Source organism: Phyllobates terribilis, unplaced genomic scaffold, assembly GCF_046119375.1.
Source record: "Phyllobates terribilis strain yellow unplaced genomic scaffold, ASM4611937v1 Scaffold_3__8_contigs__length_932513732, whole genome shotgun sequence".
In the NCBI taxonomy this organism is placed as follows: domain Eukaryota; kingdom Metazoa; phylum Chordata; class Amphibia; order Anura; family Dendrobatidae; genus Phyllobates; species Phyllobates terribilis.
In genome coordinates, this window is record NW_027362763.1 from 477,200,895 (window position 1) to 477,345,073 (window position 144,179).

Consider the following 144,179-nt stretch of genomic DNA (forward strand, 5'->3'; position numbering starts at 1 on the left):
CTAGCTCCGTGTCTTTTTCCTGAGAGATCGTGACGATACATGGTGTGTGAGAAATCCCGCAACAAAGGGGACCACAAGCCTCCCATGTGGAAGCCCCTCCCTCTCAAGCCAGGCCTTCCATCTGACTGGTAACTGACTCTCAATAACTGCTCATATCTTTTGTACCACTACTATTGTGCTTCCATCTGACCATTATGTATGTGTAACCCTTATGTATATAGTGTATTGTCTAGTGTGCCTTTTAGGCAATTACATATATAATTTAACCTTGGGCTGCTCTTTTATCTCGATCCACGAACTCACACATCCATTGTTTGGCTTAATCCTCATGCTACCGGGGCGGGTTTCTGGCCCGATATAGTTCCTATTAATGGACTGGGGACTTACAGTTATATGAAAAAGTTTGGGCACCCCTAATAATCTTAAGCTTAATGTTTTCTTAAAATTGGTGTTTTTGCAACAGCTATTTCAGTTTGATATATGTAATAACTGTTGGACACAGTAATGTTTCTGCCTTGAAATGAGGTTTATTGTACTAACAGAAAATGTGCAATCTGCATTCAAACTAAATTTGACAGGTGCATAAGTATGGGCACCTCACCAGAAAAGTGACATTAATATTTAGTAGATCCTCCTTTTGCAAAAATAACAGCCTCTAGTCGCTTCCTGTAGCTTTTAATGAGTTCCTGAATCCTGGATGAAGGCATTTTTGACCATTCCTCTTTACAAAACAATTCCAGTTCAGTTAAGTTTGATGGTCGCCGAGCATGGACAGCCCTCTTCAAATGATCCCACAGATGTTCAATGATATTCAGGTCTGGGGACTGGGATGGCCATTCCAGAACATTGTAATTGTTCCTCTGCATGAATGCCTGAGTAGATTTGGAGCGGTGTTTTGGATCATTGTCTTGCTGAAAGATCCATCCCCTGTGTAACTTCAACTTTGTCACTGATTCTTGAACATTATTGTCAAGAATCTGCTGATACTGAGTGGAATCCATGCGTCCCTCAACTTTAACAAGATTCCCGGTGCCGGCATTGGCCACACAGCCCCAAAGCATGATGGAACCTCCACCAAATTTTACTGTGGGTAGCAAGTGTTTTTCTTGGAATGCTGTGTTTTTTTGCGGCCATGCATAACGCCTTTTTGTATGACCAAACAACTCAATCTTGGTTTCATCAGTCCACAGGACCTTCTTCCAAAAAGGAATTGGCTTCTCCAAATGTGCTTTTGCATACCTCAGCCGACTCTGTTTGTGGCGTGCTTGCAGAAATGGCTTCTTTCGCATCACTCTCCCATACAGCTTCTCCTTGTGCAAAGTGCATTGTATAGTTGACCGATGCACAGTGACACCATCTGCAGCAAGTTGATGCTGCAGCTCTCTGGAGGTGGTCTGAGGATTGTCCTTGACTGATCTCACCATTCTTCTTCTCTGCCTTTCTGATGTTTTTCTTGGCCTGCCACTTCTGGCCTTAACAAGAACTGTCCCTGTGTTCTTCCATTTCCTTACTATGTTCCTCACAGTGGAAACTGACAGGTTAAGTCGCTGAGACAGCTTTTTGTATCCTTCCCCTGAACAACTATGTTGAATAATCTTTGTTTTCAGATCATTTGACAGTTGTTTTGAGGAGCCCATGATGCCACTCTTCAGAGGAGATTCAAACAGGAGAACAACTTGCAAGTGGCCACTTTAAGTAGCTTTTCTCATGATTGCATACACCTGGCTATGAAGTTCAAAGCTCAATGAGGTTACAAAACCAAAAAAAGTGCTTTAGTAAGTCAGTAAAAAGTAGGTAGGAGTATTTAAAACAAGAAAATGATAAGGGTGCCCACACTTATGCACCTGTCAAATTTTGTTTGAATGCAGATTGCACATTTTCTGTTACTACAATAAACCTCATTTGAAGGCAGAAACATTACTGTGTCCAACAGTTATTACATATATCAAACTGAAATAGCTGTTGCAAAAACACCAATTTTTATAAAACATTAAGTTTAAGATTAATAGGGGTGCCCAAACTTTTTCATATAACTGTATATCTAATAGAAACTGGTGGCAGCTCTACCAGTCCAACAAGGTTCTGCTTCACTGGAACTAGTGAAGGGGCCTCTCAACCTGTCAGGGGTGTGAGCGAGTGTGGTGCCACGTCAATGATTGAGTGGGCCACCTCTTCTCACTTCCGGTGTCTTCCTGTACCCCCTGTGGACAGGGGGTGTCTGTGTAAAACTGTACCAATCTGACCATACACGTCCTTGAGGGGGTGCGGAATGTCACGTTGGTGGAAAGGGCAGATCCGTATCACATGTTCCGTCTGACGTGTGACGTCAGGTGAGTGGCGAGGTGTGGTTCCCTCACAAGTGGTGGCAACAGTGGGATTCTGCTGGGTCCCTCTGGTGCCATTCATCACAAGTGGTGGCAGCAGTGGGAATCTGCGGGGTCCCTCTGGTGCCATTCTTCACAATACCCATCACATCAATACCCATATGTGTACCCATATATATACAGGGTGGTCCAAAAGTAGGTGGACAGAAAGTGTAATAAGGTTATGAAGGGGGAGATTTATCAAACATGTTGTAAAGTGAAACTGGCTCAGTTGCCCTTAGCAACCAATCATATTCCACTTTTTATTCCTCACAGATCTAGTTTTCACAGATAGATCTCCCCCAAATCTGTTTTCTTTTCAGATAATTCAGATAACACATAATGGAAAATAATTTAAATACAGATCAAAGAAAATGGATTTTAACAGAGTATTGGAAATCTGAAAATGCTGAAACCGTTAGAGCAAATTGGGTTGAAACATTTGGTACTCAAGCCCCAAAGAGACAAACCATTTACTGCATTTGTGACAAATTCAATGACACTGGCTCAATCCTTAGGGTCCGTGCCTACGATGCGTTTTTCAAGCGTTTTTGCTGCGGAATTTGCGCAGCGTAAACGCTTGTAAAACGCTTGGTAATCCGTCCCCCATGGTCCCCAATGACATTTCACAAGTTCAATGTCCATGCTGCGGAATTTTCCGCAGCGTTTTTGAAGTGCGGAAAAATCTGCAGCATGTCCATTATTTGTGCGTTTACGCATGTGGAATGCATGTCTCAGTGCATTAGAAAAACGCAAGGCAATTCCGCATGTCCAAAACGCGTGAAAAACGCGTGTGAAATTTTGCACGCGTTTTTTTCGCTTCATTTCTGCATCGTGGGTACATAGCCTTAATGCTCCAAAAACTAGTCGACCCAAAACAATCTGTACAGAAGATAATAAACAACTTGTTGCTGAAACATTTGTTCAGAGTCCAAAAAAGTCCACCAGCAGAGCCTCTTTGGAATTGGGAATTTCACGAGCTTCTATCATGCGAATCCTGATATCTATTGGGTGGAAAGCTTATCGTCCACGTCTAATTCATGGATTATTGGAGGATGATCCAGACAGGCGGCTGCAATTTAGTGAGATTATGCTTAACGAACTTGAAGAAAATCCAGTAATTTTAGATAACATTATGTGGAGTGATGAAGCTTCTTTCAAATTCTCCGGCCATATTAACAGACATAATTGTATTTACTGGTATAATGAGAACATGCATTTAACATTAGAGCAACAACTAATTGAGCCTGGTGTCAATGTTTGGGGTATTTCAAGTTTTTGTGTTTTAGGACCAATATTTTTTGATGGAACAGTCACAGGAGATAAGTATCTCGAAATTCTAATGAATCAAGTTGTTCCCCAGTTACAGCAACAGCCTAATTCACATGACCTTTATTTCCAACAAGATGGGGCCCCTCCACATTATTCAAGAGTAGTCCGCGAGTATCTTGATAAAACATTTCCTAATGAATGGATTGGCCGAAGAGGCCCACTTGATTGGCGGCACGTTCACCAGACTTGACCCCAATGGATTTTTTCTTTTGGGGAGTACTCAAGGACAAAGTTTATAGTCGAAAACCAAAAAGTGTCAGTGATTTGAAAAATTACATAAGAGATGCATTTCAAGAAATTATTACCCAAAGAGACTTGTGCAAAAAAGTTTGTCGAAGCGTAAGAGGCGACTTCAAAGCTGTGCAAATTGTAATGGAAAAAAGTTTGAGCACCTGCGTTGATAAAATTTAAGGGCTTTTGTATTATTGTTCAGAATAAAATTTAATTGTCAATGTTATGCTTGTGTTAGTAAATATAATCTTGTATATAAATCAAAATAAATATTATTTTCTGGCCACCTACATTTGGACCACCCTGTATATAGTGGGTATAGACAAGTATTTATTTTTTTAAACACAGGTTTTTTTGCTATTTTTTCTTAGACATGAATAAAAAAAAGGCACAAAAAAATGTTACAAAAAATGCATAAAATTGCTAAAAATTTGAAAAGCCTAAAAATATTGCTTAAAAAAATAGTGTGAAGGGAGCCTAAGGTCACGTGCACACATTTAGTATTTGGTCAGTATTTTACCTCAGTATTTGTAATCCAAAACCAGGAGTGGAACCATTAGAGGAAAAGTATTAGGTCATGGCTCCACTATCAGTATTTGGTCAGTATTCAGTCAGTATTTTTTCTCAGGAGTGGGAGCCAAAACCAGGCGAGGAACAATCAGAGAAAAGGTATAATAGAAACAAGTCACCAATTCTGCATTTATCACCCACTCCTGGTTTTGGCTTCCACTCCTGAGAAAAAATATTGAATAATGATAGTGGGGCCGTGGCCTAATAGAAACACGTCACCACTTCTGTATTTATAACCCACTCCTGATTTTGGCTTACAAATACTGAGGTAAAAAACTCACCAAATACTCAATGTGTGAATGTGGCCTAACCATGTGCACACTGAGTATTTGGTCAGTATTTTACATCAGTATTTGTAAGCTAAAAAGAGAAGTAGGTGATAAATACAGAAGTGGTGACATGTCTCTATTATACTTTTCCTCTGATTGTTCCACTCCTGGTTTTGGCCTAAAAATACTGAGGTAAAATACTGATCAAATACTGAACGTATGCACGTGGCCCTCTGTTTGTTAATCCACATTAAAAGTGTTATCTAAACGCTAAAAAGAATGAACAAATGCAATTATATGTAAGAATGACCTTGCTGTACATACAGTATATTCAGTCTTTTGAGCTTCTTTTAGCTGTATCAGGTTTCCAAAGACACAAAGCATTTAGAGCGAATGTGTCAAGAGTTTTATATTTACATTAATAATTATTGATTATAAAGTCATTTATTTTTAAAACAAAATAAAATGTAGTGTTTTAACATTTTTCTTTTATTATTTTTTACCTCCACTGGGGTTGCCATTTTTGTGTGCTTGTGTGTAAGTGTCTAAGCACGACACTTACAGAAAATATAGCAGCCCCAGGCCATAGGAGACTGTGGTTGGTGACTAACCGCATCCTATATACTGTGGCTGCTTCAACTGTGAAATTTAAATATGTATATAAAAAAGAATTAAACATTAATACTTTACATTTTTTCATTTGGTGAAAATAATTTTTATACAATACAAATAAGAAAAATGCCAGTGGCCAAAGATGTAGCGAAAAGCGCTCAGGAAACAACTGAAAAGACTGGCAAGTTTTGATTTTCTTTTTGTCCTGAAGCATTTTCCTCTTGAAATAGTCAGCAAGTTCCCACATGTCTAAAAGATGTTGTGCACATACCCTTAGGGCGAATTCACACAAGGCATATTTGATGTAGGGCGACTTCAAATAAAAAGCAGTTCCATTCATCTGAACTGTTTTTTTAGGTTGCAAACACATGGTTTTCTTCAAGCCTCATGATTTCTGTGAGACTAGTTGCCATTTGTGTATGGCGATGATCAAGGTCTTTCTTGATGGTAGATGTCTGGAAAAGAAAGGTCAGGCATGTTGAATTTCAACATGCCCAATCCTCAGCTAAGATAAGCTGCCACCAGAGGTCTATGGCAATAGCTTACTTCCCTCTCCTTAATGAGAACATATACAGTTGTGCTCAAAAGTTTACATACCCCGGCAGAATTTTTCCTTTCTTGGCCTTGTTTCAGAGAATATGAATTATAACAAAAAAACTTTTTCTCCACTCATGGTTACTGGTTGGGTGAAGCCATTTATTGTCAAACTACTGTGTTTTCTCTTTTTAAATCTTAATGACAACCATGTGGGGGGCCGTGAGGTTGGGATTTGTGAAACACTGTGCTAAATGATACCAAAACAGCAATGCATATTCCATAGAGAAATAACAGGTAAACATTTACTGTCACCAATCTTCTTACATTAATTTATTGAACAAATGGCAAAACAATGGGAAAGCACCACACAAGACGTGAGGTGCTGTAAAAGGCAACAGCCGTTTCGCACTACAACAGGCTTCCTCTGGTCTTGGATTTCATAAAATGTCCGTTATATGGAAATTACCATAGAAAAGCTATTTAATCTATTTCACAGTCCGTATAGGAACATCAATGCCCAGACTGACCACTAGTCTCCTGACCCAAACTTACAACTTCACAAATCCATATGGCCTTGTGATCTTAATACGGACTGTAAAGTATACTCATCCAAACCAAGTCTTAGACTGTGTGCCCACGATGCGTTTTTTAAGCGTTTTTGCAGTGGCAATTCCGCTACAGAAACGCTTAAAAATGCTTGGTAGAAGGTCTGCCATGTTCCCCAATGATAATCCGCATGTGCTGTGCACATGCTGCGGAAATTTACACTGCGGATTATGATCGCGGAAAAAAATGCAGTACTACCAATTATTTTTGCGGAAGCGCTGCGATTTCGCCGCCACTGACTTGCATTGGAACGCATGGATTACGCATCACTGCATCTGTACATGCGGAATCCAAGCGTTTCAATGTGTGGATGGTACCCGGGTGTGGAGGAGAGCAGACTCTCCTCCGGACCCGGGTACCATAGAACCTGTGAAAAAAAGAATAAAATAAAAAATAAATATTATATTTACCTTCTGACGGCCCCCGGTCTCCTTGTCTTCGCTTGCCGGCAGATCGCGGTGGACTGAAGGACCTGCGCTGACGTCATTTAGTCATGTGACGGCAGGTCCTTCAGTGTACCGCAAGCTGCCAGCCGCCTGGACGGAGCGAAGCAAGACTGCGGGGGCCATCAGAAGGTAAGTATAGATTTATTTTTTTATTTTTTACCATTCTTTCGGTCACACTATATAAATTCATGCCGGTTGCATGGATTTATATAGTGTGACCAAGTTGTCAAGCACTTTCCAAGTGATGCTAAAATCGCTTGGAAAGCGCTTGTCAACGCGCATGCAGAAATGCAAGTGAAGAACGCTTCACATCAGCAAGTCCCTGGCAGGAAAAACGCATGTACAATCCGCATGTACAATCCGCATGTACAATCCGCATGCGTTTTTTCTGCCAGGGAGATGCAGAAACGCTCAGGAAAAAATCCGGAGCATTTCTGCATCGTGGGAACATAGCCTTAGGGAGTGACCATAGGGAAAAGTTATGTGGTCAGTGCTCCAACCCCACTCCCTCTGACTCAACTTACATCACTTTCGCTGCTAGTGACATTCAACTGGCTGCTGATGTCAATCAAGCCAGAAATGGAATAGATTGGAGTGTTAACTTTATGGAACCTTTCTTTTTCACCTATTCCCAAGAAGTGGACTTTGGGACACTCAGAAAAGAATAAAGTAATTGAGCGTTAACAAGCTATCTGGATCCAAAATTCACAAAACATTAATGCCTGCCCACACTAAAGTACTTGGTACAAAAAAGTAGTAGCAATTCTGAGTGGTGAAGCTGAAGGAACAGGTAACTGAAGGTTATATTTGTGTGCCACTGGCCTTGGCTTCAAGCTGTCCATACAATGGAAGGGAAGGAGTTCACATTTTATCTTACTAGGAAAACAGACCTCATTAGATTTATCATTTTAATGTTTTCTTTCTGGTTTATTTTCGCTCTGCTTTTTAGATTGGGGCATCTTTACAGTGACCCATAGAAATTCATTGCTACTGACCTGGATTCTTTTATGTAACAATAATGCTGTTGTAAAAAAAGTAAAAAGAGATGTAGCTGCAGTAGATTTTATAGTCCAATTACTTTTTAGATACTTTTATAACATCACTTTCCTTTAGGGACTAGAAGCTTTATGAGAAGTGTTTTCAAAATATCATGTTATCCACAAATGATGCCGAGGTCAAGGTTACATTAAAACAAGCAGTAGAATTTATAGAGCTCCACTACCAAATGTAACAGTGCCGCAATACTACTGTAATGTACATAAGGGTATGATAATTATTCCATTTACATTAGTTATCAAAATCCTTACGTCTGAATTCCATTCTCACAGCAATTTATCAATTTTTTTGGCAATCTTTGATTTCTTAAGGCCATAATGTACTGTAATGTAACTAAAATACACAGCAACATACTTATTGCTTGAGGCTTATGCTGAGGACATGATGATTGAGGTGACGGCAGGGTTCCAAGTGTTTTAATCTGATACAGAGTGCCTGACATATCCCCTAACTACTGTTCAAGCACAAAACACATTTAGACATCTTACATACATTAGTTCTTAACATCCTTCCTACGCTTATCTCGAGATGCATTGAGGCGAGTCTTCAAGCCTTAAGTCACTCAAGAGAGACAAGTTACGTTCTATATAGGAGAAAACTATATGTTGACAAACCAGTCAAAAAAGGGTATTCTCCTGTGTAAAGCTTTGTTACCAATGATCCTTATCTGCACCAAGTTATCTCATCCCAGCTATGATTCACAGAATGATAATCATTATAGTTCCTATGTAGGCCTCCACGACAATGGGCAAAAAACAATTTCTGAGTACCCTGTGCTCATAGTCATGTTTTTTCCCTCTTCTTCAAGTAATAGGATAGCGGTCAGATGCTAAGTAGGAGCAGCTATGCTCATAACCAATGGCCAAAAATGACTCACAATTTAGTGTCCATCCAACACACTGAAAATACATTGTCATAAGGGCTGGTGCAGATGACCGTATTTTCAGTCCGAGCGTACATCTGATAGCACTAGTACCAATGTTAGTCTAATTGGGACATGTACATGCAATTGCTGCATGCTGATATTCAGATTGTACTCAGCCATGCAAGTCAATGAGTCCATGAGAAACATCAGACTGCACTCGGATTACATCTGAGTGCAGTCCAACTTCCACGGACTGACAGAATGAAGAAGATGGAGACATTTTTTCCTCCATCTTCTCTTCATACAATAGAATCAGATCACACTATGATCACACTCTGAGCATAGTTTGATCAGAGTGTCATTTGCATAATCAGCCCGATTCTCTTGGATGAGAGAATACATGGTAGTTTACATCTGCCCTAATAATGATATTGTGTTCAGTCTTTAGGGATCATACACATACATACAATGAATATTCCCATCCAGTTATAAGTAAACAGATTTATATGCTACTATCATAAAGATTAGTGATGAGCGAGCATGCTCGTTACTCGTGATTTACAAGCATGCTCGGGTGTTTTCCGAGTATCTTCAGCGTGCTCGGGTGTTATGTTTTAGTCACTCTGTGCTCATGATTTGCGACTGTTTGACAGCTTTAATACATGTGATGAATGGCTGTTTCTTAGGCATTCCTCACATGTATTAAAGCAGTCAAACAGTCGCAAATCATGCACACAGAGTGACTGAAACATAACACCCGAGCACGCTGAAGATACTCGGCGAGCACCAGAGTATGCTCGCCAAAAGGGTTAACAGAACATACTTGCTCATCACTAACAAAGATGCAAAGTACGACAAAACAGGGCTGACCACATCTAAATTCACAATAATGGCAGGACGGTCTCATGTGAACGGGTGCCAGCTGCATTGCAGACCATGAGCTTTCAAATATGTATTAGAAAAAGTTGAAACAGCACTTTCAAATGCATTGCAAATGGATATATCCTTCTTTATTAGTACAAATCCATAACAAAAACATTTGTGAGACTATGAGTAAGGGTAATACAGTCTCAGGAAACACGTCAGTCTGTTTTACTATGTGAACCTATCTGTATTTATCTGTTTTTCATCAATTTGTTCTAATAAAGGAGAAAATATACATTTTCACTGCATTTGGAAGCGCCGTTTCAACTGCCTCCTATATCATAAAGATGCATAATCTGAAAGTATACCCTCAAAACAACATCTGACATTATTTCATAAGGAGACGTGCTGATTTCTATGTATAATTCTTCTCTCTGACGTCATTCTTCAAATGGCTGAACGTTCAAACATTTGATTTCAAGTAAGATAACCCTTTGACATGTATAAGGGACATGTTTCTAAAAGACTTTAGACATCCTTGTCTGTTTCCCTACTGTTTCTTTTTCTTCCCAGGGATATCCTATATTTTACATGACTGATGTATGTGGTAGGTGGCTCAAAGTGTATATCTGCTAGCAGAGGGAAACAGGAATCTAGTCCTCCCTTGTGTCTATTTACTCGGATTTCCTCCAATGTCATAAATCAATGAGACTTTCATAGTATTGTTTACTATGCCTTGACACAAATTAGGAACTTTTCAGCATGTGAACATTTGCGGCTTCCTGTTATCTCTTGTTATCTCTTTCTTAGAATTTGAAACAAAGGCTCTTAAACCCTATATATATAATATATTCTAATATACGAGGTGGTCTACGCCACTAATGAGAAAGGAACATGTAGATAATAAAGAAATCCATAATTTATTAAAATAAGTAGTGGACAATTATGAATGAAAACAATGATATCTTAAAACCCTTGAGCAGCAAGAATTAATATTTTATTCACCTTATATCTGTCAGCATGGAGAGGTTTCATGATCGTTTTATTGTGCTACTCCATCACAAATGTGTCAAAAATATTTTCATGCTTGATTAATTAGCCCCTCACTGCAAGAGCATTAGGCGCTGCCATAAATTATTTATGAAAGTAAAGGTCATATATTTTAAAAACATACATGCATATTTATTTTCAATGGAAATAGGTATATTGAATACATAAGAATATTTAAAGGGGTTATCCAAGACTTTGCTTGTTTTTTCGTATGGAGCCAATACCTTACTAGCAGTTCGTTTCTAACTACCTGCCTGTTCTGCCCGTCTATGATCTCAGCTCAGAGCAGTCACAAATTGCTCCTGCCGACAATTCTCCTGCTTCCGGTGACTTCATGTTGACAAAGCAGTTTCTTCCCTTCTGCTCTGGACAGGGCGCCACTGCTGATGTCATGCTGATTGACAGCCGGCTCCCCGTTGCCTAACTGCGGGGAGCCTGATGTCAATCAGTTTGACATTAGCAATGATGTCCCATTGACAGAGTAGACCATAAGAGAAAGAACTGCTCTGTTAATGTGAGGTCAAAAGAAGTCAGTGAATGGCCGAGTGACAGATAACTGTTAGCAATTACCTGCCGGTAAGTTCTTAGCCCCATACGAAAAAATAACCAAAGTCCCAGATAACCCCTTTAAGTCTATTGTTATACAGAACTTCAGTGCTTTGTTTATATGTCCCTTATATTAATTTTTTATTCCATTCATTTATATAGCACCATTAATTCCACAGATTTACAGACATCTCCAGTGTCCTCATTGGGGCTCTGGAAACCCACCCAAATACAAGAAGAACATACAAACTCCTTGCAGATGTCGTCCTTGGTGGGATTTGAACTCAGGACCCCAGTGCTGCAGAGCAATGGTGCTAACCACTGAGCCACCATGCTGCCCATTTTTCAAGGAAGCTCTCCGTGAAGTCAATATGTGTGTATTATTTCTATACAATGTAATGTAGGATATAATTAACAATAATTTCACCGCCTATGGTATTGCTTCCTTTTAGAAATTTTTAAATTAAAAACATGCACACTTATTACTTAACTCTACATTAATTATTTCAAGCATACTCAAAAGTGAAAATAAGAAAATAGAATCTTATCCGTTTTACTTCTATTGTTTCATTTTATTTTCTACTTTATGACCAGTAAAAGTGTCTGTTGGCTCTGTATAAGCCTCCATTGCGACTGTTCAACATTTTCCAGACTGGATCCAATTTAAACTATTATTTTATATGTTATTTAATTAAAGAAAAACCCCACGATGTATTAAAATATGAAAAGTAACATTTAGATGAGGAAAGACAGATATTTATAATGTAGCCGTGTTCACAGCGAGCCGGGCTCACATTAGCAGTGCTGGCCAGGTCAACAGTAGAGTATGTCTGATATCTGTAACACTGGAGCTTTGGGACTATCTGAAAGAAGATGAGTCCTTCATTCGGTAGATTCAAGATACAAGAAAAAAAGACCACCAGGTCCATTGCATTCCTCAGCTAAAAATAATAGCTGACATCACCTATTCAATCCTATTAACCAACATCAGTGACATTGTGACAATATTAATTATTGATACAATTATTAATTAAGAAAGTTGTTTAGTTGGGTTGGGTCAGGGCTTCGTGCAGGGCAGTCTAAATCTCAATAAACTATTTTTCTGTGTATATTCTCTTTTAGTAATCCATGAAAAACAGTTATAGAACACTATCTCTTCTTCATCAGTAACTGTAACGATATATTTTGGAATATCGAGATATTGTGTGCACTAGATGAAGAAGAGTCATGGTGGGGTGCGCTCCACTTGGTCCAGAATAAAAGATTATTATGCAAGGTTATACAGTTCTGAAAAATGCATCTGGCATTATGTAAAGATATAATTTACAATATGTTTATATCATTGCCTAAACCCAGATTCGTTGTCAGAGTACCAAATGGAAAAAAATATATTCCTCTGCTCTGAGAATGATCTTCCATTGGTTATTATCGCTGGTTATGTGCTTTTGATAACACTTGTCAATACTACAGACTGCATGGGGTTGCTCAACAATAAAATCTAAATTTATGATGATCTTGATGAACAGTTTTACTGAGCTGCTTCTATACAGCAGTGATTGAAAGTTTGTGAACTCTTCAGAATTTCTACATTTCTGCATAAATGTGACCTAAATATATATTTCTCCCTACAAAATAGCTTCAAATCGGTTATGTTGTTAGGTTTTTCTCTCATAAACAGCTCACTTCAGGTCCTGCTACAATATTTCTATCGGATTAAACGGGTTACCCAGGACTTTGGATATTTTTCACTGTAAAGCTAAGAACATACAGGTAGGTAGTTGCCACCATTTGTACACAATCTATATATTGATGGATTGTGATTTGCAAACTCTTTAGAGATGTTTTTTTTTACCTCTTTACAGCCTGATGAGCATCAACTCTTCTTCTGAGGTCCATAGAAATCACCTTTGTTTGTGCCATGAAATACTTCCACAAACATGTTGTAACGATTAGACTTTAATAAATCCCTGTTCGGTACATAAAACAGGTTGCACACTCACACCTGATTGTCAACCCATTGATTAAAAACACCAGACACTAAGTAGACCTTCAAATTATCCGCTAATCCTAAAGGTTCAGATATGTGATATTGGACTTTTTTCCTCAATAAAAAATTAAGAAATCTAATATTTTCACTGATATGTTTGACTTGGTTCTCTTTTATCTACTTTTAGAATTTATGTGAAAATCTTAGCAGTTTTGTGCCACATTTATGTAGAAATATAGGAAAGGGTCCACAAAATTTCGAGCATCACTGTAAGCAGTTTAAAACTTGGTAGTAATTGCCGCAATTGAGGACAGGTTTTACAGATCCTATTAATCTAAAACAGCAAATAAGCTGAGCAATTAAGCATATTATGGGCAGCACTGAGGCTTAGTGATTAGCACTACTGCTTTGCAGCACTTGGGTTTTAGGCTATGTTCACATGTTAGAACGGGTCCAACTGCAATCCATTGGAAAATAAAGTTGTGCAGATGCAACTTTTTTATCCGTTTTAAAAAAAGCTGATTTCAGCCGTATTCGATTTTTTAACATTGACGTCGATGGAAAACGGATCCGTTAATTAGTCATCTGTTGTTGTCCCACTTGAAAAGGATCCATTTTTTGCTCACTGGATCAGTTTCAAATAGATGATTACTTGAAAGTTCACATGTCCAGTAGTATATGTTAAATATCTATTTTTCCACCTCCAGTAAGCAAAAAACAGATCAGTTTTAAATGGGAGAAAAATGGATGACTATTTAATGGATCCGTTTTAATAATAATAATTATAATAATTTTATTTTTATAGCGCCAACATATTCCACAGCACTTTATAATTTTAGAAGGGGACTTGTACAAACAATAAAGACATTACAGAATAAACATAACTCGGATATCAAAAGGAGTGAGGGCTCTGCTCGCAGGCTTACAGTCTATGAGGAAATAGGGGAGACACGAAAGGTGAATGGTAAAATGTCCTTATATTGTACAATACAGCCATAATATGCTAATATTATTGTATGCTAGGATATGTACCTAACAGCTCACCAACTGGTCACCGGCCAGTATGTGTACAGTACAGACACAGAGGTCTATGAAGTGCATGGAGGGTGTGTGAACAGATCCTACAAGGGTCCTGATTTTGAAGAAAATTGTGCGAGCAAAACGGGGAAAGATAGATAAGTGAGATGAGGCGATAGGCCAGTCTAAAGAAATGCATTTTTAGGCCACGCTTGAAACTGTAGGTATTGGGAATTAATCACATTGTCCTGGGTAATGCATTCCAAAGAATTGGCGCAGCACGCAAGAAGTCTTGGAGATGGGAATGGGAGGTTCTGATTATTAAGGATTTTAGTTTTAAGTCATTGTCAGAACAGAGGGCCCGGGTAGGGTGGTAGACTGAGACAAGGGAGGAGATATAGGGTGGTGCTGAAGCATGGAGCACTTTGTGGGTGAGAGTGATAAGTTTTTTATTGAACTCTGTATCAGATGGGTAACCAGTGCAATGACTGGCACAGGGTAGAAGCATCAATGTAGCGGTTGGTAAGGAATATGATCCTGGCTGCTGCATTCAGGACGGATTGGAGAGGGGAGTGTTTAGTAAGACGGAGACCGATTAGTAGAGAGTTGCAATAGTCCAGACGAGAATGAATAAGAGCAACAGTAAGGGTTTTTGCCGAGTTAAAGGTAAGAAAATGTCAAATTTTAAGCTGCAGGCGTTTTCCATAGACTTCAATGTTAAAAAAAAATAAAACAGATCCAGTTGAATTTTTTAAAAACAGACATATTTGTCAATTGATTGCTGCTGGGTACATTTTAACGCAATGTTTCCCAACTCCAGTCCTCAAGGCCCTCAACAGGTCATGTTTCCAGGATTTCCTTAGTATTGCCCAGATGATGGAATTATTGCCTGTGCAGGTGATGTAATTAATTGTCATCTGTGCAATACTAAGGAAATCCTGAAAACATGACGTGTTGGTGGGCCTGGAGGACTGGAGTTGGGGAACACTGTTCTAACGGATGATTATTGGACATTTGACCATAACCTTAGGCTATGTACCCACGATGCAGAAATACTCCGGATTTTTCCTGAGCATTTCTGCTTTTCCCTGGCAGAAAAAAACGCATGCGGATTGTACATGCAGATTGTACATGCGGATTGTACATGCGTTTTCCTGCCAGGGACATGCAGATGTGAAGCGTTCTTCACATGCATTTCCGCATGCGGGTTGACAAGCGCTTTCCAAGCGATTTTAGCATCACTTGGAAAGTGCTTGACAACTTGGTCACACTATATAAATCCATGCAAACGGCATGGATTTATATACTGTGACCTTAAAGAATGGTTAAAAATAAAAAAATAAATCTATACTTACCTTCCGATGGCCCCCGGAGTCTTGCTTCGCTCCGTCCTGGCTGCCGGCAGATCGCGGTACACTCCACTGAAGGACCTGCTGTCACATGACTATGACGTCAGCGCAGGTCCTTCAGTCCACCGCAATCTGCCGGCATGGGAGGACGAGTGCAGCGGGGGCCTTCAGAAGGTAAACATAACATATATTTTTTATTTTATTCTTTTTTTTACAGGTTCTATGGTACCCGGGTCCGGAGGAGAGTCTCCTGTCCTCCACACCCGGGTACCATCCACACATTGAAACGCGTGGAATTCACATCTACATATACAGTGATGCGGAATCCATGCAGTCCAATGCAAGTCAATGGCGGCGAAAACACAGTGCTTCCGCAAAATAATTGGTAGTGCTGCGTTTTTTTCCACAATGATAATCCGCAGCGGAAATTTCCGCAGCATGTGCAAAGCACATGCGGATTATCATTGGGGAACATGGCAGGCCTTCTACCATGCGTTTTTTAAGCGTTTGTGCAGCGTTTTTGCCGCTGCGGAAACGCTTAAAAAAATGCATCGTGGGCACACAGCCTTAGAGTTAAATTCCACCAAGGACAACAGCTGCAAGGAGTTTGTATGTTCTGCCCGAGTTTGCGTGGGTTTCCTCCCACACTTCAAAAACATACAGATGTGGAATTTAGATTGTGAGCCCCAATGGGGCAGAGCTGATAATGTAATGTCTGAGAGTGGTGCGCAATATAATAGCGCTATGTAAGAAAGCTAAATAAATAATAAATATTATCACCATCGGTTTGATTCTACAGTGTCTACAAAATTGGTAGCGGATGAACCACAGCATAATTTATGAGTAAGTTCAAAAAAACAGATTATAACCGCAGTTTTTATGTGGTTGTGTTTTTATTTTTCTACTTGTAAAAAAACAATGTATGTATATGTTTTTTCCTCTTGTGTCAGTTGGATAAATGCAATAAATGTACCAAAATAGACTTGTTCCAGATGTCAAACCCCACAGAAGAAAGCTGCAAAATTCAATTTTTTTAATATATAGATAAATAATGAGGTAGGAAATTAATAAAATCACCAATCATTCTTAAAAAGACAATTTGCATTTTTAAAAGCACAATTTTCAGGTACTTAAGACATTTTGATAACTTTTTACTCCATTTTTTTTAGGCAGGAGGAATAAAAGACAGTAATTTTGAGCTCCTTTTTAAACTTTTTAATGGTTTTCACTGTGCAGAGTAAATGACAGTATATGTTCATGTTGTCAAATGGGTTGCTACAAATGCAGTAAATCCACATGAACCTTGATCAGCCGGAGATGGAACTACGGCACATGGATCTGATTCTATATGTTTGTTGTAGTTTTAGAAGTGTGGTCTAACCTCTTGGACCTCCACTGATCCTGAATACAAGGCTGTCTCAGTTTCCATTGCGAAAAGTGGCTACTAGTGATAAGCGAGCATGCTCGGTAATCGAGATTTTCGAGCATGCTCGGGTGTTTCCCGAGTATCTTCAGCATAGGAATGTGACGCGCCCCCTGGGCCAGTGCTGTTAGGGATACCCGGAGCCGGATCAGATGGGGGTTGTAGTCTCCGAGTGGCTGTGACCCGGTCCGTGCCCAGGGTGTCAAGCTCAGTGTGTGGCAGTCCTTACTGATGTTACTAAAGTTCTTTATGTCGACTACGCCACCCGTTGAATTGCGGTCACTACGGCCGCCGCTGCAGCAGGGTCCGCTGAGGCTGATGGTGTTTGTGCAGCCCAGGTAGTATAACCCCCAACGGGAGGGGTATAGCCTCAGGGGGTCAGGTGCAGAGGATGGTGGTTGTGGAAGTGCAGGGAAGATGGTAATGAGAGTCAGAGTCGGGTTGTGCAGTTCAGGGTTCTTTACTTACTGCTGTTCTTGTACTGGTCACTCCGGCCTTAAGTGACCACCCGAGCCGTGCTGCGTCCACCAGGTCCTGGACTCGGCCAACCCCCAAGTAGTTCTGGAGCGTGGTTCTGAGCTCCCTTTCTGTCCTGTCCTCGTCTCTGGCCTCCCCCACCAGGGATCCACCTATGTCCGGCTCCCTCGGGCCTCTTGTTGGCGAACCCTTGCCTCTGGGTTCCCTGACCCTATGCGTGGTCTGCCTTCCGGGTGGATTTGGTGGGTGGCCGTGGCAGATGCTGCCCACGGCCTCCGGTCTCTGGCTGAGGTGTGCTGTAGCCCCCACCAGTTTGGGATCCGGTACCCTGTTGCCAACTCTTCACCCTGTGGTTGTATTTGGGCTCTCAGAGTTCCTTCTTTCTCCCCCTCTGGGTCTTTCTTTCTCCTCTCTCACTCTTGGCTCTGGGGCTGCTCTGCTCCTCTGCTTTCTTCCACTGCTCTGCAAAGTCTGATGTCTCACTGACTTCTCACAGACTGACTGACTGACTGACCCTGATCTTAGATGGTGCCCACCTTAAATACTCCCTGTATTTGTGAGCTCAGGTGACCAGCACCCAATGAGCTCCTAGCACTACCCAGACTGCTCCCCCTATCTGCCCCTACACTACTGGGATGTACCACCCCCCTCCCACTCCAGCCAAGGACAGACTCGGTCGTACCTGCACATTTCTAAGTGGGAGTACCGTTGGTCTGCCCTCCGGAAATGGGATGTGTGTAGTGCATGCAGCCTTCTGAGCTCAGCTCCACACTCCATCCTTACCCGGGAGTGGAATATCACACCTCTGGGTTGAGGTGCAATATCCCTGTAGCAGCCGAATCCTCAGGGTGCTACATTCCCCCCTGGTAAATCACAGCACGTCCTCGGGCTGTAAGATATAAAAAACACCAAAACATACAATTTTTTTTTTCATAAACATAAACATATAAACATATAAAACATTATCAGCAGCATAAACTTTTCATATAAACTTTTCATAAAAACATTCTTGTCTCTGGTACCTCCGGTCACGGTGCAACTTGTGACCGGGTAAAGTGCGACAGTCTCTTGAAGAAAAATGGTTTCCTATAAAACCGGTAGGGGGCGCTTTAGGAAGCGCAACTATATACAAGGGGATATGGCCGCTCTCAGTCCTCGGCCAGGTATTAGGGAGGATTGACCGTTCTCAGTCCTCGGTCAGTGGGGAAATGGGACACACTGGAACAGTTCACACTTGTCCCAACGGGGACCATATTTAACTTAGCAGCATGGCATATACCCTAACGGGTAACTTTATACAGTCTCTTCACTACCGTACTCAACGACGGCGTCCTCCTGCTCTTTCTTTGTGGACAGTTTCAGTTTCAGACCCGTCCGGGTCCTCTTGCTCCTCCTCACACCGCAGCTCCTCCTCCGTCAGGCGATGCACATGGAGGGCGTAGGGTCCTTTGGCACACTTGTGCCGGGTGAAGGTGACCTCGTCCCCTAAATACAGGTCACGACCTCTGTGTCCCTCCGGTAGGTGGGACTCAACGTCTCTCCTGGTCACGAAGACGTCGCCGGGGGTGCGGTGATCCCTGATGAAACCCCACCCATGCTGCAGATTGAACTTTATCACAGTCCCGATGGTACGGGGACCATGCGCTACACGGGGGTCTCTCCTGGTCCGGCTCTTCTGCTCCGCGCTCCTTATTTGGGCTTGTTGTTCCCGGACCCGCCTCTCTCTCCGCTCCCTCTCAAAGACCTCGAGCTGCTGGCGGCAGCACTCTGCACGCTCCGCTGCGGCTGCCCGAGTCTCCTGAGTGAACCCCATGAGATCTTCTCCGGTGGGGTCCCACTCAAACTGGGTCTCTTCTAGCGGGGGCGAGATCCTCTTTACAGGCTTCGGAACCGGAATCAGGGGTTCGTCTAGGGGTCTCTCTTTCCGGAGTCGGGGATGGTGAAACTCCGGTGGCCATATGAAGGGCTGCCCATCCGGGCACGTATGCTGGGCGAACAGGTCTTCACCCAGGTGCGGCACTCTTGTTCTTATGGGCGCAGTGGTGGTAGCGGCGCCCGGGTTGCCCAGGCCTTGCGACCAGGCTTGGGGCACCTTGAAAGTAAAGGGCACCGTAAGAACGGCGGCGCCCTGTGTTACTTGGCCCTGCGACCAGGCCGGGGGCTCCGCGGAGGTAGGGGGCGCTGTTAGTATTGCGTCGCCCGGGGGTACTAGGCCTTGCGACCAGGCCGATGGTACTTCCTGCTTGGCCACGCTCGGGGTCGAGGCGTGTGACGTCACAGGGGTCGCGGCTTCCGTTTGAGGCCTAGTCTGCGGCGGTGACGTTGCAGCGACGGGCACGGCAGGGGGTACTTCGGGCTCTGCGACGGGGAGCTGGGGCAGGCACGCGGTTTCCCGGCTCGGGGTATAGACGTCCCCTTTACCTGCCTCCATTCGTTCGGCTCCCTTCTCGGCGCCGTCTCCGGCCTTCAGTCCTCCTGCGCCATCCTCAGAGGCGGTCTGTCTCCTCGTCTCGGGTGGCGTGCTCCGCTGACGAGTTCTTGTCTGCTGGGCCATCTCACGGCTCCATTCTGCTAACGTCTCTCGCTGCACCCGGGCCAACCTCTGTGCGAGGCCCTCCAACGCGGTCTGTGCACACTCCCGGTCTCGGGGGAGCTGTGCCAAGACCTCCACTAAGCCTAGTGGAGTCGTTGCTTCTAGCAGGCTCCTGACCAACGGGTCGGTGCTGCTCTGCTCTCCTCCCGTTGTCTCCAGCCGGCCTTCTGGAATGGCGACCTGCAACAGGCTCCTGACCACTGGGTCGGTGCTGCCTGGAGTGGCGGCCCGCATCAGGCTCCTGACCGCTGGGTCGGTGCTGCCTGGAGTGGCGGCCCGCATCAGGCTCCTGACCACTGGGTCGGTGCTGCCTGGCTCTTCCTCCATCTCCGGGTAGGCTCTCTCTGGACTCTCTTCCAGACGTCTTGTCTCCGGGTGCGCTCTCTCCAGACTGCTCCAGGCGACACCCATCTTTGTTCTCTTCTTCTGTCTCCGCCCACATCGAGGGTGGTCCCGGGGCAACTTCAGTTTCAGGGGCAGTTCTCTTACGCTGATAGACACTTCCAGCATCACAGTCTCTGTTGGTGGGCGCGGTTTCCGCTTTTGGCGCCATTCTTCGACCTGGCCCACGATGGGAGGTGGCCTCTTGCCACCCTCTGGCACGCCCATAATGGCGTCCGCTCTTCCAAGGCGGGAAATCTTCGGAAATGGCGGGAATCGTCTCCCAGTGGCGGGAAACTCCATGGATGGCGGAAAAAGCTGCAAATGGCGGACAACCGGCGGGAAACGACCTGTGATGGGGCCCGATGGCGGGGACCCTCCGGAACCGGCAGGAGACTTCTCTTTGAGGTAACGGTGTACTTTTCTTCAGGCACGCAGTACCCGGTTGTTGCGGGCACGTAATCCTGCCGACTACGCCAAAGTTGACGCGCCCCCTGGGCCAGTGCTGTTAGGGATTCCCGGAGCCGGATCAGATGGGGGTTGTAGTCTCCGAGTGGCTGTGACCCGGTCCGTGCCCAGGGTGTCAAGCTCAGTGTGTGGCAGTCCTTACTGATGTTACTAAAGTTCTTTATGTCGACTACGCCACCCGTTGAATTGCGGTCACTACGGCCGCCGCTGCAGCAGGGTCCGCTGAGGCTGATGGTGTTTGTGCAGCCCAGGTAGTATAACCCCCAACGGGAGGGGTATAGCCTCAGGGGGTCAGGTGCAGAGGATGGTGGTTGTGGAAGTGCAGGGAAGATGGTAATGAGAGTCAGAGTCGGGTTGTGCAGTTCAGGGTTCTTTACTTACTGCTGTTCTTGTACTGGTCACTCCGGCCTTAAGTGACCACCCGAGCCGTGCTGCGTCCACCAGGTCCTGGACTCGGCCAACCCCCAAGTAGTTCTGGAGCGTGGTTCTGAGCTCCCTTTCTGTCCTGTCCTCGTCTCTGGCCTCCCCCACCAGGGATCCACCTATGTCCGGCTCCCTCGGGCCTCTTGTTGGCGAACCCTTGCCTCTGGGTTCCCTGACCCTATGCGTGGTCTGCCTTCCGGGTGGATTTGGTGGGTGGCCGTGGCAGATGCTGCCCACGGCCTCCGGTCTCTGGCTGAGGTGTGCTGTAGCCCCCACCAGTTTGGGATCCGGTACCCTGTTGCCAACTCTTCACCCTGTGGTTGTATTTGGGCTCTCAGAGTTCCTTCTTTCTCCCCCTCTGGGTCTTTCTTTCTCCTCTCTCACTCTTGGCTCTGGGGCTGCTCTGCTCCTCTGCTTTCTTCCACTGCTCTGCAAAGTCTGATGTCTCACTGACTTCTCACAGACTGACTGACTGACTGGCCCTGATCTTAGATGGTGCCCACCTTAAATACTCCCTCTATGTGTGAGCTCAGGTGACCAGCACCCAATGAGCTCCTAGCACTACCCAGACTGCTCCCCCTATCTGCCCCTACACTACTGGGATCTACCACCCCCCTCCCACTCCAGCCAAGGACAGACTCGGTCGTACCTGCACATTTCTAAGTGGGAGTACCGTTGGTCTGCCCTCCGGAAATGGGATGTGTGTAGTGCATGCAGCCTTCTGAGCTCAGCTCCACACTCCATCCTTACCCGGGAGTGGAATATCACACCTCTGGGTTGAGGTGCAATATCCCTGTAGCAGCCGAATCCTCAGGGTGCTACAAATGCCTAGTTCTTAGGCATTCCTCACGTGTATTAAAGCGGTCAAACAGTCGCAAATCATGCACACAGCACGACTAAAACATAACACCCGAGCACGCTGAAGATACTCGGCGAGCACCCAAGCATGCTCGCCGAAAGGGTTAAAGGGTTTACAGAACACGCTCATCACTAGTGGCACTGGCTACACATGGATGGTCATTCTCTATTGAAACTAAAGGGAGATGCTAAGTCAATAGTTACGTTACGTCACCTATATTTAGCTGTTTCTTAGCTACAACTGTTTCTTAAATCACTGTTTTTCACGAGGATTGCCATAAGGGTTGCAAATTAGCCTAATTATTCAGCAATTCATCCACTACTTCAATTCCACTGCATACCTAGCCAGGTTTTTCATCCTGGATTCTGGGAAAGATCATTTACAATCCCCATAGGAGCTTCAAGAAAAACGTGAGCATCGGGATAATAGATGTAACTAATAAGCAACTGAATGGAACACTCTTTAATTATGATTATTTTTAATTTCAGTACCTTTGGTCTTTACAGATAAATAAGAGCATTCGGTTCAAACCTTAATCATGGAAACGAATTATGTGTTTTTTTACATTCCCTAACAAATCACTTTATTAAATAATAGAAATGTAAAGTTGACTTAAAATCTATTTTGCTGTGTTCATTAAACATATCCAAGTAAGTAATGTAAAGCTGCCTTCAGTAATCAAATCATGTCCGACAGACACTGTCACACTGATGCAAAGCTCTTCACTTTTGTGACCTCAAGTCTTTCCCACATGACCAAGGTTTAATGGTCCGTGCAGAATGAGGGAGCACACAAACAAAACTAACCTCTCACCCGACCACGGAGTCAAGGCGCAAGATAAATTGACTTCAGTCTGTGTCTCACTGCTTGACATATGCATGTCTAATCTGGAGGAAGAGATGGATAAAGATACAATATTGAAGATTACATGACTTAATTCCAGAGACATGGCTTGAATGCATGCATTTTTTAGCTTGTGCTAAATATAAAAATGTCATGCCTACTTCATGTGATAGGGACATTGTAAGACACATAAGACTTTTCCATATTCCTAATTCCCAAACAATGTATGTATGGATGTAAGTCAAATAGCACACGGAGTGATAACACTGCGCTCACTCTATAGTTACACTGTTATAGCCCCCCGGAGCCGCTCTGATGACTGGAAGAGTGCAGCTGCAGGGAGAAATAACAATTTTTTTCTGTGCTTTAAAGGGAATCTGTTGCCAGGTTTCCGCTACCTCATCTGAAAGCAGTATAATGTAGGAAAAGAGACCCTGATTCCAGTGAAGTACCAAATAGTTTACTAGGTGCAGCAGTTGTGATACAATCAGAATTTTTAGATGTAGCAAAGCTCAAAAAGCTAACCCTGCCAACACCCCTGATTAGCAGCTCTCTGTGTACATTGTCTATTGACAGTAAGCTACTGATTAGTGGTAGGGGTGGAGTTGGACAAGGAGCTGTAGTCTGGGCAGTGATAATTTACTGCTGATAAAACACAAATTTTATTGAAACAACAGCACACAGCCTAATAAGTGATACATCATTGAAATCTGTGTCTCAGTCTCTACCTCGTGCTGCTCTCAGATTACATAGCAAAAACCTGCTGACAGATTCCCTCTAACACATCAAGTTAGACTGTACCATATGCTTATATCGGTATTTACCTGCAGATTAGCACTTTGGCTGCAGGTAAATTCAGCTTTTTTGCTGACAAGTTCTATTTAAGCATTTCTATTTACTAAGCTCTTTGATTTTCCAGGGTAGGGAGTGTATACTCAATGAAGTAATACTTTTCAATGTATCCCTAAATTACATTGTAACATTAAATATTTGTGATAGAATAATATGGTAAAAAACAAGATGACGCAAGACGTCTAGAAATACGGCTGACAAACTAACATCTCTGAACAGTCCTGGCACCACACCTTTGTTTTCTAATACTGAACAAAGCTACAGAAATAAAACGTCTGTTTGTGAATGCTATATCTACACAGTGTTCTGGAGTCATTGTCATTGTACCTCCGAGGTTTAGTAATAGATCAAACTAAATCAATATCTAAAAGATTTGCTCAGTGAGACGACTGTGTGAATAACGACAAGCACAAACACTGGTTGAGTAAACATGAAAACCTTTTTATGCCATGCCAGACGTGAAAAAATATATTATATCTTGGCAAAGCAGCACATGTGATATTGATGTCATTACTGCCACATCATCTGGTGACACAAACTGCTTAAAAAACATTTGGAGAATAATTCTTGAAAGAAAAGAGATTTTTTTTTGTAAAAGCAGAATTGATTTTTTTTTTTACATTTTTTGTATAAACAGAATTGATTTTCTCGCTTTTCAAAAATTGCCTTTTATAAAAGCAGGACGCACCTATCAGGTTTTGTGGCAGTGACCATATACCTTAGATAACTGTCTTTTTCCCAACTCCCAACACACACAAATGCTTGCTTAGGATATGGGGAAAACTAAGGCTGCATGCCCACGTTGCGTATTACAAGCGTATATGCTGCGGAATTTCCGCAGCGTAAACGCTTGTAAAACGCATGTATATCCGCACCCCATGGTCCCCAATGGCATTCCGCAATGTCAATGCCCATGCTGCGGATTTTTCCGCAGCGTATATGCTGCGGTCAAAAATCCGCAGCATGTTCATTAATTTTGCGGAAGCGCAGCGGAATCAATGTGTGGATGGCACCCAAGTCTGGATGAGAGGAGACTCTCATCCAGACCTGGGTACCAAAGAACCTGTAAAAAAAAGAATAAAATAAAGTTTATACTTATCTTCTGATGTTTTCCCTCCGTCGCGCTGTTGTGTGAAGGACCTGCCACGTCATTGAGTCATGTGACCCATCACATGACTCAATGACGTCACCGCAGGTCCTGCACACAACAGCGTGAGCCGCTCAAGACTCCGGACGGGGCAGAGAATGCATCGGAAGGTGAGTATAAAGTTTATTTTTTTATTTTTTACCATTCTGATTCTTTTTTTTTAACTATTACTTGGTCACACTATATAAATCCATGCCGGTTGCATGGATTTATATAGTGTGAACAAGTTGTCAAGCACTTTTCCAAGTGATGCTTAAATCACTTGGAGAAGTGCTTGATAAACCGCATGCGGAAATGCATGCAAAGACGCTGCAAAGACGCCTCACAAACGCTTCTACCTGGCGGGAAAACCGTATGCGATTTTCCCGCCAGGGAGAAGCGTAAAAAATATGCTTCAGTTCCGCAACGTGGGCACTTAGCCTTAAGCATCGGCATTTATACTCAAACAGACTGGTCTTTATCTCCCCCGACATCATCTTGTGCATAGGAAAGTCATAAGGCCCCCATAGAAGTTAGATGGTAATCTGATCCCACTGAAATTGCCAGATTACTTTATTCTTATTTGAATGGGGGTCTTTAACACTGGTGAACTACTGTATGTTAAAAAGTAACTAAACTTTTTTTTTTATTTCATTATCCTCCAGCCATTGCAAAGTTGTGATTCTTTTGTAATATACTTTATGGCCTTTTTTTAGTTTTACTGACTTCTCTCCAAAAAATGCTATATCTAAATACTATATCTATGATGCAGGGATTTTTTTATTCCCCAATCCAGGTTCCATTAGAAGCTCCTTTCAACTGCTGTTCTACAGGATCTTTACACTGTATTTAAAGGGGCATTCTCAAATTGTCTCTTGAGCAGCTCAGAGCAATGCAGTCTCCTTACTTCCTGGTTTCTGGCAGTGAAGTTACTCCTCCCTGAGTGACAGTTCTGGTGAGTAGCAGAACTGTAGCATCAGTAGAACTATAAAGCTCAGCACAAGTTCTGCTGTAACACATTCAGATATCAGTGGTTTGATCTGAGTCTACACTTTTATCACTGTATTTACATATTGAGACAACATGGCATTTGAACTTGCACATGGCTCCAGACAGCAAGAGATGAGATTAGGAGACCTGCTCTAAAAGCTGGTGATTTTGCAACATTAATAATATTAGTAGCATGTCAGGAGCTGAGGGAGAGGTGAGCAGCTAACTGCTGTAGAATACATTTGGCTAGAGAGAAGTGTCTTGGAATATAATTACTGTGCACTTCTGCCTGCCGGGCTCCATGGAAACCAGCTGTACACTATACAAGATAAAAGTTCTTATTGAAGGAGAATGACAGCAGATAGAAAATGCAAGTACATTACAAATTTGCTTATTCTCATAACTTGAGGATATCCCTTTAAGCAGTCTATGTAGAGGACTTTCCTTTGTCTGAACCTTTCTACTCCCCAACCCCCTTACTCATTTAGGGCAAATCCCATACTCTGACATGTTTAATAGTGCAGTGTATAGATGTGTGTGTCCATATTTTGATAAAGGGCCTTTTCTGGTAGTTTTATAGTTTTTGGCCTTGCTGAAGGTGAAATTTTAGCCCATTTTGAGTCAAATATTAGAACAGTACCTTTGGTATATGCACTTCATGACATTTTCAAAACATTTATCCATAGGTAAGTGCGTTTTTAACAAGAACAGTTCTTTGGTAGCTTGTAACCTGGGGGCAAATAATTACATTAAAACATTAATAGTAGGTTATAAAAAATGATGTGAAGAAAATCAATGTTGGAGGTTTCCAGCTTTCGCAAGTTGACAAACATAAAATTAAACAATATAGATGCTGTCACATAGTATATAAAGCTGTCAGCACAGCAGCTTTCATGAAGTACAGATACAAGCACCACATTCCCATAACTTTGTTTTATTTTTGCATTTTATTTTACTGTACTTTTTAACCTTGATGTAGGGCAGAACTAGCAGGTATACTGCTGCGGCACAATGTTTTTCCAGCCCATGAATTAAGAACAGGTCTAAAGTTAAAAAAAGGTTTCTTCTTCTCGAATTACTGCTCAAAGGAAAGAATAATATTTAATCACTTAAACTGTAATATACATAGAAGCATGAGCTTAACAGCTGTATACCACATTGTTCTAGTGTTACGATCTGGCTCTCTAAACCCAAGAGAATTTTTCCAAATGTCTTGTTTAGATAGAAGTTGACATTGCCGGACCATCATAATGCTTTGGGAAAAGACGATCAAAATTATTCTCAAGGCAGAAATGTTTTCCTAGATGCTCTTGTTCTATAGGAAGGTTATTTATTATCATGTCGGTAACTTAAAGACATTTTGCTACAAACAAAAAAATGTGCTAAGAAAAAAAGGGAGCAAACATTCAGTGCTCAGGAATTACAATTTACTTAAATGACTCAGCTTGGCTACTTGGGCTAAGAATTATATTCTGAACTTTCAGCGTTGTGGGTAGGCTGGGGATGTGGGGAGGCTACTTAAATTACATAGGACATTCTTTAAATAACTCTTTCCCATATGGAGCTATCTAAAACGAAATACAACCATCTTAATGCCATTAAAATATCATTATTGACAGATGGAATGTCTGCGTAAGTGTAACCTCTATACGAGAAGTTACAGGAGAAAATGTAGAATATCCTCACATTATTTAACGAAAGTCTCTTTGTAAGAAAGTAAATGCTGACAATTATTTATACGCCAGTAAATACTGGTTGGTGGCAGTATCTTGGGGCAAAACACACACATTTAGGATTCTAAAGATGACCGGATTGCTTTGCGCAACTTTGGTCCAAGGTCCAAGTCAGTGCTCTCAGGCTGTCAACAGGGGCTACGCGAATTTCCTGAACTTCTGGGTTCATTTGCGTAGTGTTTGAGTTGCCTGTGTGATGTCATCTGTGCAATATGGGGCGCACATGTGACTTCTCACCATGTAGGCTAATCATAAGCCGAGCCTGGGATTGCAAAGAGTAAGGGAATTCGTGCAGTTCCAGTCCTCGGCCAGACAGCACTGACCTGGATTGTGGACTGGGGTTGCGCAAAGCGATCTGGTCATCTATAATAGGGTTGTAAAGGGACTACTGAAAACTTATGGTGGTCTAGGGTAGTAAACAGATAATGGGTAGTCTACTAGCATAGTGAAGCAGCCAATACCATAAATGCTGGTGACCAATGGGGAAACAGGTTGGTAAGAAAAATCCTGGTTTTAGGCTTATGAGGGGTTTGAAAAACTTGACTCCACTGGTGATTAGGTCCCCTGCCTGTGTCCCACTAGTGGTGTTCCAGGGAATACTACAGGGAATGAGCAAAGTCTTCATATGTCTATACATGTTCATAACACTATTGGGTCTGGCTACTAAGACAGACACTGTCGGAAAGGCGGCCAAATGGAGAAATAAAGTTTTATACTTTGTACACCATTTGTCACATTGTACTCAATGGCTCTGTCGGTTTCTGTGTGAATTCAGTTTCTAATCAACTTAGATTGTAAACCCAGCCTAATGGTCAGTTTACCGGACCAACCAGCGGTACAATACAACAGCCGATCGGTAAAGGTTTACACAGGCAGACAAAAGCAAACAATGTGCACTGAGCAATCTGTAATAGATAACTTAGTGCACATAGGCTGCAATGGTTCTCATCAGCAAGAGTCCTGATGACGTTGCACGTCCAATAGCACTGATTTTTTGCACTGTAGAAATTATCGTTTCACCCGATGAATGAGCATTTTGCTGATCCATTGTGTGATCAGCAGCCTGTTTACATTGCAAGATTATTGTGAAATGCACATTTTTAAGAACACTTGTTCACGATTATCTTTCAGTGTAAATGCAGCCAAATGGTCAAGCTGGGTACATGGGTTGAGGACTAAATATATTTTGAGCATATACTCATAACATTACTTAATCTGCTTAGTGTTTGTATATCCCTGTGAATGGACTAGTCTGAATCTAGAGATAATTTCAACAGGCAAGTTTTCCTGGACTGTTGTTTTAGATTCCTTTTAAATTATAAGGGGCTTAAACAAGCTGTGTGTTAAAATCTGTGTCTTTTTGACCATCCACCATTTTGTTGTGGTTTTCTGACTGCTGGTCTTTTTCCCCTAGTGTTGGGTTTGTCTTGGTCAGGTGATTGTATCAACCTTTATTATCCAGCAACTGCCTCCTAGTCCTTGCTGGACAACAGTGTTTATCCGTTAGTTTCTGGCCAGGAGGTTTGATAGTAGTGTTTCTGTGTTTAGTTTTGTGCAATTCTGGGATCTTCTAGTTCTGCCTGCTGAAATACCTTTTAGTCCTTTTTCGTTACTGCAGCTTCCTCTTTTCCTGCTAGGAGGTCACCTGTTTGTTATCCGAGGCCTTAGATCTTTCAGGGTTTCCTTCCCTCTTCCTTTAGGTCTTCTATTGAGTTTAGTCTAGGAAACGTTGGTGGGTCTATTCACCAGGAATAGGTTGCCCACTCCATCGTAGGGCTACAGACTAGACCTAGTGCAGGGACAGCTTTCCCCCTCTTGTCCTAGTTCTTAGTTGCAGTATCGTAACAGTTTGTCCGGCCCATAAATAAAAAAAAAGAAAGAAAGATCCTCATCCGGATTCCTTCAGTATGCACAGCGCCTGCAAGGGTTAACTCAAGAAGTAGCCAGTCTGCAGCAGTACGTGAGTAATTGCCCTGGGGCACACCCCGAAGAGCCAAAGGTAGGATTACCTGAGTTTTTTTCTGGTAAACGGCAGGAATTTTTACGTTTAAAAATAATATTTACTGTATTTTCGGCTTAGGCCTGCTTCTTCAGGGAGCGAATTACAGCGTGTGGGGGTTGTTATGTCTTTATTGCGAGGCGACCCCCAAATCTGGGCATTTTCATTGCATCCTAATGATCCTTGTTTGACATCAGTAGAAGCATTTTTTACTGCAATGGGGTTGTTATATGATGATCCTGATCGGGTCACATCAGCTGAGTCAGAGCTCAGGCGGCTTAAACGGGGTTCTGGTGATGCTGAGAAGTATTGCACCCTGTTCAGACGATGATCCGCAGAAGTCAGATGGAATGACCCAGCACTCAAGAGTCAGTTTCTGGCAGGTTTGAATGAAAGGGTTAAAGATTTACTCATTGCAAATCCTGCACTTGTCACTTTGGAAACAGCTATGCAGCTAGCTATCCGTGTGGAGAGAAGATTGAGAGCCAGGCTGAGTGAAGAGAGGGCTCTTGTATTGTTGGACCCTGTCTCTCAGGTTGGTCTCGTCGACAGCGGGGAACCGATGCAAGTTGGGTCATTGTCCTCCTGTTCCCAGGAGAGGGAGAGGAGGCTCTCTGAGAGGCTATGTTTGTATTGTGGTAAGGCTGACCATTTTGTTAAGCAATGCAAGGTTCGCATAAGGAAGGAGAAAACATTCTTGCGTTCCGAAGGAGTGTTTGTATCTGGAAATACCACCTTTCGTGGTCATTCTATTGATTTTCAGGTAATGGTTGATTGTGTCGCTGCTCTTAATTTGATTGATCAACAATTTTTAGACAAGTATAAGTTTGATTCTGAACCATTGTCATCTCCTTTCCCTGTTGTGGCGATTGATAACAATCCCCTGGAGCATGGGCACATTTTTCGGAGGGTTACCGGGTTCCCACTAATTGTGAATATGGAACATAAGGAGAGTATAGACCTATTTGTACTTGCTAATTTTCCTGTTCCAGTGATCCTAGGCTTACCTTGGTTAAAGGTGCACAATCCATTGTTGGATTGGTCATCGAGTACTATAAAGTCATGGGGTCAGGGGTGTTAAGGTAAATGCTGCAGTATTCACTATGCTGCAGTTTTGAAAAGGGAGCTACCTGAGGCCATTCAGGATTTCGGGGAGGTATTTTCGGAAGCTCTACCGCCCCATAGAGAGTACTATTGTGCTATTGAGTTTGTCCCAGGTGCTACACTCCCTAAGAGTCGATTATTTAATCTGACGATTCCAGAGAGGGAGGCTTTAAAAGAGTACCTACAAACTAGTTTAGCTGCAGGTCACATAAGACCCTCTAAGTCCCCTGTGGCTGTAGGATTCTTTTTTGTCAAAAAGAAGGATGGGAGTCTTAGGCCATGTTTGGATTTTCGGGAGATGCATAAGATCATTGCAATCCTTACCCGTTGCTGCTGATTCCGGATTTGTTTAACTAACCGGAGTGAAGTGGTTTTCTAAGATTGACCTTTGAGGGGCATATAATTTGTTGCGGGTGAAGGAGGGCGATGAATGGAAGGCAGCCTTTAATACCCTGGAAGGTCATTTTGAGTGTCTGGTGATGCCTTTTTGCCTTACCAATGCGCCTGCGTTTTTTCAAAATTTCATTAGTGACATTCTGAGGCCATTGATCGGTAGGAGTGTTATTGTTTATCTGGATGATATTTTGATCTATTCACCCGATCTGGAGTCACATTGGCAGAGGATCCGCAAAGTTTTACAGATTTTGAGTGAAAACACTCTTTTTGCTAAGCTGGAGAAGTGCGAGTTTGCGGTACAGAAAATTATTTTTTTGGGGTACTTTGTCTCCGGTGATGGGTTGAGATGGACCCAGTGAAGGTTCAGGCACTACTGGAGTGTCCTAGGCCTGAATGTTTAAAGTCCGTTCAGAAATTTTAGGGTTTGCTAATTATTACAGAAAATTCATAAAGAATTTTTCTGTTATCGCTAAACCTATAACTGATCTCATCAAGAAGGGTGCTAATACTGTCCAGTGCTCCACTGAGGCTGCTAAGGCTTTTGAATATCTTAAGGAGAGGTTTAGCTTTGCTCTTGTTTTGATCCAGCCAGATGAGACCAAGCCATTTCTGGTAGAGGTTGATGACTCATCAGTGGGAGTGGGGGCAGGTCTGTCCCAGGAGGGAGAGGATGGGGTGCATCCCTGTGTTTTCTTTTCTAAAAAATTCATGGAGACTGAGCTCAACTATGATGTAGGGAACCGAAAATTGCTGGCAATTAAACTCGCGTTTGAGCATTGGTGTCATTTTTTGGAGGGGGCTAGACATCTGGTACAGGTTTTTACGGATCATAAAAATCTGATGTATCTGGATGCTGCCAAACGTTTGAATGCCCATCAAGCTAGGTGGGCACTGTTTTTCGCCTGCTTCCATTTCTCCATAACATATATTCCTGGGACAAAGAATGTTAAAGCGGATGCTCTGTCTCATAGTTTCACTCCAGCAGTTAATACTGAGAAGGAAGAATGTATTTTGCAGAGAGGGGTGGTGGTAGCAGCTTTGGGTTCATAGTTGGAGGATAGCGTCTTAGAGGCCCAGAATGTTGCACCAACAAACACTCCATATGGTAAATTATTTGTGCCTAAAGCCTTGAGGAGAGCTTTATTTGCCGAATGTCATGAGTCTCGGTTGGCGGGTCATCCAGGGATTTCGGAAACTAGAAAGTCGATCAGTCAAAGTTTCTGGTGGCCAGGGTGCCAAAGAGAAATCATCAAGTGGGCGCGTCAGTGTACGGTGTGCGCAAGGTCAAAGGCCTCACATGCCCCTGCGGCGGGGTTGCTGTGCCCTTTGGAGGTCCCTAGTTCGCCATGGACGCATCTTGCCATGGATTTTATCACCGATCTGCCGGTCTCTGAGGGTTTTTCTGTCATCTGGGTTGCTGTGGACCGGTTTAGTAAGATGTGCCATCTGGTCTCGTTCAATAAACTACCCTGCGCCAAGACTCTAGCTAAGGCTTTTGTGAAAGAGATTGTCAGGCTCCATGGTTTTCCCACGGACATTGTTTCCGATAGAGGACCTCAGTTTGTGGCTCGCTTTTGGCGTGCTTTCTGTGACAGATTAAAGGTTCACTTGTCATTTTCGTCTGAGTATCATCCGGAGTCCAATGGACAGACCGAAAGGAAGAACCAGGACGTTGAGCAGTTTTTAAGATGTTTTGTAGCAGACAATCAGGACATGTGGTCGGAATATCTACCACTAGCTGAGTTTGCTCTAAATAACCATACGTTTTCTTCGGCTGGGTGTTCTCCTTTTTTTTGCTGTACAGGGAGACATCCATCTTTCAGACCATTTTTAAAAATTGGGGCGGCGGTGCCTGAGGAGGAGAGTTTTTCAGGAAATTTTGAAAGGGTTTGCACCAAGGTACGCCATAATCTGAAAGAGTCGAATAGGAGGTCCAAAAAATATTTTGACAAGAAAAGAAGGGAGACGTTGTTAGCAGTTGGGGACAGGGTCTGGTTGTCCTCTAAGAATCTGCGTTTGAAGATCCCTTATAAAAAACTGGGGCCTAAGTTTATAGGACCCTTCAAAGTGGTCCAGGTGGTCAACTCGGCAGCGGTGAGATTAGACAACCCCTCATCCTGGAGAATTAATTCAGTTTTTCATGTATCTTTACTGAAGAAAGCGGACATGCCAGATAAGGAGGCGATGCCGACTGTCCCTCCAGTTGATGAGGATGGCGAATTTGAAATTTCACGCATTTTAGTTTCTAGGTGGCACAGAGGAAGGTTACAGTATCTCGTGTCCTGGAATGGGTTCGGCCCCGAAGATAATTCCTGGGTGAAAGCTGGGGACGTCTCTGCCTCAAGGCTAATTAAAGCATTTCAAGGAGATTCACAAATAAGGCTTGGGAGAGAGATTCCGGAGGATCCTTTTAAAAGGAGAGGTACTGTTAGAATCTGTGTCTTTTTGACCATCCGCCATTTTGTTGTGGTTTTCTGGCTGCTGGTCTTTTTCCCCTAGTGTTGGGTTTGTATCACCCTTTATTACCCAGCACCTGCCTCCTAATCCTTACTGGACAACAGTGTTTATCCATTAGTTTCTGGCCAGGAGGTTTGATAGTAGTGTTTCTGTGTTTAGTTTTGTGCAGTTCTGGGATCTTCTAGTTCTGCCTGTTGAGATACCTTTTAGTCCTTTTTCGTTACTGCAGCTTCCTCTTTTCCCGCTAGGAGGTCACCTGTTTGTTATTCCAGCCCTTAGATCTTTCAGAATTTCCTTCCCTCTTCATTTTGGTCTTCTATTGAGTTTAGTCAAGGAAACGTTGGTGGGTCTATTCGCCAGGAATAGGTTGCCCACTCCATCGTAGGTTTACAGACTAGACCTAGTGCAGGGACAGCTTTCCCCCTCTTGTCCTAGTTCTTAGTTGCAGTATTGTAACACTGTGAATTCCACCTGTCCCATCCCAGTATCTACAATTGAATACTTCTGGGACCAGTCAAGATTCTAAGATTGCCATGTCTATAGACAGATTCTGTTATTCGAGTGAGGAAATAACCTATTGTTATGTTAGTACCTGTAATTCGTAAATGTTAAGGGAACTGTATACAAGTAGTGGACTATATCCACCTTTATGTTAAATGGAAAATAGACAGGTTAATGCAACAAAACTCAAATGACTAAAAAGTTGTTTTTTTACTTGAATATCATCTATTTATACCACTATCCCTTTTTATAAACCAAGAAACAGAAATCACACAATCCCCAGCTTATACGTTTTATTTTCGCTATATATATAATGTTAAAGTGTAACCGTCATTTTAATTTTTATTTCATAAATCAATAATACACATGAAAATGTTGTATTGTATCTTATCAGAGAAATCTGCTTATTTCTCCTCTTGGCAAAAATGGAAACTGGCATGTTTAGGCGGGCTGCGCTGCAGGAATGAAGAGCTTTGGGATTCCAAAACAGTTTTTATTAATACCAACGAGTTTCTGCGCCAGACCGGCACCTTTCCCAAGGTATAAAAATCAAGTGTCATGGGGCAGCAGAGGCTTTTCATGCACTTATAGGTGTTGTGCCTGCACACCACACCCTTAGGTGAGTGCTAACATCGATTATACCTATCCCTTGCCAGACAGTATTGCCCTATTTTGTGTGCGCTTCTGTCCTTCTCCAGAGCTTATCTCTTTATTTCTCCTCCTGGACTCATCATTCTCAAAATTCCCAATTCACAGGTATCATGTATAATCAGTGAAGACAGATTTTCCCATTACTGACCTAGGAGATGGAAGGTGCTACTGATAAAATTCTATGTAGACAAGAGGGAGGAGGAGGAGGAGCTCTCCTCTAGCTAGAGGTAGAACTACTCCTTCCTCCTCGCCTCTCCATAGAATTTCATCAGTAGCATCTCTATATCTCAGTAACGTTAAAACCCCTTAGTGACTGGACCAAATTTTTGATATTTGACACTTTATGTAGTAATAACTCTGGAATGCTCTAACATATCGCAATGATTTTGAGATTTTTTGGGACACATTATACTTTATGATAATAGTAAATTTAGGTTGATATGTTTCGTATTTATTTATAAAAAATCAGAAATGCGACAAAAATTTCAAAAAATTTGCAATTTTCAAACTTTGAATGACTATCCCTTTAATCCAGGCAGTCAAACCACACAAAAAGATTAATAAATAACATTTCCCTCATGTCTGCTTTACATCAGCATCATTTGTAAAGTGTTGTTTTCTTTTGTTAACATTTTAGAAGGTTTAAAAATGTAGCAGCAATTTATCATTTTTTTAAAGGAAGTTTACAAAACTTATTTTTTTAGGAACCTATTCAGTTTTGAACTGACTTTGGGGGTCCTATATATTGGAAATCCCCAAAAGTCATTTTAAAAACTGCACCCCTCATCATATTCAAAATTGCTTTCAGGTAATTTATTAACCCTTCAGGTGCTTTTCAGGAATTAATGCAAAGTGACATGACAGGAATTAAAAAAAATATTTTTACCACCGAAATGTTTCTAACTTCTGAATAGGCCGCTATAGCCAGAAGACTCTAAGGCCATTTTTTGGCCATAAACTGCCATGTCAAACATCAGGACCACACGATAGAGATCTCAGGGTGCCGATGGTGTTAAAGAGAGAGCCCCCACACTCTGTTAACCATCAAAATGCTGTAGTCACTATTGACAGCAGTATTTAAGGGGTTAAATGGCCATGGTCGGTGCCACCACTGATAGTGAGTTATGCAGCAAGTTGTCAGCTATAGTGTACAGGATGCTAGTCTCTTATATCACAGGTCAGCTTTAAGTCGTATTGGCGGTCATTAAGGGGTTAAAATCTGTCTTCACTAATTACAGATTTGACCTGTGAATTGAGAATTTTAAGAATGAATGATCAGTCCAGGAGGAGAAAAAAAAACAGATTTATCTCATAAGATATAATACATAGTTTCTTAGTTTTCTTTGTACAATTAATTTATGCAATAAAAATTAAAATGACATTAAAGTGGCATTTACACATCGGTTGAAATGATCTTTAAGCAGGATTTACACTGCCGAGAACTATGGCGGCCTATTCGCACTGAGTTTGCTTTGGTCTGCCTGTGTTAACAGTCATTCAAACGACAGCCGATCTGTAATAGTTTACCAATCAACAGTCATTTTCGTGCCAACAATCAGTTCGGTGAACATTTACTTTTTAAATAGAATCTGTCAGCAGGTCGTTGCTATGTAATCTGAAAACAGCATGAGGTAGGGGTTAAAGCACTGAATTCAAAGATATGTCACATGTCCGGCTGTGTGGTTTTGTTTACTTAGACTGAAGGAATGTGGTCAATCATCCAACTCCGCCCCCTTTGGTGATAAGCAGCTCACTGTGCATAGTTATGTACATACAGAGCCTGGTGTGGGAGGGACTAGCTTTCTTAGCTCTGCTGCATTGCTAAATCTAAACGCTCTGATTATGTCAGAACAGCTGCACTTAGTAATCTAAGTGACACATCGTTGGATTCACGGTCTCTTTGCCTACACTATGCTGCTCTCAGATGGGGTAGATGACAGACTCCTTTTAAGCAAAGTAAACAAGAAAGTTGTCAATTTACTGCATTAGCATACACCACTATTACTGAGGTTGCAGTAAAAAATGTTATTTCTAATGCCTAGCCTTTAGCTGGCCATACACATAAGATACTGTAGCTGTAGGGCAAACCTTTATTAGGCAGATGCATGTCTCTCCCAACTCCCCCCCATACATGTGATCACTTGGCAGAACAGTCATGTGTGTTGTCAACAGGGAGAGATAAGAAAACTACTGCCAAAGAAGTGTGGCAGCAGCTTATCTCCACTAAAAACTAAAGAATCTGGTGTTGAAATTTCAACAGTCTGATCCTTCTCCCTCCCCCCTAGTGACATCATCTGTAGAAGGGGAGAGTCAGGAGGACCTTATGTACATCATATGGTTGGCTGGTTCTGCTAAAATCAATGTATTCAGCTAAATTTTATTTAATGCGTATGGAGGTCCAAATGCTGGTGACAGATGTGCAAATGTTTCAAATGGGACCAATTTTAAAAATGTATGCTTGTAATTATTTGTTGTGTATAGAACAATAGTATAGGAACTTTTCCCATTTGTAATGTTAAAGTACCTGCTTATTGGTATAAAAAGAGCGACTACTGTAAATTTAACTCCTAAATATTTTCCAACATCCGCCAAAAGTGACTCTTTGGTGAACGCTATTTGCCTCAACATATTGCATAAAAAGCAAACAAAAAGGGTTCTAAAATAGAACAATATCGTAAATGAATAACCGAGACACTATTTTCAAGACACTGGTGGGATTTTTCTTTCTCTACTCAATTATTGTTTTGCAAATCGACCTCCATTGTACAATCTCCTATTGTGTAACACAGCAGGAGGCTTCTTGGAATGCTCACACGCCAGCTCTGAACAGTTTCTAGCTCTGTCCATTTAGTTAAATCTAAAATTATGGACAATACAAAATAAAAAAAAAAATGATGTATTTATACAGTTCCAAATTATCACATATCCCTGTGTCACTATTAATTTCTTACTTTATACAACTTATAGATGCAGGTGGCATGCTGAGCCAACCTGTAACTTTTTATTCTCACTGCTATTAATTAAAAAACAGGAGTTAAGGGTTTCTATTTTTGCATTTTAGATTGGTAACAGGTAACTTTTTACCTAATAAATGAATACATGTATAAATCCCACTGATTTGAAACATCTTTGAGCAAATATAGTAAATTATGAAGCATAAAATTATCTACAGTCAGACATATTTGAGGTGATGGTTTAGTGAACACCGCTCACTTATATACAAAATGAGCCCCCACATATCCCCTATATACAATATGAGCCCCCACATAGCCTCCTATATACAGTATGAGCCTCCACATACAGTAGCCTCTCTATAAACAATGAGCCCTCACATAGCTCCCTAAATACAGTATAAGCCTCCAAATACAGTAGCCTCTCTATGAACAATATGAGCCCTCGCATAGCTCCCTAAATACAGTATTAGCCCTCACATAGCCCTCTATATACATGCAAACATCCTATACACATATAAAAAAAAAACAACATATACTCATCTCGTTTCTGTTACCCCAGTGCTCTGCTCTGGTTTCCGACACACTGACTATCCGCACAGCAGACGCAATATAATGACGTCATCGTGTTTGCTGTCTCAGTCACACATGATGATTGATGGAAGAAGGATCCGGCAGCTCTGTCCTTCACCAATGCATTCACCACAGGATGCGGATAATGGTGACATCTGGAGTTGGGCGGCGGGGGAACGAGGGCATTGTGCAGCCCTTGGCCACTGTTTTCAGCCCTTTAGCTGTCTCAAAGTAGTACAGAATCACAGCAAGTCTACTGACCCTATACCAGGTTAATCCTTTCATATATCATTAACCCCTTACTTTCTTTCTTCACTGTCCTACCTGCCTGTCCCTCATTTTTTTTATCTCCATTTTAATCCCTTACAATGGCTGATTAAATTATCTACCTGTTTTTTTCTTACAATGTCTCCTTTGTTTATTAACGCCATAGACACAAGCTCCCGGTGATATAAGGGTCTACTTACATGAACCAACCAGTGGCACTAAACAACCACCAATGGATAAATATTTAGCAGCAGTACAAACACAGGGACATGTGTGCAGCACCATAGATTATAATGGGTATGTGTGGTATCCGTGAAAAAAATGGATTCCGCACGCACCTGAAACACGGACATGTGAAGGAGGCCTAACAGGTCATTCAGTGTGCTTTGTTCTCGGCAGCATGAGTCCTGTTTACACAGGATGATGAGCTGCAGTAAACTATGATTTTTGAACCTTGCTTAAAAAACATTTCCCGCAACGAATGAGCATTTTTCTCGTTCATCGGGTGATCGGTAACCAGTTTGCACTTCAAACTTATTGCGAACAAGAGTTCTTAAGGAACGCTCATTTACAATAACCTTGAAATATAAATGCGTTGTAAACCTCCTTTATAATCTATTACCCATAGTCCAACTCCAATCAACTTACTTCTACTCTCATGGGACCTCAGAGATACCCCTTATATGGACCCTTCTTCCCACATTCATCGCTCTTTAGCTTGAGGCGATTTAGTCTAAAGACAAAAAGGGAAGATATTACTTTCTCTTTCTATTGCACTAAAGAGTTCTCGTTGGTACATTCAAGTGAAGAAAACAATTCTCACCAATATTTCCATTTTAACAATCTAGAAAACCAGATTAAAACAGGATCTAACTTTGTGTTTACAGTTCCTAAAAGGTTTCACTTCTTCTAAGTTTCAGTGCCTCTGATGTGACTGATATGTCTGGCCTCTCCAGACAAGAGAGTAAACTTAGCATAAGCACTTACAAAAGCATCAGGCTAACCAGAGTACAATCATAAATCCAGCAAGGAAGTCGGCTTCCTGAAAGTGATACACCTGAAACAAGCCTTTTCTTTTTTAATATCTTAACTTTGGATTGCAAAATCAGCTTGTATTACATGTACAGGAAATAAAGTGTGTTTGTAAATAGAGAACAAGGGTGTGGACACGTAATGATTTGCTTGCATACATCCTGGGTGCTCTGTTAGTCCAAAGTTCACTCATTACTAGAAACTCATACAAAGTATTCAAAATAGTAATGTGATAAAGAGCAATATTAGTGACGCGCCCCCTGGGCCTGTGCTGCTGCTGCTGTGCAGGGGGAATACCCGGAGCCGGATCGCTGGTGGGATGCTGGGGGTTGTAGTCTCCATGTGGCGGTGACCCGGTCCGTGCCCAGGGTGGTCAAACCAGTGGCAGTCTATTTGTATTGGAATAAGTGTCCGACTACGCCACCCGTGGATTGCGGTCAGTGGGGACCGCCGCTGCGCTGCAGACCGCTGAGGCTGATGTTGTTTGCGCAGCTGAGTATGGGATGACTCCCCACGGGAGAAGTATTGCCTCAGGGCAGCTAATGTGGATGATGGTGGTAGTGATGGTGTGAGGGTCCCAGTGCTAGTGGTGCTGGAGCGGCAAGGAATCACAGAGACGTGTGGTGCAGTTTCCAAAGCTTTACTCACAGTTGTTGCTCCGGTCACTTCGGCCAGCAGTGACCGCCCGAGCCGTGCTGCGTCCACCAGGTGAGGGATTCGGTCAACTCCCAAGCAATTCCAGAGTGTGGCTGACAGCTCCCCTCTCTTCCTTTCTACTGGCCGTCCCCACCAGTGACCCACCTTTGTCCAGCTTCCTCGGGCCTTCTGTTGGTGAAACCTCTCTCCGGTCTCCCTGACCCTATGCGGTATGCCTTTCTGGTGGATGTAGTGAGGGGTCGCACCAAGATGTGGTCACAACCTCCGGTTTTGGCTGAGGATTAGTCGCCTCCACCAATTCGGGTTCCGGTACCCTGCTCTGCCAACCCTTCACCCAGTATCTCCTCTGGGAATATGGGGTTCCTTCTGCCTTCGTGTCTCTGGGCCTTTCTTTGTGTTCCTTGCCTCCTTTCTCCTCCGTTTCAGTTCCTTTCTTACTTTCCTTCCTGTTCCTTCTCCTTTCTCTTTCTGCTGTCTCAGGCCACCACTCCAGGCTTGCCTCTGGAGCTGGGCCCAGACTGAGCCACAGCTCCCTGTCAGCTCTCTCTGGCTGAGCTCCTCTCTGAACTGACCACTGACCTAAGATGGTGCCCACCTTATATACCTCCTTCTGACACCCGAGCCCAGGTGACTAGCAACCAATGGGCTCCTACCTATGCCCAGAAACTCACCCCAATCTGCTCCTACACCACTGGGTTTTCCTCCCCCTCCCCACTCCAGCCAGGAACAGAAGCTGTCGTGCCTGCACTCTGTCTAGTGGGAGCACCGTTGGTCTGTTCCTCGGAAATGGGGTGTGTGTGGTGCATGCAGCCTACTGAGCCCCGGTCCACACTCCATCCTTACCCGGGAGTGGAATATCACACCTCTGGTTTGAGGTGCAATACCCCTGTAGCAGCCGAGCCCTCGGGGTGCTACGTTAGCACAACACATCTTCATCAACCATAAAAACTGAAAAATGGCTGAAAAATTCAAGTGAAAGGGAATCTGTCAGCTGAGTTTCACACGCCAATATATATATATTTATAAGTGCATGTAGCTCTTTCACAGACAAATTCAGCAATACCTTTACATGGCCTATCCGTTCCTCCATTACTGAGAAATCAGGGTTTGAATTGATATTTATATAAGGCTGAAGGGCTATGTCTGAAGCCTCTGTCACTCCAGCTCTATTCCCCACCCAGAGCCGTCACTTACTACTTAACTGACAGCCTCTACGCTGTGTGATTTCAGGCACAGAAACCATCAGTCTTCAGTTCCATCAGTTATTTTTTACATATGAAATAAAAACTGAAGGTGTTACTCACAGACAGCACACGGATAGCACATGGATTGCATACGGATGTCACCTGTGTGCTGTCAGTGCTTGTCGACCATAGACTTTTATGGGTAATTTTGATCCGCGACTCAGGTCAAAAACAATACATGGTCTGTAATAAGCACATGGACATGTGTATAGGTCTCTATACTTTAATGGCTACGTGTTTCATCTGTGCAAATCACAGAGAGATCATGTACGGACGTTTGAATGAAGCATATTGGTTTTTCTGTCTCTTTAAAAGCAGACGAGTAGAGATGAGCCGATTGCTTCACGCAACCTCGATCCACGATCCTGGTCAGTGCTCTCTGGATGTGGACAGGAGTTGAGCGAATTTCCTGACCTTCCAGGATCCCGGGCTTGTTTTATGATTTGCTGTTTTGCTCACTATCACCTGTGTGCAGCATGGCCCAAAGATGATGTTACAACAGGCCGGCAAATGAAACGCTGCACCAAGGAACTTGGAAGGTTAGGAAATTCGCTCAGCTCCTGTCTGCAGCCAGAGAGCACTGACCAGGGGTTTAGCGAAGCGATCCGCTCATCTCTATAGAGGGGCATGTTGGGAAAAGATTGTCAGGTCATGTATAGGCAAAGTCAGGGCCGGCGTCAGCACCTGGCGCACCCGGGCAAGTGCTAGAGCCCTGAGCAGGCGGGGGGGCCCAGTCACCGTTGGGCACCCCGCCGCGTTATGGGACCCCATGAGCGGAGGAGAGTGGTGTCAGCGCCTGCTCCCTCCCGCTTGCTCAGGGCCCGCGAAACAATACTTACCTCTCCCCGTGCCTCTGCAGCAGCTCTGGTCTCTTCGACATCCTCTGACTGTGACGTCTCAGGTCAGAGGGCGCGGTGACGTCTTTACACCGCACTCTCTCCTGAGCCGTCACAGCGCAGAGCGGGAAGACGCCGGGATGCTGAAGAGTCCAGAGCAGCGGCAGCAGGTAAGGAGAAGTGAGGTGAGTATTGGATTTTTTTTTTTAATGTATGGAGGCAAGGGGCATTATAAGGGAGGGGGGGTGTGACATCCTGCATGGGGAATTATAAGGGGGGGTGTGTGTGACAACCTGCATGGGGCATTAAAATGGGGGGGGACTGACATCCTGCATGGGGCATTAAAAGGGGGGGGTGACATCCTGCATGGGGCATTATAAGGGAGGGGGGGTGACATCCTGCATGGGGTATTAAAAGGGGTTGTGTGTGACATCCTGCATGGGGCATTACAAGGGGGGGTGCTCACAAGATTCTCTGGGAATCTTTAGGCTCCTCTACATAATCGCCCTTGGTAAAGACCTTAAAAATTATCACTAAATAAAAAGGCCCATATCTCTGCACTCTATGGCGGAGAAAACTGAAATACCTATATATGATTCCTAGTCAGAAATTAATGTCTACTTGCATTGTGTATATACAGTCATGGCCAAAAGTATTGTGAATGAGACAAATAGTCATTTTTCCAAAGTTTACTGCTTCATTTTTTGTAATGGCAATTTGCATATACTCCTGAATGTCAAAGAGTGATCAGCTTAACAGCAATTACTGAACTTGCAAAGTCAATATTTGCCCAGAAAATGAACTTTAACCCCCAAAACACATTTCAACATCATTGCAGTCCTGCCTTAAAAGGAGCAGCTAACATCGTTTTAGTGATTGATCCATTAACACAGGTGTGGGTGTTGATGAGGACAGGGCTGGCGATCAATCAGTCACAATTAAGTAAGAATGACATCACTGGACACTTTAAAAGGAGGCTGGTTCTTGGTATCATTGTTTCTCTTCACTTAACCATGGTTATCTCTAAAGAAACACGTGCAGCCATCATTGCACTGCACAAAAATGGCCTAACAGGGAAGAGTATCGCAGCTACAAAGATTGCACCTCAGTCAACAATCTATCGCATCATCAAGAACTTCAAGGAGAGAGCTTCCATTGTTGTCAAAAAGGCTCCAGGGCGCCCAAGAAAGACCAGCAAGCGCCAGGACCGTATCTTAAAACTGTTTCAGCTGCGGGATCGGACTACCAGCAGTGCCGAGCTTGCTCAGGAATGGCAGCAGGCTGGTGTGAGTGCTTCTGCACGCACTATGAGGCGGAGACTCTTTGAGCAAGGGCTGGTTTCAAGGAGGGCAGCAAAGAAGCCTCTTCTCTCCAGAAAAAACATCAGGGACCGACTGATATTCTGCAAAAGGTACAGGGAGTGGACTGCTGAGGACTAGGGCAAAGTCATTTTCTCTAATGAATCCCCTTTTCGATTGTTTGGGACATCTGGAAAACAGCTTATTCAGAGAAGAAGAGGTGAGCGCTACCACCAGTCTTGTCTCATGCCAACTGTAAAGCATCCTGAAACCATTCGTGTGTGGGGTTGCTTCTCAGCCAAGGGAATTGGCTCACTCACAGTCTTGCCTAAAAACACAGCCATGAATAAAGAATGGTACCAGAATGTCCTCCAAGAGCAACTTCTCCCAACCGTCCAAGAGCAGTTTGGCGCCCAACAATGCCTTTTCCAGCATGATGGAGCACCTTGCCATAAAGCAAAGGTGATAACTAAATGGCTCATGGAACAAAACATAGAGATTTTGGGTCCATGGCCTGGAAACTCCCCAGATCTTAATCCCATTGAGAACTTGTGGTCAATCATCAAGAGACGGGTGAACAAACAAAAACCAACAAATTCTGGCAAAATGCAAGCATTGATTATGCAAGAATGGACTGCTATCAGTCAGGATTTGGTCAAAAAGTTGATTGAGAGCATGCCAGGGAGAATTACAGAGGTCTTGAAGAAGAAGGGGCAACACTGCAAATATTGACTTGCTGCATTAACTCATTCTGTCAATATAACCTATTGGTACTCATAATATGATTGCAATTATATTTCTGTTTGTGATATAAACATCAGACAAACACTAATTAAAACCAGAGGCCAGCAGATCATGTGAAAATATAATTTTGGTGTCATTCTCAAAACTTTTGGCCATGACTGTATATATACACACTGAAACCTTTATGCCACTACAACATCTGAATTCTTGAAGGGATATGTAGCAAAAAAAAAAATAAACAGGATTACGTTTAATTGAAAGTGTATATGCTAAACAAACTGAACGCTGTGTGAATATATCCTGACTTTTGTATAAATTTGCCTGTATGATTCGACATGGTTGTTATAATACGTATTTAAGGCCTTTTGCAGTACCATTTTAGTACTCTCTTATATTAAATTTAAAAAACAATAAAAAGACAATTCACAACTGAAAAAAGTGCTTCCAAAATACAGAGAAGGCCAGCAAAATAGAAATAATGATTTTATATATTTCTTTGCATGATATTAATGACATTCAACCTAACATGCAATTTACCCTGCATAATAAATGATTACTAACTAATACATCAGATATTGTAAATGCGCTAGTAAATTGGGCACATTCATTTCACTAACAATTACTCTACATCAACAACTGAATTACTTCAATTTGTCCTGGATATTATATGTTTTAATGGATTCTTTTCTAAACTTGAGTGCTGCATTCAGTCGTTTTACGTCCAGAACGTCGGACTTCTATTGAAACCACCATAAAACATTTTCCTATGTTTGCCATAGCTATGTTTGTCTAGTGGAGACAGTTGAAAGTGGCAGCACAAAGGAGGGGTAGCCGGATAAATGGGCTAATTATTATTATTATTTATTTTATTTTTTATCAGGAAACAATGCTCAATATTGACATACCAGAGTATACTAACACGTGATATTTTGAACTATAGCAAGTATAAGAAAGAGTCGATTTTTTGAAAGAAAAGCGCATACAAGAATGAAAGATTAGTTGGTTCCCAAAGATTAGGAAATAATGCTCAAAAGAAGCGGACAATATAAAAGAACTGGGCAAACCAGTAAGGCAAGTTTTTTTGTCCAGTGTTCTATGTCTGACAAAAATTGAAAATCTATAGCCTATAGTAAAGACTTGGAAGAAATGACCTCAGAAATGCAGCGGGAGCTCCAGCAAAATACAATGTGTTCCAGATTAAACACAATCTCAGGGTTGTGCTGAAAAGTTGTGTCAGCCCCTGCTTTGTGATAAGAAGTGTCAATATTTGTCTGCTAATACAACACATATGCACTGTGACAGCTATTGTATCTGCAATACTTTTTTTTTTGCTCTCCTCCATTTGACAAAGTCATTTAAATAAAGTGATTTTTCCATAAAACATTTATTTCCATGATTACAAAGTAGAATTTAGAATGTTTGTGGCTGTCTAGTTGCTCTTAAAGGTACAATTAGCATATCTGTAGGATATAAGACATATAAGATATTACAATACCAGACATTTCTTAATATTTCACGAGAAGTATACCTTCATAGTTCTGTGCTTAAATCGTACCTGTCACCAGAAAAAAACGCTATTATCCTGCAGATATAGGCTTAATCTTATGAACCTGCCCGACCTCCACACTCAACTGAATGCTGACAGGAGAAAATAAACTTTATTCCCCCCATCAGCGTTCAGGTTTCAGTCAAGGGGGCAGCGCGGGTTCAGCTACTTCTCTGTGTATAGAGAGGGGCGACTGTAACCGCACCCCCGGTCCTGACTGACAGCAGCTTATACTGGGGCTGGCTGTCAGTCAGGGTCGGGGGAGAGGTGACTGAGCCGTGACTGAAACCCGAATGTTGCCATGGGGAATAAAGTTCATTTTCTCCCGGCAGCGTTCGGCTAATGTGTGGGCGCCGGACAGGTTAATAATGCTATTAACCTGCAGATTAACCCCATATGTGCAAGTGAATAGCATTTTTTTCTGGTGACAGGTTCCCTTTAAAGGGTTTGTTCGGCCTTGGGGTACAAGTCTGCAATCACTCTATGTGTCTGCAGACTTGTGAATCCTCACAGCACGAGGACTGTGTGCTGTGAGGATTCTCTGGTGCCGGCTCCAGGAGCAAGTGGTCATCTGACAGCAAGTATGCAGGTTGCTCTGGCCTTGCTCAATACATTTGCATTGAAAGAGACAACGCACATCTGTTTGGCAAGTGATTGCATGTATGCAAAAGGCTTACTTGTGCTTACATGCCCATTGCTCATGGTGCCCACATCAGAGAATCATCATAGCACGTAATAAGGATTCACAAGTCTGCAGTCACATAGAGTGAGTGTAGACTTGTACCCCTAGAATGGACAACCTCTTTAATGTTAAATAAAGTGGCAGTAGTCATCATAATTGACCCCTATTTCACTTGAATTCCTTCTCACCAGGGTTGTGGGGTAAAGAATAACAAGGACTTCATGATGCCCATTCTAGTGATCAGTGTAAGTTTTTAATCTTGTAATGCATAGACCTAATGGAAAAAAGAAGAATTAGCTGGGTAGAAAGGCAAAATGAGCAATTGTAAGTACACAGTGCTATATAATATGATGATTGCAATACATTAAAATGATAAAAATTGTGACGGGAGGGCTTCTTTTAGAGACACATTTTTTTATGTGGGAAAGCCCCTTTAAACTATTCTGGGAAAAACTAAACAGAGAACATCTGACTAATCTGAGAATAACTGGTTTCTAGATATGTGTTGCCTGACAACTACTGTACATTGAAAAAACTGTGTTTGCTAGCCAGTGTTTCTGATAACAACCAAATCATTTATATTTGTTACACGTAATACACGTAATACATGATTTTTCTAACAGTGAGGGCACGTTTACATTATAGAAGACCTGTCACTAGGACAAAAGTAGCCATTTTTTTACCCCTATTTTAAGCATATGTGAGTAGTTTGGCCCATATGTCACCTTTTTGCTGTCCAGAATCCCAGAGTGTCAATCAGTCATATTCTCCTTCTTCTCATCACATTTTCTAAAACTCAATGTTGACAAAACCAAATTCATAATCTATCCTCCAACTCACTCAACCCCCATACCAGATCTACCTATCATAATAAATGACATCACTCTTTTCCCTGTATCTCAAGTCCCACGTCTTGGTGTAACCTTTTACTTTGCCCTGTCCAGCAAACCACACATCCAAGTCCTTATACCTTCTGCCGCTTCTTACTCAAAAATATTTCCAGAATTCGTCTTTTCCTCAACCCGAAATCTACTAAAATGTTTATGCATATCCTTATGACCTCCCACCTTGACCTCTGCGATAGCATGTGGCTTCCCCACTAACTCTCTTGCACCTCTCCAGTAACTGCTCTGGCCAATTAATTCTCCTCTCCCCACGCTACTCTTGTGCCTCAGCCCCGTAACAATCACTTCATCATTGGCTTCCAATTCTCCAGCAAATCCAGTTTAAACTACTAAAAATGATTTACAAGGATGTCCATAATCTGTCTCCTCTATTCATCTCCAAATTAATCTCCTGATGTTTTCCTACATGCTATCTCTGATCTTCACGAGATCTCCCTCTCTCTTCCACCCTTGTATGTTCCTTGCCCAAACACCTCTAAGATTTTTCCTGAGCATCCCCCAATCTCTGGAATTCAGTGCCTCAGCACGTCCGATTGTCTCCCACATTTGGAACCTTCAGACTCAACCTGAAAACCTGATCTCTTCAGGAAAGCCTACAATCTGTAATGACCCTGCTGTCACTTCACTACCACCGGAGCTACTGCAACCCCCTCAACCCACTGTCTCCTTCTCCAATACCCTATAGAATGTAAACTTGTGAGAGCAGGTCCATTTCTCCCTCTGTACCAGTCTGTCAGTTTGTTTACATTATTATATGTATGTAATATGTATGTAACCTTTTTCACATGTACAGCACCCGGGAATTAATGGTGCTTTAAAAATAAATAATATTAATAATATTTATGTATTTAATTTACATAATCCAAAACCAGTATTTTATATTGCTGTTTCAATATTTTATGTTCACCCTAATCAGAAAAAGTGAAATCAGTGTGACTCATTGCTCATACAGTAAGCAGCAAAACTTCTGTAAATATCTACTGCAATTCCGCAATCCTCCTTAAGGGCCTTTCCATTTCTTAACTCATTTCCATTTTAAATGAGCATATTCTAGTAAAGCTTTTTGAGAAACCTGTGATTTTCTTGGTTTTGTAACCCCTGAGGTGTGTCTGATGCCGCCAGCACTAAGGGTAATATTTCCTGAGTGACACAAAGAAAGTCTCAGTCTCAGCGTAGGTTAGTTAATACATATGTTATGTGTCATATCTGAAATATGAGTCTGCAAAACTGGGAAATCCAGATTTTTATAACAAAAGGGAAGTAGGGCTCGTAGATGTATAGACACAACCTGCTGGGCTTATTATTTATGTTCTTTATCGGGAGCATTTTAAACCAAAATAAAATAATAATGTGGTCTGCCATAATTAATGTTAGAGACTACTAATAAAATAAAGGACACCAATAAAGTTGGATCCTTTACCCTCTCCCCCTTTTAGAAGGCCAAACCCCAGCTGTGCGAACAGAACAATGGCTGAATCTAGATAAACAATCCTTATGAGTGTTTTTAAATACTTTTCATCTGGTAATCTGCACTCATTACAAGACTTCAGGATTGTAAAAAGAAATTAGAGATCATTAAATCCTAAACTTAAGTAGGAACATGCATTCCTCACACTAAGAGGGAGGGCCCAGATAATTTATCCCCCACACCACAAACACAACTTCCTAATAATAACATGCTTCCTACAACAGCCACCATATGCCTTTACACATCACCCTGGGACAAGAACAAAATGCCAATTATATACAGGATCTGCTGTGTGGGAAGTTGCTAATATTGTCCTAAGTTGAATGTTACAGGTTAAATAAAATCAGAAAAAATAATTTTTTTATTTTTTTATTTTTTATTTAAAGGGGTTGTTTCCTACTAGAATAACACCCCTTCTCATTCCTCATGTTTGGCCCTGTTTAAATAAACACAATTATACTCACCTTCTGTGCCGGCACCATTGCAGCGGTCTCGCGTTCTCGGGTCTCACATGAGGTTGCTATGTCACGTGAGCCTTGTGCCCAATCAGTGCCGGCATCACTGTCCCCGAATTCAGACGTATTGAATATCAACAGAAAGCCAGGGCTGCGGCTGCTCTCTGTTTCCCTCTTGATGTTCGATTTGCCGAAAGATGGGGTCAGTGAAACCGGCACTGATTGGCCGCAGGGCTCAAGTGACATAACAACCTCATGTGAGCCCCAGGAACTCGAGTGTTGACACCGCTGGAATGGCGGCGGCATGGGAGGTGAGTATAGGTGTTTTTAGTTTAACGGGGCCAAACATGAGAAAAGGTTGTCCAAGCAGTGGACAACCCCTTTAAAGAGGACCATTCATCAGTTTAGCATGTTAAACTGACCACATATTGGAATAATGGCTGCAGAGCTGAATGAAATGTCTTTTTTTAAATTTCTTTAATTTCTTTAATATCTTGAACGAAACATCTCTTTTTAATTTCTTTAATATCTTGCCTTCCTTGCAGAGATGTTAGCTTGTAAAGTTTAAGTTAGAATTTATGATCAGTCTAAGGGGGCATTACCAGAGAAAATAACATGCCCCCAGAAGGTCAAAAGAATGTGTCTACTCATGAGATATGTAATAATAGACAGCCCTGTTCTCAGCCCTAATCTCTGCACCTACTGTGTAGTATAGTTCAGAGCTGAGTTTGATTACAAACACTTCTTGTGTTTGTCTCTGGGCAATTAGGAGGAGGAAGAGGGAATACAGTGTGTGATACCAAACATCTCTGCAGATGCAGCTCTTCTCTCACAGCACTGTTAGCTCTCTCCTTCCCCCCACACTGACTGAACTGAGATGAAAACTGGAGGTGTTTGTAATTACACTCAGCTGTGCTGTGTCCTTCTCCACCCACACTGACTGTTGTAACATAAAAGACACAAGAGGTTTTTGCAATCACACTTAGCTCAGCTGTACTCTAAACAATAGCTGCAGAGAACATGGCTGTCTATTATCACATTTCACAGAACAAAGCATGTTCTTCTGATCTTCAGGGGGCGTGTCCCTTTTTTCACCCACCTTATACTCTCCAGCTTATAATTGGTCAACATCACGCAGGGGAAAAAGTACAAGTTCCCAGAAATAATATCTCTGGTAACACCATCTTGGATTTATCATAAATTATAATCTAAACTTTACAAGCTAATATTTCAGCAACGAAGATGAGAAGTTTAAAAATGAAAACTCCCTTTTATTACACTCTGCATTTATTATTAGATGACGTGGTCAGTTTAACATGATCAAACTAATGAACAGTTCACTTTAATAAACAATGTACTCAATTTTATTTTGTTCTATTATAGACTGTCAATACACATTTGATTTCAAATGGAAAATCCCACTACCCTTGTTGAGATCTACACTGGAGGAGACTGACATTCCCCAATACTTTGGTTTTACCATTTTGTAACAAGTCCTATATTTTGTCGCTACGCGAGATAAGTCACTGGCAGAGAGGGTTGGAAAGGGCTCATTTCCCTCTACTAAATAAAGATGTCTATTTGGCCGTGTTTCTGTGCCATAGTGGGAAATAGTTATCCGCTAAATCATTTACAGTAAATCTAAGTTTTATGAATGCTTAAGAAAAAAGAACAGTTTTTAGGCATATAGATGGGCTGATCAATCAGCACTTGTTTACTATCCGGTTTATTCGGGCCAACGAAAACCGAACAGAACAACCATTAATTCAGTCTGTCGCCTTTTATGCTAGAATAAACAATATGATCATCTGATGAACGAGAGTTTGCTTATTCATTGGGTGATCACAAGCATATTACATAGTTCGATAATTGGGAATTAATGTACTTATAGGGGTTTTCCGCTTTCAGAAAACCCCATTCCACAGGCGTACTTAGTATTAAAAAAAAAGTGTCGGTTATTGCCTCCAGTGCTGATGTCATGTTGACGGTGCTGCAGTCAATAAGTGAGCTAAGTGACTTTGCCTGACTAAACAGCATAAGCCACTGAGAGCTCAGTGACTGGCTGCAGTGCTGTCGGTGTGACGTTAGTGCTGCAGACAATAACAGACACCTGGAGCAGTCACTGAGACTCAGCGCTGGACCTATAGAGGATTAGTAAAGCACAGTTTTGAAAACTGTTTGCTAAAAGTGGAAAACCCCCTAGAGAATAAAACCAACAATAGCAAAAACAATCTAAAGAGTAGATGGGTGTAGACCAGGAATACTTTTTCAAATGGTTAAGAATTACATACATTCATAGTTAAAACTCAACATTGTGTTACATTTCATTTATTATCTTCCAAATTGGTATATTAGAATTAAATCAGCATTAAATATAAAAGTGCCAGAAGTGTCGGAACCCCTGCAAGCTGCACACCAGAAGTGGCAGATGGATCTTATCTATAATATAACCGGGGATGTGTGTCTCTGTCTGAAGCCTTTATAGACTGCGCATGCGCGAAGCGCAATCTGGTTCCGGACAGAAGCACGCATGGAGCCGTTACAGGTAAGAGGAGTGTATGGCGCCGGAGATCGCGATATGCGTAGACACTGAAAGCATACTGCGATCTCCGGCGCCATACTTAGATACTTACCTGACCATAACTAGCGTTGCCGCGGCGCCTCTCTTCGCCGGAGACCGGGGCAGGAGTGAGGCGTCGGATCGGCGCATGCGCATAGCGCTATCCGGCGCCATTTTACTGAAGACACATTTGCAGTGTGTCTTAAGCAAAATGGCGCCGGACAGCGCGGTGCTTCGGCGCCGCACTCCTCCCCCGGCCTCCGGCAGAACAGGACACAGCTGCGCTGGAGCACAGGGAAGAAAGGTGAATATAAGTGTTTATTTTTTTGTATGTGTGTACAACATGAAAGGGATGAGGGGGGCCACACATACCAGGATTGGGGGGTGAGGTGACCATGCACACCAGGATTGGGGGGTGAGGGGTAACAGACATACCAGGATTGGTAGGTGAGGGGACCATGCATACCAGGATTGGGGGGTGAGGTGACCATGCACACCAGGATTGGGGGGTGAGGGGTAACAGACATACCAGGATTGGTAGGTGAGGGGACCATGCATACCAGGATTGGGGGGTGAGGGGTACCACACATACCAGGATTGGGGGTGAGGGGACCATGCATACCAGAATGAGGGGTACCATGCATACCAGGATTGGGGAGTGAGGGGACCATGCATACCAGGATTGGAGGATGAGGGGACCATGCATACCAGGATTGGGGGGTGAGGGGACCATGCATACCAGGATTGGGGAGAGAGAGGTGCCATGTATACCAGAATAGGGATGAGGGGTACAATACATACCAGGATAGGAATGCGGGGCACCATGCATACCAGGATGAGGGATGGGCTGCAATGCATACCAGGATGAGGGGTACCATACATACCAAGATAAGGATGACGGGTGCCATGCATACTAGGATGAGGGATTGGGTGCCATGCACACCAGGTTTCTGGGATGAGGAGGCCATACATACCAGAATTGGGATGAGGGTACAATGCATACCGGGAAGAGGGGTACCATACATACCAGAATAGGGATGAGGGGTGCCATGCATACCAGGATGAGGGGTACCATACATACCAGGATAGGGATGAGGGGTACCATGTATACCAGGATTGGGGATGAGGGGCCCATGCATACCAGGATAGGGATGAGGAGTGCCATGCATACCAGGATAGGGATGAGGAGTGCCATGCATACCAGGATAAGGATGAGGAGTGCCATGCATACCAGGATGGGGGTGAGGGAGCCATACATACCAGGATTGGGGATGAAGGGTGCCATGCATACCAGGATTGGGGATGAGGGGTTCAATGCATTCCAGGATTGGGGATGAGGGGTTCCATGTATACCAGGATTGGGGATAAGGGAGCCATGCATACCAGGATTGGGGATGAGGGAGCCATGCATACCAGGATAGGAGATGAGGGGTGCCATGCATACCAGGATTGGAGATGAGGGGTACCATGCATGCCAGGATTGGGGATGAGGGGTGCCATGCATACCAGGATTGTGGATGAGGGAGCTATGCATACCAGGATTGGGGATGAGGGAGCCATGCATACCAGGATTGGGGATGAGGGAGCCATGCATACCAGGATTGGGAATGAGGGGTGCCATGCATACCAGGATTGGGGATGAGGGGTGCCATGCATACCAGGATTGGGGATGAGGGGTGCCATGCATACCGGGATTGGGGATGAGGGTGCCATGCCTTCCAGGATTGGGGTTGAGGGGTGCCATGCATACCAGGATTGGGGGTGAGGGGTGCCATGCATACCAGGATTGGGGGTGAGGGGTGCCATGCATACCAGGATTGGGGGTGAGGGGTGCCATGCATACTAGAATGGGGATGAGTGGTGACATGCATACCAGGATAGGATGGTGGGGACAGGATGGTGTCAGCACAAATACCAGGAGGGGGGCCGCACATACCAGCATGGGAGACCATATACCAATAAAAATGCTTGCCACCTGGGTGTAGAACGGGTTCAATATCTAGTAGACTATACTGAGATAAGTCTGTGTTTTGTCACATGTTCCAGCATCTTTGGATGGACCTGAAGCAGTGATTCCAAAGGGATCTTCAAACACATTTATCAACAGAGTCTTAAAGGGAATCCATCAGCAGGTTTTTGCTATGTAATCTGAGGACAGCAGGAAATAGAGGCTGAAATACAGAATTCAGGGATGTGTCACTTGTAAAAGTGCGTGCTGTTCACTAACTGTGAAGGATTTATCACTAAGAGATTAACATTGCTGGACTAGCCCGGCAACTAAGCACCTCACTCTCTATGAACATTGTACATGGAGCGTCTGGTGGGGGCGGGGTTAGCTTTCTGAGCTCTGCTTCATTCTAAATCTAAATGCTCTGATTGTGTGAGAACGGATTCTCCCAGTAAACTAAGTGATACATCATTGGATTCAGCTTCTCTTTGCTGACATTACGCTTCTCTCAGATGATATAGCAAAAACCTGTTGACAGAATCACTTTAAAGATAGGTAAACTGACCACCATCACTATGATATTAGCAGTTATATATTTTATATCTTTCATTTAGGCTGTACTTGTGTGGTAGCAAAATTATCTTCATCCCATACAGGGTATTTGCAGACATCTTTTTCAGGAAGATTCCACAGCTGAAACTGCCTGAAAAAACTGTCAGAACACGATCAAAAGAATGAACATATGCCTTTTTTATGTGTAACACCCCTTTAAGTTGACTCCGTGGGCAGGGTGTTTGGTAGTTCTCACCTCAATATAGCGCAGTGCCTCCACCCGAATCTTGCTGGGGGATGCAGGAGGGTCTTCCTCTTCTGCCAGGGGTCGACTCGGGAAACCCCTGTACACACTCCGTATACACTCAAAAAGAGATGAGGTTGAAAACTTAGACAGGTTTATTGTGGAGGAAGGTAATTGGTAAATATGGTAAAAGGGATGGCAAGTAACAATAAAACAAACTGTATTCACAATTTACATATGTATAGAATCAGTTAAGGCTTTGAAGTTAACTTGAAAGATAGGGATGACACTTTCCTTTTAAATAGCAACAAACACACTACTAGCTAAAACTGCTTAAGAAAGCAACACAGTTCACAATTGGGGCCCGGTTGCCATGAGGGATGGAGCTCTTGAAGACTGGGTTTGTGCACATAACAAAGAAGCAAAACCTCCTTCACGGATAGTCCTATTATAGCTTCAAGTGTGTGGAACCTCATGTCTCAGCAAGGCTCCCTTATAGCACGTTTTTATACATTTGTCCACAGTGGAACCACACACTCCAGCAAGCTATGGTGGGACAATATCCATGGAGCATCCCTGCCTATTAATAACAGCTCACATGATGTGGTGACCCCCTATTTTTAATAACCAGCAAAGACTAAATAGACAGCTGTGGGCTGATATTAATAGGATGGGAAGGGCCATTGATATTGACCCTTCCCGGACTAATAACAACAGCCCTCAGCCGCTACAGAAATGGCGCATCTATTAGATGTGCCTATTCTGACGCTTAGCCTCAACTCTTTCGGATTACCCTGGTGCAGAGGCAATCAGGGTAATGGTTTTGGGGTGGATGTCAGCTGTGTAAAATCCGCTGACATCAAGTCCAGGTGTCTTGATGTCTCAGGTTGGCGCCCCCACTCAGAGATGGCTAGCCCTGGTATCCCTTGTCAGGCCCTAGCCACCAATCTTCTAGCAAAATAATAGCTCTTATAGTCTACACCTTCGTTTTAGATGTCAAAAGTAACATAAAGACACTGATCAATACAACACACAAATGTCAATTGCAACACATAGATGCTGATAAATATTGATACGTCATCTTTTAGTGACATGGGTGTCATCCTGTATACGCAGATACTGTGTGGGATTAACTTCTTAAAAACCTAGTTGCATAGTAGATGACAATTTAACACAACAGTTAATGTCTTAGATCAGAAGTGATGGAACTCCATGCAAGATCATATTAGGATATGATGGAATGTAACAATCCATGGGATTCCATCAATGTCCTAGCTGAGGTGGTTAACTTCAAAATTAGATGGTATCCCTTTTTCTTAAAGGGCCCAATGTAAAATACAAAAACACCCATTAGAGTCAACGTGTACAGGCAGTTATTCATTATTGTCTTTAAATAAATCCATTATGGTTAAGGATGCATGTATGCACATAAAAGGAGGTTATTATACAAAACAGCCATAGTGTAACTGTTCATTAAAATCCCTAGGCGCAACTGAATCCATTAGATAGATCCATTCAAGTTCTTTCTGGAAGATTCTACGGTCCCAGTCCCCTCCTCTTGATGATGGAGTGTCAATCTCAGTTACAGCGAAGGAAAATCAGTTCAGTTCCTTACCATGTATCTCTCTGATGTGCCTGATGCCACCTATGTGATCTCCTATGCTTTTCCTTAATTCCCGCTTGGTCTTGCCAATGTAGTTCACCGGACAGGAGCATGGAAAAAGATAGATCACACCATTAGTTTTGCAATTTGCAAAATGTTTTGCAATTGTAAATCCTTCCTGTCCTTACAGTCTGAAAGCAACTACTAACCCTCACATGTTTGCATAAGGAACATCTATAGGTCGCAGATTTCCTATTCTCCAATAAGGTCCCAACCCGTTTTGGAGGGGTGTACATGCTGTGGATGAGTTGGTCCCTGATGGACCTCCCTTTTCTGAAAGTAATAGCGGGTGTGGGGGATATCAGTTCACATATATCGGTGTCTGCTCAAAGAATCTCCCAGTGTTTTTTAAGGATTTCTCTAATCTTAAATGAACAGTCATCAAAGGTACCAATAACTCTCATCAAGTGGTTGTCAGACTTGTTCTTTATTGGTCTCAAAAGCTCTGATCTATCATGTGAATGCGCATTCCTAAAGGTGTCATTAAGAACTCTTCCCAGGTATCCTCTTTTTAAAAACCTACCCCTAAATTCTCATGCCTGAGTATGAGTTGAGGGAGAGGAACAATTCCTTTTAACCCTTAGGTACTGTCCCCTCGGGATCCCTTTCCTGAGACTAAGAAGATGATGGCTATCCTATTTCAGTAAATTATTTGTCGAGGTGGATTTTCGAAAAAAACCTTTGTGTGTACGGTATGGCAGCATAGATTTCTATGCATCCCTGAGGCAGCAGTCACAGCATGTAAAGAGTCGTAATACAGATTCAAAGCAAGCCAAGCTAGAGAAGTAGACTGCAGTCTATTAAACTTCATTCTAATTTACAGCCATAAACCTTTGCTATAATAACCTATTATGCATTTATGTTATGAACTCTCACTTCAAAACACACCATAAAAATGTAAGGAATTCAGAGACAAATCATATTTGCATTTCTTAGATAGCTAAGCTGACTGCACAGAGTTTCATTGTGAGCCAAGGCTAATGTATATAATATGGTATACTTTAGGTATGTAAACAAGGAGAAAGGTACAGCTGAGCTTAGAGAAAGTATTACATCTATCTATAGTGCACCAAAATGGAATTCAACAATATCTAAATAAGGACACTTTTTCTAGTCTAGGGCTTTACACGACTAACAAAAAAACAGGTTGACCTGATGTTTCTTTTATATATATACTGTACATACAGCACAGACCAAAAGTTTGGACACACCTTCTCATTTAAAGATTTTTCTGCATTTTCATGACTAGGAAAATTGTACATTCACACTGAAGGCATCAAAACTATGAATTAACACATGTGGAATTATATACTTAATAAAAAAGTGTGAAACAATTGAAAATATGTCTTATATTCTAGGTTCTTCAAAGTAGCCACCTTTTGCTTTGATGACTGCTTTGCACACTCTTGATGAGCTTCAAGAGGCAGTCACCAGAAATGGTCTTCCAACAATCTTGAAGGAGTTCCCAGAGATGCTTAGCACTTGTTGGCCCTTCACTCTGCGGTCCAGCTCACCCCAAACCATCTCGATTGGGTTCAGGTCTGGAGACTGTGGAGGCCAGGTCATCTGGCGTAGCACCCCATCACTCTTCTTCTTGGTCAAATAGCCCTTACACAGCCTGGAGGTGTGCTTGGGGTTGAAAAATAAATCATGGTAAAATAGCTGCTAGGAAACCACTGCTAAGGACAGGCAACAAGCAGAAGAGACTTGTTTGGGCTAAAGAACACAAGGAATGGACATTAGACCTGTGGAAATCTGTGCTTTGGTCTGATGAGTCCAAATTTGAGATCTTTGGTTCCAACCACCGTGTCTTTGTGCGACGCAGAAAAGGTGAATGGATGGACTCTACATGCCTGGTTCCCACCATGAAGCATGGAGGAGGAGGTGTGATGGTGTGGGGGTGCTTTTCTGGTGACACTGTTGGGGATTTATTTAAAATTGAAGGCATACTGAACCAGCATGGCTACCACAGCATCTTGCAGCGGCATGCTATTCCATCCGGTTTGCGTTTAGTTGGACCATCATTTATTTTCTAACATGACAATGACCCCAAACACACCTCCAGGCTGTTTAAGGGCTATTTGACCAAGAAGGAGAGTGATGGGGTGCTACGCCAGATGACCTGGCCTCCACAGTCACCAGACCTGAACCCAATAGAGATGGTTTGGGGTGAGCTGGACCGCAGAGTGAAGGCAAAAGGGCCAACAAGTGCTAAGCATCTCTGGGAACTCCTTCAAGATTGTTGGAAGACCATTTCCGGTGACTACCTCTTGAAGCTCATCAAGAGGATGCCAAGAGTGTGCAATGCAGTCATCAAAGCAAAAGGTGGCTGCTTTGAAGAATCTAGAATATAAGACATATTTTCACTTGTTTCACACTTTTTTGTTAAGTATATAATTCCACATGTGTTAATTCATAGTTTTGATGCCTTCAGTGTGAATGTACAATTTTCATAGTCATGAAAATACAGAAAAATCTTTAAATGAGAAGGTGTGTCCAAACTTTTGGTCTGTACTGTATATATATATACATATATATATATATATATATATATATATATATATATATATATACAGGGTGGTCCAAAAGTAGGTGGCCAGAAAATAATAACATTTATTTTGATTTATATATAAAATAATATTTACTAACACAAGCATAACATTGACAATTAAATTTTATTCTGAACAATAATACAAAAGCCCTTAAATTTTATCAACGCAGGTGCTCAAACTGTTTTCCATTACAATTTGCACAGCTTTGAAGTCGCCTCTTACGCTTCAACAAACTTTTTTGCACAAGTCTCTTTGGGTATTAATTTCTTGAAATGCATCTCTTATGTAATTTTTCAAATCACTGACACTTTTTGGTTTTCGACTATAAACTTTGTCCTTGAGTACTCCCCAAAAGAAAAAATCCATTGGGGTCAAGTCTGGTGAACGTGCCGGCCAATCAAGTGGGCCTCTTCGGCCAATCCATTCATTAGGAAATGTTTCATCAAGATACTTGCGGACTACTCTTGAATAATGTGGAGGGGCCCCATCTTGTTGGAAATAAAGGTCATTTGAATTAGGCTGTTGCTGTAACTGGGAAACAACTTGATTCATTAGAATTTCGAGATACTTATCTCCTGTGACTGTTCCATCAAAAAATATTGGTACTAAAACACCAAAACTTGAAATACCCCAAACATTGACACCAGGCTCAATTAGTTGTTGCTCTAATGTTAAATGCATGTTCTCATTATACCAGTAAATACAATTATGTCTGTTAATATGGCCGGATAATTTGAAAGAAGCTTCATCACTCCACATAATGTTATCTAAAATTACTGGATTTTCTTCAAGTTCGTTAAGCATAATCTCACTAAATTGCAGCCGCCTGTCTGGATCATCCTCCAAAAGCTTGAAAAAGGCTGTGCTCAGCCGAAACGTTGCCACATCTGTTGGACTAATAAAGTCCTCTTTTTTCACAATTTTTGGAGTGATACCTCTTCTTCTTATGTGCTATCTATCTATCTATCTATCTATCTATCTATCTATCTATATTACATAGTGCGTCCTAGAGAACACTGTCAATCTAAAGGTGCATTTACAATGCACAATTATAATAAACAAGCATTCACAATATTTGTGCAGTCTATATAGGCTCCTGATCACTCAATGAATGAGCAACATGCCTGTTTGTTGGGTGAAATTATGTTTTGATTTGCACAAAAGACCATTGTTCTCAGCAGTGCATAATCCTTGGAAAGCAGGACCTGCGCTGCCAAGAACAATGGAAGCCTATGTGCACTTAGAGATCTGTTACAGACAGCTGACAGTCAAACATTTTGTAGGTTGGTGGACATTTAGTGCTATACATCGCACAGTGTAAATGGACCTTTACCAATACCGAGATGACCTAGCAAACGAGTTTCAAACAACAGGTCATTGCATTTAAAAACAAGTCATACATGCAATGACTAGAGACGGTTGTCTAAAATATGTTGGCTAGATCATCTCGGTATTGGTGTTGCAACTTTTTTTTGTACTTATTTAATAAATTCATGGGTTTTAACTGAAGATTCTGATATCCAACACAGGATGTGACTTTTACAGGTTCTATAAACTCTATAAGGACAACAGACGAGCTGTGCTTGTTTAATATTGCGTTTCATGTGTCCTTAATGGTTGAAGAACCAAAACCATTGATGATCAACCAAAAACTCCAATTGCAAAGCGAGTCTGACTTTAACCAATTCCCCATTAGATATTGCTTGTATCGCTGATCAATACATGCTGCAACCTTAGGGTACAGTGGTCTAAGACTGCTACATAGATGATAAATGTTTTTGTGAAGTAGGCCCTATAGGAGGAATGCTAAAAATATTAAGTGCAGAATTGGCTTGAGAACTTACAATGGGGAAATAACAGTTGTTGTTTTTTCATTCATATTGAATGGTCCTATATAGATATGGTGAATATAACCCCTTGCTGAAGGATTCAGGCCAAAATTAGGCCTATAGAAGAAAGATTTAAATGGCTGAAAACTGTGATAACAACATTATTGCCATTTGCTACCAGTCAACACTATACAGGGAATGAAAGAATGGAAACAATGGATGGATACTATTTTCCTTCTATTTTAGTACTTTTAAGTGACTATAAAGGACTCTATTACCTAGTAAAATTTCCCTTAAAGCATCACCATTCATATATCAAAAGAAAAACAGAAAACTATGAATTGGAGATAAATCTGGCCCGTGCCTGGTTTCATGGACATTACTATGCACTGAAATCTTATTTTGTTTCTTAAAGGCAAATATTTACTGTCGGTTTCTATTTTGCTCACAACAGATGAGCTGGCCATCTGTGAATCCCAGACTGCAACCCTTAGCAGCCTTGTTATGATCCATCATCGATTTTCACTTTAAAAACCTATATTTAGTAAATATTAATCTACAACAAAGCTTTATTTCTTTATCTAAGGCCAAGGAACCTGTCATTAGATTCATGCTGCCCCAATCCTGCTGATTGACAGGTCTCTTACATGTACATAGATCTCAATTGGAGAGGACAAGGAAAAAAGCCTGCATGAGATGTCATCGGGCAAGTCAGGTCTCTCCCTGTGTTCCTCAGCCAGCTTTCATGACTATATGTGCAGCATATATGGTGGCTCAGTGGTTAGCACTGCAGCCTTGCAGCACTGGAGTCCTGGGTTCAAATCCCACCAAGGACAACATCTGCAAGGAGTTTGTATGTTCTCCCCGTGTTTGCATGGGTTTCCTCCAGGGTCTCTGGCTTCCTCCCACACTCCAAAGACATACTGATAGGGAATTTAGATTGTGAGCCCCAATGGGGACAGTGGCAATAATGTCTGTAAAGCACTGTGGAATTAATGGTCCTATATAAGGGAGTAAAATAAATAAACAAATATGTTTTCTCTGAAATGCCACAGCATTCCTGAGTAAACCACACATGACTGCAATCATGTTGCCTTTGATTTGGGCAGCATGAATCTCACAACAGGTTCCCTTTAAAGAATGAGAAACTAAACAACAAAACTAAAGTTATACACTTCTGTAGTAAATAGAGTGAAAATTATTTAATGAGGCAGAAAGTTACAGAAAGTTCTCGCACCATCAGCAGCATATTGTCTTGCAAGATCCATAGGTGGTAAATATAGAAGAAAACTGGACTATTAAATGTCAACACATTTGAAACAGGATAAGAGTAAACAAAAAGGCAGATAGATGTTAATTTATATTTCTTTCTACATCAAAGGACAACAAATTGTGATGATGAATGGTAGAAGGAACAGTGATCAACTTTTAAACTAATGATGTCTGAACAATGACTCAATTCAAGGTCTTCCTGGCACATTTTATGTTTAGTGCCTGGAAACAAATTCGAAGTAAGGCAGAATTTTCACCAAGCAAATATCGAAAGACTGTACAAAATTATTTCTGAATGGTGGCTGAGAAGATAACAGTGTTCCCACACACATATGGAGCAATACCATTCATCTGAGGAAGTCCCACTAATGTCATTGTTCGAAGAGATATTCTTCTGGGTTCTGGCGGTGTTTTAACCACAAAGAAGACGGCAGTGAATTTCAGAAACATTTGGACTATCTTGGAATATTATTCCCATACAGTTTAGGACAGGTGAAATCTTTTCCTGTCAGGACTAGTATAAGAATATGTGGACAACATTGGGTTAAATATTAGACTAAGAAATACTATTTGGTCTGAGATGGCTATATATTCATGTTTTTCATAAATTACTGCAGTTTATTACCTGTACACAACAGCAGAAGGAAATGACTTGTTTTATCAATTATAATGTCACTAAATGCTCATGCATGTTCCCTCCAGAGGTAATTCTATCAGGGAAAGAAAAGCAGCGTGCAGCTTCTATTATGCTCCCCAAGCAGTAGATAGAGTATAACAATATTGAGCTCGTTCTCTCAAGGGTTATAACACAGTAACGCTGTGTGTTGTATATGCAGCAGAAAATTGAAGGTGGTGTCACTTGATTGCATCAGGTTTAGTTTGCTCTTTTGGGAAATATATTGTTACATTATACGTAACCTTTCATTTCAGTAATGAATTCTACACATTATTAATACTTTGATATACCACTAATGTGACACCGATAGCATACATAATGCAAAAGTAATTGTTTGGGCAAAATAGTTATAGCTAGTTATTAAGGTATGTTCACATGTAGTATATTTGTTGTAGAAAATTCTGCATTTGTTCCATACATTTCAATGAGGTTTACCCAAGTTGAAAAACCTGAAAATGAACATTTGAATTGTAGCAAAGTATATAGCAAGCAATAAGCTGCAAAATATCACTTTTATACCATGTTCATTCTATTAATAGCATCACATCCTCCAGATGCCAGCAGCAGTTTAATAAGCTACTTCTTGATGAACGTCTTCACAGTGTTCCATGCCATTCCTTGGAAATATTTTGTACCCTTCTCTGGACTGAGAACATTCAACAATGAGATCCCTTTGCTGTGTTGTAAGTTGTTTGAGAACCATGACTTTTGCTGTAGAATGCAATTAAGAAAATATCCTATTACAACAGCTAAGCTTTATATGGGATTAATCATAATAACTTTAAAGAAGTTGTACAGCACTTTATATTACCCCCCCAATGTATCCCCCTGGGGGCCCTAAGACTTTTTGTAATTACCTTATGTTGCTGATAATGCCTGTCAGCGGCGCTATCGGTGGCCGCTCACAGGCATCATGTGACCCCGCGCTGACGTCACGACAAGTGAGGCGTGACTCAGCGCTAGGGTCCCCACGGTGGCTGCTGGGTTGTGGGCGGGGTTACCCACCGCGTCACACCCAGCATCCACCGCGCGCTTTCCCAATGAATGGGGAGAGGCAGAGCGCACTGTGGATGCTGGGTGTGACGCGGGGGGGGTAACCCCGCCCACAGCCTCGCATCCACCGTGGAACGCAGAAGACAGAGACCCCCGGCTGCTGCCAGCACTTGTCGTGATATCAGCGGATGTCAGAGCCGGCTGCAGCCGGGGGTCACGTGATGCCTGTGAGCAGCCAGTGATAGCGCCGCTCACAGGCATTATCGGCAACATAAGGTAATTACAAAAATCCTTAGGGGCCCCGGGGGGATACATTGGGGGGGGGGAGGGTAATATAAAGTACTGGACAACCCCTTTAAATGATGGCAGCTGTGTACTGACTACTATTTAACATGAGTTTAAATATGATTGGCTAATTCTGAACACAACCACATCCCCTATTATAAGAGGATGTTCACAATGATGCAAGCATGTTATTTTAGTTTTGTTATTTTTAGTTCCCCTCAAAAATGATTTCAGCAACTTTCTCAATAAATTTGTACAGATTATGGGTCAAATGAAAGGTGGATAAAGTTCTGTAATGATTCTTCATGGTATGATTTTTTTACATGACAAAAAACTGGGATTTTAACAGGGTGTGTAGATTGTTTAATTCCACTCTATCTCCTAATCCCCCCATACGCATCAATGCCAGTGTCTGGCATGGGCATCCTCCCATCACTCAATGGGTAAATGGGTGAAAGCAGGAGGCAGGCACTTCTGGTGGCAATTTATCTCTCAAGAGAGCAAAAAGATTATCACCTGTCATCTGTTGTGAGGCCCTGGTGTAACAAAACAAGGAGTTTTGCCGATTTTTACACAATGTATAATGTATATGATGCTCTTATGAAGGTATACACAATAACACAAAAAGGGAAGCTCAACCACAGGGAGACGCCACACATACACCCTACTGGTCCCTGTACAGACTAGAAAGGATCTAACTGCACAATTAAAAACGCCACCTCGGACCTGACTCTCTAAATGGACGTCAAGGGTTTTCTCGTACCTCCTAAGGAACCAGAAGGGAGGCCGCACCACACTGAAAATAAGGGGAGAGAAAAGTGTGAAGTAAGATACGAAAACCCTGGGTGGTAAACTAAAACACGTTCATATTGGGTAGAGTGAAAAACCTAAGGAGAACCAAAAATAAAAGAAACAAGTATAACCTCCCAGAAACTCAACAGTGGTAAAAGAAAAGGTGCTGGGAAGGTAAGCAAACAGACTCACTGCAGGAATACACCTGAAGTTTATCAAACAAAGTAAACCCTTAGCTAAAGGGCTGGAACTCTGGAACACACATCCAAGAAGAGGTATAGCCAGCAAGGAAGAGCACTGAAGTGTGAACATACAAAAACCCAACCCAGAATGTGATAGGACAAACCAAAATGGGGAAATGAGAAACACCTGGAGAGGAGCAAACCAAGAAGGGGTAACACAGACAATAGAAACCATCAGCTTTTGGACAGGGAAGAAAGGGCTATAACTGAGAAGACAGGGGAACCCACTACACAGCAGCAGGTCACTGAATTGAATCCCCAAACCGAGCCATGACAGATGCCTTTAAAATATACAGTGCCTTCAAAGTATTCAAACCCTGTAAACTTTTCCACATTTTTTCATGTTATACCCACATACTTAAATGTTTTTTTATTTGGATTTTACATGATATACCAAAATAAAGTAACAAATATTTGTGGAGTGTAAAAGAAAATATACATGGTTTTGCAATTTAAAAAATATAAATCTGAAATTTATGACATGCATTTGTATTTAGCCCACTGTAGTCAATACTTTGTAGGACCATCTTTCTATAATTACTGCTGTCTTTTGTGATATGTCTCTATCAGCTTTGCACATCTAGAGGCTGACATTTTTACCCATTCTTCTTTGCAAACTAGCTCTGACTTAGTGAGATTGGATGGAGAGAGGCAATTTTAAAGTTTTGACACAGATTTTCAATGGCATATATACAGTAGCAACCAAAAGTTTTGCATTTTTTTTTCAAAAGTGTGATTACTTCTGTTTGGTTGTTGTGATGCCATTTTCCTGGTGCTTGTAGTAAACAGGAAGCAACTGGTTGTCAACTATAAGGAAGAAAATTGTATTTGACATTGTTTTATCCCTTTATGTGTTAGTTTTCAACATTTGCTGGGCCAAATGTTTTGCATATTTTTTCATAGGTAGTCGAATTTTGTCTAATTTTTTTTTGTGTGTGTTTTTCAGTTAAAACATGGCAAAGACAAAGCCACGTTTATCACCAGATGTGAGGAAGCTTATTATTTTGAGAGTGAAGTCAGGCAAAAGCCAAAAAGAAATAGCTATAGAATTCAACTGTTCAACTGTTCTCAGAGTCAAGTGTCACGTATATTAACCCCTTTACAGCCCATGACGTATTAATACGCGTCAGTGCCCTGGGCTTTAAGAGCCTGACCCATATTAGTACGTCATCGCGATCGCGCTCGCACACAGGCTGTGCGGGCGCGATCGCCGCCGGGTGTCAGCTGAATGTTTAGACACACAGGGGCTCTCCAAACGCGACATGGTTCCAATTTGTTAGCGGACACCATGTCGCGTTTGGAGAGCCCCTGTGTGCCTAAACATTGGAGCTCCCCCACAAGTGACCCCATTTTGGAAACTAGACCCCCAAAGGCATCTATCTAGATGCATAGTGAGCACTTGGAACCCCCAGGTGCTTCACAAATTAATCCGTAAAAATAAAAAAGTGTTTTTTTTTTCCACTTTTTCATTTTTACGAATCAATTTGTGAAGCACCTGGGGGTTCCAAGTGCTCACTATGCATCTAGATAGGTGCCTTGGGGGGTCTAGTTTCTAAAATGTCGTCACTTGTGGGGGAGCTCCAATGTTTAGGCACACAGTGGCTCTCCAAATGCAACATGGTATCCGCTAACAAATTGAGCTGATTTTCCATTCAATTTGTTAGCGGACACCATGTCGCATTTGGAGTCCCTGGCCAATGGCTGGAGGACTTCTCATATAAAAGGCACCTCCTCCAAAATGGAGGTGCCCATACAAGGTTGTAGCTCTGTGTTCTAATCTCTGCTTCAGCCCTCAGGTCCCGCTGCTAGTCTGACTACCAGTCCAGCCCGCCAGCCTAACTACCAGTCCAGTCCGCCAGCCTGACTACCAGTCCAGTCCGCCAGCCTGACTACCAGTCCAGTCTGCCAGCCTGACTACCAGTTCAGTCCGCCAGCCTGACTACCAGTCCAGTCCGCCAGCCTACCAGTCCAGTCCGCCAGCCTGACTACCAGTCCGCAAGCCTGACTACCAGTCCTGCCCGACAGTCTGCTTACAGTCCAAACCCACCAGTCTGTCTATGTGCCAGGCTTGCGTGCCCAGAGAACGTACCAGTTACCTGTCGTGCCTACCAGCCAGCCTACCTGAAGGCTCCTGCTTGTTACCTGCCGTGCCTACCAGCCAGCCTACCTGGAGGCTCCTGCCAGTTACCCATGGTGTCTGCTAGTCCATCTACCCGGAGCACCCGTCAGCCTGCCTGCCGTGCTCATCTGCTGTACCGGTCAGTCCCTGCCTTCTGACCTGTGGGAGTCACCTGTTCTCATACAAGGACTGGTCCCGAGTAGCACCTGGTCCCTCTGCTCCGTGCGTGCGACCTTGGTCAGTCCGAGTTGATACCTAGTTACGTTCCTCTGGTCCCTCCTTGCACCGCAGCACAGAGGTTCCACCACCCGGATCCGTAAACAGAGACAGATTGGTCTAAGGTGTTGTGGCTGGATGAATCCAAGTTCAATCTGTTTGGCAGTGATGGCAATTGGCAAGTACTATATATACCGCCCAATTTGAAAAAGTAATGATGTAAGGTACCAAACACCTACAGTGAAACATGGTGGTGGTAATGTCATCTTGTGGGACTGCTTTTCTGCATCTGCCATTGGCCCTCTGCATTGAATTAATAATAATAATCTTTTTATTTATATAGCGCCAGCATATTCCGCAGCGCTTTACAATTCAGAAAATTTACAGACATTATCAGCACTGTCCCCATTGGGGCTCACAATCTACATTGTTGATGGAAATATGAATGCTACCATGTACAAGGATATACTGGAGAATGTAATGCTGCCACATGGTAAAACTAAAGTAGGCCGGGGATGGAAATTCCAGCAAGACAATGATCCTAAGCACACATCCAATTTAGTCAAAAATTGGTTAGCAAAGAAAAATGTTCACTTGTTGCAATGGCCAAGCCAATCAACTGATTTACACCCTATAGAGCACATTTGGGATGAGTTAGGGCGACGAGTTGGGGCACGTACCCATAGCAATAGAGATGAATTGTTTGCTGATCTGCAAATGGAATGGAGCAAGATCCCTCAAGATGTCTTGAATACCCTAGTGGCTTCAATGCCCCGTCTGTGTGGTGCAGTAATTAATGCAAGAGGTTATGCTACAAAATACTAAGTTATGGCATTGTAAGCAATGAATTACTCTCTATTTTGTGATCAATAATTAGTATATGCAAAACTTTTGGCAGTCAGTTTTCTTTAATTAAATCACCATACCTATATTCAAAAGCATTGTGGTTAAAATTAAGGTCTTATATGATGACAACTTCATGCACTTTCAATTAATCACCAGGGAAATTGTATCACAACAATCAGACAGAAGTAATCACACTTTTTAAAAAAATGCAAAACTTTTGGTCACTACTGTGTGTGTGTATATACTGTATATATACAGTACAGACCAAAAGTTTGGACACACCTTCTCATTTAAAGATTTTTCTGTATTTTCCTGACTATGAAAATTGTACATTCACACTGAAGGCATCAAAACTATGAATTAACACATGTGGAATTATATATTTAGCAAAAAAGTGTGAAACAACTGAAAATATGTCTTATATTCTAGGTTCTTCAAAGTAGCCACCTTTTGCTTTGATGACTGCTTTGCACACTCTTGCAATTCTCTTGATGAGCTTCAAGAGGTAGTCACTGGAATTGGTCTTCCAACAATCTTGAAGGAGTTCCCAGAGATGCTTAGCACTTGTTGGCCCTTTTGCCTTCACTCTGCGGTCCAGCTCACCCCAAACCATCTTGATTGGGTTCAGGTCTGGTGACTGTGGAGGCCAGGTCATCTGGCATAGCACCCCATCACTCTCCTTCTTGGTCAAATAGCCCTTACACAGCCTGGAGGTGTGTTTGGGGTCATTGTCTTGTTGAAAAATAAATGATGGTCCAACTAAACGCAAACCGGATGGAATAGCGTGTCGCTGCAATATGCTGTGGTAGCCATGCTGGTTCAGTATGCCTTCAATTTTGAATAAATCCCCAACAGTGTCACCAGCAAAGCACCCCCACACGATCACACCTCCTCCTCCATGCTTCACGGTGGGAGCCAGGCATGTAGAGTCCATCCGTTCACCTTTTCTGTGTCGCACAAAGACACGGTGGTTGGAACCAAAGATCTCAAATTTGGACTCATCAGACCAAAGCACAGATTTCCACTGGTCTAATGTCCATTTCTTGTGTTCTTTAGCCCAAACAAGTCTCTTCTGCTTGTTGCCTGTCCTTAGCAGTGGTTTCCTAGCAGCTATTTTACCATGAAGGCCTGCTGCACAAAGTCTCCTCTTAACAGTTGTTGTAGAGATGTGTCTGCTGCTAGAACTCTGTGTGGCATTGACCTGGTCTCTAATCTGAGCTGCTGTTAACCTGTGATTTCTGAGGCTGGTGCCTTGGATAAACTTATCCTCAGAAGCAGAGGTGATTCTTGGACTTCCTTTCTTGGGGCGGTCCTCATGTGAGCCAGTTTCTTTGTAGCGCTTGATGGTTTTTGCATCTGCACTTGGGGACACTTTCAAAGTTTTCCCAATTTTTTGGACTGACTGACCATCATTTCTTAAAGTAATGATGGCCACTCGTTTTTCTTTACTTAGATGCTTTTTTCTTTCCATAATACAAATTATAACAGTCTATTCAGTAGGACTATCAGCTGTATATCCCCCAGACTTCTGCACAACACAATTGATGGTCCCACTTATTAAACCTGACAGGGCACACCTGTGAAGTGAAAACCATTTCCGGTGACTACCTCTTGAAGCTCATCAAGAGAATGCCAAGAGTGTGCAAAGCAGTCATCAAAGAAAAAGGTGGCTACTTTGAAGAACCTAGAATATAAGACATATTTTCAGTTGTTTCACACTTTTTTGTTAAGTATATAATTCCACATGTGTTAATTCATAGTTTTGATGCCTTCAGTGTGAATGTACAATTTTCATAGTCATGAAAATACAGAAAAATCTTTAATTGAGAAGGTGTGTCCAAACTTTTGGTCTGTACTGTATATATATATATATATATATATATATATATATATATAGCGAGAGAGATAAAATGTTTTTTTGTTTTTGCATGGCGTTATTCGGAGAGCTATAGCTTTGACAGAATGAGGGCTTGTTTTTTGTTTTCATATTGACATACAGCGTAAAATATGCGTAAAATAAGTATTGAACACGTCACCAATTTTCTAAGTAAGTATATTTCTAAATATGCTATTGACATGAAATTCTCACCAGATGTCGGTAACAACCCATCCAATCCACACAGGCAAGGAGATCAAACCATAGATGTCCATAAATTAAATTACCGTATTTTTCGGACCATAAGACACCCTTTTTTCCCACAAATTTGGGAGGAAAATGGGGGGGGGGTGTCTTATGGTCCGAACGTTGCTTACCTACGGAGGTGGTGGAGCAGGATTGCGGCTCCCCCCTCCTTCAAGAACCAGGCGGTGGTGGTGGCAGCAAAGGAGGAGGAGGTGAGATGCTGCAGATGTCAGGCTGTGGGCCGGGGCCGGTGAGTGGCGCAGGTTTCAGGTGTGCGCGGCCATCTTCCTGAAGCTGTGATCCACAGGTAAATGGCTGCCTGAGCCGACGCATGCGCTGGCTTGTAGCTCGGGCAGCCATTTACCTGTAGATCACAGCTTCAGGAAGATGGCCGCACACACCAGAAACCTGCGCCGCTCACCGGCCCCGGCCTGCAGCCAGACACAGCCCGCATCCAGTCCAACCCGCGCCGGCCCCCACCCGCAGCATCTCACCTCCTCCTCCTTTGCTGCCGCCACCGCTGCCACAACCACCAGTCCCGGTCCCCAGGCAGGCCTCAGCAGCACGCAGCCAGACCCTGATCGCCAAGCACTGGCCCCGGTCCTCGGCAAGGCCCCAGCCATGCACCGGGCCTCAGCCAGGACCCCAGCCATCAGCCAGGCCCCGGACCACAGCCAGGCACCGAGCCCAAGCCATCTCTTCTGCTGCAGCCGCCAGGTTCCTGAGGGAGGGAACGGAGGGCCCTGCAATCCTGCTCCACCGCAAGTACCTATTAAAACTATAAGATGGACCCCCATCTTATAAAAATATATTTTTTTCTATATTCCACCCCAAAATTTGGGGTGTGTCTTTTGGTCTGGTGCGTCTTATAGTCCGAAAAATACATTATATGTAATAATGAGAAATTATATTGGAAAAAGTATTGGACATGCTTATTGAAATTTATTTAATATTTCATACAAAAGCCTTTGTTGGTGATGACAGCTTTTAGGCGCCTTCTGTATGGAGAAACTAGTCGCATGCATTGCTCAGGTGTGAATTTGGCCCATTCTTCCACACAAACACTCTTCAAATCCTGAGGGTTCCATGGGCTCTGTAACGGGTCTGGGAGGTGGAACCTCAGAGTAACTATACAAAGGGGCAGTCCTTGTAAGGAAGCGGGTGGCTCCCAGGGAAGGCGGGCAGGTAGTCACGGCAAGTGACAGGCACAGTCTCTGGGTAGAAGGGCAGGAGGTCATGGCAAGTGACAGGGACAGTCTCTAGACAGGTGGATGGTCACGGCAAGTGACAGCAGGGTAAGAGTCTCTAGATTGGCTAGGAAGGTAGCAGGTGAGCGCTCCCAGGTGAGCGTGCAAGAGTCTCTGGACAGGCGGGTGGTCACGGCAAGTGACGGCAGAGCCTCCAGGTAGGCTAGCAGGCAGGTAGCAGGTGAGCGCTCCCAGGTGAGTGTGCAAGAGTCTCTGGACAGGCGGGTGGTCACGGCAAGTGACGGCAGAGCCTCCAGGTAGGCTAGCAGGCAGGTAGCAGGTGAGCGCTCCCAGGTGAGCGGGCGGGCAGATCCATAGACAGACTGACAGGTGATGGAAGGCAGACTGTCGGACCGCAGGAATGCAAGCAGATAGACAGGAATCTGGCAGGTATCAAGCAGAGGTCTGGCAGGTAACTGGCAGGTATCTGGTAACGGGACCTGAGGACTGAAGCAGAGTTGAACGGCTTTGCAACAATATTGCTCGGGCACCTCCATTTTGGAGGAGGTGCCTTATATATGGTGAGGTCCTCCGGCCGGGGACTCCTTAGGACGGCGCGCGCGGCCCCTTTAAGAGAGGGGGAGCGCGCGCACGCCCTAAGCACAGAGGCCGGGAAGCAGCGCGTGCTGCCAGCAGAGCGGGAGGAAGCAGCCGGGCACGGAGCGGAGAGGTGAGGGGAACGGCGTCCCTGCCTATCAGGAGGCAGGGACGCCGATGCTACAGGCTCCTTCTATGAACTCTGAGCTTTAGTTCCTTCCATAACATTTTATATTGGATTCAGGTCAAATAATTAGCTGGGCCATTCTAGCAGCTTTATTTTCTTTCTCTGAAACCAGATAAGAGTTTCCTTGGCTGTCTGTTTTTGGTCATTGTCTTATTGAAATGTCTACCCTCGTTTCATTTTCATCATCTGGGCAGTTGGCAGCAGATTTTTATCTCAAATGTCTTGGTACATTTGTCCATTCATCCTTCCTTCAATTATATGAAGTTTGTCAGTGCCATATGCTAAAAAACAGCCCACATCATGATGTTTCCACCTCTAAATGTAATTGTTGGTATGATGTTTTTGGGGTTATATGAAAGCCTTCTGGCCTCCAAACATGGTGTGTATTATGTCATCCAAACAGTTAAATTTTGATCTCATCTGACCAAACTATAGTCTCCCAGTATATCACAGGCTTGTCTACATGTTGTTGAACAAATTTAAAACACGCGAGAACATGCTTTTTGTTTAGCAATGGAGTCCTGAATGGTGAGCGTGCATAGAGGCCATGGAGGTCGAGTGTATTACTTATAGTTTTCTTTGAAACAACTGTGCCTGCTGCTTCCAGGTTTTTCTTTAGCTCTCCACAGGTGGTCCTTGGCTCTTAGACAACTCTTCTGATAATACTTTTCACTCCTCTGTCTGAAATCTTGTGGGAAGCACCTGGTTGTGGGCGGTTTATGGTGAAATTATGTTCTTTAAAGTTCCGAATTATAGCCCCAACAGTGCTTACTGGAACCGTCAGTAGTTTATAAATTCTTCCGTAAAAAATGGCATCAGTATGTTTTGCAATAATAAGGTTGCGAAGGTCTTGAGACAACTCACTTGTTTTACCCATCATGAGATGTTTCTTGTGTGGCACCTTGCTAATGAAACACCTTTTTAAAGGCTATAACTTGAACCAGCTGATATTATTTAAGTTACAGAATTGCTTTCTAATTACTGATACATTTCAGCTCATGTTATGACTTTCTATGGCTTTTTGCACCTGTCTTTCTTCTTGTGTTCAATACTTTTTTAATGTGTTGTTTCTCATTATTACATATAACTTTTTTTATGAACATCTATGATTTGATATTGTTGTTTGTGTGGATAGGATGGGTTGTTACCGACATCTGGTGAGAATTTCATGTCAATAAGCACCTTTAGAAATGTATTTACTTAGAAGATTAGCGAAGTGCTCAATATTTATTTTACCCGATATATATATATATATATATATATATATATATATATATATATATGTGTGTGTAAATGAAAAGTGTACACACTCCAGTTAAAATGGCAGATTTTTGTCATATAAAAAAATCATACCAAAAAGAATAATTGCAGAACTTTTTAAACCATTAATGTCACCATTTCTATTCTCTGTTTCAAAATTACTTCAATATGTTTTATAATGGTACAGATTATGGGTGATATTAAAGGTGGAAAAAGTTCTGACATGTTTCATTTTAGTTTTATATGGCAAAAACTTGGAATTTTAACAAGGGTGTGTAGACTTTGTATATTCACGGTACATGTATAATATATAAATATTTACAGAAGTGGTCAAAATTGTTGGTACCCCTCGTTTAATGAAAGAAAAACCCAGAATTGTTACAGAAATAACTTGAATCGCACAAAACTAATAATAAATTAAAAATCTATGAAAATGAACAAATGAAAGTCAGTCATTGCTTTTCAATCCTGCTTCCACAGAATTAAAAAAAAAATTAAACCCATGATATAGGCCTGGACAGAAATGATGGTAACCCTGAAAATAATGTGACAAAAGGGACATGTTAAATCAAGTTGTGTCCACTAATTAGCATCACATGTGTCTACAATCTTGTAAACAGTCAGTGGGCCTGTATATAGGGCTACAGATACTCACTGTGCTGTTTGGTGACATGGTGTGTACCACACTCAACATGGACCAGAGGAAGCAAAGCAAAGAGTTGTCTAAGGAGATTAGAAAGAAAATTATAGACAAGTATGTTAAAGGTAAAGGTTATAAGACCATCTCCAAGCAGCTTGATGTTCCTGTGACTACAGTTGCACATATTATTCATAAATTTAAGATCCATGGGACTGTAGCCAACCTCCCTGGACGTGGCTGCAGGAGGAAAATTGATGACAAATTAAAGAGACGGATAATACGAATGGTAACAAAAGAGCCCAGGAAAACTTCTAAAGAGATTAAAGGTGAACTTCAAGCTCAAGGAACATCAGTGTCAGATTGCACCATCCGTCATTGTTTGATCCAAAGTGGAGTTCATGGGAGACTAGCAAGGAGAACACCATTGTTGAAAAAAAATCATAAAAAAAGACAGACTGGAATTTGCCAAACTACATGTTGACAAGCCACAAAGCTTCTGGGAGAATGTCCTATGGACAGATGAGACAAAAATGGAAGTTTTTGGCAAGGCACATCAGCTCTATGTTCACAGACGGAAAAATGAGGCATATCAAGAAAAGAACACTGTCCCTACTGTGAAACATGGAGGAGGCTCTGTTATGTTCTAGGGCTGCTTTGATGCATCTGGCAGAGGGTGTCTTGAATCTGTGCAGGGTACAATGAAATCTCAAGACTATCAAAGGATTCTAGAGAGAAATGCGCTGACCAGTGTCATAAAGCTTGGTCTCAATCGCAGGTCATGGGTCTGGCAACAGGATAATGACCCAAAACACACAGCTAAAAACACCCAAGAATGGCTAAGAGGAAAACATTGGACTATTCTGAAGTGGCCTTCTATGAACCCTGACCTAAATCCTATTGAGCATCTTTGGAAAGAGCTGAAACATGCCGTCTGGAAAAGGCAACCTTCAAATACGAGACAACAGGAGCAGTTTGCTCACGAGGAGTGGGTCAAAATACCTGTCAAGAGGTGCAGAAGTCTCATTGACAGTTACAGGAATCGTTTGATTGCAGGGATTGCTTCAAAAGGTTGTTCAACAAAATATTAAGTTAAGAGTACCATCATTTCTGTCCAGGCCTATTTTATAAGTTTAATTTTTTTAAAAAATTCTGTGGAAGCAGGGTTGAAAAGCAATGACTGACTTTCATTTGTTCATTTTCATAGAATTTTAATTTATTATTACTTTTGTCAGATTCAAGTTATTTCTGTGACCATTGTGAGTTTTTATTTCATTGAATGAGGGGCACCAACAATTTTGACCACGTGTGTATATATATATATATACACTGCTCAAAAAAATAAAGTGAACACTTAAACAACAGAATATAAGAATATAACTCCAAGTAAATCAAACTTCTGTGAAATCAAACTGTCCACTTAGGAAGCAACACTGATTGACAATCAATTTCAGATGCTGTTGTGCAAATGGAATAGACAATAAATGGAAATTATTGGCAATTATCAAGTCACACTCAATAAAGGAGTGGTTCTGCAGGTGGGGACCACAGACCACATCTCAGTACCAATGCTTTCTAGCTGATGTTTTGGTCACTTTTGAATGCTGATTGTGCTTTCACGCTCGTGGTAGCATGAGAAGGACTCTACAACCCACAGAAGTTGCTCAGGTAGTGCAGCTCATCCAGGATGGCACATCAATGCGAGCTGTGGCAAGAAGGTTTGCTGTGTCTGTCAGCGTAGTGTCCAGAGGCTGGAGGCGCTACCAGGAGACAGGCCAGTACACCAGGAGATGAGAAGGGGGCCGTAGGAGGGCAACAACCCAGCAGCAGGACCGCTACCTCCGCCTTTGTGCAAGGAGGAAAAGGAGGAGCACTGCCAGAGCCCTGCAAAATGACCTCCAGCAGGCCACAAATGTGCATGTGTCTGCACTAACGGCTAGAAACCGACTCCATGAGGGTGGTATGAGGGCCCGACGTCCACAGATAGGGGTTGTGCTCACAGCCCAACACCGTGCAGGACGCTTTGCATTTGCCACAGAACACCAGGATTGGCAAAGTCGCCACTAGCGCCCTGTGCTCTTCACAGATGAAAGCAGGTTCACACTGAGCACATGTGACAGATGTGACAGAGTCTGGAGACGCCATGGAGAGCAATCTGCTGCCTGCAACATCCTTCAGCATGACCGGTTTGGCAGTGGGTCAGTAATGGTGTGGAGTGGCATTTCTTTGGAGGGCCACACAGCCCTCCATGTGCTCGCCAGAGGCAGCCTGACTGTCATTAGTTACCGAGATGAGATCCTCAGACCCCTCGTGAGACCATATGCTGGTGCGGTTGGCCCTGGGTTCCTCCTAATGCAGGACAATACCAGACCTCATGTGGCTGGAGTGTGTCAGCAGTTCCTGCAAGATGAAGGCATTGACGCTATGGACTGGCCCGCCCGTTCCCCAGACCTGAATCCGATTGAGCACATCTGGAACATCATGTCTCGCTCCATCCACCAACGTCACGTTGCACCACAGACTGTCCAGGAGTTGGCGGATGTTTTAATACAGGTCTGGGAGGAGATCCCACAGGAGCCCATCATCAACCTCATCAGGAGCATTCCCAGGCATTGTAGGGAGGTCATACAAGTATGTGGAAGCCACACACAATACTGAGTCTCATTTTGACTTGTTTTAAAGACATTACATCAAAATTGGATCAGCCTGTAGTGTATTTTTCCACTTTAATTTTGGGGGTGACTCCAAATCCAGGCCTCCATTGGTTAATAAATTTGATTTCCATTGATGATTTTTGTGTGATTTTGTTGTCAGCACATTCAACTTTGTGCAGAACAAAGTATTCAATGAGAATATTTCATTCATTCAGATCTAGGATGTGTTATTTGAGTATTCCCTTTATTTTTTTGAGAAGTGTATAATGTAGGAGTCTCACCATCTGCAGCAGCTTGCAGTCATCGGCTGTTATGTGACTAATGGACCCACCAACGTGTTCAGAGTCACAAGCACCACGCGACACGGACCCTGGCACCTGCCCTTCCAAGCCAGATAAGACTTTAGCTTCTGGTACTGATGGATCTCGTATAAGGGGGTGGACTGTTACAGGTTCTCAATTGATTGAGAACTTGGGAGTTTCTTGGCCATGGACCCAAAATTGCAATGTTTTTTTCATCAAGGCCCTTAGATATCACTTTTGCCTTGCATTATAGTGCTCTGTCATGCTGGAAGAAGCATGATTCATCACAAAATTGCTGGGAGAAGTCGATCTTCAAGGATGTTTAGATACCATTCTTTATTCACATCAGCGTTCTTATGCAAAATTGTGAGTGAGCCCATTCCCTTGGATGAAAAGCAACTCCACAAATGAATGGTCTCAGGATGCTTTACTGTTGTCATGACACAGGACTCATGGTAGTGCTCACCTTTTATTCTCCAGATAATCATTCTTCCAGACATTCCAAGATGTTCCAAACAGTCTGAAGGAGGCTTTATAAGAAAAGATAACTTTACCCAAGTCCTCCGCAGACAAATCTCTGTACTTCATGAGGAATGTCAGTCTGGCATTGATGTTTTTTTTTTTAGATAGAAATGGCTTCTTTGCTGCTTTTATTGACACCAGGCCAGCCTCCACAAGTCTTCGCTACACTGTGTGTGCAGATGCACTGGCCCTGAGAAATATCTGCACTAGTGTTGAACTAATCCCATAGCTGGATCCTCTTTTGAAAACTGACCTGGCACTTCCTGGACTTTTTTGGGTGCACTGAAGTTTTCTTCACAGCAATTGAACCTCTCTGTTTGATGTTCTTCATTATCCCATAAATAGTGGATTTAGGGTCCATCTTAAAAGCAGCAATGTCCTTTCTAGTAAAGCCCTTTTGATGCAAAGTACATGGCTGCCTGTGTTTTGTTGGAGGTAACCATGGTTAAAGGGAACCTGTCACCAGAAAAAACGCTAATAACCCTGCATATATGGGGTTAATCTGCAGGTTAATAGCGTTACTAATATGACCGGCGCTTACACGTAGCCGACCGCTGTGAGCAGAAAATTAACTTTATTCCCCATAGCAGCATTTGGGTTTCTGTCATGGGGCGGCGCCGTTTCAGTCACAATCTGCGAATACAGATAGGTGGCTGTAACTGCGCCCGCGGCTCTGACTCACAGTCAGCCCCAATGCGTTGGGCCATCTGTCAGTCAGGGCCGGGGGCGCGATTACAGACACCGCTCTCTATTCTCAGAGTGGTGACTGAACTAGCATGAGAGCTGCCCTTGTGACTGAAACCTGAATGCTGCCGGGAGGACTAAAGTTCATTTTCTCCCAGCAGCATTCGGCTACGTGCGGGTGTGAAGGGCAAGTTAGTAATGCTATTAACCTGCAGATTAACTCCATATCTGAAGGTTAATAGCTTTTTTTCTGGTAAAAGGGTCCCTTCAACACAAGAAGAAAGTGAATTTCAAGTGTCATCCTCCCATTAAAGTAACCAGTCTGCTCTCTTAATAATAATAATAATAATAATAATAATTCAATCACGATGACAGTGTTATCAGCTGCCTTGTCCTCCTTAACACTTTGTCCTGAGCTAATGAACATACCCTACCATAACAACAAAATGAGCAAATACCAGCAGTAAGCAAACAAATAGTAATAGTACATGTAAATGACATAGGATACTTAGTTGACACTATTTTGATCAAGAAAGCGTAAATGCCTTCCCACCGTGACAAGGTGTATCCAATCAGGATCTGTCTCTAGTATTAAACCTGTCTATTTGCCAGCAGACCTCAATAGATTGGGAGAAGAAGAGCAGGACCCACACCTGACTGTTTAAACATCTGCCTGTGGAAAGCTATATAGACTAAATGCACAGCCCCAAAAGGGGGGTCCACACGATGTATGTACACAAACTAAAGCAAAATCTGGGCTTGATGTCAGCTCGCAATACAAAGCTGATATCAACCCCAACCCTATTACCCCACTTGCCACCGCACCAGGACAAGTGGGCAGAGTGAGACTAAGCGCCAGAATTGGTGCATCTTATTGATGTGCCATTTCTGAGGCCGCTGAGGGCTGATGTTATTAGCCTCCGAGGAGGCCAATATCCATGGCCCCTTCCCTGGCTATTACTATCAGCTCACAGCTGTCTGTTTAGCCTTTGCTGGTTAGAATTTATAGGGGAACCATATGTCAATTTTTTTTCTGGGGTCTCCCTGTAAACTAGCCAGTAAATGCTAATCAAACAGCTGTAAGCTGTTATTAATAGCCAGGGAACATTTTGGGCTAATGACCCCTTTCCCAGGCTATTAATATAAACCCCCAGCGGGCGGCTTTCCCTCTGCTGGTTATGAAAAATCAATTGGATCGCACACAATTTTTTTTATTTAATTCTTGATTTTACATACAATGTACACTGCGGGTGATGACTACATCTCCCATCATTGTTGCATGGTCACACTGATCTCAGGGAGAGCAGGTGACAATGATGTGAGCTGCCTTTAGCACCCAGCACCTGGGAACAGCGCGAACTGTGCCAGCTTTTTTCAGTCGCTGGTACGTGTAATACTGATGCAGCACACGGGCAGCACACGGTTGCCACATGTATAAAACACATGGACACACGAACACGGATATCTCCGGTACTGGTTTTTACAGAACCGGAAATATCAGGACGTGTGAAAGAGCACTTAGCATAAGTGTAATGTGTATGTGCACATTCACACTGTGGCCATTAACAAACATAACCTAGGATAAAAACAAAATGAGAAAATGCCCTGCAGTAAGCAAATAAGTAAATAGTAGTAGTGCATGTAAATAGGGTACTTAGGTGACACTATGGTGATCAAAAAAACATAAAACCCATCCCACTGCAAAAAGGTGTACGCAACCAAGACCTATCTGTAGTATTAAATCTTTTTATGTGCCAGCTGCCCCCAATAGACCAGGGCAGAGCAGGAGCCAGGAGCTGACTGTTTAAACGCCTGCCCCTGGAAAGCTATATAGACTAAATGCACAATCCAAAAAAGGGCAGCAACGCCTCTGTATGTACAAAGTACAAAAAACTAAAGCAAAACCAAAATAGTGTCAACTAAGTACCCTATGTTATTTACATGTACCACTACAATTTACTTTATTTACTTACTGATGGGTATTTGCTCATTTTGTTTTTATCCTAGGTTATGTTTGTTAAAGCCATAGTGTGAATGTGCACCAGCACTTTGCACTTATACCAACATTTGTTCCAGATCATTTCATTGGTTTTGCTCATGAGCTAATGAGAAGATCACTAAAATTATGTAAGCAAGTCATTTTACGTCAGGGCTCAAATTAAGTAAAAATGGCATTTTTGTGATTAAGTCAATTTTCCATGACTTTTCATAATAATTTAGAGTTGATGCTAATCCCCACTATAAAAACTGAAGTAGCAAAATTTGTGAAAAGAAAACTTTGCATCAGTCTCAAAACTTTTGGCCATGAACATCTATCTCTATGTATATATTAAGAAGCCCTATGAAATTGTAATTTACTTTTTATATATTCCCTTTAGTGTCTAAAGCTGGTCGTGGGAGGAGGCAGAGTGAAGTGAAACTTAGAAAATCAACGGCGCATTTCCTAAAGTAAACGTAAGTGTCGACTAATAGGGAATTTCCATCAGAAATTTAAGATTATAAACAGGGGATTTTAGGAGGGAAACCACCACTATTACAATTTACACCTTGATCAGTTTAATCATGTACTAAAGTCACTAAGTCAAAAGTAAAGGAAAACAAGGGTAGGAAACTATGACTACAATTGATAAGGTATCTATAAACTGACTTATATTTAACCACTTGATGATTACTCACTGTCTAGCCACACAGCTAATACTAGATCACTACTACCAGTGATATGGGAAAGCAGGAGAGAAACAAGTAATCTCCTAGTAGCCCTGACCTTGTAAAACAAGTAAGGGAAATAGTATAGGATCTACATTATAAAATTTTACCCAAAATTAGATAAATGCTAAGAATGAATTACCAAAGTGTTGACCCACAATTGTAACTAAATATCTATTAAAAAGCTAAGGGATAAATTGCTGATTGCTAAGGGTCCCACCGATAGGACACCCACCAATCATACAAACAGGAGTCCCATGTCTCCCATTCGAGTTGAGCCTGCGCACTTCTTTTCCACTTGGTTATTATCATTAGTCCCAGGGACAGTGAACAAAGCAGCAGTGCACAATGCACAAACACTGCTCCTTTCAAATGGGAGACACAAAACTCCCATTGTCATGATCAGTGGAGATCCCAGTGGTAGGACCTCCAGCAATCTGAAAATTATCACCTCTCCTGCGGATAGGATATAAGCAGGAAGGATAACCCCTATAATAATGGACTAGTTAACACATGTAAAAAAGTTGTTTGTATACTAAACAAAAAAAACATAAAGGAAAAAAATATTCAAAGTTACAACATTCAGAAATGATCAGACCTGACTCATGCACTTTGTACATTGGATTAATTCAAACTGCCAGTATAGACTCCTATAGGGCGAAGTTAGAATAGTTGCAAAATAACCACATATACATGTATCTATCTTGTCTCTTTCACTTTTACCTTTTTGCTATTTTGTTGTTTTTTTTCTTTTACCATATGATTTGCCCCATAAAAATATTGGATAACAGGGATAAAAGGTCATTCAGGATGTTTCCACATGTAGTTTGTAGAGTAAAGATAAAGGCCAGACATGATTATGTGTATATCATACCTGGGGACAAAGGGAAACAGTAAAAGGCGTCATCCTTCTTAAATCTATTTTCTCTAATGGCATATTACACAATTTTCTTAGCTGTGCTTAACGCTGTAGAGCAATTTGTCATTTTGAACAAAAAGAAACAGGACATGACATTCCTAGAACTAATTCCACAGGGATATATAAGGACTCAATTACAGACTGGCTAAAATAGAGAAGACACGGCTAGTAAGTGTGCAGAAGAGCAGGCTGGTTCCACAGTGCATCTACAAATGTGATCAATAGCAATGGTGTAATTACAATGGGGTGGCCAATTATTTTCCCAAGGGGCCACATGAGATACAGTGGTTATTACGGAGGGTCAGATTTAATTCTGCACAATATTATTATTTATTAATTTTATCACTTAATATTTAACAGAATTAACTCTGCTGACTAGCTGTTACTACTAATATATGCTACAATAGCACTTATTATTCTAACCAGTAGCAGATAGTCAAAACCATATAATATAATGATTTTTATAAAGTTTATAAAAAGCAGTAAATCATAATGCTTCTGCTGTTCAGCCCTTGTACTTTGATCAACAGCTCTCCACATATGATGTAATGCCCCCAAACACAATATGATGCCCCCACAGTTCCCCACACACAGTATGATGTCCCTAAAGCTACTCACACACAGTAGTATGAACCCACAGCACCCCACACACTGTATGATGACCACACAGCAACCTTCACACACAGTATGGTAGACCCCATAGCACTCCCACAGTATGATGCCCCCACACAGTATGATGTTTCACAGCCCCCTCTCCACACAGTATGATGCCCTCACATATTACACATATTATAGTGGCCCCACAGATTCCCCCAAATACTGACTGACAATTAAAAATAATTAAAATAAATAAAATAAAAATACTCATAGTTCCCCTGATGCACTGCTTCATTCTGTGCAGACTGAGGCTATGTGCCCACTAAGCGTTTTTTAAGCGCTTACGCAGCGGCAATTCCGCATCAGAAATGCTTAAAAAACGCTTGGTAGAAGGCCTGCCATATTCCCCAATGATAATCCGTATGTGCTGTGCACATGCTGCGGAAATTTCCGTTACGGATTATCATTGCGGAAAAATCCACAGCACTAACAATTATTTTGCGGATGGTACCCGGGTTTGGAGAAGAGGAGACTCTCCTCCGGACCCGGGTACCATAGTACCTGTAAAAAAAAGAATAAAATAAAAAAATAAATATTATACTTACCTTCTGATGGCCCCCGGTGTCCTTGTCTCGGCTTGCCGGCAGCTTGCAGTAGATTAAAGGACCTGCCGATGTCAGCGGTCGCGTGACCCGTCACATGACTAAATTACGTCACCGCAGGTCCTTTAATCTACCGCGAGCTGCCGGCAAGCTGAGACAAGGACACCGGGGGCCATCAGAAGGTAAGTATAATATTAATTTTTTATTTTTTACCATTCTTTCGGTCACACTATATAAATCCATGCCGGTTGCATGGATTTATATAGTGTGACCAAGTTGTCAAGCACTTTCCAAGTGATGCTAAAATCGCTTGGAAAAGCACTTGATAACCCGCATGCGGAAATGCATGTGAAAATAGCTTCACTTACGCTTGTCCCTGGCAGGAAAAATGCATGTACAATGCGCATGTGACGCACCCCCTGGGCCATATTCTTTAGGGGAATACCCGGAGCCGGATCAGATGGGGGTTGTAGTCTCCGAGTGGCTGTGACCCGGTCCGTGCCCAGGGTGTCAAGCTCAGTGTTATGTGGCAGTCCTACAGATGTTATTAGTTCTTAATGTCGACTACGCCACCCGTTGTGTTGCGGTCACTATGGCCGCCGCTGCAGCAGGGTCCGCTGAGGCTGATGGTGTAAGTGCAGCTTGTGATGGTATAACCCCCAACGGGTGGGGTATAGCCTCAGGGGGTCAGGTGCAGAGGATGGGGGTTGTAGTGGTGCAGCATAGATGTTAAAGGAAGACAGAGTCGGGTTGTGCAGTTTAGGGTATTTACTCACTGCTGATGTTCCGGTCACTCCAGCTGCTAGTGACCACCCGAGCCGTGCTGCGTCCACCAGGTCCTGGATCCAGCCAACCCCCAAACAAGTCCGGAGCGTGGCCCTGAGCTCTCTTTCTGTCCCGTTCTCTGGCCGTCCCCACCAGTAATCCACCTAGGTCCAGCTCCCTCGGGCCTTCTGTTGGGACACCCTTGGCCCTGGGTTCCCTGACCCTTCATGTGGTGTGCCTTCGGGGTGGATGTGATGGGTGGCCGTGGCAGATGCTGCCACGGCCTCCGGTCTCTGGCTAGGGTGTGTTTTCTGCCCCCACCAGCTTGGGTTCCGGTACCCTGTGCCGACTCCTCACCCAGTGCTTTAATTTGGGTTCTTGGGTCCTCTCTGTTTTCCCCTCTGGGTACTCCTTCTTTGCTCCTCTCTCACTCAGGGTCTCTCTCTTGCTGCAGGCTGACTTCCTCTCTGCTTGCTGTCTGCTCCTCTGCAGCTGTCTTGCTGTCTGCTCCTCTGCAGCTGTCTTGTTCTCTGCATCTGACCCTGATCTTAGTTGGTGCCCACCTTATATACACCCTCTATGTGTGAGCTCAGGTGACCAGCACCCAATGAGCTCCTATCTTTACCCAGGCTGCTCCCCCTATCTGCCCCTACACTACTTGGGATGTACCACCCCCCTCCCACTCCAGCCAGGAACAGACTCGGTCGTACCTGCACATTTCTAAGTGGGAGTACCGTCGGTCTGCTCCTCGGAAATGGGATGTGTGTAGTGCATGCAGCCTACCGAGCTCAGTTCCACACTCCATCCTTACCCGGGAGTGGAATATCACACCTCTGGGTTGAGGTGCAATACCCCTGTAGCAGCCGAATCCTCAGGGTGCTACATTCCCCCCTGGTAAATCACAGCACGTCCTCGGGCTGTAAGACATAAACACCAAAACATACAAATTTTTATAAACATATAAAACATATATAAATAACATATCTTAGCAGATAAAACTTTCTCGTCGTCTCTTGTTTCAGGTTCCTCCTCCGGACACTGTGCAACGTGTGTCCGGGAAAAGTGCGACAGTCTCTTAGAAAAACTGGTTTTCCTATAAAACCGGTAGGGGGCGCTTTAGGAAGCGCAACTATATACAAGGATATGGCCGCTCTCAGTCCTCGGCCAGGTAGAGGGAAGGGAATGGCTGCTCACAGTCCTCAGCCTGTGGGATTAAGGGGTTAACGGGTAAACAGTTCACTCTTTCTGGTCCCAACGGGGACTATATATATATATATCAACAGTTTCTTTGGTACCCGGTCGGGTAACTATTTACATCACTTGCTCTGCCGCACTCAACGGCGTCTTCCTCCTGCTCTTTGAACTTCAGACCCGTCCGGGTCCTCTTGCTCCTCCTCCTCGCACCGCAACTCCTCCTCCGTCAGGCGGTGTACGTGGAGGGCGTAAGGTCCTTTGGCACACTTGTGCCGGGTGAAGGTGACCTCGTCTCCGATGTAGAGGTCACGACCTCTGTGCCCCTCCGGCAGATGGGACTCCACGTCTCTGCGCGTGACAAAGACGTCGCCGAGGGTGTTGTTGTCTCTGATAAAGCCCCACCCGTGCTGCTGGTTAAACTTGATTACAGTCCCGGTGGTACGGGGACTGTGCGCTGCACGGGGGTCCCTCCTGGTCCGGCTCTTTTGCTCGGCGCTCCTTATTTGGGCCTGTTGTTCCCGGACCCGCCTCTCTCTCCGCTCCCTCGCGAACTCTTCGAGCTGCTGTCGGCAACACTCAGCGCGCTCTGCTGCAGCTGCCCTAGTTTCCTGAGTGAACCCCATTAGATCTTCTCCGGTGGGGTCCCACTCAAACTGTGCTTCCGCTAGCGGGGGCGAGATCCGTGCCACGGGCTTCGGAGCCGGAATCAGGGGTTCATCCAGGGGTCTTAGTTTCTGCTGCCGTTCCAGCTCATGGTATCCTTCGGGCCAGATGAAGGGCCGCCCGTCCGGCCATGTGAGCTGGCTGAACAAGTCCTTCCCCAGGTGTGGCACCCTTGGTTTTACGGGCGCGAGCGCGGTGGTGGTGGCGCCCGGGTTGCCCAGGCCTTGCGGCCAGGCCTGGGGCACCTGGAAGGTGAAGGGCACCGTTAAGACGGCGGCACCCTGGGCTACCTGGCCTTGCGGCCAGGCCGGAGGCTCCGCGGAGGTAGGGGGCGCTGTTGGTGATGCGGCGCCCGGGGGTACTAGGCCTTGCGACCAGGCTGGTGGTATTTCCTGCTTTGTCACGCTCCGGGTCGAGGCGCGTGACGTCACAGGGGTCGCTGCGGCGGCTTCCGGTCGGGGCCTAGTCCATAGCGGTGACATGGCGGCTACGGGCACAGCAGGGGGACTTTCGGGCTCTGCGACGGGGAGCTGGGGCAGGTGGGCGGTTTCTCGGCTTGGGGTATAGGCGTCCCCTTTACCTGCCTCCATGCGTTCGGCTCCCTTCTCGGCGCCGTCTCCGGCCTTGGGTCCTCCCGCGCCATCTTCAGAGGCGGTCTGCTTCCTCTTCCAGGGTAGCGTGCTCCGTTGACTGGTCTCTGCTTGCTGGGTCATCTCCCGGCTCCACTCCGCCAGTATCTCGCGCTGTACCCGGGCCATCCTCCGTGCGAGGCCCTCCAGGGCAGTCTGCGCACACTCCCGGTCTCGGGGGAGCTGTGCAAGGACCTCCACTAGGCCTAGTGGGGTCGTGGTGTCCAGCAGGCTCCTGACCAACGGGTCGGTGCTGCTCTGCTCTTCTTCCAGCAGGCTCCTGGCCAGCGGGCCGGTGCTGCTCTGCTCTCCTTCCTCGGTCTTTAGCAGACTCCTGGCCAGCGGGCCGGTGCTGTTCTGCTTTCTCTCCATATCCGGGTAAACTTCTCCGCTACTCCTCGTTAGACTTCTTGCCTCCGGGTGCGCTCGCTCCAGACTGCTCCAAGCGACACCCATCTTTGTTCTTTTCTTTCGTCTCCTCCCACTTCGAGGGCGGTCCCGTGGCAACTCGGTGACTGTCAGCTCCAGGGGTAGTTCTTTCACGCTGACAGACACCTCCAGCATCACAGTCTCTGTTGGTGGGGGCGGTTTCCACTTTTGGCGCCATTTTCTGTCCCGGCCCACGATGGGAGGCGGCCTCTTGCCCTCCTTTGGCACGCCCATAATGGCGTCCGCTGCTCTTCCAAGGCGGGAAATCTGCGGTTTTGGCGGGAAGCGTCGCCCAGTGGCGGGAAACTCTGCAGATGGCGGGAACAAGTTGGAAATGGCGGACAATCGGCGGGAAATGACTGGTGATGGAGTCCGATGGCGTGGACCCTCCGGAACCGGCGGGAGACTTCTTTCTGAGGTAAACTTGCACTTTTCTTCAGGCACGCAGTACCCGGGTGTTGCGGGCACGTAATCCTGCCGACTACGCCAAAGTTGACGCACCCCCTGGGCCATATTCTTTAGGGGAATACCCGGAGCCGGATCAGATGGGGGTTGTAGTCTCCGAGTGGCTGTGACCCGGTCCGTGCCCAGGGTGTCAAGCTCAGTGTTATGTGGCAGTCCTACAGATGTTATTAGTTCTTAATGTCGACTACGCCACCCGTTGTGTTGCGGTCACTATGGCCGCCGCTGCAGCAGGGTCCGCTGAGGCTGATGGTGTAAGTGCAGCTTGTGATGGTATAACCCCCAACGGGTGGGGTATAGCCTCAGGGGGTCAGGTGCAGAGGATGGGGGTTGTAGTGGTGCAGCATAGATGTTAAAGGAAGACAGAGTCGGGTTGTGCAGTTTAGGGTATTTACTCACTGCTGATGTTCCGGTCACTCCAGCTGCTAGTGACCACCCGAGCCGTGCTGCGTCCACCAGGTCCTGGATCCAGCCAACCCCCAAACAAGTCCGGAGCGTGGCCCTGAGCTCTCTTTCTGTCCCGTTCTCTGGCCGTCCCCACCAGTAATCCACCTAGGTCCAGCTCCCTCGGGCCTTCTGTTGGGACACCCTTGGCCCTGGGTTCCCTGACCCTTCATGTGGTGTGCCTTCGGGGTGGATGTGATGGGTGGCCGTGGCAGATGCTGCCACGGCCTCCGGTCTCTGGCTAGGGTGTGTTTTCTGCCCCCACCAGCTTGGGTTCCGGTACCCTGTGCCGACTCCTCACCCGGTGCTTTAATTTGGGTTCTTGGGTCCTCTCTGTTTTCCCCTCTGGGTACTCCTTCTTTGCTCCTCTCTCACTCAGGGTCTCTCTCTTGCTGCAGGCTGACTTCCTCTCTGCTTGCTGTCTGCTCCTCTGCAGCTGTCTTGCTGTCTGCTCCTCTGCAGCTGTCTTGTTCTCTGCATCTGACCCTGATCTTAGTTGGTGCCCACCTTATATACACCCTCTATGTGTGAGCTCAGGTGACCAGCACCCAATGAGCTCCTATCTTTACCCAGGCTGCTCCCCCTATCTGCCCCTACACTACTTGGGATGTACCACCCCCCTCCCACTCCAGCCAGGAACAGACTCGGTCGTACCTGCACATTTCTAAGTGGGAGTACCGTCGGTCTGCTCCTCGGAAATGGGATGTGTGTAGTGCATGCAGCCTACCGAGCTCAGTTCCACACTCCATCCTTACCCGGGAGTGGAATATCACACCTCTGGGTTGAGGTGCAATACCCCTGTAGCAGCCGAATCCTCAGGGTGCTACACATGCACAATCCGCATGCCTTTTTTCTGCCAGGGAGATGCAGAAACGCTCAGGAAAAAATCCGGAGCATTTCTGCATCGTGGGCACATAGCCTGAGGCTCAGCTCAGCAGGTATAATCTAGTGAAGTCATCATGCCTGCTGCGCTGAGGCTTAATCCCATAGGCTGAATGGTGCAGCCAATGTCTCCCTCCTCCACTCTCATGTACACCAGTATCTACATTCTGTGAATATGGATATCAGTCAAATTGAGACATCAGGCTGAAGGGCAGCCGCGGGGTGTGACACACCACTGTTTCCAGCCCTTTGGCTGCCCAGGTCTACATTAAATGCATGTTGTCAATAGTCTCCAACATTAGATGGGACTAGCAGGCCAAGTAATGTTTATGGGGTGTCCTGACTAGTGTTGAGCCACCCCCGTAGTGTTCGAGTTCGGTTCGGTTCGTCGAACACCCGTGTGTTCGCCGAACTGTTCGTCGAACTGTTCGTCGAACACCTTCGAACACCGTTAAAACCAATGGCAGGCAAACAAAAACACATAGAAACACATAGAAAACACCTTCAAAGGTGTCCAAAAGCTGACAAACTGCTCAGAAGACACAACTAACACATGGAAAAGTGACAAGTACATATAGTCATGCGAAAAGAAAAGAGGTGGAGGAGTAAAAGGAGGGGGAGACACAGATATAGGCATGTCATGCCCTTCTAAAATCCAAAAAGTGAGAAGCCGACACGGCCAGTCCGTTCCTGCCTGTGCCACCTCTGTGTCGCCGGGTTTGTGCCAGAGCCGCGGTGGACCCTGACGGCCAGCCCCCCTATCCCAATACTGGTGCCTGTCCGCCGGTGGGTCGAGACCCCCCACGGTGGGGGGGGGGAGTAACATCTGCAGAAGAAAGACCATCTTCCAGCCAAACTAAGATGTCGACTTCTTTTCGTGGACAATGTGATACGATCCCATTCTTACGGACACGCCCATCGCTACAAATTCTAGATGAGGCACAAAAACAGCAGGTGCTTCAAAGGATATCAAGTGCTCCTTCAAGTGGGCTCTCCATCACCTCAATTTCAACATCACAAATACTCCAGTCCTCAGAGGTGTCACCCCAATCGCACTTGCTTCCTCACAGCTCCCAAGTCTCCAGCTGCCCGTCTGAGTATGGGGTAACACAGATGGCTGAGTCTGCCCAGCTGTTTACTCATACTATAGCCTGGGAAACGGAGGTCTGCTCCAGAGCTTCTGTTAATCCAGATGAGGAAATGATCTGATCCGATGCCCAGAATCTTTATAAGTTGGATCCAGGACCAGATGAAGAAGGTTCTGAGCATAATGTAGACCTTTGTTCCCAAACTGTAACTCCTGTTGGTGGAGACAATGATGAAGACGATGATGAGACTCAAATACCTGATTGGAGCGACAACTTGACTTTTCGGTCAGGGCAGGAAGAGGTTGGCTCTGAGGGCGACGGGTGTGATAACACACAGGGTGATGATGACGAGGTTGGAGATCCCACTTACTGTCAACCCACAGTCAGACAGTCGATGAGGTCAGCAGAGGAGGTGGAGGAGGATGTGACTAGCCCTGGGGATGGGGATGACTCGGTACCCGGGCATTTGCCTGGCCTTGGGGATGTCGCGGTGGTCGGCTCCCTGGCCCGTACCCTGGGGTCTCTCTTTAAAAGGGTGGATAATTGTTAATTTTATAAGAGTTCATGACGCCACCTGTGGTATCTGGTGACAAGCACCAGCGCTGCAGCAGTCCACTGAGGCCGGTGATAAGGCAGCTCGATGGTATAGCTCCCCACAGGTGGAGCTAGGTCTCAGGGCAGCGTATGCAGGGGGAATGCAGGACAGGCGAGACCCAGCTGGGTCAGAGCAAGAACGGGAACGGACACGGTAGTCACTTCAGTACCTTTTACTGGTGGAAATTCAGGCACATCCCGGAGCACTGTAGGGTGAAGGGTGCATATCAGGATCCTCCCCAATGAGCGGGTGTAGGGCCTCCTGTTTCTTGCCTCTGCGTAGTAAGTTTCTGACCTGCCTGGAGCTAGGCCTAACTTTGTCTCTGTCCTGCGCTGGCTGACCTTGTGGTAGGGCCTTCTCTTGGAGTTCACGCTCCCAGTATGCGGGGCCTAAGCGTCTCCTGGCTCTGTTACATATCAGCACCTTAGCGATCCTGGGACTTGTAGTTCTCCAGGGATTCCGGTTATGCCTTACTGGGTCATAGAGATACCGGTAAGCTCGGATCCTGTGTCCGGTAAATGCTTCGGGGTGAGCTGGTTAAGCTCCTCTGCCCCTTATGTACTAACTCGCCACTCGCCTTCGGCCTACTCGGGCCCTCACTAGGCTATACACACTAACGGCAGCTTGCCGCGCTTCACTGATCTTACGGCACCGGCACACCTTAAGCTCTATCTGGGCTCCCTGAATCTAGCAAGCAGGAGCCTCGTGCTCCACTGCTGAACTATTACCTGCGTTCTCTAGACTAGACTGAGCTCCACTGCAGACTGACCTCTCTTAGGCTTCTCTACTGCAGGAACTCTTCAGAGGAACTGAACTGCCTAGCTCCACCTTCCCTATTTATATCCCTAATGGGCTCCCTCTGCTGGTCTGAGGTGGAAGGTGGAGATGTGTGAATGTTTATGGGGGCCTCTTGTGGAGGATTCCATCAATGCACTCTTGTAGGATCTGTGATACCAAGCGCAGCGGGGCATCACAGATGCTACTGACGACGAGGTTAGGTTGCGCCTTCCTGAACAGAGACGGAGTACTGGAAGCACGTCAACAACTGCATCCTCAACCACAACTCTGCCTCTGACCACAAGTCGTAGTGGCTCTTCAGGTCACATGGGCTCTAAGCCTTGCATAGCCTGGGCATTTATTCAGATCGATAAGGATGACCCAACTCGTGTTATCTGTAATATTTGTCAGCAAAAGCTAAGTAGAGGCCAAAAATACATAGTTTGAGTACTTCATGCATGTACCGTCACATGGATATGAAGCATAAGTCGCAGTGGGAAGCTCACTGTGCTACAATGCGGCCTAGCCGGCTGGGCCAACCACCGTCTGCCCCATCTTGTGCATCCGCAGCCTCTTCATCCTCTGTGACTGGGGGGACAGCAGTCACACATGTTTTTGGACACAGACCTGCCACCTCTTTACCCGCAACAGCCAGTGTGATTGGCAGGTCGTCAGTTCATTGGGAAGTGGAAACACCTGCTAGTGTTGAGCGCTCTCCGACATCGAGAGCACCACCTTTGGATCAAGGCAACCTAACATGTCCGCCTGCATCTTCCTCACAGACCGGCAGTTGCCGGTGACACCCTACTCAACACCGTCTAAGCACAACAGCCAGCCCTCGGTCCCTCAGATGTGGAAAAGTAAAAGACCATTTCCTCCTAGCCATGAGAAAGCTAAGAGGTTGAATTTCACCATCTGCAAGCTGTTGGCTACAGAAATGCTGCCTTTCCACCTGGAGGACACAGAGGATTTTCAAGACCTTATGTCCGTCACAGTGCCCCAGTACCAGATGCCCAGTCGGCACTACTTCTCAAAGAAAGGTGTGCCTGCGCTCCACTAGCATGTCGCACACAACATCACTGCTTCTTTGAGAAACTCTGTGTGTGACAGGGTGCACTTCACCACAGACACTTGGACGAGAAGGCATGGACAGGGGCGTTACATGTCGCTGACTGGGCACTGGGTAACTATGGTGACAGCAGGACAAGGGGCTGCTGTCCAAGTCTTACCGTCCCCACGAGTTGTGTGTTAATCCTCTTTATCTCGAACTTCCTCCACTGCTTCTGCCTCCTCAACCTCCTCTCGGTCCTCCACCTGCACCCAAAGCCTGTCTGGTAATGCCACCTGCTTTCTAACTGCGCAGAAGGAATCCTGCACACCTCCTTACTATGCTGGCAGCAGGGCTCAACGCATCAGTGTTTACTTTGAAATGTCTGGGAAATGTGAGTCACACAGCTGAGGAGTTTTGGTCAGCTCTGGAGACCCAGTTTCATGAAAGGTTGTCTCCACTGGACCTGCAACCAGGGAAGGCCATGTGCGACAATGCTGCAAACCTGGGTGCGGCACTTCGCCGGGGCAATGTCACACACGTGCCTTGTATGGCTCACGTGTTGAACCTGGTTGACCAGCAATTTTTAGCCCACTATCCCGGACTAGATGGCCTTCTGCAGAGTGCACGGTCGCTGTGTGCTCACTTCCGCCGTTCGCATCCCGCAGTTCAATGACTTACATCTCTACAGAAGTCGTTGGGCCTGCCAGTTCACCGGCTGAAATGCGATGTGCCGACACGGTGGAATTCAACTCTGCACATGTTGCAGCGACTGTGGCAGCACCGACAAGCCCTGGTGCAATACGTTCTGACGTATAGCCTGGGCCAACGAGATCCAGAGGTGGGGCAAATCACGCTGGAGGAGTGGTCTCAGATCAGGGACCTATGCACCCTTCTGCACAGTCTTGAAATGGCGACGAAGATGTTTAGTGCTGACGATGCCATTATCAGCATGACTATTACGGTGATTTACATGCTGGAGCACATGTTAAACAGAATTCGGAGTCAGGTGGTGGGACAAGAGGAGGTGGAGGAAGTAGAGGAGGAGTCGTATGCGGAAGGGATAACATCTCCAAGGTCCAGACGGTTGGCAGCACCAAGGTGGCAGGCATGGGAGGGTGGGGGAGAGGGATTAACCAGGGCGCATGGTAGCAGCCAAACTGTTGAGGAAGGTGCAGGAGCCGAGGAAGAAGTGGAGGACGAACTGGCAATGGGCATGGAAGACTCATCAGATGATGGAGACCTTGATCACATTTCTGTTGTGCGAGGTTGGAGGGAGAGGGCAGAGGAAGGAAGCATGATTCTTACCTCGCTACCAACACAACAAGGACTTGGTCCTTCTGGATGCGCAAGACACATGAGTGCCTTCTTGCTGCACTACCTGCAACATGACCCCCGGATTGTCAGAATTCGAAGTAATCCCGACTACTGGGTTGCCACACTCTTAGATCCCCGGTACAAAAGTATATTTGCCAAAATAATTCCTGCCACAAAAAGGTATTGACGAATGCAGGAGTATCTGTTGCAGAATCTTACATGTGCTTTTCCACAAAACACCAGTGGTGCACGTAGTGAATCTCACAGTTCTAACTTGCCAACGGTGGGACTGTCGAGTCTTCATCACTCAAACAGTAACAGTAACACAGTATCTGCTGGTAACAGCAATTTTGTGGAATCGTTTCACCACTTTTTTAGACCATCCTTTGCAAGGCCACGGGAGACAAGAAGTCTGACACATAGTCAATGCCTAGAGAGGATGGTACAGGAGAATCTCCAAGTGAACATCGAAGCCATGACTGTGTCACTGGACCCTTGCTCATTTTGGTATTCCAATCTTGAAAAATCGCCGGAGCTCGCCACTCACGCCTTGGAGATCTTGTCATGCCATGCAGCCAGCGTTCTCTCTGAACGTGTGTTCAGCGCTGCTGGTGGTGTGCTGACAGATAAGCGCACGCGGCTGTCCACTGAGAATGTAGACAGACTCACGTTCATAAAGATGATCAAATCATGGATTCGCAAGGACATTTCTACCCCTGTGTCATCCTTGGGAGACTAAAAGCTTCGGGATTTGGTAAAATCACCTCACCAACCGTTTTAAGCAACAGTGGGGCAATTGATGCCACTTAACCCTAGAACGCATGACCATAAAAATCTACACTTTCACATACCTGGGGCCCTTTAGGCCCGTGTGCAAATAACATGGAATAACTCAAACTCAAATGACAAACAACTATATACATGAAGAATACCTAGAGTTTCAAAATTCTAACTAAAGCAATCTTGCAGAAAATAGAAAACAATTAACTGGGCGGGCCTGCAAGGCCACAGGTATGCGTTCTAGGGTTAAGTGGTGTCTGTGCCACAATTTTGGGAGTCCCCTTGCTGTGTCTTACGTGACGTTGGCATCGTCAATTCCAGGTGGGTTGGGTCGCACCCCCCCCTTTTAACTGTAAGAAACTACATACACTATGGCTTGGGGTAACACAGATGGTTGAGTCTGAAGATCTGTTTACTCAGAGGTCTGCTCCAAATCTTCAGTGTCTGCTAGTCAGCGTAGAATTTTTAACTGCATCTAGCCTAGGCAATACTTTGGGCGTAGTAGCCCAGCTGCGAAGCAAGCTGCACCGCCTGTGTATCTAATAAGAATTTTTAAATTAATCTAGCCTAGGCAGACTGTGGGGACCCCCAACCAAACCCAGATGCTCAGTCCCCCTACCGCCCCCCTTTCATGGACAACCCAATAATGTAACTCTTACAACTGGATGGGTGAGGATCGGTCACAGCTTAATTAACTCTTTATACTCATTCCATTAGAAAGGCATTTTATTTCTAAAATAATTCAGCTTGTTGCAGCATGCCCTGGGTCCCCACTCCAGCAAGTTGGCCAACAAGTGTAACTCTCCAACATGTCCTTTCTATTTCCAGGCCACGGAGGATCCAGCGTACTCGTATGCAGGACTCTGACCCCCACCCATCACTCTTAACGCTTGTTCCACTCCGTCCTGGAGTCCTGACAGGAATATGTCCAGTCCAATATCTATTAAGTGAACACCGTCGGGCCGTATGAGGCCTGCTTTATCTCCTTCCAGTTGTCGGTGTCGTATCACTACACCGCCTCTGTCTCTTCTAAATTTTGCCATCCGAATATTTATTACCCGCCTTGTCCATTCGATGGCCGTGATGTCACGCGCACCTTGCCATACCGCTATCGGCACAATCTCTGACCATACTATAGCTAATTTTGTGAAAAATTCTCTGAAGCGCTCAGTGTCTAGTTTCATTATTGCCATTAGTTATGCGCTCTTGTGATGACCTAGGTTGTTTCCCCCGGCCTGTATAACTAAGATGACCGGACCTCTTGCCTCTCTCCCTACCTTGATTACCTCCATTAGTACCTGTGGCCATAGCAGGCCTCTAATACCTCTCCAGTTGAAATATGTGTTATGAAACTCTAATTTCCTCCCGCCTGGGCGGACTTTCGCCCTTTTTTGTGCCCAATATATATACGAGTGGCCTATCACTCACACTGTTGGCTTAGCGTCACCTGTAAAAGAAACAAACCACATTAGGATAACAAGTCCGGTCTTATGTATCTCGCCAAACACGTGGATCGCCATCTCCCTATCCTGTGAACTTCCGTTTCTGACAGTCCTGCTCTTGCTGCTTCCGTGGCTGCACCTATGCGGAATGAGTGTGTCCCGTAATCTTTGGGGTGGTTCCCTGCCGATGTTATGCATTTATTAAATATAGCTTGGAACAGGTATCTTGATAATGGCGTTCCATCAATGTGTGATACGAAGAAATTACTTTGTGATCTGATGGTTAGATATGTTTTTACTATTGTTACCCGACTCAGTGTACCGTTTGTGGGTTGTAGAAGTACCCAAGTACCCCTGCCCGCTGGAACCGTTTTCGATTGGTGTATGCATACACGTATTGCATTATTGGCTATGACTACTTCCTGGTGTAATAAGCGTCCACTGGTGGTAATTTTGGATTGAGGGACTAATTCGCTTATACATAGCGCCCCGAAGAAGGCGATCACAAATGCAGTAGACATTAGTGTTGCTTCAAATTGTGAGTGTCATGTTAATGGTGTTAGGGATAAGATGTGAGAAATCAGTTTTAGTGACACGGGACGGGACGTCTACATTCCTGACTTGGCTGACCCCTTTTCCACCCTTTTATGGATTGTCTGATGATGAATCTTTGTCACATCTCCCCAATTCAGTAGTTGGAAGTGAAATGCTACTCCGGTCAGACACCGCTGCGCTGACGCCCCTGATATGCCCCTCATCATTAGCTAGTGGAGAAATTCTATGGTGACTTGTGATCTGGCTTGTTCACATTGGTCAACCCGTCTGCCTGCTACTAGTCGTGTCCACTCTTCCCATGCCTTACCGTATGCTTGCCACGTTGATGGGGCAACTGACGCTCTGATTAATGGCATCAACTATTCGCCACTAGATCCCATAGGGAGGGTGGGCAACTGTTGCCCGATGGGTGGGCGTTGTGGAAGAGCTCTGTGAAAATCTGCCAATTGAATTGTTATAAAGCGTTAGCAGCAGCTTTATACCCCTCAGCATAGTGGCTAGCGCGGACCCATACATTGTGTTTTAGGCACAGGAATACTAGTCTGCGTAGTAGGCCTAGCACTGGGAGAGACGATGATGCCATCTTATTAATGCAGTGCGCTAGGCTGGTGTTTTGTGTTATGAAGCGTATATTTTTGTTAGCCAGGCGCGCGCCCCATATTTCTATTGCTACCACTATTGGGAAAAATTATTTTCAGGGCTAGATGCAGCTAAAAATTATTATTAATTTCAAAGCTGGTGGAGCTTGGTATAGATGGCCTAATACAATGAGTCCCACACACTGCTAGAAGCCCAAATATTTTTTCAGAGGTAGATGCAGATAAAAATTATTTTTAATTTGCAACCTCATGGAGGTCAGTATAGATGGACTAATAGAGAAAGTCCCACACACTGCTAGAAGGCCAAATATTTTTTCAGAGCTAGATGCAGATAAAAATTATATTCAATTTGCAACCTGATGGAGGTCAGTATAGATGGACTAATAGAGAAAGTCCCAAACACTGCTAGAAGGCCAAATATTTTTTCAGAGCTAGATGCAGATAAAAATTATACTCAATTTGCAACCTGATGGAGGTCAGTATAGATGGACTAATAGAAAAGGTCCCACACACAGCTAGAAGCCCAAATATTTTTTCAGAGGTAGATGCAGATAAAAATTATATTCAATTTGCAACCTGATGGAGGTCAGTATAGATGGACTAATAGAACAAGTCCCACACACAGCTAGATGCCCAAATATTTTTTCAGAGGTAGATGCAGATAAAAATTATTTTTAATTTGCAACCTGATGGAGGTCAGTATAGATGGACTAATAGAGAAAGTCCCACACACTGCTAGAAGGCCAAATATTTTTTCAGAGCTAGATGCAGATAAAAATTATATTCAATTTGCAACCTGATGGAGGTCAGTATAGATGGACTAATAGAACAAGTCCGACACACAGCTAGAAGCCCAAATATTTTTTCAGAGGTAGATGCAGATAAAAATTATTTTTAATTTGCAACCTGATGGAGGTCAGTATAGATGGACTAATAGAGAAAGTCCCACACACTGCTAGAAGGCCACATATTTTTTCAGAGGTAGATGCAGAAAAAAATATATTCAGTTTGCAACCTGATGGAGGTCTGTATAGATGGATTAATAGAACAAGTCCCACACACAGCTAGAAGCCCAATATTTTTTCAGAGGTAGATGCAGGAAAAAATATATTCAGTTTGCAACCTGATGGAGGTCAGTATAGATGGACTAATACAACAAATCCCACACACAGCTAGAAGCCCAATATTTTTTCAGAGGTAGATGCATTAAAAAATATATTCAGTTTGCAACCTGATGGAGGTCTGTATAGATGGATTAATAAAACAAGTCCCACACACAGCTAGAAGCCCAAATATTTTTTCAGAGGTAGATGCAGATAAAAATTATTTTTAATTTGCAACCTGATGGAGGTCAGTATAGATGGACTAATAGAGAAAGTCCCACACACTGCTAGAAGGCCAAATATTTTTTCAGAGCTAGATGCAGATAAAAATTATATTCAGTTTGCAACCTGATGGAGGTCAGTATAGATGGACTAATAGAGAAAGTCCCACACACTGCTAGAAGGCCACATATTTTTTCAGAGGTAGATGCAGAAAAAAATATATTCAGTTTGCAACCTGATGGAGGTCTGTATAGATGGATTAATAGAACAAGTCCCACACACAGCTAGAAGCCCAATATTTTTTCAGAGGTAGATGCAGGAAAAAATATATTCAGTTTGCAACCTGATGGAGGTCAGTATAGATGGACTAATACAACAAGTCCCACACACAGCTAGAAGCCCAATATTTTTTCAGAGGTAGATGCATTAAAAAATATATTCAGTTTGCAACCTGATGGAGGTCTGTATAGATGGATTAATAAAACAAGTCCCACACACAGCTAGAAGCCCAAATATTTTTTCAGAGGTAGATGCAGATAAAAATTATTTTTAATTTGCAACCTGATGGAGGTCAGTATAGATGGACTAATAGAGAAAGTCCCACACACTGCTAGAAGGCCAAATATTTTTTCAGAGCTAGATGCAGATAAAAATTATATTCAATTTGCAACCTGATGGAGGTCAGTATAGATGGACTAATAGAACAAGTCCCACATACAGCTAGAAGCCCAAATATTTTTTCAGAGGTACTGTAGATGCAGATAAAAATTATTTTTAATTTGCAACCTGATGGAGGTCAGTATAGATGGACTAATACAACAAGTCCCACACACAGCTAGAAGCCCAATATTTTTTCAGAGGTAGATGCAGAAAAAAATATATTCAGTTTGCAACCTGATGGAGGTCTGTATAGATGGATTAATAGAACAAGTCCCACACACAGCTAGAAGCCCAATATTTTTTCAGAGGTAGATGCAGAAAAAAATATATTCAGTTTGCAACCTGATGGAGGTCTGTATAGATGGACTAATACAACAAGTCCCACACACAGCTAGAAGCCCAATATTTTTTCAGAGCTAGATGCAGAAAAAAATTATATTCAATTTGCAACCTGATGGAGGTCAGTATAGATGGACTAATAGAATGATGCTATGCCCAAAAGATTTTACTTCACTAGGTGCAGTAAAAAAAATGGTATTCTATACACAGGTGGTATATCTTGCAACACAGATAGGCTACTCCACTGACTAACACACTCTGCAATAGGCCAAAAAGGATTAGCTTTGCTAGATTCAGCCAAATGCTGTGAAATAAACTTGCACAGCACTGGCACAGACCTGCCTGGCAAAAACTGATAGGAACTGATGTAACCTAGTCCTGAAAAGGACTCCAATTACAATTAGTCTTTACTCCCACAACCTATCTATTTAAGAGCACAGGCCTGCCTGATAAAAGTCATAGGAAATGCTGTAACCTAGTCCTTAAAAGGACTGCAATCACAACTATTCCCTACTCCCAAGCTATCTGTAGATTTGTGCGAAAATTGGCTTGAAATTAACAAGGTATAGCGCACACAGCAACAGCGGTGCCGTCTAACACGCAGCTGCAGCAGTGAGAAAATGGTGGCGACGGGGAAAATGGCTTGGTCTTATAGGGCAAGGACATGTGACATACACTGCCAATGACACATGCCCTTGCTTGTGTGAAAAACAGCAGTTCGCTCCGTGTGTGCGCTGCTGATAGGCTGACAGATTGCACCTCCCCACTGTAAATGCGGGAAAGATAAAAAAAATGGAGATCTTCATTGTTCCTGCAGAGATCCATCCCCTGCCCCTCCCCCCGCCCCGCTGTACACTCAAACTGCGTATTAACATTAATTTTCATCATTACTGAGAAAAAATCCAGTTATGATTTTGGTGCACGAGCAGTTATCGAACATAACCTCGAACAGCCGAATTTTTCTCAAATTGTTCGTGTTCGCCAAACGGCTCGAACACCGCCCAAAACAGCTCGAATTTGAGATTGGCGAACAGTTCGAGTAGAACAACGCTCATCTCTAGTCCTGACCTTCCCCTATGTAAAGAAGGATTGTGAATTGGCTTCCAATACCTCAGCAAATCCAGTTTAAACTATTAATATTGAAATTGTCCATTGTCTCCTCCACACATCTCCAAACTAATGGCACAATATTTTGACACATATAATCTTGGGTCCTCACAAGACGTCCTTCTCTTTTCCACTCTCGTACATTGGTCACCCAATCACCTCCAAGATTTTTCTCAAGCATCCCCCTTTCCTGGGAATTTAGGAACTCAGCATGTCCGATTGTTTCCGATATTTGGAACCTTCAAACACAATTTGAAAACACATCTCTTCAGGAAAGCCTACAGCCTGCAATAACCCTGAAGCCACATCACTACCAACGAAGCTGCTGCACCCCCCAACTTACTGTCTCCTTTCCCATTACCCTGTAGATTGTAAGCCCAAGAGGGCAGGTTCCTTTCCCCCTCTATAACTGTCACTGTTAGGGCTCATTCACAAGACCAGATTTTTGGTCAGCGTGCTATCTAGGACCAATGTTATTCAATGGGGCACTGCAGATGAGCTGGCTGAATCTGCATGTGAAAAAAATTACATCATGCACTAATTTTTTCTCTGTGTCGGATGAGACTCACCCATTGAAGTCTATGACTGCGCAAACAAAATCGGATGTAAAGTCTTATAAGTTATTAATAATTGCTATTGTGAAAACAAGGATTGTATACAGATTACACATGGATGACATATGAGGAAAAAATCATCCAAGTTTTCTGGATGAAACACTGACGATTCTTTACATGGTCGTGTGAACCTACCCTTAGTTTGTTCATTGTAATTTATGTATGTATTTTCTATGTGAAGCCTCTACACAGTACAGCACCATGGAAGCAATGCTGATTTAAAAATAATAAGAATAAATAAAATTGAACATGTTGGATTTTAACATCCTCTTATCTTTTTTTTCTTATAGGACATACCGTATTTTTCAGACTATAAGACGCACCGGACCATAAGACGCACCTAGGTTTTAGAGGAGAAAAATAGAAAAAAATGTAAGCAAAAAATGTGGTCATGATGCACTGTTAAGGGGGAGGGGGCCTGCTGCTGACACTGTTATAGGGATATTGTCCCCCAATTCTGTTAATATCCCCCATCCTGGTATGCATGGCACCCCAATCCCCCATCCTGGTATGCAAGGCACCTCTCATCCTGGTATGCATGACTCATCCTGGTATGCATGGCACCCCAATCCCCCATCCTGGTATGCATGGCACCCCCTGATCCCCATCATGGTATGCAAGGCCTCTTCATCCTGGTATGCATGGCACCCCTCATCCTGTTATGCATGACACCCCTCATCCCTCATCCAAGTATGCATGGCACCCCTCATCCTGGTATGCATGCCCCCCCTCATCCCTCTTCCTGGTATGTATGGCACCCTTCATCCTTCATCATGGTATGTATGGCATTATTCATCCCTCTTCCTGGTATGTATGGCACCCCTCATCCTGGTATGTATGGCACCCCCCATCCCTCATCCTGGTATGCATGGCACCCCTCATCCCTCATCCAAGTATGCATGGCACCCCTCATCCCTCGTCCTGGCAAGCTTGGCCCCCCTCCATCCTGGTATGCTTGGCACCCCCTGATCCCCATCACGCTGCACACAAAAAAAATAAACAATTCTACTCACCTCCTCTCTGCTCCAGCGCTGCATCCCGCTCTCCTGCCGACACTGATCTCACTGTGAGCCACGCATGGCGTCACTGCTGCGGCCGGGAGTCACGTGTGCCCGCTATTAAAGAGCATGAATATTCACTGCAACCGATTTGAGTGAGTAGTAGTGAATATTCAAGGTCTTTAATAGCGGGCACACATGACTGCCGAGCACAGCAGGAGTCGTGCTGTGGGTACAGTGTACGTGCTATTAAGGAAAATAGGCGAGGGGAGCAGTGAATATTCATTTTCTTTAGTAGCCCCTCCACTACTCTCAGCCATGGTATACATATATATTCGGACTATAAGACGCAACCCCCCTTTCCTCCAAAATTTTGGAGGAAAAAAGTGCCTCTTATAGTCCGAAAAAAATGGTAAGTTAACACGAGCGGTGTTTATCAGCATCTTACTCTGCACTCTTGGCCTAGTGTGGATGTGTATGAGAGTTCAGACAAACAAGCTAACCATTTGGAAAACAGTCTTTGGAGTACATAAGGAGACAAAAAAATTTACTTTTCAATTATGAGATCCTTAAGACCCATTTAGAAAAAACATGCCTAGGAACACCTATTTCCCGATTATCGGTCTGTCTAAACAAGCTGTCAATCACCCAACGATTATGCTAGCCTAAAAATCATAGTTCTCGGCAGCAGAAATTAGCTATGCTAAAGGTGTCTGGTAGACATGGACTCTGTTCTTTCTAAACTGTGCACTCTGGAAATTATAGCGTAAAGGCCCACATACACATTAGATAAAAGTCTGCCAATCCAGCTGACCATCTAATGTGTAAAGTGGGCCTCCCCGCTGTCTCTTAATAGATTATGTAAGGGGTCATAATGATTGGGTGGTTAGAAATCATTTGCTTGATCCTCTGGACAGGGGATCTCCTTTTGATGACTTTGACAGTGGCTCTCTCATAGAGAATACAGGAACGATTAAAAGACCCTAGTGTTTCTGTGTATGGGGACGTTGGGAGAAGTAGAAACTTTCAATTATTCAATTCAGTTATTTAATGTGTTGGTCATCTTAAAGATGGACCTTTCACCAGTTTTAACATGCTAAACTAGCCACATTATGGAATAGTGGCTGTAGAGCAGAGTAAAACATAGTTTTTATTTTTAATTTCCCATATTAGTTGCGGAGATATTAGCTTGTAAAATTTAGGTTATAATTTAAGTTAATCCCAATTGGGGTTGTGTACTTCTTCCACTGTATGAGGTTGACAAATCATAAGCAGGAGATGTCAGGCAAGGGGAAAAAAACATTCCCCCAGAAGGTCAGAAGTACATGCCTTCTACTGTAAGATGCAATAATAGACAGCCATGTTCTTAAACCTGATTTTTGCAGCTACTGTGCATAGTACAACAGAGCTGACTGTGATTACACCTTCAGTTTTCATCTCATGGCACTCAGTGTGAGGGGAGGGGGATACAGCTGAGTTGACCTTGGTGTGAGAGGACAGCTACAACTGTAGAGGTGTTTGTAATCACACTCAGTTGAGCTCTACTCCATCTTCCCCCACAATGACTGCTGTAAGATGAAAAGCTGGAGGGGTTTGTAATCACAATCAGTTGTGATTACAAACCCCTCACCCACACTTACTGCCATGAGGTGAAAGAAGTAGGTGTAATCACACTCAGCTCTGCTGTATTCTATACAGTAACTGCAGAGATCAGTGCTGTCGGTCATTACATCTCAAAGAGAAGGCATGTTCTTCTGACCTGGTGATGTGTTCTTTTTTCCCCATGCATTAGGCCTCCTGCTTATGACTAGTCTACGTTATGCAGGATAAAAAGTATAATCACCAAGAGAAGAATCTCTGGTATGACCTGTTAGGCTTATCATAATTATATAATTAATTAATTAATTAATAATGAAATTTTCACGCTAATATCTACGCAGTGGATATAAGAAACTGAAAAAAATACTACGTTTTATTCAGCTCTGCAGCCACAATTCCATACATTCCATTACATGGTATTGAGGGCAGTCTAACATGCTAAAACTGGTGAAAGATCCTCTTTAAAAGGATGCCAGATTCTGTGTATCTGTCCTTGGGCTCATAAACCTCTGTTTTGGTCTGTTTTAACCCTTTCCTTTCCAGATCACTGAGCTAACAACACTGGTCACCTACAGTACCTATGCCCCTCTACTTTAATAACATTTGATTAGGTGAGTTGTTTGTGCAAATTAATATGGGATTCCATGCCCATAGATATTTAAAGTGCAATCCTTCAGCCAACAGCAATCTCATATATATGGCATCTACAGTGCCTTGAAAATGTATTCATACCCTGTGAACTTTTCCTCATTTTTTTCACGTTATACCCACAAAACTAAATGTCTTTTATTGGGATTTTATGTGATATCAACACAAAGTAGCAAGTATCTATGAAGTGTAGAGGAAATGATACATGGTTTTCTAAATATTTTAAAAATATAAATCTGAAAATTGTGATGTGCTTTTGTATTCAGCCACCTGTAGTTTGATAGCACTAATTAAAATCCTGAGTGACCAATTGTCTCCAGAAGTCACATAATTAGCAAATGGCGTTCACATGTGTGTCATTTATTCTTAGTATAACTACAGCTGTTTTCTGAAGGCCTCAGAAGTTTGTTTGAGAACATTAGTGATCAAATAACATCATAAAAACTAAGGAATACACCAGACAGCTCAGAGATAAAGTAGTATAGAAGAGTAAAGCAGGGTTAGGTTATAAAAAAATAGCCCAAGCTCTGAACATCTCACGGAGAACTCTTCAATACATCATCCAAAAATGAAAGAAGTATGGCACAACTGCAAACCTACCAAGACATGGCCGTCCACCTACACTGACATACCAAGCAAGAGGAGCACTATATAGAGAAGAAGCCAAGATGCCCATGGTCACTCTGGTGGAGCTGCCGAAATCCACAGCTCAAGTGGGAGAATCTGTCCACAGGGCAACTATTAGTCATACACTCCACAAAACTGGCCTTTATGGAAGAATGACAAGAAGACAGCAATTTTTGAAAGCAAGCCATAAGAATTCACATTTGCAGTTTACAAAAATCCATGTAGGGGACACAGCTAGCATGTAGAAGTAGATGCTCTGGTCAGATGAAACCAAAGTAAAATTTTTGGACTAAATTCAAAAATCTATGTGTGGTGGAAAACTAACACTGCACACCACCCTGACAAGACTATCCCTAGCTGCAAACATGGTGCTGGCAGTATTATGCTGTAGGGATGCTTTTCTTCAGCAGGGACAGGGAGCTGGTCAGAATTGATGGGAAGATGGATGAAGCTAAGTACAGCTCAATCCTGGAGGAAAACCTGTTAGAGGCTGCAAAAAAACTTGACACTGGGGCTTAGGTTCACCTTCCAGCAACTCTAACCATATTGCCAGAGCAGCAATGGAATGGCTTAGATCAAAGCATATTCATGTGCAAGAATGGCCCAGTCTGTCCAGACCAAAATCCCAAAGAGAATCTGTGGCAAGACTTGAAAATTGCTTTTCACAATTCTCCATCCAACCTCACTGAGCTAGAGCGAGTTTGCAAAGAAAAATGGGCAAAAATTTCAACCTTTGTGCAAAGCTGGTAGAGACATACCACAAAAGACTTGCAGCAGTAATTGCAGTGAAAGATGTTCCTATACAGTATTGAGTCAGAGGGGCTGAATACAAATGCGTCACAATTTTCAAATTTATATTTTTAAAATATTTAGAAAATCATGTATCATTTCCTTTAACCTTCACAAATATCTGCTACATTGTGTTGGTATATCACATAAAATCCCAATAAAATACATCTATTTTTGCGGGTGTAAAATGAAAACATATGGAAAAGTTCATGGGGCATGAATACTTTTTCAAGGCACTGTACAGTCTAGTGACAATTTATATCAAGTAAATTCTCCTATTATGTATGTTGGAAAGTGTGTGGCAAATATTTAGAACATAATCAACCAACAAAAAGACAAGAAGTAGGAAAAACTGTGGGTAAAAATTATATGAATATATATAATGTTGTGATCAGATTTGGGATTGTTTGGCCCATCATAGAAGAAAGAAAAAGTGAATTTTATTAATTTTATAAACACTTTACCACAAATGCTTCTGATTTCCAAACTGAATATTGTTTATATTAGCTACCTGACTCTCCAGTCTAATCATAGTGAAAAAATACAGGAATGAGTGGGATTTTTCAGTCCAATTCAACAGATAGGCAGTACAAATGGTTTAAAGCAATCACTCATGTCCCATCGATTGTTAATATGGGATTTTTAATTGTTGACTTTTCTTTGGCTGATTTTTTTTGCGCAGTTTACAAATGACAACTCATTATTAGCTATTTATGTGACCACAAACCAACAGGGAATATCCAACCGTGTTCTCCAGAATCTACTGCATGTGGGTTGACCTGGCTTTCAGAGGTTTCTTTCTTATTCTTCGATAAAGATTGTGTAGGGAGGATCTTTCCTGGATTTTGGCTGCTGAGTTGTTGTTTTTTCACATTCTTTTGTATTAAATATCGACAAGCTTAAATGTGACTTTTCTTTGCAGTAAAGAACATTCATAAGGAAAAAGAAACATTTTTCTACAACTTACTGCCTATTTCTATATGTTGGTTTCTGAGTCTGATACAATTATATAATGAATGAAAGTGATATGGTAAAGTTAAGACTCCACAATCTGCCCAATCTTTCTTTATAAAATGTTTACCCTAAAGGCCTAGAACTTTCTGAATAATCACATTAGAAGATTAGAAGCAGAGACTTATTTGTGTTGAGTTAAAAGGGTGGGCAGTAGCTGGCAAACAACATCTGCTCACACTCTCCATGCAGTCACACCATTTACTGCTCACAGTCTGCTGTATACTTGGCTGACTGATCCAAGGATTAGAGAGTATTAGGAAGGACAAACAGACTTCATCTTATCTGAAACTCTGACACAGGAAATGCATGATCAACATCAGTGCTCTTTCTGCCGGTGCACCATGTAACATCAGTTTTTGCTGTGTGAAGCCAAACCATAACCAATCTCATTAAAAACCAAGTGTTACTGTATCAACATGGCTGAACCACACACCACTATTGTGCATTGGGGCCTTAAAGGGAATCTGTGAGCAGGTTTTTGCTACCTCATCTGAAAGCAGTGTAATGTAGGCAAAGAGAAGCTGAATCCAATGATGACTCACTTAGATCAATGGGTGCAGCACTTCTGACACAATCAGAGCTTTTAGATTTAGCATAAAGCAGAGCTGAGAAAGCTAACCCCGCCCCTGTCCATAGACAGCAAAGTGCTTCGTTTCCAGACTAGTGTAGTCCAGCAATGTTAATATCTTAGTGATAAATCCTTCACAATTAGTGAACACCACGCACTTTGACAAGTGACACATCCCTGAATTCTATGTTTCCACCTCTATCTCCTGCTGACTTCAGATTACATAGCAAAAATTTGCTGACAGATTCCCTTTAAGTAGGAGTATTAGACAAGGATCATGAAGAGGATTTCCTCTGGGAATGCCCCCACTTTACATAGATTTTAAAAATGAGGCTCTTGTATTGTTTTTTTACATACAATCTGTTCCAAGTATATTTTCACCTGCATAATAGGGATATTGCTATTAAGCCAACTGCAACTATCAACTTTCCATCCTGATATAGAATATGTTTTAAAACAAATTTCATATACTTCTCTTCAAGTATATTGTCTATATAGCACAATATACAAATACATGGAAATGTAGGAAAATGGATTTGAAACACAGTGTGAATATCATAGAATCATAGAATGGTAGAGTTGGAGGGGACCTCCTGGGTCATCTGGTCCAACCTCCTGCTCAATGCAGGATTCACTAAACCATCTCAGACAGATGTCTGTCCAGCCTCTGTTTGAAGACTTCCATTGAAGGAGAACTCACCACCTCTCATGGCAACCTGTTCCACTCATTGATCACCCTAACTGTCAAAAGTTTTTTCTAATACCTAATCTGTGTCTCCTCCCATTCAGTTTCATCCCATTGCTTCTAGTCTTTCCTTGTGCAAATGAGAATAAAGATGATCCTTCTACAATGTGACAGCCCTTGAGATATTTCTAAACAGCTATTAAGTCTCCTCTCAGTCTTCTTTTTTGCAAGCTAAACATTCCCAAATCCTGTAACCGTTCCTCATAGGACATGGTTTGCAGACCGGTCACCATTCTGGTCGCTCTTCTCTGAACTTGCTCCAGTTGGTCGATGTCTTTTTTAAAATGTGGTGCCCAAAACTGAACACAGTATTCTAGATGAGGTCCAAATATTTGAAAGGGGATCTTTCAGAATGGCCCTCGGGGCACACATGTTGGGAACATATGGAGAATATCATCTGGATCAATTCCACCTTTAGGACACTGATATCTTGTGAAGATATACTGATGTTCTGTACACTCTGTGTCCCAAAGAAAATTGCATCAACCTTTGGGCCTCACTGGTAGAAAGTTGTGAGATTGAAAAGAAATCGGACTTTCTCTTCATCCTACACTTCCCATAGCAGCTTCTCATTCCTCTATAGTTATGAGAGAGTGAGACCCTTATCCTTATCTATCCTGTGGATATGCTATAAACATACGAGATGAGAAAAACTCTTTAATGAGGAAGGCCTTCATGAAATCACACTCTGTTGAAGCAGATATCAAGCCTGAATTAATATTCCTTTAGGGCCACTTACCAATCTCACCACCATTGCCAACTTTCCAGATCAGAGAGACTCCTATCATGATATTTAGCATATCACAGAAATAATATTGGTATTGCCATTAGCAAGTTACATTCTTGATAACGAGTACTTGAAGCAAACAAATGAGTATTGTCTTTCATCTGGGAATTCTTCTGGGAAGATTTTTTGCTGGCAAGATGGGTTCACTATTATTAGATACAGTAACATTGTGATACTTGTCTAGATAGGGAAGTGAATACATAATAAAGTCACCAATAAGTAACACTGCAGATGCTGGAGCCTGAAGAATGACAGGCAGCACTCTGATTGACCAGTGTGATAGTAACCTATATCATCCTTGGTTTCAGAGTTGGTGGTATTTGATGTGACAGCCAGTCTCACTTATGTTCTAGACTGTACTATTGATAGGGAACATAGCTTTAACCAAATAATATGTATATGATCAGTTGTAGGTTTCCCAAGTGTAACTTCATAGAGTGTTTAGACTTTATGAAGCATGAAATCTGCAAATTTGACAGGTTTACATTTTCGAAAAAAAAATGTCAGTCACAGCCTGGATAAGTTGCTATACCAATTGCTCAAATATGTAATATTTCACCAACAGTTTTAGGTCACTGTGATATTACAGCCTACAATGGTCTGGATACGTGTGTCATTATTGGTCCTATATGTACAGTATATGTATGTATGAATGTCCTAATCCCACAGTGTTTGAATTAAAAGTAAAAGGTGCTCGAAATGTTTTTCTTGATGTCATCTTTAATTCTTACAAAGAAATGTTACACATTCTATCCATGTTTATGGGGGTGTCGAAAGATGCCAGCTTCTGTGATTACAAACATTAGACCTTTTTGTGTATCCTGCACCTATGCAGACGTATGTCAGTATCTCTTTGTAACAGTCTACAGACAAACTAAGTAAAGGGAGTTATGGTCCCTATTAGTGTTGAGCGAGCACTAAAATGCTCGGGTGCTCGAAGCTCGGGCCCAGCTCACTGTGATACTCGGGTGCTCGACCCGAGCAACGAGCCCAATGTTAGTTTATGGGAGACCCAAACATTTTTGCGGCGGCTCCCCCGGCAGTCTGTAGAAAGCCTAAAAAGTGCCCAAAACGATAGTGACAGTGCTCAAATGACACGGGGACAGCATGGGGATCACCCCAGGAAGCATTTCTGACCCCCAGGTCACTGCTGTCAACAACGTGGTCAGAGGTATTAAGCCACTTTTACAGGCTCACAATAAAACGTTCAAAAACGAAAGTGAAAGTGCTTTCCTGTGAAATATGTTAACCCCTTAACGACCATGGGTCTTTCTGTTTTTGTGTTTTCCTTTTTTGCTCCCCTTCTTCCCAGAGCCAGAACTTTTTTCATTTTCGTTCAATATGGCCATGTGAGGGCTTATTTTTTGCGGGACGAGTTGTACTTTTAAACAACATCACTAGTTTTACCATATCGTGTGCTGGAAAATGGGAAAAAAATTCCAAGTGCAGTGAAACTGCAAAAAAAATGCAATTCCACAGTTGTTTTTTGGGTCCTTTTTTTACCACGTTCACAGACTGCTAAAACTGACCTGCCATCATTATTTTCCAGGTCGTTACGAGTTCATAGACACCAAACATGTATAGGTTCTTTTTTATTTAAGTGGTGAAAAAAAAATCCAAAGCTTGCTAAAAAAAAACAAAAAAATGGCGCCATATTCCGAGACCCTTAGCTTCTCCATTTTTCAGGATCTGGGGCCAGGTGAGTGCTTATTTTTTGCGTGCCGGGCTGACGTTTCTATTGATACCATTTTGGGGTAGATCCGATGTTTTGATCGCCCGTTATTGCATTTTATTGCAAAGTTGTAGCGACCAAAAAAACTTAATTCTGGCGTTTAAAATTTTTTTCTCGTTACGCCGTTTACTGATTGTATTAATTCTTCTTTTATATTGATAGATCGGGCGATTCTGAACGCGGCGATACCAAATATGTGTATGTGGTTTTTTTTTTATATATATATATATTTTATTTTGAATGGGGCGAAAGGGGGGTGACTTAAACTTTTATATATTTTTTATTTTTTTTATTTTTTTAAAAACTTTTTTTTTACACTTTCTGCTTGCTTCTATAGTCTCCAGAGGAGACTAGAAGCAGCAGTTGTCTGATTGCTTCTACTGCATACAAGCGATGAGCAGATCGCTTGTATGCAGGAGAAATGCTCACTTGCTATGAGCGCTGACCACTAGGTGGCGCTCATAGCAATTGAGACATGAAAACCACAGGCGTCTGCTGCAGACCCTGAGTTGTCATGCCCACCCATTGGTGACCCGCGATCACGTGACGGGGTCACTGTTGGGCGGGGCTTAGGACTCCCGGAAGCGCGAGTTAAATGCCACTGTCAGAGATTTAACATGTTAACAGCCGCGGGTGGATTGCGATTCCAATAATCAGCTGACATGTGCTCGCTTCAGTGCGGGCTCACCGCCGGAGCCCCCGCTGAACCGGCCTTCCCGACCTGGTGCGTACTATTACTGACCAGGTCGGAAAGGGGTTAAGGAACATCCTTTCCAGGGTAAAGACTTGTGTATAAGGTAAAATAAATAACCAAAAACAAAAATACTCCTCCACACCTTGGGCTATGTTCACAAGTAGCATTTTTTATGCGTTTTTGCACGTTTGTATTGCTTTCAACCGTGACAAATGCATTCACCGGGAAATGTAATTTTAACATTTTACAACCTTATCTGGCCATGTGCTGTGTGACACATGCATACAGTGCTAAAAAGACATGGGAACAGCATGGAGAAGACCCCTGGAAGCATCTCTGACACCCAGGTCACTGCCTAAAAGTGTGCCCATCAGAAGTGATCCTTGCCGCATCAGAAGATGCAGACTTGCAACTATCCCCGTGCAAGTCCTTGTCCCAGGGCAGTGTTCAATTGTACCTCCCCCATAACTTGCAATACAAGCGCAAGTATGCAGCCTGCCACCCACCCACCCCCAGGCTGCAATACCATACTGCTAGCTTGCTTGCACTTGAAATTGGGCCTTTTAGGCATGTGGAGGTGGAATCTGGCCACCACGTCATGGCTGCATCGGTAGCCTGGTATTCATACTCAGTCCCCAGCCGCCCGGCGGCCGGGTGTCCACGCTTGGTCCCCAGCCGCCAGGGGGCGGCCGGGTGTCCATACTCAGTCCCCAGCCGCCCCGCAGCCGGGTGCCCACACACAGTCCCCAGCCACGTGGGGGTGGCCGAGTGTCCATAAACGGTCCCCAGCCGCCCCTATTTGTACCGGTGCGCCTTATACACATTCGCGCATACCAAAACATTACCTGTGCCCTCCCCAGTGCATTTAGTGGGAAGGACAGCCTAACCACAAACACGTGGACAAGTGAATGTGGCCAGGAATGGTCCATCTCACTGACGCCTTCACACTGGGTTAATATTGTGGAAGCCGGGACACAGTTGGACACTGGGATGCAACACGTCCTCCAGACATAGAGGATTCCGGGTCCTGGGTTAATCAGGCTTCAACACAAAGTTCAGAAGGTAGACAGCAGCAGTGGTCGCCCTCCTACACAACGAGTAAATTATTCATGATCATGAGGCCATCCACCTCCTTAGCTTTCTGTTCTTTGGAATGAAAGCGCATGTATGTAGTAGCAGCTAGGCCTGAGGTGGTCAGCGTTTTGGCGCATATTCTACCTCCTTCGAGGATTGCTGGATGTTTTCCTGCTACTATCCCAGTTCTATGACTCCCGTTAAAACAAAGCTTCAGGTGATGAATGATGGATGAGGTGGTGGCAAAGGAGAAAGAGCAGGAGGAACAGGGACCATTCACATCAATATCAGGCCAGCCAACCACACATGTCTTGTAGGATATGTTTCTGTACCAAAAGGAGCGGTTCAGCTACACAGTTATAAGGCATACAGTGAATGCAATGCCTACCAAAAATTTCAAGGCACTCCAATGCCCCTTGGAAGTGACATGGAGGTCAGAGGGCCTTAACTAAACCGTTTTTTCCATTTATAGCAACTGGGTCTACTGTACACTGTTGGCCTAAGCAGGGAATGGAAGGCTTTCCAAAAATTATTAGGCACTGCAATGCCCCTTGAAACAGACGTGGATTACTGCGTATTAAAAACCTTCTACCCATTATTGGGGAGTGGGTCTCCCTTAGTGTTTGCCTATGCATTGAAAAGCAAAAGCTGACAAAAATTAGGAGGAAATGCAATGCCCGTTGCAAGAGTCGTGGAGGTTAGAGGTAATTAAAAACAACATGTCAATGCCCCTTGGAAGAGCTGTGGAGTTCAGAGTGGTTTAACAAGACAGTTTTAATGCCCCTTGGAAGAGTGGTGGAGTTCAGAGTGGTTTAACAAGACAGTTTTAATGCCCCTTGGAAGAGTGGTGGAGGTCACAGTGGAATAAAAAGACAATATCAATGCCCCGTGGAAGAGACGTGGAGGTCACAGTAGCTTAACAAGACGGTTTTAATGCCCCTTGGAGAGTGGTGGAGGTCGCAGTGGAATAAAAAGACAATATCAATGCCCCTTGGAAGAGTGGTGGAGGTTACAGTGGAATAAAAAGACAATATCAACGCCCTGTGGAAGAGACGTGGAGGTCACAGTAGCTTAACAAGACGCTTTTAATGCACCTTGGAAGAGTGGTGGAGGTCGCAGTGGAATAAAAAGACAATATTAACGACCCTTGTAAGAGACGTGGAGGTCACAGTAGCTTAACAAGACGATTTTAATGCCCCTTACAAGAGCCATGCAGTACAGCATATTAAAAACATTATTCCCATTATTGGGGAGTGGGTCTCCCATAGTCTTTGCCTATGCCTTCCAAGCAAAAGCTGCCAAAAATTAGGAAGGGGGAACTTGCAATGTCCCTTACAAGAGCCATGCAGTACAGCATATTAAAAACATTATTCCCATTATTGGGGAGTGGGTCTCCCATAGTCTTTGCCTATGCCTTCCAAGCAAAAGCTGCCAAAAATTAGGACAGAGGAGCTTGCAATGCTGGCAACATGGACCACGGTCACCCTGGAGGTATAGTGGTCGTGGAGGCTGAGGATAAGGAGAAGAGCAAAAAACAGCCGAAATGAGGAAGCGTATACCCATGTGTGGGTGTGAAGCGATGCATGGGAATACACCTCCCGAAATAACACAGTGGATTTGACTTTATGTTACTCTGCTGTCATTTGGTGGTGATGAGAAGTCTGGCCCAATCCAGCCCTTGTTCATTTTGATAAGGGTCAGCTTGTCAGCATTGTCAGTTGACAGGCGAGTGCGCTTATCAGTTATAATTCCCCCAGCGGCACTAAAAACACGCTCCGATAACACGCTAGCGGCAGGGCAGGCCAGGACCTCCAAGGCATACAGAGTGAGTTCATTCCAAGTGTCCAGCTTGGATACCCAATAATTAAAAGGCACATAGGAATCGCGGAGGACGCTGGTACTCCCTCACCATCTTTTGAAACTTTCCATTCCTTGTGAGAGTACCCTGCGCCTCAGGGCCTGTAAGCTGGGCAGGTCTCAGAAAACTGTCCTAGAACATTGAGGCTATGTGCCCACGTTGCATTTATGAAGCAGAAAATTTCTGCTGCATAAATGCAAGTCCTCTCCCGGAAAAACGCATGCGGAATTCCGCACGCGTTTATCGCGCATTTTTCGCGCGTTTATCACGCGTTTTCCACATGCGGAATTGCCTTGCGTTTTTTATGCATTGGACAAAGGCTATTCCGCTTGCGGAAACGCAAAATTAAATGACATGCTGCGGATTTTTGAACGCGGCATAAACGCTGCGGAAAAATCCGCAGCATGTGCATAGAACTTGCGGAATCCCATTGGGGAACATGGGGTGCGGATATACATGCGTTTTTCAAGCGTTTACGCTGCGGAAATTCCGCAGCATATACGCTTGAAAAATGCTACGTGGGCACACAGCCTTACAGTGTTCCCCTGCCTCTGCTGGATTGGAGTTGCGTCTCTCTCGCCTGTATGCCTTAGTTGGGCAGTGAACTGTGACCTCTGCCGCTACCGTGTTCAGATGGGAATTTTTTTAATAGTTCTGCAGCAAGGGCCTTCTGGTACTGCCCCATTTTTGTAGACCTCTCCAACTCAGGAATAAGAGAGTGAAAGTTCTCCTTGTAGCGGGGGTCTACAAGTGTCATCAACCAGTAATGACTGTCACCCAACATTTTGACAATGCGAGGGTCACAGTTAAGGCAGCGTAACATAAAGTCAGCCATGGGTGCCAGACTGGTAACGGGCAAGATTTCCGTGTCCTCACCAAGATGACGACTAACCATGCTCTCCTCCTCCTCCTCCTCTTCCTCCTCCCCCCTGTCCTCAGGCCACCCACGCTGAACCGACGGTATGACACTTGTACAGGTACTACCGTCTACAACGCATGATAGCAGCTCCTGTTCTTCCTCCTCCTCCTCCTCTCCCTCATTGTCCCCCAATGCACGTTGGGATGAGATGAGGCTGGGTTGTGTGTAATCGCCCGCTACGGCTTCTTGATCCATCTCATCATACTCTGGCTGCAATGCCTCCTCTTTAATTCTCTGCAGAGAGCGTTGCAAAAGACAGACAAGTGGGATGCTGACACTAATGATGGCATCATCGCCACTCACCATCTTGGTGGCCTCCTCAAAGTTTGTCAGGATGGTACATATGTCAGACATCCAGGTCCACTCCTGAGGTCTTATGTGTGGAGTCTGACCTGAATATCGACGGCCTTGTTGCAGCTGGTACTCCACAACTGCTCTCTTCTGCTCCTTTGCAACATGTGGAGGGTAGAGTTCCAACGTGTGGGGACATCACACACCAGTCGGTGTGCCGGAAGCTGCAAAACCTGCTGCAACACAGCAAGGGCGGCGGAAGCTGTAGCCGACTTGCGAAAATGAGCTGACAGGCGGCGTTCTTTCACGAGCAAATCTGGCAACTCGGGGTACGATTTAAGAAACCGCTGAACCACGAGGTTAAGCACATGAGCCAGGCATGGTACGTGTGTGATCTCACCTCGCCTCAGAGCCGCCACCAGGTTACGGCCATTGTCACACACTACCATGCCGGGATGTAGGTTCAGCGGTCTCAGCCACAGATCTGCCTGCTCTTTCACAGCTGTCCACAACTCACAAGCAGTGTGAGGTTTATCAACTAAGCTTATGAGTTTCAGCACAGCCTGTTGCCGCTTGGGGAGGCAGTACTGCAATGCTTCCAGCTTGTAACTGATGTGGTGATATCTGAGATGGAGGCTGAACATGAGGAGGAGGAGGAGGATGCGCAGGAGCTGTACAATGTGGGGGCAACTATGACTGACATAGGGCCCGCAATCCTCGGTGTGGGGAGGATGAGTTCCGTCCCAAGGTCCGACTGGGTCCCGGCTTCCACTATGTTTACGCAGTGTGCCGTCAGAGAGATGTACCGTCCCTGGCCACAAGCACTTGTCCACGTGTCCATTGTCAGGTGGACTCTCCCAGTAACTGCGTTGTTGAGGGCACGGCAGATGCTTTGGGACACGTGCTTGTGTAGTGTGGGGATGGCACACCGGGCAAAATAGTGTCGGCTGGGGACCGAGTACCGAGGGACGGCCACCGCCATAAGATTGCGGAAGGATTCCGTCTCCACCAGCCTAAAAGGCAGCATTTCCAATGCAAGCAGTCGTGAAATGTGTGAATTTAGGACTGTGGCCTGTGGGGCGCTAGCTGCGAATTTCCGCTTTCGTTCAAAGGTCTGGGATATGGACAATTGAACGCTGCGGTGGGAAGTGGACGTGGACGTTGATGCTGTTTCTTGAGAAACTGCCATAACAAGTGAAGACTGAGAGGAGGGGGCATCTTTACATGCAGTATGGACAGGGGATTGCCTTGCACACACAACAGGGGGTTCTATTGCACGCACAACAGTGGAAGAAGCAGTGGTGACACCCGCTGACACTGGTCGTGGACCCTGGGTTTCGCCCCACAAAGTCGGGTGCTTTGCTGCCATGTGCCTGATCATGCTGATGGTGGTCAGGCTGGTAGTTTTGTCACCCCTGCTGATGCTGGCATGGCAGGTGGAACATATGGCCTTTTTGGGGTTATCAGCAGAGTCTTTAAAAAAAATTCCAGACTCTGGAAGACCTACCGCTTGTACTGGCAACGTCCCTCGTGTTGGTGTTACGGGGAACGGTTGCCGGCCTTCTGTCTGCGGCCACCACACTGCTTCTTCCTGCCTGTTGGGGTACTCTGCCTCCCTCCCCCTGTGTGCTGCTGGCCTCACTCTGCATGTCCTCCTTCCACGTTGGGTCAGTTACTAGATCATCCACCACCTCCTCCTCTTCCACTTGCGCACCACGATCCTCCTCCTCACTTCCTGGCAATTGTGTCTCGTCATCGTCCACCTCTTGTGACAGATTGCCAACGTCGACTTCCTGTGGCCGTGGCTGTTCAAATATTTGGGCATCGCAACATGGGATCTCCTCTTCCACCACTTCAAGCGTATCAGGCGTGGGGCCCAAATATGGAAATGGACCAGTGAACAGCTCTTCAGAGTGTCCAAGTGTGGGATCACTTGCTGTCTGACGACACTCGACATGGTGGGAGGAAGGAGCATCAGGGTGAGGAGGAGTATGCGGTCGAGACTCACGGCTACTAAGAGTTGACCGTGTGGAAGACAGACCGGAGGTGGTGGTGCCCAGGTAACTGGAAGTATTGTCTGCTATCCAATTAATAACCTGTTCACACTGATCAGTTCTCAATACTGGTGTTGTTCTGTGCTTCCCTAGTAATTCGGTCAAGAAGTGGGAGCGAGAAGATGTGGCTGTTGGTTGTGGCACATTTTCACCTTGGCCACGGCCCCGTCCTCTGCACGAACCATCACCAGAACGTCCACTTCCACGTCCCTAGCTACGCGCCTTGCCCATTGTAAATGAAGTAAAATAGCTTACACTTGCAATATCAATGGAAAAAGGGTAATAAAGAGTAGATTAGAACCGTGGAAGAGGAAAACCACAGTTATTGTTTACTGGGGTATACCACACTTTTTTAAATAGAGATATTTGCGGCTGAACAGTGAGCGACACACTCAAACTGTTTTTTTTAAGATACCAAAGGCCCAAAACTGGATAGTACAGTGATTTGACCCGTGGAACTGCGAAACCACACTGGGATGTCGGGCCTACACAAGACTATTTTCAACAGATATATTTTTGTGTCACAACAGTCAGGAGACACTACTGTTTTTCTTTACGGAAAAAACTACCAAAACCAGAATAATAGAGATTTTTTACCGTGGAACAGCAAAACCACAGTTATAATTTACTGGTGTATACCAGGCTTTTTAAAATATATATATATTTGCGGCTGAACAGTGAGCGACACACTCAAACTGTTTTTTTTAGATACAAATGGCCCAAAAGTGGATAATACAGAGGTTTGTACCGTGGAACTGCAAAACCACACTTGTATTTCTCGGGCCTACACCAGACTATTTTCAACAGATATATTTGTGTCTGAAAAATCAGGGAGACACTATTTTTTTTTTTTTTTACAGCAAAAAATGCAAAAAGCAGGATAATAGAGATTTTTTACCGTGGAACAGCAAAAGCACACTTCTGTCTCTCTGGCCTACACCAGACTATTTTCAACAGATATATTTGTGTCTGAAAAATCAGGGAGACACTATTATTATTTTTATACAGCAAAAAATGCCAAAAACAGGATAATAGAGATGTTTTACCGTGGAACATCAAAACCACAGTAATAATTTACTGGTGTATACCAGGCTTTTTAAAATATATATATATTTGTTTTTTTTAGATACAAACGGCCCATAGAACTGCAAAACCACACTTCTATTTCTCTGGCCTACACCAGACTATTTTCAACAGATATATTTGTGTCTGAAAAATCAGAGGCACACTTTTTTTTTTGGGGGGGGGGGGGACACCAAAAGGTTAATAAGATGGGTATTTGTACATTGTGAAGGAAGAAAAAAAAAAGAGAATTTAGATAAAAAAAAAAAGGATTTTTCCTGGCCCCCGGGACCTGGAGCTAAGTCCAGCAATTTCAGCAACAGGAGCAGCACACAGGACTGTAATGCAGCGTTTGCTGGTATAACCACTGTGTTTGCTATACAGCCTGCCTGCCTGCCTGATATACCTGGGATGGATATTAGTCCTGAGAAGGACTGTTTGTTTGATCTGGCAGCCTTTACAGACCCTACACTAACTATTTTGCAGGATATATCTCTCCCTAAATCAGCAGCGCTGTCCCTACACTGTCTGATCCGGAGCGACTGTGTCCAAGATGGCGGCGCCCGGTTTTAAATACTCGAGGTGACGCTGTGCGGCCAGCCAATCACTGTAATGCCCACAAACAACATGGCTGCGGCATTACAGTGACTGGCTGGCAATCCCTGCATGTTCATTGGCTCTGTAAAGAGCGCCAAACATGCAGGGCGGAGACCCGAGCTCCCGCCCGAGTAACCCGGAAATGCTCGGTGCTTGCCGAACATCCCGAGTAGCGTGATGCTCGGGCGAGTACCGAGCAGTGTCGAGCATGTTCGCTCAACACTACTCCCTATATACATTAGAGAAAATCTCGAAGTTGTGATGGTGCCTTTATTAGATTTTACCTTGGCTTTTATGCAGTCAGGATGTACTGTAGCTGTTCTATTGCAGCCTTTTTAGTGTTTTTCCTAAAAAAAAGCAACATGGCCTCATGACAAGAGATGAGCGTTGTTCTACTCGAACTGTTCGCCAATCTCAAATTCGAGCTGTTTTGGGCGGTGTTCGAGCCGTTCGGCGAACACGAACGATTTGAGAAAAATTCGGCTGTTCGAGGTTATGTTCGATAACTGTTCGTGCACCAAAATCATAACTGGATTTTTTCTCGCTGAAAATTAATGTTAATACGCAGTTTAAGTGTACAGCGGGGTGGGGGAGGGGCAGGGGATGGATCTCTGCAGGAATAATGAAGATCTCCATTTTTTTTTCTCTTTCCCGCATTTACAGTGGGGAGGTGCAGTCTGTCAGCCTATCAGCAGCGCACACACAGAGCGAACTGCTGTTTTTCACACAAGCAAGGGCATGTGTCATTGGCAGTGTATGTCACATGTCCTTGCCCTATAAGACCAAGCCATTTTCCCCATCGCCACCATTTTCTCACTGCTGCAGCTGTGTGTTAGACGGCACCGCTGTTGCTGTGTGCGCTATACCTTGTTAATTTCAAGCCAATTTTCGCACAAATCTACAGATAGCTTGGGAGTAGGGAATAGTTGTGATTGCAGTCCTTTTAAGGACTAGGTTACAGCATTTCCTACGACTTTTATCAGGCAGGTCTGTGCTCTTAAATAGATAGATTGTGGGAGTAAAGACTAATTGTAATTGCAGTCCTTTTCAGGACTAGGTTACATCAGTTCCTATCAGTTTTTGCCAGGCAGGTCTGTGCCAGTGCTGTGCAAGTTTTTTTCACAGCATTTGGCTGAATCTAGCAAAGCTAATCCTTTTTGGCCTATTGCAGAGTGTGTTAGTCAGTGGAGTAGCCTATCTGTGTTGCAAGATATACCACCTGTGTATAGAATACCAATTTTTTTACTGCACCTAGTGAAGTAAAATCTTTTGGGCATAGCATCATTCTATTAGTCCATCTATACTGACCTCCATCAGGTTGCAAATTGAATATAATTTTTTTCTGCATCTAGCTCTGAAAAAATATTTGGGCTTCTAGCAGTGTGTGGGACTTGTTCTATTAGTCCATCTATACTGACCTCCATCAGGTTGCAAACTGAATATAATTTTTTTCTGCATCTAGCTCTGAAAAAATATTTGGCCTTCTAGCAGTGTGTGTGACTTTCTCTATTAGTCCATCTATACTGACCATCAGGTTGCAAATTAAAAATAATTTTTATCTGCATCTACCTCTGAAAAAATATTTGGGCTTCTAGCTGTGTGTGGGACTTGTTCTATTAGTCCATCTATACTGACCTCCATCAGGTTGCAAACTGAATATAATTTTTTTCTGCATCTAGCTCTGAAAAAATATTTGGCCTTCTAGCAGTGTGTGGGACTTTCTCTATTAGTCCATCTATACTGACCTCCATCAGGTTGCAAATTAAAAATAATTTTTATCTGCATCTAGCTCTGAAAAAATATTTGGCCTTCTAGCAGTGTGTGGGACTTTCTGTATTAGTCCATCTATACTGACCTCCATCAGGTTGCAAATTAAAAATAATTTTTATCTGCATCTAGCTCTGAAAAAATATTTGGCCTTCTAGCAGTGTGTGGGACTTTCTCTATTAGTCCATCTATACTGACCTCCATCAGGTTGCAAATTAAAAATAATTTTTATCTGCATCTACCTCTGAAAAAATATTTGGGCTTCTAGCTGTGTGTGGGACTTGTTCTATTAGTCCATCTATACTGACCTCCATCAGGTTGCAAACTGAATATAATTTTTTTCTGCATCTAGCTCTGAAAAAATATTTGGCCTTCTAGCAGTGTGTGGGACTTTCTCTATTAGTCCATCTATACTGACCTCCATCAGGTTGCAAATTAAAAATAATTTTTTTTCTGCATCTACCTCTGAAAAAATATTGGGCTTCTAGCTGTGTGTGGGACTTGTTCTATTAATCCATCTATACAGACCTCCATCAGGTTGCAAACTGAATATAATTTTTTTCTGCATCTACCTCTGAAAAAATATTTGGGCTTCTAGCTGTGTGTGGGACTTGTTCTATTAGTCCATCTATACTGACCTCCATCAGGTTGCAAATCGAATATAATTTTTTTCTGCATCTAACCCAGCCAATAGTTTTGGCCTAATACCACAGTTTGGCCACTCAGCTCTGCTCGGTTCCCATCCATTGTTTTTTTGTGCAAACAACTCCAGAGTTGTGAATTAGTTAACCACCAAAATGAGTGGAAAAAGGCCTGCTGCTGATGGAAAGGGGAATAGGCGTGTTGGGAAGGGGAAAAAAGGTTGTGTCCGTGGGGTAGGTGTTAAAGCAACAGTAACATCTGCAGAAGAAAGACCATCTTCCAGCCAAACTAAAATGTCTACTTCTTTTAGCGGACAATGTGATAAGATCCCTTTCTTACGGCCACGCCAATCGCTACAAATTCCAGATGAGGCACAAAAACAGCAGGTGCTTCAACGGATATCAAGTGCTCCTTTAAGTGGGCTCTCCTCCACATCAACTTCAACATCACAAATACTCCAGTCCTCAAAGGTGTCACCCCAATCGCACTTGCTTCCTCACAGCTCCCAAATCTCCAGCTGCCCGTCTGAGTATGAGGTAGAACAGATGGTTGAGTCTGCAGAGCTGTTTACTCATACTATAGCCTGGGAATCAGAGGTCGACTCCAGCGCTTCTGTGAATCCAGACGAGGAAATGATCTGCACTGATGCCCAGAATCTTTATGAGTCGGATCCAGGACCAGACGCAGAAGGTTCTGACCATAATGTAGACCCTCATTCCCAAACTGTAACTCCTGTTGGTGGAGACAATGAGGAAGACGATGATGAGACTCAAATACCTGATTGGAGCGACAACTTTAGTTTTTTGTCAGGGCAGGAACAGGTTGGCTCTGAGGACGACGGGTGTGATAACGCACAGGGTGATGATGATGAGGTTGGAGATCCCACTTACTGTCAACCCACAGTCAGCCAAGAGATGAGGTCAGCAGAGGAGGTGGAGGAAGATGCTAGTGACGACGAGGTCAGGTTGCGCCTTCCTGGACAGAGACGTAGTACTGGAAGCACGTCAACAACTGCATCCTCAAACACAACTCTGCCTCTCACCACAAGTCGTGGTGGCTCTTCAGGTCGCATGGGTGCTAAGCCTTGCATAGCCTGGGCATTTTTTCAGATCGATAAAGATGACCCAACCCATGTTATCTGTAACATTTGTCAGCAAAAGCTAAGTAGAGGCCAAAAAATACATAGTTTGAGTACTTCATGCATGAACCGGCACATGGACATGAAGCATAAGTTGCAGTGGGAAGCTCAGTGTGCTACAATGCGGCCTAGCCGGCCGGGCCAACCACCGTCTGCCATATCTTGTGCATCCGCGGCCTCTTCATCCTCTGTGACTGGGGGGACAGCAGTCACACCTGTTTTGGGGCGCAGACCTGCCACCTCTTTACCCGCAACAGCCAGCGTGATTGGCAGGTCATCATTTTCTTTGGAGGTGGTAACACCAGCTGGTGTTGAGCGCTGTCCGACATCGATAGCACCACCTTTGGATCAAGGCAACCTAACATGTCCGCCTGCATCTTCCTCACAGACCGGTAGTTTGCCGGGGACATCCTTATCAACCCCGTCTAATCACAATAGCCAGCCCTCGGTCCCTCAGATGTGGACAAGTAAAAGACCATTTCCTCCTAGCCATGAGAAAGCTAAGAGGTTGAATTTCACCATCTGCAAGCTCTTGGCTACAGAAATGCTGCCTTTCCGCCTGGTGGACACAGAGGATTTTCGAGACCTTATGTCCGTCGCAGTGCCCCAGTACCAGATGCCCAGTCGGCACTACTTCTCAAAGAAAGGTGTGCCTGCGCTCCACCAGCATGTCGCACACAACATCACTGCTTCTTTGAGAAACTCTGTGTGTGACAGGGTGCATTTCACCACAGACACTTGGACGAGTAGGCATGGACAGGGGCGTTACATGTCGCTGACTGGGCACTGGGTAACTATGGTGACAGCAGGACAAGGGGCTGCTGTCCAAGTCTTGCCGTCCCCACGAGTTGTGCGTCAATCCTCTTTATGTCAAAGTTCCTCCACTGCTTCTGCCTCCTCAACCTCCTCTCGGGCTTCCACCTGCACCCAAAGCCTGTCTGGTCATGCCACAAGCTTTCTAACTGCGCAGAAGGGATCCTGCACACCTCCTTACTATGCTGGCAGTAGGGCTCAACGTCATCAGGCGGTTTTTACTTTGAAATGTCTGGGAAATGTGAGTCACACAGCTGAGGAGTTGTGGTCAGCTCTGGAGAACCAATTTCATGAATGGTTGTCTCCACTGGACCTGAAACCAGGGAAGGCCGTGTGCGACAATGCTGCAAACCTGGGTGCGGCCCTTCGCCGGGGCAATGTCACACACGTGCCTTGTATGGCTCACGTGTTGAACCTGGTTGTCCAGCAATTTTTAGCCCACTATCCCAGACTAGATGGCCTTCTGCAGAGGGCACGGTCGCTGTGTGCTCACTTCCGCCGTTCGCATCCCGCAGCTCAGCGACTTACATCTCTACAGAAGTCGTTGGGCCTGCCACTTCACCGGCTAAAATGCAATGTGCCTACCCGGTGGAATTCAACTCTGCACATGTTGCAGCGACTGTGGCAGCACCGACAAGCCCTGGTGCAATACGTTCTGATGTATAGCCTGGGCCAACGAGATCCAGAGGTGGGGCAAATCACGCTGGAGGAGTGGTCTCAGATCAGGGACCTATGCAACCTTCTGCACAGTTTTGAAATGGCGACGAAGATGTTTAGTGCTGACGATGCCATTATCAGCATGACTATTCCAGTGATTTACATGCTGGAGCACATGTGAAACAGAATTCGGAGTCAGGTGGTGGCACAAGAGGAGGTGGAGGAAGTAGAGGAGGAGGAGTTGTATGCGGAAGGGCTAACATCTGCAAGGTCCAGACGGTAGGCAGCACCAAGGCGGCAGGCATGTGAGGGTGGGGGAGATGGTTTTACCAGGGCGCATGGTAGCAACCAAACTAGTGAGGAAGGTGCAGGAGCCCAGGAAGAAGTGGAGGACGAACTGATGGAAGACTCATCAGATGAGGGAGACCTTGATCACATTTCTGTTGTGCGAGGTTGGGGGGAGAGGACAGAGGAAGGAAGCATGATTGTTACCTCGCCACCAACACAACAGGGACTTGGTGCTCCTGGATGTGCAACACACATGAGTGCCTTCTTGCTGCACTACCTGCAACATGACCCTCGAATTGTGAGAATTAGAAATAATCCTGACTACTGGGTTGCCACATTGTTAGATCCCCGGTACAAAAGTAAATTTGCCGAAATTATTCCTGCCATAGAAAGGGATGCACGCATGCAGGAGTATCAGCAGAGACTGTTGCAGAATCTTACATGTGCTTTTCCACAAAACACCAGTGATGCACGTAGTGAATCTCACAGTTCCAACTTGCCAACCGTGGGACCGTCAAGTGTTCAGCACTCAAACCGTAACAGAACCACAGTATCTGCTGGTAACATCAATTTTGCGGAATCATTTCACCACTTTTTTAGCCCATCCTTTGCAAGGCCACAGGAGACAAGAAGTCTGACACATAGTCAACGCCTAGAGACGATGGTACAGGAGTATCTCCAAGTAAACATTGAAGCCATGACTATGTCACTGGACCCTTGCTCTTTTTGGGCTTCCAATCTGGATAAATGGCTGGAGCTAGCCACTTACGCCTTGGAGAACTTGTCATGCCCCGCAGCCAGCCTTCTGTCTGAACGTGTGTTCAGCGCTGCTGGTGGTGTGCTGACAGATAAGCGCACGCGGCTCTCCACTGATAATGTAGACAGACTCACGTTCATAAAGATGAACAAATCATGGATCCGAAACGACTTTTCTACCCCTGTGTCATCCTGGGGAGAGTAAAAGCTTGATGATTGGTTAAAATCACCCTACCAACCGTTTTAAGCTTTCAAATTACTAATCATGTTTATCTGTATCTTGGTTGGAAAATAATTTGGGCTTTGTAGCAGTGTGCAGCACTGATTCTATTAGGCCATCTATAATAAGCTCCACCAGATTTAAAATTACTAATCATGTTTATCTGTATCTTGGCTAGAAAATAATTTGGGCTTTGTAGCAGTGTGCAGCACTGATCCTATTAGGCCATCTATACTAAGCTCCACCAGATTTAAAATTAATAATAATTTTTAGCTGCATCTAGCCCGGAAAATAATTTTGGGGCTCCGAGATGCGCAAGACACATAAGTGCCTTCTTGCTGCACTACCTGCAACATGACCCTCATATTGTCAGAATTTGAAGTAATCATGACTACTGGGTTGCCACACTCTTAGATCCCCCAAACTTTTCGATCAACCTTTTCATTTTAATAAAGACCAAAAAAATTGTCATTTTTGAAATTATAAGCATTAGCAGGTTATTAGAAACTGAAATCAAACAGTTTTCAACTCAAAACTTTATTCTAGGTGATGTTACATTTTCACATAGGACCCCTTGTTCGAAAGTAGCTTCTGAACTCTCTCGTCCATTGAATTTGTCAGGTTTTGGATGGTTTCTGCTTCAATTGTTTTGCATGTAGACAGAATACCCTCCCAGAGCTGTTGCTTAGATGTGAACTGCCTCCCGCCATCATAGACACTCCTTTTGATGATGCTCCAGAGGTTCTGAATGGGGTAGAGGTCAGGGGAGCATGGGGGTCACACCATAAGTTTGTCCCCTTTTATGCCCATATCAGCCAGAGATGCAGATGTTTTATGTGCAGCATGAGATGGTGCATTATCATGCAAAAAAATGATCTTGCTGTGAAATACACGGTTCTTCTTCTTGAACCATGGCAGGAAGTGCTGTTTGAGAAAATCCACATACATTATGGAGTTCATCTTTAGCGCCTTCAGGGATCCTAAAGGGGCCGACAATCTCTCTCCCCATGATTCCAGCCCAAAACATTACTCCATCTCCTCCTTGTTGGCGCTGTAGCCGTGTTTGCGTGGGGTGTCCATCAACCAGCCATCCTCCACTCCATCCATCTGGACCATCGAGCGCTGCACGGCACTCATCCGTGAACAAAACAGTTTTGAAATCAGTCTTCATGTAATGTTTAGCCCACTGGAGCCGTTTCTGCTTGTGTGAAGTGGATAGAGGAGGTCGACAGGATGGCGTATGCACAGCTGCAAACCTCTGAAGGACCCTGCATCTTGTTGTTCGGGGGACGTTGGAGGCACCAGCAGCTTCAAAAACTTGTCTGCTGCTATGACAAGGCTTTTTTGCCGCTGCTCTTTTAACCTGACGTAATTGCCTGTAGGAAAGAGTCCTCAATTTGCCCTTATCAGCACGCACACGTGTGTACTGTGAATCAGCTACATACTTCTTGATTGCCAAGACACTTCATCCTGATCATCGCACAATGTTGATTGTAGTCATGCCTTGACCTAAACACTCCACAATTTGTTGCTTCTCAGCAGCCGACACATCCTTTTTCTTTCCCATTTTGGCAGAAAATGTAGGCTGCTTAATAATGTGAGAGAGCCTTCTTAAGTAGTCTTGCCTTTCATTGGACACACCTGCCAAACTAATTAGCACAGGTGTCTGCAATTGCTTACAGTGATATAAAGAGCCCTGACACACATCATCATCAATGAGTTTAACTGACAAACAAACAAATTCTTCCCTTATCACTCCTAAACACTTTTTGCATAATAATTTGGAACACAGTGTACATGTGCATTTCCACAAAACACCAGTGGTTCACGTAGTGAATCTTACAGTTCTAACTTGCCAACCGTGGTCAGTTGTTCAATAAAGGGCCCAAAATTAAGATAACATAGATGGGAGAGGTCTCTATGAATAGGAATTCCTAAGTATTTGATACCCTGTGAGGGCCAGGCAAAGGGAAAGTTGGACTGGATGGAATCCTATATGGATTTGGGGAGGGAGACATCGAGGGCCTCAGACTTCGCTGCATTGATTTTAAAATTTGACCATGTAACAAAGTGATCTATTTCAGCCATAACAGCAGGGATGGATATATGTGATTGAGTGATATATACTAGGACATCATCAGCAAATAGAGAGCACTTGTACTCGGTGTCTCCCACCTCAATCCACCTAATATTGGGGTTATGGCGAATTGATGAGAGCAGGTGCTCCGTCACTAGGATGTATAAGAGAGGGGACAGAGGACATCCCTGCCTTGTCCCATTGGTGATTGTGAAAGGTGATGAAAATGTTCTGATGCACCCCCTGGGCCTTGGGACACCCGGAGCCGGACCCTTTTTGGTGGATGCTGGTGGTTGTAGTCTTCGTGGCGGCGACCCGGTTCCGTGGCTCAGGGTGGTCAAACCAGTGGCGGAACTATTTATGTGGTTTTGATGTTTAAATGTCCGACTACGCCACCCGTGGATTGTGGTCAGAGTGAACCGCCGCTGCAGGGCAGACCGCTGAGGCTGGTGTTGTGGGTGCAGCAGAGCATAGCATAACTCCCCACGGGAGGAGTATAGCCTCAGGGCAGTGTATGCGGAGGATGGGGGTGATGGTGCAGGGCAGCAGCAGTAACGACACGGAGTCAGTGATGCAGTCCAGGGCCTTTACTCACAGTTCTTATTATCCAGACCACGTCTGCAGGTAACGGCTGCCCACGTCGTACTGTGCTCACCAGGTGAGGGGCTCAGACAACTCCCAGATAACTTTGGAGCGCTTCACAGGACCCCCTTTGTGTGTCCTTTGTCTGGCCTTTCTTACCAACCCTTCTGTCCGGCTGCCTCGGGCCTCCTCTTGTTAAACTTGGCGCCAGTTTCCCTGACCCTATGTGGTGCCTTCCTAGTGGGTGTAGTGAGGGGCTGCGCCACATAAAATGTCACAGCCTCCGGTTTCTAGCTGAGGGTCGTTTCCTGCCTCCACTAGTTTCGGGGACCGGTCTCCCCCTTTGGCCTGACCCCTCCACGCAGGTGGATTCGGGCGTGCGGTGGCGACTCGCCCGTCCGCACCCCTGGGATCCCTTCATTCCTCGTTCCTGGAGCCTTCTCCGCTCCTCTTCCTTCCTTCTCCCTCTTCCAGGCCTGGGCCTCTGTTACTAGGCCCGCCTCCGGAGCAGAGCTCATGCAGAGCCCCTGCTCCCTGCCACTTCTGCTCAGACTTCTCTGCACTGAACTAAGATGGTGCCCACCTTTTATACTCCCTTCTCAATGCACCCAGGAACTGCTTCCTCCCTGCTCCTGCACTACAGGGTTCCCCTTCCACAGTGTTCCCTCCCCCCACTCCAGCCAGGGACAGAGACTGTCGTGCCCATCTCAGAGGCATATTGGTCGCCCTGCCCCACGGCAATGTGGTGTAATGCATGCAGGTGTCGGGTCCTGATCCACACTCCATCCTTACCTGAGAGTGAGATATCACACCTCTGGGTGAGGTGCAATACCTCTGTAGCAACCGAGCCCTCAGGGTGCTACAGTTCCATTTATCTTCAGCCTAGGTGACGTATTGTGATACAGGGCCGTGATTTTGGCTATAAAAGGGTCCCCTAGACCCCTACCCCAAGCTTTTTAAGAGAATCATATATGGCGTGCCAGGAGACTCTATGGAATGCTTTCTCAGCATCCAACGAGAGTATCTAATTACAAATTTTTAACTGCATCTAGCCCAGGAAATACTTTGTGCCTAGTAGCAGTGTCTGCTAGTCAGCGGATTATCCCGGCTGTTAAGCAAGCTACACCACCTGTAGTTTGGACAAGGAAATGCTTCGGGACCACGGGATACTCAGTGAAGAGCATCAGGAGGCACCCCAAGGCATAGGGGCTGGGACTGGCAGTAGGATGCCTTGCGGTGGACAGCCGAGCTCGATCCTTATAAAAGCTTTTTAACTGCAGCAGCTTTAGTGGACGCTACTGGAGCTGGAATTACGCGGCTGCTGGCATGAGACTTGCCCTCCAATAGATCCTTGTAAATGGATTTAAAGTGTATTCATTCAAATTAGAGAGACAATTTAAATTAAAAAGCTTAGAGCTGCCTCCACCACAGGAGGCTCGCTCGACCCACCAGCGGACAGGCACCAGTATTGGGAGAGGGGGGCTGGCCGTCAGGGTTCACCGCGGCTCTGGCACAAACCCGGCGACACGGAGGTGGCACGGGCAGGAGCGAACTGAACGTGTCGGCTTCTCACTTTTTGGATTTTAGAAGGGCATGACATGCCTATATCTGTGTCTCCCCCTCCTTTTACTCCTCCACCTCTTTTCTTTTCGCATGACTATATGTACTTGTCACTTTTCCATGTGTTAGTTGTGTCTTCTGAGCAGTTTGTCAGCTTTTGGACACCTTTGAAGGTGTTTTCTATGTGTTTCTATGTGTTTTTGTTTGCCTGCCATTGGTTTTAACGGTGTTCGAAGGTGTTCGACGAACAGTTCGACGAACAGTTCGGCGAACACACGGGTGTTCGACGAACCGAACCGAACTCGAACACTACGGGGGTGGCTTAACACTACTCATGACAAAAAAACTGAAATAATTTACCACTTGATATGAAAAACATATTTACTGTAATTTCTGCCTGCTTAATGATAACATTTACAGTGCCTACAAGTAATATTCAACCCCCTGCAGATTTAGCTGGTTTGATAAGATGCAAATAAATTAGAGCCTTCAAACTGCAAACGAGAGTAGGTTTTATGAACAGAAGCATAAATCTTACAAACCAAAAAGTTATGTTGCTCAGTTGAATTTTATTAAATTTTAAACATAAAAGTGTGGGTCAATTATTATACAACCCCTATGTTTAATATTTTGTGGAATAACCCTTGTTTGCAATTACAGCTAATAATCGTCTTTTATAAGACCTGATCAGGCCGGCACAGGTCTGTGGAGTTATCTTGGCCCACTCCTCCATGCAGATCTTCTCCAAGTTATCTAGGTTCTTTGGGTGTCTCATGTGGACTTTATTCTTGAGCTCTTTCCACAAGTTTTCAATTGGGTTAAGGTTAGGAGACTGACTAGGCCACTCCAACACCTTGACTTTTTCCCTCTTGAACCAGGCCTTGGTTTTCTTGGCTGTGTGCTTTGGGTTGTTGTCTTGTTGGAAGATGAAATTACGACCCATCTTAAGATCCTTGATGGAGGAGCGGAGGTTCTTGGCCAAAATCTCCAGGTAGGCCGTGCTTTCCATCTTCCCATGGATGCGGACCAGATGGCCAGGCCCCTTGGCTGAGAAACAGCCCCACAGCATGATGCTGCCACCACCACGCTTGACTGTAGGGATGGTATTCTTGGGGTCGTATGCAGTGCCATCCAGTCTCCAAATGTCACGTGTGTGGTTGGCACCAAAGATCTCGATCTTGGTCTCATCAGACCATAGAACCTTGAACCAGTCTGTCTCAGAGTCCTGCAAGTGATCATGAGCAAACTGTAGACGAGCCTTGACATGACACTTTGAAAGTAAAGGTACCTTACGGGCCGTCTGGAACGGAGACCATTGCGGTGGAGTACGTTACTTATGGTATTGACTGAAACCAATGTCCCCACTGCCATGAGATCTTCCCGGAGCTCCTATCTTGTTGTCCTTGGGTTAGCCTTGACTCTTCGGACAAGCCTGGCCTCGGCACGGGAGGACACTTTCAAAGGCTGTCCAGGCCGTGGAAGGCTAACAGTAGTTCCATAAGCCTTCCACTTACGGATGATGCTCCCAACAGTGGAGACAGGTAGGCCCAACTCCTTGGAAAGGGTTTTGTACCCCTTGCCAGCCTTGTGACCCTCCACGATCTTGTCTCTGATGGCCTTGGAATGCTCCTTTGTCTTTCCCATGTTGACCATGTCTGAGTGCTGTTCTCAAGTTTGGGGAGGGTCTTAAATAGTCAGAAAAGGCTGGCAAAAGAGATCTTTAATCCACACATGTGAAGCTCATTATTCTTGGTGCCTGAACTACTTCTTAATACTTTAGGGGGACCAAACAGAATTCTTGTGGTTTGAGGGGTTGAATAATAAATGACACTCTGAATTAACTTTTAACATTTAAAAAAAAAAAAAAAAATTTGCTGCAGTGCATTTCCCACTTCCAGGCTGATCTACAGTACAAATGTCACAATGCCAAGTTAATTCCGCATGTGTCAACCAGCTAAATCTGCAGGGGGTTGAATACTACTTGTAGGCACTGTATGTAGAGTTCTGACCACATCTGTGTACTGTTCATGACTTAATCAGGGTTTTTTTTTATTAATCCCCAGAAAATGGAATTTAGGCATGCTAACATGGAGCCATGGACTTCAATTAGGCGAAAACAAGAACATTTAACACACTTTTTGGAGCTGTCCATCGTTTTAACCAGACACAATAGCGTGGTCAATGGTTCCTTTGGGTGCACGTCTGCATCCAGTTTTTTAGGGATTAAGACAGAAATCCCAGACAGAGAGTCATGAACGGGGACACATAAATGGTCTTAACCAAGCTTTACACTTGTGCATGTTGCACAGTGACAAGAATCTACTAAGCATATGTCGGAATTGACAACCGACGCATGCTCAGTAGAGCAGGGACTATCCCAGCCCCTGAAATGGTTGTCACCGATGACGCTTCATTTCAGAGAGGGGGCAGAGGATGCGGCAGTGACTGCAGCTTCTGAACTCTAATGACAACTCATTTGACTATCCCAGTATGCAGTGGGATTCTCAAATGAAGTGTCGTCAAAGAGGAAGTAGTGAAAAAATAAAATATATAAAGCAGATACAGTAATGAGGGAACTGTAGGGAATTTTTATTTAAAGGTATATTAGTAAAGAGATTAGATTAGGAGTAAAATAAATTTTAGTTCCGGACCACCCCTTTAATGCTTTACCCTAGATTACGGGTGCACAACATTTTTTGGTTGAAGGGCCACATTGCTATACTGAACCAATCCAAAGTGCCGCAAAAATGTTTACAGTTGTACTTGCATGAATACATCAGACCACCATCAGTACATTAATACATCATCAGAACCAAGTTTTGAGTATTTGAGGAGGATATGGAAAGCTTGTGCTCAGTTTATGCTCAAAAAAATCACAGTGACAAAACGCTAACTTAAACTGAGTTTTTGGAGCAGAAACTCACAAACTTCTCCTCACAATGTCAAATTTGCCATGAATATAGCCATGAAGCACATTATGGATTGCTACATGTGTACAAGATCAGAACCACTGGCAGTATATGAATGCAGAACCACAACTACTGTCAGGGCATAAATGTAATGCCAGAATCACCGTCAGTGTCTGAATGCAGTGCCAGACACACCGTCAGTTCATGAATGGAGCACCAGAAACACCGTCACTACAAGAATGCCATGTCAGAACCACCATTAGCTCATGAACATAGAGCTATAACCAGAATCAATACATGTATACAGCACCAAACTTAATACAGTGATCAATTGTAATGTCATGTCAGCCCCATGTATAATTGTATTGCATGATACTGCAATTCCCAGTACATCCTTAACAATGGTAAGGAGATGCTGGAAGTTGTAGATACCAGCCATTATCAGACTGCTGACTATGCAGGAACCAAAGGACTGATCATAGAATCATAGAATGTTAGAGTTGGAAGGAACCTCCAGGGTCACTGTGACAAACCCTCTGCTCAATGCAGGATTCACTAAACCATCTCAGAAGGATGCCTGTCCAGCCTCTGAAGACTTCCATTGAAGGAGAACTCACCACCTCTTGTGGCAGCTTGTTCCACTCATTGGAATCTGTATCTTCTTCCTTTCAGTTTAATTCCATTGCTTCTCATGTTTCCATGTGCAAATGAGAATAAGGATGATCCCTTTACATTGCGACATCCCTTCAGATATTTGTTGTTGAGGGGGGACGTAGTTAGTATCAAAAATAATAATTTACATCCAGGTACCTTATAAGTGACATCTTCTCTGATTGGAGTCATTCCCATCCCTTTTGTCTCCATGTAGTACAGACACCATGATGAGATTTCATGACCAGAGCTCGTTTCTCCAGACTTCCCTCTTCTCCGTCTTCAGCAGCACTTCCTAACATGGTGCACTTAAAAATAAAAGTATAATTTTACTGCCCCATAAATAAAAATATCTCCCATGCTGTGCTCCTGAATAAATAATTGCTCCTCACTGTGCTTCCTGCACAAAATATCCCCCCCCACACTGCCCATCTCTATAATATCCCCCACACTGCCCCCTTTCCATAACGTCCCCTCAAACACTGCCCCTCTCCATAATGTCTCCCCCACAATGCCCTTCTTTATAATGTCCCCCGCACATACTGCCCCTCTCCAAAATATCCCTCCAAACTGTCATTCTCCATATATCAACCACACTGCCTCTCTGCATAAAGTCTCCCCCACCCCACTGACCCTCGCTATACTATGTCTTCTTTCACAATCCCCCCAATTGCCCAATAATGTTCCCCCATTTGTCCCATAATGTGCCAAATTGCTCCATATTATCCCCCATCGCCCCATTATGTCAACCATTGCCCCATTATGTGCCTTTAGCTCCTCCATGGAGTGCTTACTGGTGGCCGCCATTTTTGCTGCCTTTGCAGCGCAGGCAAAAGTGTGATGAGGTCAGCAGCATGAGGTCGCGTCAGAAAGACATGAATACACTTGAATACTGGAAGAAAGGATCCGGGGCATCCTGAACAGCTCTTTGGGCCACAGCAAACCCTTTGGTGGGTCGCATGTGGACCCTTGTTGTGCAGGCCTGCCCTAGATGCAGGTGACGGAAGTCTCTTTACATGCAGTAATTGATGTGTGCTGGGAACATACTTAACCATTTGATATTCTTAAAACCTGACTCACTTTAATAGTATTCGTATGTCAATGATAGACAGTGACATATAACTTGATGCTAAGTTGACAAGTATATACTCAGTAGTATAGCTAAATGCACTCCGCACTGTAAAATGAGCTATTTAAGTTCCGAAAGTAGCATGCAAATAGCCTGGGTAAGATAACACTAACAGCTAACAGAGCAGGACATCTATGGCTGGCTACTTATCTGTAATTATCAATTGAACATCTCCCTATTTGTACAGTATGCATCACCACCGTACACGCCAGATAGGTTGCCAGCTTCTCATGGGCAAATTGATCTGCTTTCTTGTTTTCTTCTCTTGCATTAAAGAGCTTCATTTATTTGTAAACTTATACATTGTAAATCATTAGTCTAAGGCCACGGCCCCACTATCAGTATTTGGTCAGTATTCGGTCAGTATTTTTTCTCAGGAGTGGGGGCCAAAATCAGGCGAGGAACAATCAGAGAAAAGGTATAATAGAAACAAGTCACCAATTCTGCATTTATCACCCACTCCTGGTTTTGTCTCCCACTCCTGAGAAAAAATACTAACCGAATACTGACCAAATACTGATAGTGGGAAAGTGTAATCGTCATTGGGAATTGGAGAGGAGAAATAACTGTAAGGTCTGCTTCACACGGTACTGGTGACATCAGTGTTTTCCATCAGTGTGCTATCAGTGTGTCGGTTTTTACCATCAGTGTTTTTTGGTATGGATGAAAAAAAGAATAAAGGTATGTGTGATACCCATGGAAAAAAATGGATGACACACGTACTAGAAACATGGACATGTGAAGGAGGCCTTAATTTGAGAACTATCTATCAATCTCTATGGCCACATGCCCTCCTCCACTATGGCTGTGTGCAAATTTCAGACTCTAGAGCTGTGTTGCAGCATACACGGAAGTTCAGGGGTCTTCATGGAATCCATGATCCTTATCCTTTGTATCCAGTTCAGAGATGACATAATGTACAGTCAAGGCCAAAAGTATTGAGAATTAGACAAATAGTAATTTTTCCAAAGTTTACTGCTTCATTTTTTGTAATGGCAATTTGCATATACTCCTGAATGTCAAAGAGTGATCAGCTTAACAGCAATTACTGTACTTGCAAAGTCAATATTTGCCCAGAAAATGAACTTTAACCCCCAAAACACATTTCAACATCATTGCAGTCATGCCTTAAAAGGAGCAGCTAACATCGTTTTAGTGATTGATCCATTAACACAGGTGTGGGTGTTGATGAGGACAGGGCTGGCGATCAGTCAGTCATGATTAAGTAAGAATGACATCACTGGACACTTTAAAAGGAGGCTGGTTCTTGGTATCATTGTTTCTCTTCAGTTAACCATGGTTATCTCTAAAGAAACACGTGCAGCCATCATTGCACTGCACAAAAATGGCCTAACAGGGAAGAGTATCGCAGCTACAAAGATTGCACCTCAGTCAACAATCTATCGCATCATCAAGAACTTCAAGGAGAGAGCTTCCATTGTTGTCAAAAAGGCTCCAGGGCGCCCAAGAAAGACCAGCAAGCACCAGGACCGTATCTTAAAACTGTTTCAGCTGCGGGATCGGACTACCAAGAGTGCCGAGCTTGCTCAGGAATGGCAGCAGGCTGGTGTGAGTGCTTCTGCACGCACTGTGAGGCGGAGACTCTTTGAGCAAGGGCTGGTTTCAAGGAGGGCAGCAAAGAAGCCACTTCTCTCCAGAAAAAACATCAGGGACCGACTGATATTCTGCAAAAGGTACAGGGAGTGGACTGCTGAGGACTGGGGCAAAGTCATTTTCTCTGATGAATCCCCCTTTCGATTGTTTGGGACATCTGGAAAACAGTTTATTCGGAGAAGAAGAGGTGAGCGCTACCACCAGTCTTGTCTCATGCCAACTGTAAAGCATCCTGAAACCATTCATGTGTGGGGTTGCTTCTCAGCCAAGGGAATCGGCTCACTCACAGTCTTGCCTAAAAACACAGCCATGAATAAAGAATGGTACCAGAATGTCCTCCAAGAGCAACTTCTCCCAACCGTCCAAGAGCAGTTTGGCGCCCAACAATGCCTTTTCCAGCATGATGGAGCACCTTGCCATAAAGCAAAAGTGATAACTAAATGGCTCATGGAACAAAACACAGAGATTTTGGGTCCATGGCCTGGAAACTCCCCAGATCTTAATCCCATTGAGAACTTGTGGTCAATCATCAAGAGACGGGTGGACAAAAAAAAACAACAAATTCTGGCAAAATGCAAGCATTGATTATGCAAGAATGGACTGCTATCAGTCAGGATTTGGTCCAAAAGTTGATTGAGAGCATGCCAGGGAGAATTACAGAGGTCTTGAAGAAGAAGGAGCAACACTGCAAATATTGACTTGCTGCATTAACTCATTCTAACTGTCAATATAACCTATTGGTACTCATAATATGATTGCAATTATATTTCTGTATGTGATATAAACATCAGACAAACACTAATAAAAACCAGAGGCCAGCAGATCATGTGAAAATATAATTTTGGTGTCATTCTCAAAACTTTTGACCATGACTGTACAGTGTAAAAATAATAATTCCTATGAAAGCATTCTCTAAGAATTGCATTAATCAAATTCTCAGACAATACATAATAAAAAGCCTTAGGACTTTTTCGGACTATTGAACCCCAGTAATTATTGCAATCATTTTAGATTCTCCCATCAAATGTACTTAACCGTACAAAAGTACACATGCACGGGCATTACAGTCAATGTGAAAAAAAGGAACTGTATAATTTATTTTCTGGTGTCGTAAGACGGAAAACACCAAACATTTGTCAAAAAGCACAAGGCAGGGAATATCCCGCCATGACCATACAAATGAACAATTACAAGGCAGACATCGTAACTGAGATCAGTTTAAAAGCTCTGCTTAGAAATGAAATAAAGGGGTCCTTAAAACTGATAATGACATAAGCTCATTTATCCATCAGCCACACTTGAGGTTAGTAAAGACAACATGCAGCGGGGCAGATTTGCAGGCTGCCAATCACTTGATGAACATGGGGAAGACACATGTGTTGCGGCAACATGCATACGGACCCCTACATCCCCTAGGTTATTGCTTGATGTTGAATTTTGTATTTAACCTGGTTTTGGCATTATCAGCTTAAATACAATATACAGTGGCATGTAAAAATTTGGGCACCCCTGGTCAAAATTACTGTTATTGTGAACAGTTAAGCAATGCTGAAGATGAAATGATCTCTAAAAGGCCTAAAGTTAAAGATGATACATTTCCTTTGTACTTTAGGCAAAAAAAATATATATATATTGTAATTTTTTACATTTTAAAAATTACAAAGCACAGTCTTGTTTACACACGACCGAAAGAAAAAGACCCAGGGCTATAAGGATAATAGCAGTGAACACTAGTGGGTGTCAAGGAAAATACAGTTTAATAAAAGTTTCAATGCAAAATACAAGATAACAACACAAATGGTCAAAACATTTTACAAAAGCTCCATTGTATTAAATACAAATACATGTGCTTCCAAGAACACTGATATTCTATTATATTCTATTCGCACAGAACGATCACATTAACAATCGCACTGTGTGCAAAGGTAGGGCAGTCAGCCTATCTCAACAACCGCCAATCGGCTACTATGTAAGGCTATGTGCCCACGATGCAGAAATGCTCCGGATTTTTTCCTGAGCGTTTCTGCATCTCCCTGGCAGAAAAAACGCATGCGGATTGTACATGCGGATTGTACATGCGGATTGTACATGCGGATTGTACATGCGTTTTCCTGCCAGGGACATGCGGATGTGACGCGTTCTTCACATGCATTTCCACATGCGGGTTGACAAGCGCTTTCCAAGCGATTTTAGCATCACTTGGAAAGTGCTTGACAACTTGGTCACACTATATAAATCCATGCAACCGGCATGGATTTATATAGTGTGACTGTAAAGAATGTTTAAAAATAAAAAATAAATCTATACTTACCTTCCGATTGCCCCCGGAGTCTTGCTTCGCTCCGTCCTGGCTTGCCGGCAGCTCGCGGCACACTGAAGGACCTGCCGTCACATCACTATGACGTCAGCGCGGGTCCTTCAGTCCACCGTGATCTGCCGGAAAGTGAAGAGATGGAGACCAGGGGCCATCAGAAGGTAACTATAATATTAATTTTATATTTTATTCTTTTTTTTACAGGTTCTATGGTAATCGGGTCCAGAGGAGAGTCTCCTCTCCTCCACACCCGGGTACCATCCGCACATTGAAACGCTTGGATTCCGCATGTACAGATCCAGTGATGCGTAATCCATGCGTTCCAATGCAAGTCAATGGCGACGAAAACGCAGCACTTCCGCAAAATAATTGGTAGTGCTGCGTTTTTTTCCGCAATGATAATCCGCAGCGGAAATTTCCGCAGCATGTGCAGAGCACATGTGGATTATCATTGGGGAACATGGCAGACCTTCTACCATGTGTTTTTTAAGCTTTTCTGCAGCGGAAATGCCACTGCGGAAACGCTTAAAAAACGCATCGTGGGCACACAGAATAACAGTCGTTTAACGGCCACAGGTCGGCTAGTATAAAAGCAAGGATGAAATCCCAAATGAAGATGAGGATGTAGTCGCACAAGCTTATAATTTGAGAAGGAAACAGGAACGTTATTTCTATAGCCCCATGAGATATAAGGTTTGACACACATTTCCTGGTCATGAATGGATAGACACAGACTGACTTAAAAGAATGACAATGGAAAATGTACATTTTTTGACATCTGTCTATTTCATCGGTCAGGTTAGATCGGTCATGAAGCTTTCTCTGCATTTAAAAAGTCCTCAGTATTAAAGACAAATGTCAAAAGATATAAAACTCTACAAATAAATATTTTAAACACCACTGAAATAAGAAACTTCGGGGTACAGTGACAAAACATGTAGGAAAACAGTTAGTGGTGATTAAGTAGGAAATAGAAAGCAAGTGATTATCCTTGGTGATTATCACCTATCCAGGGTTGGACTGGCCCACCAGAGAACCGGAGAATCCCCCGGTGGGCCCTGGCTTCTCCTTCAAAAGAGATCATAGTGTAAACCTTGCAGCTGCTATGGGACTCTTGAATGGGGGAGAAAGCTGGGCCCTCAGAATCAAATCCTCTGGTGGGCACAATGTTCTTCAGTCTGAGGCTGAGTTCACACGATGCGTATTTCATGCGTTTCCGCGGCGTTTTTGCAGTTGCGTAAACGCCGCGGAAACGCATGAAAAACGCATGGTAGAAGGGAACCAATTGAAATCCGCATGTGCTGTGCCCATGATGCGGATTTTTCCGCAGCGTAAACGCTGCGCTCAAAAATCCGCAGCATGTCATTTAATTTTGCGTAAACACGGCGTTTTCGCCGCCATTGACTTGCATTAGAACGCGCCAATTCCGCAAGACTGCATCTGTACTTGCGTTATTGGCGCGTTCTAATGTGCGGATGGTACCCGGGTGTGGAGGAGAGGAGAGTCTCATCCACACCCAGGTACCATTAAAAAAGCTGTAAAAACAAGAATAAAATAAAAAATATATATATACTTACCATCTGTCGGCCCGCGCAGCGCTCCTGCTTGCTTCCCGGCACTTGCAGTGAGTTGTAGGACCTGCGGTGACGTCAGAGTCATGTGACGGGTCACGTGACGCTGACGTCGGCAGGTCTTTCAATTCAAAGTTGCCGGGAGAACGGAGTGAGCAGGACAGCGCGGGCCATCGGAGGTAAGTATATACACTCTCTCGGGTCACACTATATAAATCCATGCCGTTTGCATGGATTTATATAGTGTGACCTAGTTGTCAAGCACTTTCCAGGTGATGCTAAAATCGCCTGGAAAGCACTTGTCAATCTGCATGCGGAAACGCATGTGAATCTGCATGTGGATCCGCATGTATTCTGCAGGAAAAACGCATGCACAATCTGCATGCGTTTTTTCTGCCAGGGAGATGCAGAAATGATGCAGAAATTTTCTGCTTCATTTCTGCATCGTGTGCACATAGCCTGACACTGCACCTATCCCTGGTGTCGTTTTTTGTCTAGTCTATCATCTCAGCACACTGTTTCCATTATTTACTGCTTCTCTGCTACTAATTCCTTCCTTCCATCATCCAGATTCCTCTAGCTGTAACATGGAAATAGGACAGCGTTCACTGACTGCCTCTTGCCACTGAGATACTGAGAGAGTGTAGAGACCCTGATATGTTGGCCCCTATAGTGAGTGCCATGCCTGTAACTACAGCTTTTTGCTCCATTAGATTACATGGTAAATATCCATTCTGTCATCGACGGTTTCAGACCAAAGAAGGATCAAGTCAGTTTTGCCTCTAATTTTTGCTGTGCACTTACTACAAGCTGGCATCTGTGTGTGGTCTGTGAACGTCAGTCAGAAGTCTTCAGTATAGCCTCAAGCAAACAGAAGAAGAAATGCAATAAACAATTCAGAGCGTGGCGAATGCCTCTAGTTTATTCATTATGCAAGTTGTAGAACGCAATTCACAAGACTCATTATATTCAATCACTTCTAATATTCATGGTGTTTTCAAGCACAAAGACTGGATTACTACAGAATAAATTGTTCAGAACTCTTACCTTTGAATTTAATCAAAAAGTACTAAAGAATAAGCATGTCTTATTATTACACTTACTTATATAACACTATCATATTGTACATTGCTTTAAAGATATTGCCATCGCTGTCCCCATTGGGGCTCACAATCTGAATTCCCTATCAGTTTGGAAGGTAACTGAAGAACCCAGAGGAAACCCATGCAAATACGGGGAGAACATATAACATCCTTAAAGATGTTGTTCTTGATGGGACTAGAACCCAGGACCCCAGGGCTGCAAAACAACAGTGCTAACCACTGAGCCACCATGTTGAGCTATGTCTTCATTGACTTTAAGACCTGATTCACACATGTACTATAACCTGCATTATAGCTATATGTAGTTATTAAGAGATAAGTGTCAATGCCTTGTTATGTAAAGTGCGGACCCATTTCTCATGACAGTCTTTTGGACACACTGCGTAGAGATGCAGTCCTTAACATGGCCGCTGAAAGACTCAATTCATTGAAAAACAGTGAATTTTACTGTGCTAATTTCTCATATGCAGTGTTTCCAGTAGATGCTTCTGAAGGACGTGTAAGGTCATCCGCTGTCATCCAATGTTCTCAACCATGTAAAGGGAGTAAATGCATTTCTTTCACATAACACTAAAAACAATAGATCATTTTGTTTTCAGGGGAGATATCTGGTAGTGGATTACTCCCCTCTAAAAACACAAGCACGCTCAGCCAAACCAAGAGTGCATGTAAAGCCCCCGTCTCACATAGCGATGTCGCTAGCGATATCGCTGCTGAGTCACGGTTTTGGTGACGCAACAGTGACCTCACCAGCGATGTCGCTATGTGTGACACTTTGCAGCGATCAGGCCCCTGCTGTGAGGTCGCTGATCGCTGCAAAGTGTCCTGGACCATTTTTTGGTCGTTGGCCTCCTGCTGGCCGGCACATATCGCTGTGTGTGACCAGCGGGACCAACGATCAGGCTGGTATCCATGGTAAACATCGGGTTACTAGGGGCACTAGTAACCCGCTGTTTACCATGGATACCACTCTGCTACGGTGCACGGGAGGTTACCGCTCACGGTAGCAGAGTCGCATCCATGATAAACATATTTATCATGGATACGGCTCTGCTAAGGTGAACGGTAACCTCCCACGCACCGTAACAGAGTGGTATCCATGGTAAACATCGGTTTACTAGGGGCACACGCGCACTTAGTAACCCGATGTTTATCATGGTTACCAGCCTGCTCCTGCTTCAGCAGCAGGCTGGTAACCGGGAGCAGGACATCGTGGAACGATTCTTTCCACAATGTCGCTGCTCCCCTGATCGTTGGTGAGCCTGCCTGTTTGACAGCTCACCAGCGACCACATAGCGACGCAGCAACGATCACTGACAGGTCGTATCGTTGTCGGGATCGCTGCTGCATCGCTTAGTGTGACGGGGCCTTAAGAGGCAATCAGAAGACACCTATCAAAGGTGTTTAACACATGTCTAGGGGATTAATATAGAGTTCTAAGTGAAATATTTATGTTCTAAAAAGGAACCATACATTGTTTTTTCTACAGAGAGTGTTTGCAGTCTGCTAATGTCTCATTACTAGAGATGAGCGAGCGTGCTCGGATAAGGGGTTATCAGAGAACGCTTGGGTGCTAACCAAGTATCTTCGGCGTGCTCGAAAAATAGCTTTGAGTCACCACAGCTGCATGTTGCACGTCTGTTCGACAGCCACAACACATGCAGGTATTGCCTGTTTCTCAGGCAACCTCTGCATGTGTTACAGCTGTCGAACAAACGCGAGACATGCAGCTGCGGTGACTCTAACCTATTATTCAAGCACGCTCAGTTAACCCCTTATCCGAGCACGCTCACTCACCACTACTCATTACACTTTTTTGGGATATTAACACAAGATTTTAGCATTAGGACCCTGAGTGAGTTCAGTATTAGAAGTATCTCCATCTTAAACGAAAGTATCGACCCTCCTAATCCGTCTATATAGGCATACAGGTCACAGAAAGCTTAATAAAATAATACTTTGATATCTGATGTCTTAATCCACAGAAATCAACATTTTTCTTGATACGTAAATGAGATGTTAACAACTATGGGACAGGCACTGATCTTTCTGAGAATCTGCCTCCAGAGAGTATTTTAAATAAAAGAGGGTGTTACCATGTGAGAAATGTAGATCAGGAGAGCAGGACTGTCAGTCATTACATGTCTCACATATAGACGGCTTAGGAGGGTTGTCATAGAAAACATGCAGCTAGCAGCACTGTCTTTCGAAAGGACGCCAGGTCCAGAAAACCAAGGAACCCACTTTAAAACGATACGAGTGCAGCAGAGAGCGTCCAAAAAATGGGGGATAGCTGATCAAGGCATACTTTATTCTGCCATATACAGAAAACAACGTTTCGACCCAAAAGAAATTGATAAAGGCCTAATAAGGGCTTATAAGGGTTGATTATACTGACAGAATCTCTTTAAGAAGTATTAGCTCATAGGATATGCTATCACTTCATAATTAGTTAGTTCCACAGCCCTGTACCCCTCCCAACCCCCCAATCTGAAGTTTCTGAATTGAGAAGCTCCCATCCATCTGCTGTGAATGGGACAGGTCCATTTCTGCAAATAGGTTTATATTCCATTTACCGGCAATGTGTTGCTCCTATTCATGTGTGCATGTGACAAATAATGGGTATTGAAACGATCAATATGTTATCTGTATGTTACCTTTTTTAGGTTGTGTGAACTGTTACGAAAAGAAAGAAAAACATTTCAGAAAAACAAATCAGAAAAGTTTTTTTGGCTTTAAACTCCTAACTAAATAGGAATTGATTAAACGTTCCTCCCTCCTAATGCCTGCCTGCAATTAATTACTTTACTGTTTGGATTCATTCACTTCCATTAATAAATAAAGAAGCTTTGGATCTTCATGTACTCTAGTAGTAAATGCATATTTTGTTTGTGTTTTATGGGAGCTCAGCTTATCCATACAAGAGTGAGAACAAATTTCTAAGATCGTGTGTTGTTGAACTGCTGTAAAATTAACAATTGTGACAGTCTTTAGGGGCTTTTTATATGGGCTGATAATTGATCATGGCCCGGTGTAAACATGGCAGCAATATCTTGGTGGAATCTCTCACCGTGCTCGTCACTCACTGCTCCGCAGTTTGGTGGACAAGAGTCTAGATGCGAATGTAAGAAATTATTCTTTAAGGACATGTTATAGCCAAGATCCTTATATCTTTTGCTGACAATCTGTAAAATCTATGAAGACTGAATGATCAAACTA

At 43.9% G+C, this 144,179-nt stretch overlaps 1 long non-coding RNA gene across 1 annotated transcript; it reads left to right on the forward strand.

Moving 5' to 3' along the window:
• The first annotated feature begins 30,284 nt into the window (after nt 1–30,284).
• LOC141258186 (uncharacterized) lies at nt 30,285–101,488 on the forward strand. Its single transcript, XR_012318232.1, has 3 exons — nt 30,285–30,402; nt 80,954–81,029; nt 101,404–101,488. It is a non-coding gene; the product is annotated as an uncharacterized lncRNA (long non-coding RNA).
• The last annotated feature ends 42,691 nt before the right edge of the window (nt 101,489–144,179 follow it).